The following is a 136999-nucleotide window of genomic DNA, read 5'->3' as shown; positions in this document are numbered from 1 at the left end:
ATAGCGGCAACAGCTGTGAGTATTTATTTAGGCCCTGTGGGTGTAAGATTATGACAACCTAGTGCAAAACCGATTATTGGACTCAAAATTACGTTTAAATTTTAGTCAAATAATAGGTTTAGAACTCACAATCGGTTTCCAATTTCCATAATCTTAAACGAACAAGGACGAATACCAGCAATCACCCATGCAGGTTCGATTGGTTCCCATGTTTGATTGTGACTTGTGAGGAAATTAAATGAAAAAATATTCTCACATAAAATTGAGATAAGCTTTTGATACAACCTATGACCGGGGTCTGTTTATTCCTAAATCTGCTTCTCCTCGGTCATGACTAAAGTGTGTCACCCCCAAATCAGCCTTTAGTTTTTTAGTGAAAGGCTGAGATTAAAAGACAAGTTTTTGGAGTGAATCATCTCAGCCCTTCAAAAAAAAGTGAATGACTGATTTGGGGGAGACACACTTAGTCATGACGGAGGTTAAACGACCTCTGAAGTTTGGTTAAGGCTCGCTAAGTAGGTGTGAAAAAAGAAAATTCTTAATTATATTATTTTTAAATTTTACCGTTCATTCTAAATTCCAACACCTAATATGTCTAGGCCTCTAGGGTCCAAAAGCAAGGTAATTTAACCTCAATAAGTTCGACCTGTACATCATCTCCATAGGATGACCCTAAACCTCCGATTTGTAGAGGGACTGTAACTTATGGAAAATTTTATAAATCGGAGGGTTAGGATCATCCTACGGAGATGATTTACGGGTACAACCTATTTACATTGTGGCCAAATCCAACAAATAAATTGCTTGAATCATCTTATGAAGTGGGCCCCACTGTGCTTTTTGAAACATACTAGACTTTAAACTCACACACCATATAAAATCTCCCCTTGTTCGATCTATGAATCCTATTTCTATATTCCAAATTTTTTTTTTTATAAAAAAAAATTCTTAACATATAAGCCACAGTAAATTGTTACAGTACACAAACAAACAAGAGAAAAATGAGAGTGTTTTCATCACAAAATGGGGTCGAGAAATAAATGTGAATGGGATTTTTTTTTAAATTAAAGCAATTTGATTTGAAATTTATGTCACCTTTTGATATTTTTTTTACTTTATATTAATTTAGTAATTGTTATATAACCACCATCCTCTGCCCCCCCTAGAGCAAATTCCTGGCTCCGCCCCTGTTTTCCAGTGACGAATGTCATTACTAAAATAGGAGGCCAGTAGGGCTGTCATTCCCAATATATATATATATATATATATATATATATAGAGAGAGAGAGAGAGAGAGAGAGAGAGAGAGAGGACAATAGGGGTGTCATCATTTGTTACCAATATAGAGAGAAAGAGGAGGGGGAGAGAGAGAGAGAGTGTGTGCGCTGTATCCCAAAACTGTACTAGCAAAAAACGTTCTTTTTCCAAGTTATTGGTTGCTTGAAGTCGGCTGGGAGATTAGGAGAAAAAGACAAGCATGGAAGATGGGGAGAAGATTAAAGGAAGAGTGGTAAGTAGTGTTTGGTTGCGCGGCAATCTACGAGAAGATTAGCGGAAGATGTACAGGTGTCATTACCAAAATAGAGGGTGCAAGAGAGAGAAGAGAGAATAAGACAAGAATCTTCTCTTAATCTCTCACCCAAATTCCACCAAAATAGTGAAAGATGAATAGATGAATATAGAAGGGAGCATTGCCGCCACATGGGAAAAAAGATAATAATGATGTCTAGAAGTTGTCTAGTGGTCAAAGGGAGTTTTAATTCAAAATGGCAACCAAACATGCTTTGGGCAGATCTTCGGAAGATCATCTTCCAATGATCTCCCCAAAATGAGCAACCCACTTGAGCTTTTGGAGTAACTGGTGGATTCACATGGTATCAGGCCAAGGTCTTGAGTTCAAACCTCCTTATATTAAAAGTCTACATATGCCACGTGTGTAGACCAACCCTAAAAAGAGGGGCCACACGTGAGGGGGAGTGTTTGTATAAAAGATTAGATAACACCAACTCCAACAACTTAAGCTTTTGGAGTAACTGGTTGTTTCACATGAAACGAAACAACCAGGTACTCCAAAAGCTTAAGCTGTTGGAGAAGGCGTTATCTAATCTTTTATATTTCAATACTCCCCTCAAATGTGGCCCCTCTTTTTAGGGTTGTCCTACACATGGCACATGTGGCCCCACTTTTGGGTTAGCCATTGCATGTGGATGTTTTAATATCAAGGAGGTTTGAACTAAGGACCATTGCTCTGTTACCATATGAGACAACCCGTTACCCCAACAGCTTAAGCTTTTGGAGTAACTTGTAGTTTCACAAACTAGTCTCCTAGTAATTTGAATCAAAACATGTAATCAAACACCACCAATGGATCAATATAATTCAGCGGCACACAAATTACCTTCAGCTACACGGACTCTCCTCCGACACCTAATTGGCCAGACTCTGTTCAACTGGTCTCCTACTATGGGTGTGTTTGGCGTACCGTTTGAAATAGCGTTTAAAAGGCCGTTTTGCAAAACGGTGTTTTTGCCAAAATGCGTTTTCATGTTTGGTTGGCCAGATCAAAACGACATTTTAAACGGCAAACGAAGGTATTGTGTGTTTGGTTGCAAATGCCCCAAAACAGAGTTTTAGTTGTAAAATGACCAAAAAAGACATTGTTTGGTTGGCCTCAATGTAACTCAACTACTCTCTCATTAGGCCCAATATTAAAAGGTCATTAGGATCTCATTCAAACACTATTAAAATTAAACATCATTGCCAACAAAAAAAAGAAAAAAGGCTATACCTTTGGAGTTCTCCTCCTTCTTCTTAACGGCCGGATTTGACGGACGAGTGGAGGCGTGAGAGGGTGTGCAACTTTGCAAAGTAGATGAAGAAAGTAAGAAACTAGGGTTTCTTTTAATTCTTTTGTCTTTAAAAAATTAAAATTAAGAGATCATATAATGATATCAACAGCCCCTTGTTTTGAATTAAATATTAACAATTTAATAAATTTGTGTCCTCAAGAATGATATTAACACCCCCACTTTTTTGGTATTTGACGTAATGCATAAAACCGCACGCATATACGTAACAATGGGTTTTGGTCAGGGCAAACACGTAAAAACCAACGGCCCAAAAACTCTGTTCAAAACGGCGTTTTGCAAACGGACCTCCCCCCTCCGTTTGCAAAACGCCGTTTTGAGGGTTCAAAACGGTGTTTCAAACGTCGTTTCAAAAGGTGGTTGCGCACCCAAACACTCTCAAAAGGCCGTTTGGCCCTAAAACGGTGTTTTAAACGGTACGCCAAACACGCACTATGTCTTTATTGGGGACGGTAATGTTTGAAATCTAATAATTGAATAAGGGTTTTGTCATATTCGCCCTCATTGCTATAACTTGAATAGGAAAAAAAAAAGTTCTTTCTTAAAAATATAAAAGAGGTAATTCATATCTATGCCAGGGTTTTATGAAATACGGGGCGATGAGTTATCACTGATAGAACTTCCTTTGGTTTTTGTGTAATTGTGTTGTTGTTTGGTATCAAGAGTTTTTAGATCCCTTCCCGTTGCAACACAACCGTTAGATTCTACTGGATTGATTTGATTACTTGTATTTTATGACTATTGACTGATATTATTAAGTAGAAGCAAAATGATGTCATTTTTTCAAGTAAAAACAAAAGTTAAGTAGAAGCCTATTTACTTTTGTTTTCCTCTCGGTTTGGGAAAAGGCCGAAGGCTATTATTTAAAAGGGAAATGGTATCAGCAGTTCAGCACTACTGTATTTTGATGAGGGCACTCCCCACTTTATTAAAAGTATGGTATGGCCCGCGCCATAGGATGATCCAAACCGTCCATTAGATGGGTCACAACCTAAATAGGTTGTGCCCTAAAAATTATTTACATAGGTTGATCCTAACGCTCCAATCTATAGAGGGTTAGGATCAACCCTCTAGCATTCAGATCAGAGGGTTAGGATCAACCTATGGAAATGAATTTTGGGGCACAACCTATTTAGATTGTGGCCCATCTAATGGACGGTTTGGATCATCCTAGGTGAGGGTCATACCGTACTTTAATAAAGTGAGGAATGCCCTCATCAAAATACAGTAGTGCTGATAACATTTCCCTTTTAAAAAAGCAAAATGATAAATGCACCCCTTTTCATCACTTGGGGCACCCAGCTGCATTATACGTGGCAATCAGGTCACTTCATTCCTTCAAATGTGAAGTACATCAGCACCTTTGCAGTCATAGATACACTTCAGTCTTCAGCTGGGTGTCCCAAGTGATGAAAATGGGCGCATCTTTAAAAAATTCCTTGCAGACAAAGCAGGTAGAATGAACAGTGCATTGCAACCAAATGCCCCTAGGAAAGGGTCATTTTACTTTCTTTTCCCTCGGAAACTCTATTTTGGTGGCAACCAAATGGACCCAAGAGGAAAGGAATTGATAATGACATAAACATATTATAAACATAGGTCTCTGCACCATGTAAGCTTAAGTAAAGAAAGTGCAGATATAGCAGGCAAAGAAAAGTGTAAGGCAGAGAGGAGTGTACATATCAAACAAGGGAGTGAGGATATCAACTATATTAGAGTTCAGTTGCAGCAATATATCCAGGTTATCATCAGATAGCAATTACAATTTGATAATATCCTAAAAGTTTGTGAGTTTAAGTATTCATGAAATGCTGAATCTCAACTTACATGTACTCCAGAAAGATCCAAATCAATAATCTCTTATCTATCATAAGAAGATATACACGAAACAAGGGATTCACTAGCATCCATCGCATAAGGCATTTCACCGATGGCCTGTTGCATGTGAGAGGAGGCACCTCATGAGTGAAGACAAAATCCGCTGAAAAGTGAGCCTGTGTGGGATGAAAAGTGAGCCTGTGTGGCTGCTCTCACATGCAACAGGCCATCCGCGAAATGCCTTCTGTGATGGACGCTAGCAAATCCCCAAAAACAAATATGTAAATATTACAGGTTGGGACCCCATAATCACACAAGATTATACTCAATCAACTTTCAAATAATGTCCACCAATTACATTTCTACCCAATATGAACATCTAGAAACAGCAACAGCAACAGAAAGATTTTTCAGTTGATCTAATGCAGTAAGAAAGCATAAATTTACATAGCGAATGTACTTTTCCAAGACAAACATGTACAAATAAAATATATTCAAGGACTGAGAAGAAAAAGCTTTCTCAACTCAACCTCAGATTCTTACCGAAACTGCGTTGCAATGCCGACACCTTTCTCTGAATGCTCTTCTTCTGCTTGATGTGAATCAATTTGTCATAGACACACCACGGAAAACTAATATAGTGAGCCCTTTTCATACCCTCATTGTAGCAACCCCAGTAGTCGGGATGATATGTTACATGATACCATGCCGATGCCTTTGCATATACATCATCATCTACATCCGGGTCGGACTCGGTACCCTTCTCGTCGAACCATGACCTTGCTTCTTTCTTTAAAGATTTCACCGCCAAACTAATCGCCTCCGAATCTTTATATTTCGTAAACATTTTTGACATTTTCATTATACATCCACTGAAGATCTCTGCCTCGGTTTTAATCTCGTAATGCTCGAGAAGGTTACCCAACTTGAAATCGAATTGTTCTTTGAAATAATAAGCATCACCAAGGTAGCTCTCAAAACCTTCGACTTCCATGTCAGAGTCATATGACTTCCTTGCCACCTCCCGAGTGAAGGACTTTATATGGCTGGCATGTGGCGCAACATCTTTGATAGCTCTGAAGAGCTTTCCAATCACTCGCTCTGATTCGTAGTTGGGTTTGTCCAATTTTTCCATGAAGTCTGGACATTCCCTGACAATTAGATGAGGGGGGATTTCGGCCGGAATTCCAGTCTTGGGGAAGTCAACAGCAATGGAGAATAGCTTTGCAAGCTCAACACAGGCTTCACTCTCAGCCATGTTTGGCTTCTTATCGGCAAAGACAGTGTGGGCATTTGCGATGACACCTAAGCTGTCGTTTACCATATAGTTTGTGAAGTATTCCTCCACCTCCTGCAATCACGAAGACAAGCATAATGCCTACGGAAACACTCAAAAAGATAATCCAAACTACCCATTTCCATCAGTAAGACAGAAGATGAACCAATTGGTGGCTTTTAACATGTGGGTGAAATTCATAGAAAGATTTTAGGCCTTTTAGAACATTTTCATGGCAGAGAAGATGCAATCTAAGTGTACTGGTTGAATCTTCTATAAGGCCATCACTTCAAAAATGTGGAGTGCTCCTCTACAAGAGTACCTGATCTGTCTCAGACATTGATATTGAAATCCTAGGAATTTGTAAGGCCATTTACTATGGATGAGCATGTGCTAATGGCATGGGTTTGCATTGTGTAACAAATGCTGATATATCTTATGTGATGGCTATATTAATCATAGACCTGGTCAGGTTCTCTTTCACTATTTCTGCTTATAGGCAAGTGATGCAAGTCTATGACAAATTTGACTTGACAACCCCCAAGACCTCAAAAAAGATTATAGAAAACCAAATTGAAAGAATCTAAACCACTATTGCCATTTTTCGCAAAATCATGTAAATTACCACTTCTTTATGGTAATGTTCCTCCTAATTCTACAGTCTCTAGAACTAGAAATATTATCCTAGCTGTTGTCATATACATTAAAAATATGATCTCCATAGAATTTTGATACGATTAAATCCTCACTTGAATATTCATCACAACATGTAAATTTTGAATGACACTACCCTCTTCTTCTATGAGCTCATCAAGTAGAACACGATCATGAAAAGCATTATATTCCAGGTCTTCAAATCACAATTGTTCTCATCTTATTCCTAAAACCCATACTGATCAAGTCTTCGCATCAATTAGTGAATTTGACGACTCAGCTTTGATTTCCCCACCCTAGCATCAATTGGAGGGTTTACATGAACACTCCTATGTTGGCCTCTTCTAGCAGCCATGGAGTGATTGATCTCGCTACAAAACATCAAAAACCCTTGTCTCTAATACTAACTGATGCAAATGTATAACAGATCCGAACTAAATAGGCCAAGATCTCAAGGATAGGGGTATCAACAGAAGGCCGCCAGATCCACATGCTAATCGGATCCAAAATTTACCTTCTAATCATATTCGAATTCATGCTAGTCATGTTTCTGCCAAACCGTGATTGAGTCCAGCCCATTGATACCCCTATTTTAAAAAAATCAGGAAGACAAAATACCTCAAACCAATTGTATTCAATCTCCAAGCTAATGCAAAACCGACAACAGAATAGGAGGTTGTCTTGTTTCTCAGAAGAAAGAAAAATACATCATATATGTGTATTGATTTCTCATCAAAAGGAAGCACTATTCACGGTTTTCTATAAATTCCTTCAGCAACTTTTAATGGACCAAAATGCCCCTATAAATCCTTTAGAAATCATTAAATTTTTTTAAAACATTCATCAGACCTTTGAAGATATTTTTTCTGGTCAAGAAATCTAAACTGTTCCTATCACGACCCAACCCCACGGTGTAAATATTGTCAAGTTATGGGTCCCACACCCGCCCAGATTTTGTTCTCCGGCAGCACTACCGTGCCCGACCCACTCCGCAGGGACCCGCCCCTTGGAGATGCTGAAAACACGTCTACATAGTTAAGAGAGGAGTCCACATACATAGCCCAGTAACTTTCCCTCCCTTTTTTGATGTGGGATCTTACAATTCACCCCCTTGGGGCCAGCGTCCTCGCTAGCACACCGCACCGGGGAGGTCTGGCTCTGATACTACTCTGTCACAACCGGACTCCACTGTGTAAATATTGTCCGGTTTTGGGTCTCACACAGTCTTGTTCTCCAGCAGCACTACCGTGCCCGACCCACTGCAGGGACCCGCCCCTTGGAGATGCTGAAAACACGTCTATATAGTTAAGGGAAGAGTCTACATATAAAGCACAATAACTTTCCTTCCTTTTCCGATGTGGGATCTTACAATTCCGCCGATTTTGCATCCACCTTTTAATTTAGGCTTGGCACAGCCTAGATTTTGCATTGCATTAGCAGGTTGGATATTATGACATAAAAGAGTAAAAGACACCACTTCGAGCAAGGAGAATAATTAAATAATGGGATTTAACAATCATGAACAACTAGTTTGCAGAGGAACCTAGCAAAGATATACCAAATCCCGATTAACAAATTTCTTCAGAAGCTTCAAGTTATAGAAGAGAGGTGAAGAAGTGGTTAAAAATTTCATAATGACAGTCAATAATTTGTTGGGATTTAGTCTAATAGTGCCATGGTTGTGCTTGTCCTATACAATAATTGGCTAGATAGAATCAAAATAATGTATATGCTAGGAAAAGAGCCCTTGGAAACACACCGTAACCAATAGGCTCTACTATAGAAGTCTGACTGATCATAAGTGAATGGTAATGTCCAACTTGTGTAGTACTTATAAAAAAAATTTCAAGCTTTTTTGAGAAGCGGGTTTTCGTAGAGGAGAGAACACGCACAATTCCGTGGGGCTCCTATTGCAGTGCACATAGGGGTGCAACTCGGGTCGGGTCCAACCCAAACCCGTCAGGCTCAACCCGGAAAAAAAAGTCGAGTTGGGTTGAGTCCGGGTCGGGTCGGGTTTGGGTTGAGGGCTTGGGCAACCCGACCCGAGTGAAACCTGACATTTCTAATAATTTTTTTACTTTTCTAAGCTTAAAATCTCGGGTTGGGTCGGGTTTGAACTCAGGTCAGGTCGGATTCGGGTTGGAAAAAAGGGTTCCTCGAGTCGGGTCGGGTTGAACGTCGTCAGGTTGGAAATCAGGCCGGGTCGGGGTCGGGTTAAGTAAATGGTTGCTCGGGTCGGGCTCGGGTTGGCCTCAACCCGACCTGAGTTGCACCCCTAAGTGCACGACCCTAATCACACACAAACTATTGAATTGAACGGGATGGGAAGGATTGGTTGAGAAATGGCCGGATTAGTAGGAGGGAGGGCGGCCCTCTCACGTTTCTCCATCCTTTTTGCTAGCCTTATTATAAACAGCATCTATTGCAAGTTGCAGTGAAACATACGAAACCTATTACGGAGATCCATGGCATTTTTTATGAGTTGAGTCATCCTTTTCTTTGTTCTTTCTACTTCACTACCGAGAAAGTAATGAAGAACTCCCAAATCCTTCATGTTAAAATATTCCTTAAGCCTTTGAGCCTATCAATTTGGAAGATGATATTTTCACTCTCCCTGCATTACACATGCGCTCCCCTTATAATGTGATTTGACGTGAAAAGTGGGCAACTTTAACGCTTTTTGACGTCAAATCACATTACAAGGGGGGAGCATGCGTAATGCGAGGGGGGGGGGGTGGAATGGGGATGTGGGTCAAAACGCATCCAAAGAAAATCCTAGTTGACTCAGCATGACACGGATGAGTACTCGGTTGACATGGCCATAACTCGAGAGAGTCAAAGGAGTTCTGATTTTGACTTTGTAGGGCAAACCGCGGACTCAGACAAGAATGAGGCCAAGGTAAAATATAGTTGACTCGGGGGAGTTCACAATGACGTGGGGGAGTTTTGAAACTATGGTATCATCAGCACAACTGGTATGGGAATTGTACCTGACCTAGTGTGTTTCTAAAATAGTGAATTGTCGCATACACTTCTCTTGTATCTTCTGACCCGGAGAGTTTGATTTAACTTCCCAAACCATGATTTAGGTTCTTGCTTTAGCCCACCATGTAAGTCTATGGAAGTCCATGGAAATGTAACATGAAACTTCAGGAAATGCTAGAAAAAGTACAGATATACAAATTGATCCCATCATATAAGCGAGACAACCATCGGCAATAGTTTAACAAGATCAAAAACCCAGTGACATGTTGTTGTGCATGCCTAAAACAATAAGGTTCATTCTATATTTCACATATTTTGAAAGTTCAGGTGAGTTTAGAGTCATGGAAAATTGGCCATTGAAATTGTTTGGTAAGCAACCATCAACGTTTATAATGAAATGCCATTGATCCCAATTTACACCTAGTAACAAAGGGAGATCAAAACATATTAAGAACTGAAGCACGTCACAAAAAGCCAATCCATATTCCATACATAAACATGCTGCTGGCATTCTCATGTGTTTCAATTTGCAGGGGCGATTGGCGGCATTAGAGAAAAAAGCATGCAAGAGTCTCTAGTAGTTTATGTTATGTGTTGCAATGATGGGATGTGAAGGGTACATAAGTCAACCGAAATTTATGTCACGGCTTTTTGTGGACACCGATGAGAATCATTGTACTATATTCTAATACGTCAATTAATTATATAGAGTTTCTCACAAATAATATTAGCATATGCTTGGTGTTTATATGACCAAAAATGCTTGATCTGGTGAACATGACCAAAAATGTTTAATGTGGTATGAAGTAGACAGAAAATGAGAGGATGAACAAGGAAGTATCAAAGAAAAACAAATAAAATGCATATTTTTCAGTAAAGGGCACCATACATAAGACTAATACCTCAATTGAAACGTCATGATCTAATAGCTCAGACGGTGCGGCAGTATATTCCATAGGTGGGATTTGACGGGGTGGAATAAGTTCAGGGTCCCAGCTCACAAAGTATATATCTCCATCCAAGTCGCTTCCCGAACACTCATTTGGATGGGGTCTAGAATCACAATGCAGTAAATACTTTAGAGCAGTTAAGATGAAGAAAAAGTACAAGAGATAACATATGTTAGTTTTTTACCACTGAATACCACTGAATACCACTGAATGTAACATGCAGAATCAGGAGAATGAAAAAGAAAAAATATTCTCTTTACTAGTGTGCTTAATCACAGCTTAAAAATCAAAATGAGAAAAGAGAGTTTCTTGTTAGTGTAGACTTGAGAGTTAAAATCTCCCAAAAATTATAGTCACTTAGGCATCATTATCGAAAGTGTAAAATGTCATATCTTTTAAATCCACATCTGAAAATTTCTTGTTAGTGCAGACTGTAGGCTTAAGAATTAAAACCTCCCAAAAATTATAGACACTTAGGCATCATTATCGAAAGTGTAAAATGCCATATCTTTTAAATCCACATCTGAAAAGTCCCTTTCTTTCAAGACAGTGCATGAATATCTTTCTTGTGATGTTTGATTTTGTCCCTGGCTCCCTGCCAATCCATGTAAATAAGTTAAAGTGTTGAGATACAAGCTATTGTAGTGTGCCTTACATGAACAAAAAGAAAAGTAGCAAGTGCTTCTTTTAATTACATTATATGGTAGAGCAATTAAGCTTTCTTTTATTTTCCCTAAGCATTGACTCCTGTAGGAGAACCAGTCATCTATTCTCATTAAAAATGAAATCTACTTATAGGGACAGATGGCTTCTCACCCAGAAACTCTTCTGCTTTTGAAATTTACATGATGATCAATACAGTAACTAATTGCAGATCACATACAATTCAGCATAAACGTGTGATGCATTGTATAGTTCAATCAGTGAATGATAATATACTGAATGATAAACAGATGAGAAATCATAACCAAGGGCTACAGAATTAATTATTTGAGGTTTCAAACATTTAACTATGAATACAAGTGATGAAGAGGTCTGACCTTTTTCCTTTCTGTGGAAAGACAACACAGTCAACCATATGGTGCAGAGCAGGGACATTCACAGCCATCAAGACCCTGACGTCCCCAGGGTGGAGGCAGGGATTTTTAGCAACAACTACTTTACCCTCTACCACAAAAGAACGCTGATCTGTTTCAATTCCACCGACCATAAAGAGGCCACTATGACGAAACTGTTCATGTCCAACACATGAAACATTCACAAATACCTGCCCATATTCCAGACTTCTAAATTCATCCAGACATCCCATCATTGACCTCCCACGTGGAACAAATATTCGTGTTTTAGTCCTAAGTTCTAACAGCTTTGATGCCCTAAATGTTTGTAGCATCATTGAAAGGAATGGTTCGGCATCAGGCTTATAACCACACATTAGCATCTCTTTAAGAATCCTGGTGTGTTCTCCAGGAGACATGATCTCGAGTGCCTCCTGTGCCTTTACGGGATCTGTTAAAATCATATCCAGTTGGTCTACGGCTTCTTTTTGCTTCATCTCAAAGATACGATCTTTGATTCCGAGTGTAGACAAAAGAGTAATCAACTGACGATTAAGGAAACACGGCTGATATTTGCTCCATGCCAAAACATCCAGTTTGGTGTTATCTGATTTATATTTACACATGCTTTTTCTTAAGGATAACTTAAATGTCGACCGCGGATCTATGGCCACAACACCTTTGTAACCGCCATACCTAATTTGGAAAGCAGATGGTGCTGAACTTTTATAGTCGCACTTTATTGCTATTCTTCTTGCAAAGTCAGCAGAAATTTTTCCAATTCCATCTGAGAAAACATAGTTTGTCCCATCTACCCTAATCTCTACATCAGGAATAATTTCAATTTCATGCCTATAAACATTCAATGTTTCTTTGGATGAGCTAAATGATTGACCCAGTCTGGCTGCATATTTTGCCACGTTTCTTATCTCACTAAAATCACCCATCCACTTTCTGATACCAGCGGCAGTAAGTCCATTCTTTGGAGCAAACAACCAAGCAGAATTATCACGTAATTGACTTGAAGAAAAGGCAAGAAAATCAAACTTTTTGTCACCAACAACTATGCCATTTCTCAAAGTAGAAAGAATTCTCTTGTAAATATCAGTATGCTTGTCATCATCTTCAGCAACTGTACGCCGTAGTAAATCCATTGATCGCATTTTATCCCACTCCTCATCGACAAAAGAAACACGGAGAAAATTATCAATGTCTTCAGGATAATTGCGTATCACACGATTGGAAACATTAACCTCTGGCCCACAAAAGTATACTTTGGCAGGGGTTACCTGAACCCTGCGAACATAAACCAAGCCTGCATCCAATGAAATCGCAGTGGATTTGGGAGGGCGCTTTGATTTTTGGTATGTTATGTACTTGTCACGAAGCCATTTTGCTGGCTCAAAGCAGGAATTCTTTAAATTGTTAAGACTCTCCAAGGCATATTCTATATAAGGAATGGGTATAGAATGAGGATCAACCAATCTGAAAAACTCATCATCAATTGTTGGGCCCATAAGGACCCCATTCTGAACCAAACTGTTTATCTTAAACAGAATTTTATATGGCAGTTGATTTCTCTGCTGAGGCTCAACAATGGGGACAAGATCTGAACTGCGAGAAAAAGAACGACCAATCTCCAAGGTGAACTGACCTTCATTTTCTTTATAATAAACAAAATTTTCACGGATATCTGGAAGGTCGCATCTGTGTGGAAGCTCCAAACACAAAGCAGAAGATTGACCTATAGAATAAGATGGAGTGAAATCTGTTGCTCTAACCCACTGATCATCTGCTGTGTCACGAAAGTAGTTCAAAATGGGATCTTCATACACTTGCCCCAAACTATTGCGTTGAGGCTTCTTATAAATCCGAGGAGCAGCTTGCACCTAGAAATTAAGAAATCCTATCAACCATGATCAGTAACATTTTTATGACAGGAAATAACAGAAACTAAAGAACGCAAGTCATTTTGTTAATAAATAAAATGCTTTAAAACTGTAAATCAAAGCACATCTTTCAGAGATCAAATTTGAAGGCAATAGAATAATAGGCTTCTCATTTGGTTTCACATGAAACCATCACCAGTTTTTGTTCCTGTTTTCCGTCTCATTCAGCAATAAACAATTCATTCATATATGTCACAATGGGGACACTGTTCAAAACATTAAATCCTCAATATCAGTAAACATTCAAAATAGAAAACAGGAAAATATCTTCTAAAACAAACACAAGGAGAACAAGGAATGGGACACCAGAAAGGAAAAGGGACAAAGTATGTAGACTATTCACATTCCAGGTACTAGGCAGCATAAGAGGGCAAGTGGAAAAAAACACACTCAAAGAAACACTTCTACAAACTAAAAGGTAATCCAGATAATTGTAGAGGTCCAACATATCATGTTTGACATGATACAATAACAATACTAGTAACAGATACTTCATGATGCTTTTGTTTGTCAAAATAACTTATGTTTGATATGTCACTCTCTTTGACTTAACCTTCATATTTTTTTTCTTGTTAGTGTTGCACATTTGCAATTATAAGCTTGAGTTTATGAGTTCTATAGATGCTATTTTAAAGTCATTGTTGATTCCATCTTCTAAGCCTTTTTTTTTTGAATGATTATCTTCTATGTTATATCGATTTAAGTTGATGCAAATTCGCGGTTTGCAGAGTCATATCCAAGGAGAGAGAGAGAGAGAGAGAGAGAGAGAGAGAGAGAGAGAGAGAGATAATATCTGGGGAGAGAAAATCATGGCGAGAAATGAGATAAAGAATAGAAGGAAAGAAAAGGAGGGAAAATATAGGGCTCACAATCGTAATCTAGAGATAAGAAAGGGGGTTGTTTCTATGAAGGCATAATCCCATAGGGTATATAGAGAAGATAAAGAGAAGGATGAGGGTGATTGATGTGAAGGCATACAGCCATAAGGTTTGAAAAGGAGATAAAGAGAAGGAGGAGGTTGGCGGCTCCTTAACTAGCCCTGAGGTGAGGTGAAGAAGAAGAAGAAGAAGAAGAAGAGAGAGAGAGAGAGAGAGTTGACAACCAAGCTTGGGAGTATAAACTCAATTTTATTCAATCATAAAATCGTAGCTAAGGCTGCACGTCTTTACAATTTATAGATACTTCAAACCCCACAAAACTCATGATTAGGAGAGGATTAGGACCATAGTTTCCAATGCGCGAAGCAAAGGCTCCCGGGAAGGTGGGAAGCGAAAAGCATGAAGGGTCGGGGAAGTATGAAGGATCTTCAATATTTTGCCAACCTAAATCATCTGCTGTAGAAATAACAAGGTCATCCTCTACAACCCAATCCATCGTAACATCAAGGTTGTAAAGATCCAACAATTAAATCACTATCAGCTGAAATGCATGTGTTGACCAGTGCCTGACTGGAAGAAAAATTTTAAAGACCGAATTATAAGATTTGTTTTACCAAAATTTTGGGATTTAATAATGTCTGGACATGATAAAATTTATGAATTTTTAAAATTAACAAAATTCCCCATCATTTGGAAGTTAAGATTTTGACCCGACCTGAAATGATAAAAAAAAAAAGTTGGATTTTGTACCAGAGTTAGAACTGGAAAGTTGACTTTCTATTCTTTTAGAATTGGGTCTTGGGGTATTCCCCTATGTACATGTAAATAAATAAATGTAAATGACTTTGCATGTAGATATACATGTAAATCCTCTCTTGTTAAGAAGGTAGGATTAATATGATGACTACAAAGACATCCTCTATCTCCTTTTGAATTAGGATTATGTGTTCCTTACACCTTTCCAATTACGGATTGAAGAGACATGAAGAATGTAGTAAACTAGAACAAAGAAGAAGACAGCTTTCCTAGGGCCTTTTTTTGTGTTATCCAAGCTTCAGAACCATGCTTCGTGATTTGGGTTAGATAAGCTTAGGGAGCATTCCACTCCAAATGACAGAAGCGTGAACTTTGGTCCTCTGATGGTGACAACCAAATGCCTCTCAATAGATACAATCCGAGCAAGCACGAAACTAAAATCATATCAATGGTAGATTGAGAGAATTCACGTAATTTGTTTGAGACCAGCGTCTTCCAGCCGAAAAATAAAGAAAAATTAAACCGACAGTGCTTGATGAGGTGATGTTTGTTATTTGTAAAATGCACAAAATTTAATGAAGATTGATAGCCAGAGACTCCAATCATCCAGGGGTCCGTTTGTGGTGCGCAACTCAATTGGACGGCACATCCAAATGAAAGATATTTCATCCAAAGATATTGAGTAATATTTGGATGGGAAATCAAGCTTTAATCCCTCATGCAAAATCAATGTACAATTTCACGTGGAAAGCAAAACCCTATTTCATGAGAAGCTTTTTTGAGTAATATTTAGAAGTGAAATCAAGCTTTAATCCCCATGTAGAAAATCAATAGGCAATTTCACCTGGAAGACAAAACCAAGATGATCACCTCATCAAGAGTACCGACATATTTGAAATTATCTACAATATAAAATCATTCACAAAAGAACAGCATTTGCTCTCTCAATCCATTAAAAGAGAAGATAAATAAGAACAGATTTTTTTTCATAAAACTAGTTTGGAGGACCAAACCTGTATCATAAGAAACTTTTTATCGCGTCCATGTGGGCGATGTAGCTGGATTTGCCAAATGCTCTCATAGAAAAGTTCAAGCTTATAATCAACACTACGATAAGACAAAAAGAAAAACAATTTTCGAAGACCAAAACCAAAGTCAACTTCAACATCGACGGCATTCCACAGAACGGAGAACTTGTCTTCTGAAACCTGACACCCGAAATGCAAAATTGTATTTTTCATAGTAAACATCGAGGTCCTGGGCTTTGGTACGATATCACGCTCCATTTCTCGAGCTTTTAGATAAGAAGAACCATACCATAGTTGGTGGCCCTGGGCCATAACGGAAATATGTTCAGCACTATTACTAGTCATAAATTGAACAACTGCAAATGCTCTTGACTTCGGGCCTATACTCTTGGGCATCCTAACTTTAATTGCATAAACACTTCCCTCCCCTGTATGCACTTCCAGAAGAGCCTTAATCCCTTCTGCGGTCACATTACTACAAGGGAAACCAGACAACTGAATTGTTCTGCTTCCCATATTCTCCAAATAAATTTAACTGCACAAGTTATATGATAAAATATCACTTTCAACTCGAAGGAGTAGAATAAAATAATAATCTTTGGTGTGTGAAACAACCAATTACTCCAAAAGCTTAGGCTGTTAGAGTTGGTGTTATTAAACCATTTATACTTCAACACTCCCCCTCAGGTGTGGCCCCGTACACGTGAATTTCTAATATCAAGGAGTAGTTGGGTTTTGAACCACTCAGGGCCCTTTTCATTTGAGATTGTAACAACTGATTGTGAGCCCCAAACTGATTAACGGACTCAAAATTAAATGTAATTCTGAGTCTATTAATCGCTTTGGCACTCACAATTGGTTGTTACAATCTCAAATGAACAGGACCTAAGCTGTTAGAGTTGGTGTTATTGAATCATTTATACTTCAACATGGAGGGAAAAACACAAAACTCAAATAGAGAAATTCTATGCAGAAATTACACTTGAATAAGACAGTCCTTCAGTTCTATGCAGAAATTCCAAGATTATAACAAACACAGTCTCCTGATAGTCCATATAAACCAAGACAGATATATCAAAGAATGAGAAGAGTAACAAAAAGATCATGATTATCGAAAAAATTAAGACCTAAAATGATGATTATCGAAAATTTGAGACCTGTAATTTTCTCTTGATCTTTTCACCGACTGTAAAAACCCTTGATTGATTCATCTAGTGAACATCCCTATATAATAATAGGATCTTCAAGAGAGAGAAAATTACACGGAAAGAATCGAAAATTACAGATAGTTGAGAAGAACATACAGTACAGATGAAGTAAGAAATAAATTCAAAACATCAAATAGAGAAATTTAACTTCAACTCTCTGAAACATCTCCATTCTAAGATCCAAAAAAACTACAAAAAGCATAGAAAAAAGAAAGATAGAGAGAAAGATCAATTAACGAACGAATACTGACCCTAAAAAAGGCAGATCGCACCTGTTCTTTCCTCACACCGATATCTGCAAAATGTGCAAGACCATCATCCTTAATAATACTGTATCAGAGAGAGAGAGACAGAGAGAGAGAGATTCAGAGGGGAAATGAAGACTGAAAATCAGAAAAGCAAGATACGCAGAGCAATAGAGGCTCAATAATCGATGCTTAAAACGGTGTAATCGGTTTAGAAAGAGCCTAGTAATGCAGAAAAATCTAGAGAGAGGGATTGTATGAAGAAGCTCATACCTTGAAAACAAGGAAGGCTCTGCCTTTAAAAGCTTTAAGTCTCTTTTTGACTGATGAGAATTCCTTGGAAGATGGTGTAGAAAAACGACCATTTTCTTTTGTCGTCGTATATGGGATTGGGAAGCTCAAAAGACTGGAATCAACAGTGCTATATTTTGATAATGGCACTACCGGCTTTGTTTTAAGCTTTTATTATTAGCAGCAAGGAAAAGGTTAAGGTAACTCATTTTCTCACGACCATCCATTGATAGTAGTTTGATACTGTCGCTACCGTGTTCAATTAGCTTCTCACGGACTGAGTTTGTTAATCGTAAAGCGGACGAAGTAGTGTCATTATCAAAATGTGGTCGTGTGGATGATGTCAGTCCTTTCCATAGGTAATCTTACCAATCAGTCCCTAACCTTAAAACCATTACGGACCACATCAGTGGATGGTCCAATCCATCCATAAGATGGGAAACAACATAAATAGGTTGTTCCTGAAAAATTGTTTTCATATGATAATCCTAGCCCTCCTATCTATATAGTTTTCCATAATATGTAATTCCTTTATACATAAGAGGGGTGAAATCATCCTATAGAAATGATTTCTTGTGCACAATCTATTTACGTTATGACCAATCACATAGACGGTTTGGATCATTCCGTAGTGCAGTCCGTATGGTACTTTTTAAAAAAATACGGGACTATAAAGGTTTACACCATTTTAAATCTCTGGGAATCAAACATTATCCAAATGAAAAATGATATGGAGACCGAAATGGGTAGCGAAAGGTACCAAAAGTCATTCTATGTGTTGCTTCACTTGGCTGAAATAAATCTATGTGTTATTTTCTATTTGCTCTTTCGTTGTTTAGTATGGGTATGACTCTTATAGATAAGGGTCATCTAGATTAAGATTTTTTTTCTATAAATAACATGTACGAGCCTTTCTTAAATTAAATAAAGAATATTATTTCAGAAAGTGTGTTTGGGTGCACAAAGGATAACTAATCTTTCCCTCGAAGTGGATCAAGAGGCTAATCTTCCCTCTAAGAAGATCAAACAGTTGCGAACCAATCTAGGTTAGTAACACTCTATCTCTCCAATCCTCAATCGATCGCAGTTGCATTCCAGGGAGTGAGTCTTGGGTTCCATTTGAGAGAGTGAATGGAGGAGACCGACAAATTAGAAGGGACGGACAATTTATCAGAGTAAAGGGGGTATTACGATTTAAAATATGGATAAACTTGTAATTTAAAGTAATAGACAGTACAAATTTTCCAAACTAGACTTATTAGTAAAATCCCCATTTTGATGTGAATGGAGAGCCATGTGGAATGGGCATCAAGAAAATATTTTTCAAAACTAGAGACTTGTTTGCAAAATCCCCCTTTTTTATGTGATTGGAGAGCCATGTTGAAGTAGCGTAAAATTACAGTAGTTCCACAAATTTGGGGATCTGAACCGTTAATTTGTATTTTTTTGGCTCTCTGTAGTCGATCAGAGACTTCGGAGTCGTCTCCTTTGTCATTTAGTAATGCTAGAAAGTAGGGGGTACTAAAGTAGCACCACGCCTAGTCCCCCACTTACTCGAAAAATGCACCTGACTGTTAATCAAATAACAAAAACAACCCAGCACCTAATTTACTATTAAGGTGGGCCCTCTTGGCGGTGGCCCCACTGTTGCAAAAACACACAACGATTCGAATATTATCTCAAAGTAAAAAAAAAGATTCGAATATTATCTCACTTCCAAATAGTTATGACGAGTCGCGAGGCCCACCCTTCACGACCACCTATCTCTGTGAAAAGGATGATAAGTGGGCCCGCGGTAGCTTGGTCGCAAAGCAATGTGAAGATATTGGATGAACCATACGGCTGGGACCCACTCCATAAAAAGAAAGGATGTGAGTACTAAGGAGCACAAGCAGTGACGTGTATTTACATCGTGCTATCCAATTTCCTTTTATTTGTACTCCCTCGATTTTGGTAGCGACACACTCCAGTTTGATGGGGGAATCTTGCTCGCGATTAAGCAATGGAAAGAGACTGGACAACGCTTTTTAGAAAGCAGACGGACGAGGAAAAATTGATACATTATCATCATCAACATGATACTGTGTAGAGTAGGTAGACTGTTGGTGACGTGTCATAGACCATGCTCCTTTTGTTTTGTTCACGCCCCCTAGTTTTGATAGATACACTCAATCCTTTTATACGTTTTCTTCCGATGATAAAAGCGCACTGTTTCTTTTGGGATTTTAAGAATCGAATTTGTCCAAAACAGAGTATCGGACTGCAAGCTAAAATTCGATTCTAAAAATCCATTACATTCAATGCCTATTAACTAGAGTGACCCAAACAACTTTGTTCTTGCTGCAAGTCTGGCGGGCCAGAGATTTTTTTTTTTGGTAGGTCTCCGAGTGGTGAAAGAGGGTTAGAGTGGGTGGAGTGGCTAAAAATCAGGAAACCAAAATCAAAAAACTAGTGAATCCGATAGGTAAGAAGTGGCTAAAAACCATGAAACAAAAAACTCTACTAAAAAGATTTGACATTTTCCTACCCACTTCTCACCCTCATGTCAAAGGTGCTCTCTCAAATCTCTATTCATCGCCCACTGCCCTACGCCCTCACCGGTCACCACTTGGAGACACCGATTTATCACGAGGAAAAAAAAATCCGCCTTATAATAATAACAAAAAAAACTCTGCCTTTTGTAGGAAAACATTTGAACCACATTTAAAATGTGTTTTAAACCCCCGCTATATTTATATTTTGTAAATGACAATTTTAAACACGCATTTTTTGTGTTTCCCTTTTTTAACTATGTTTTTTTAAACAATTCCTTATTAAACTCGAATTTTTCCCTTCCCATTTTTTTGCCAAATCACGTGCTACGGTTGTTATAGCAAGTTGGGCCCACCATCACCTCCTAAACAAAGATAGTGTTTTACTTTGAAAAACTCAATAATTCTCGAGATTTATATGCTTGTGCATGTAGTCTAGTATTATACTATTATTCGAAAAATACAATGGACCCACTTCTTAGAATGATCCAAACTGTTAATCTGTTGGGCTATGATGTAAGTAGATCATGTTGCACCGTGCAAGACATCTTCATTGGATGATCCTAACCCTTCAATTGATAGAAGTTTCTATAACGGGTATTCTCATTATAGATCGGAGGGTTAATGGAGATGATTTAAGGGTGCACGTTGTGGCCCAACAAATGAAGAGTTTGGATCATCCTATGAAGTGGGCCATCTCATAATTAATTATGCAGCTAATGTGTCATTCCTTACAGGGGGGACGAGAGAGAGAGAGAGAGATCGATCTGGCTACTTTCAAAGGGGGCAACCTTACGGAAATTAAAAAATAAGTTACCAATTCGGGGGGAAACTAAATTTGAGGGGGGGCAATTGCCCCCTCTCGCCCCCCCTCTGGTTCCGCCAAGTCCCTGCCCACACATGCCATTGGTGCCGTTACTACTGTCAGACGAGTGTCCATGTCTATTTAGAAGCAACGGATTCTACTGAAGAGACGGTAGAATGTTTCCTATGAACCTATATATAATATGTAGTATGTATTTTGAACAATATTAATGTTTACCTGTGTACTATGAACTACGTTTCCTAAGAAGGCATTCTCTTATTATATCACTGGATTTTTGTATGAAGTATTACAAATAAGAGAGTATAAATTACCGGCATAGAAACAGTGCTGATTCCTCGTTTGAGCAGTAAGACATACGAGATTAAAAATTTATGGTGCATTAATTATTAGAACCCTAACTGCAATAAGAAAAAGCTCTATCCACAACCTTCTTAGAACTAATATCTCCCTTTTCCCTTTTCACTTTGGTAGTTCATATATCTCACTACTTCCAATCTACAAGTTATGATTTGATGGTTAACATTACACATGTGATCGACCTTCTATTCTAGCTTCATATGCTCACACATATTTATGGACAAAGGGAAAAGTAAGCTAAAATAAATGCATCAATAGGGTTAAACTTTAAGGGCACATTTGGCTACCATGATTTTTTTTTCATGATAGACCGAGGGTCTCCAAGTGGAGATGAGGGTGAAGTGGCTAAAAATCAGGAAACGAGTGTCTCGGATGATGAGAAGCGGCCAAAAAAATAAGGAAAAAGTCAATTGGATTTTGAGTGTAGTTTTTTGTTTCCTGATGTTTTTACTATTTCTTGATTTTTCTGCTTCTCTTTAGGTTTGGCCTACTCATGGACTTTTAACAAGGAGTTGTGAGTTTTGAACCCAGAATCTATAGCTCTGATACCATGTGAAACATCCAGTTACTCCAAAAGCTTAAGCCGTTAGAACTTAAGGATGACATTATTCAATTTTTTTATACTTTAACACTGAGCAACAGTGTGCTTCTCAGTTTTATGGAATGAAGTCCAAAAATGTTATATTCTAAAGAACTGGCCAGTGATTGAGATGTACATCTTGGAGGGCTACAAGCTTTGCTCGCCCACTATACTCCTCTGGCAAACTATCCTCCCCAATTTCACTGATGAAACGCCTTTTCTCTTCTTCACTCTTTACAATCATAACCTGCATTGAACACCCATAAGTCAACAAGTAGAATTCTAGTGATCATGTAAGCACCTTATCACGGTGCATACAGAATGATAACTTATTGAATTTGACAAAAATTTCTGAATTAAACATAATGTTTTAAAGAAATTCGACGATAATATGTTTAAATGCCCTTGGAGGAAAATCCGAACTTGTCAAACTATCAGGGATACTCTCTAGCTTTTCAGGAATTGGAAGATTATACGGCAAGACGCTAATGTGGCCCTGATTACATGTCCATGTTGGATTGCCCAATTAAAGGGGGTGACATTCCACTCTCCTTTATCCCTCCCACCTTGATGTAATTGTTAAGGGATTTGCTAGGGTCCATCACAAAAGGCATTTCGCAGCTGGTCTGTCGCATCTCAGACCAGCCGCCTCGCGAATGAAGACAACAGCTTTTGTCTCCATTCACGAGGTGGCTGGTCTGACGTGCAACAGACCAGCAGCGAAATGCCTTTTGCAATGGACTCTAGCAATTCCCAATTGATAAAAATGATTGTAGTGGTTATTATTGCTACCCCCGGTTGTAATGTTCTTTTTTAATTGAATGCAGGTAGGGGTCTGCCCTGCCTAACCCCAAAACTTACCAATAAAAAAAATCGACAATAATATGCTAGAGAAAAAACTTATTTTTGCATCTGTTTTTATATAAATTTTTATTTTTATTTTGTTCTTTTCTAAAAATTTCTCTATTTTTTTTAACATTTTCCTTCTTTTCCTGAATCCTAACTTCAGTAACTATTTAAAAGCAGTAGAAATGGTGGAATAATTTGTTGCAGTGAACATATTTTTCCAAAGAATGATAATATGATGATGCAAAAATATAGGTGGTCCACATTCGTTTAAGAGTACGCCACCCGATTGTGTGTGCCAAACTCGGACCCAAAATTACGTTTAAATTTGGGTCCAATAATTGGTTTGGTACTCACAATCGGTTGGCATAATCTTAAATGAACATGGCCTTAGAAAGATCTTTCCCCCCAAAATCTCCCCCATCGGATGATCCTAATCGATTACCTGTTAAATCTAGACTCTGTTCTTTAAAATTTCTAACCGTCGATTTACAGATGAAAAATTGGAGATGGAGGGCTATAAGATCCAAGGGAAAAGATTACTGTGATACAACCCAGCAATTATGGGGCCCCATAGATGAATGGTTTAGAACTTAGTAAATGCACTGACCTTCTGTAGAGTTGCCTTCTCAAGGAAGCGGGAAACCATACTCCAAACGCTAACGAATATCCATGGCATGTTTAAAATGTAGAGCTTTGCTAGGCGCTCAGGATAATAAGCCTGCATTAAGAGATAAGAACATAGCTTAATTTCTCATAAAAGTCTATTAAAAGAGTTGAAAAGAAAAATGCTACAGTTCTAAGTTAGTTCAACATAGTGGGCCGCACCTTAGATCTGAAACGTTCATTTCACAGGACTTATTTTAGATCTCCTATGGTCCAAAACTCACTAATAATGTTATCCTGCCCTTCAATGGGCAGTGATAAATCGACCCCCTATGTCTCTTTCTCGCTCCCCTGGCTTAGAGAGAGAGAAAGACACAAAGGGGGTTGATTTAAGATATATGAGGGTCGATTTATCACTCCCCTAATATTTTTCATTTGTTGTTGAATAGAACATTTACCTACATATGAACCATTTATTGGTGTGATTTTTCAGAGATTAGGTAACCAAACAAGAGCTTTTGAATTGGACGGTTCAGATAAGCCTAAGGTGGGACCTAGTATGCAATATTGGGCCAGCATCATTATAGTTATACTACAGTGAGATTGAGCTTTATAGTAATAAAATTACCTGCAAAAATTGAAAGCCAGTAATTAAACCGCGGGCATCCAGGTTCTTATAGGTAAGATGCTGCAAATCAAGTATGGCAACCAACTTCTCGTTTCCCATTTCTTTCTCTTTGATACCACTGTACAAACACAGTTCTAACATTTTATTAGAAAGGAAAAGAAATGTAACTGATAGAGTATGGTGGCCCTGCCTTAGACAGTTCATGGCTCAAAAATCAATCTTGTGGATGAAGCCAACTTTTGATCAAGACCGCATGCTAGAAAAGGGGCCACCTCATGGACTGAAGAGTTTTGGAGATTTTCACTAATCTTGGATGATTTACAATAGAGCTCAAGATGTGCTTATATTGAGCACGTACATGATAAACATAGAAAGAGATCAAGTAGACTATGGAAAGAGATAATGATGGAATATTCTAATTTAATCCAGTTACTAATTAAATCTAGCTGCCTATTCTAGTGGGTTGCCTCATTAACCAACTTGCCTAATCTCCCACAAGAAGATCTAACGGTAAGATCTACAGCTAATCCAACGGTGGATCTCACATATTCTAACATGCCCCCTCAAACGTATATGGATTGAAAATCGATATACGTTTGATTATAATAAAAATCCCCAATATGAAAAATAAAAACCTCCACTTGAAATTCCCATAGGAAAATAGAATCATATGATTTGAGTACGCTGACAAATTTTGATGATGAATATCCCTTGATGTTATAATATCCTAATGTTATTGATGAAACGCCGCTTGTTGATATGCCGCCAAGAGGGCTTATAAAAGCCAATGGATCATAGATCCTAGAGAAGACTCGAGCCTCGATGGGCGAGTAATAATGAGTCAGTACGGACCAATGCTGGAATGGGCAAGACATGGTGGGTCACTATGGACCGATGCCGGAATGGGTAAGAAAATGGTGGGTCACTGTGGACCGATGCCGGAATGGGCAAGAAATGGTGGGTCACTATGGACCAATGCCGGAATTGGCAAGAAAATTGTCACTATGGACCAATGCCAGAACGGGCAAGAAATGGGTCACTATGGACTAATGCCGAAATGGGTCCTTATGGACCAATGTCGGAATGGGCAAGATATGGGTCATGATGGACCAATGTCGGGCCATGGACAAATGCCGGAATGGGCAACAAAGAAAAGAAAAAAAGAAGAAGAGATTGGTGGCAATTAATGGCTTGCGACAAATACGAAACTTTGCAAAAGAAAAATTAGGACATTGGAAGCAAAAAATTTTTTTTTTTTTTTTTTATCAAGAGGATTTGTGCATATCAAATATGGGGGTATGCATTTTTCGCATATAAAAAGGCAAGAAGGAAGTAGAAAAAGAAAAGGAATTGGAATAGGTGCCACCATCAAAATCATATGGATTGGAAAAAGGTAAATGATAAGGGAAGGGAGTGCCATCACCAAATCAAGGTTTATTGCATAAAAACTGTGAGGGAAAATACCAGCCGTCAAACCCACTCATTTATGTGAGAAGTTGCAGATTTTTTTTTTAGCATCTAAATGATTTCCATCCCCTTCTCTTTTCACATGCCTCATATCATCATTTCTCAAAAAAAATTTGAGGGTTTGGAATGATGGTGGCGGGGAAAGATGGACTTGAAGGAAGAGATCATGCCATGAGAGGCAGTCCTATCAATTGTTTTTTTTTTTTTTTTTTACAACACTTGGCCATCTAAGACAGAGAATAGGTGGGCATGCTCTTCTGGGTTTGGGATTCAAAGAAGAATTGTTGAGGTCAACAAGGGCTGAAGGTGTTCTGGGGTGTTTGATAAAATAAAGAAATAAAGCAATGGTTGAATTAAAGTTAAAGAAAAATCAATGAGATTGAACGGGCCGTCCGCCGGAGAACGAAATCAACACTGTTGTGGTCAAGCCCGGATTGGATCTTCTTGCTTTGATACCATGAAGAGTTTTGGAGATTTTCACTAATCTTGGATGATTTACAATAGAGCTCAAGGTGTGCTTATATTGAGCACATACATGATAAACATAGAAAGAGATCAAGTAGACTATGGAAAGAGATAATGATGGAATATTCTAATCTAATCTAGTTACTAATTAAATCTAGCTGCCTATTCTAGTGGGTTGCCTCATTAATCAACATGCCTAATCTCCCACAAGAAGATCTAACGGTGAGATCTACACCTAATCCAACGGTGGTAGGTGTAGATCTCACATATTCTAACATGGACGGTTCACATCAATCCAGGTAGGCCTCATGTGCACCATTGCAGCTAGGCTCCAGCAGAACAATTATCTATGTCTCAACAAATATCATTGTTTTTACCTGGCGATAGTCTTGTCCAGCATATGAACCACGAATTCTGCACCAGACATGAAAGAACTACATCAAAATCAATCCAATAACAACTTTACTAACAAATAAGTAAATCCAAGAGTCCAAACACTCGGAACCTTGGCTCAAGTCGATTGTGATCCAGTCGAGTCAACTCGAATGACCCACTTCAGAATGGATAAAAAACTCGAAATGCATTTGTCTATTGAAATATGTGAATTTCATGAAGGGAAATGATATATTCGACACCTTTTCTTCCCTGGGCCACCCCCTTTGTAGTGTAAAAATTTTAGTCATAGCTCATAAATATAAGTGTGGCCCAGGGAAGAGAAGGTACCCGATATATCAGTTCCCTAAGAAAGCGGAAGGATGAAGTGCGGCCAGCCTTCCAGCAAGGGATTGAAAATTCGGTTTCGGTTTCAGCCTCAGCCGAAAACCACCGAAATTCCGGTAGCGATTTCGGTTTCGGAAGAAATTTAGATGAAAATCTTATAATTTCGGTTTCGGTTTTAAATTACAGTCCCAGCCGACCGAGCTTCCAACGGAATATTCACCAGTGGGATTTGCTAGCATCCATAGCAAAAGGCATTTAGGGGATGGCCTGTTGCATCTGAGAGCAATAGAATATAAAGGTGCTTTATTTTTTCAAGTTCTAATTGTTTTTTTAGACAACGCAACAAGGTATTATCGAAAATGCCAAGGCAAATTTATACATGATTTAAAACAAGTAAGAAACTAAGAATTTGGTTCTCCGTCCCCTCCTTTTTTGCTACAATGCAGACACTGCGACAATGCTTAAGACAAGGTAGTTGATTTGTCCGTGATTGAAACATCCTAGCCTTACGATCAAAACAATAACAAGGGGCGATGATATTTTCACCCCTTTTAACGTGATTTGACGTCAAAAAGCGTTAATGTTGCCCACTGTTCAGTTATAAGGGGGCGAATGCGTACTATAGAGGGGTGAAAATATCATCTCCCTAAAAAAGGCTGTCCTTTTGAAATTTGGATGATGTCTCATCCGCTGGAGGTTGCCTCCGATCAACGGTCCTGATTCTTGCTAAGTTCAATGACAAATCAGTGAGGTATGGACCTAAAGTTATAAAAAGAAGATATATTTTGTTACGTAGAGGGATTTACACGTGGCACTTGCACAGTAATTGCCACACTCAGATAGTAGGGGGCCCAGCCCCACCATGGCTAATCTATGGTTCTAGAACATATTTTTTTTCAAAAAAAAAAGAGAGAATATGTAATTCAACTTGGGTCGGGCTCAACCCCCGACAGTGTTAACCCAATTTTGGCTTGGGTTGGGCTGGCATTTCATCCGAATGGGTTGGGTTAGAAAGGGCTTTGAAGAGCATCTTTTTGTTCGAATAAAGCTTTTGAAAAGACCCAAAGGAAACAAAATCCAGCTGTGCCTGCTACATATTAGAAAGGGATTTGCTAGCGTCCATAGACATCACAGAAGGCATTTCGCTGCTGGCCTGTTGCGATGGACGCCAGCAAATCCCCGCTTATTAGATAATGACACCTACAGATGTAAAAGTCAAAGAACATTAAATGCACTCTGATGCCGTGCAACCAATGGGGTTGCCAAGGTGCCCGTAAGTCCTAAACTCAAGGCGCCTTGCAAAAATGGGATGAAAGGATGCTCCCATTAGTCAACAGAGTTCATTAAATCAGATGAAAAGTCATAACATTTACTAAACTTTGGTGATGTGCATGCAACAACTGAGTCATGCACCCTTTCATACCATTTTTGTTAGGGAGCCCGTGAGTTTAACATTGCTCTATTGTTATTATTATTATTATTATGGAACTGCTAGTGTCGATTGCAAAAGTCATTTCGTGGCGGGTCAGCAATGAAATGCCCACAAAATGACTTTTGCGATGGACGCTAACAATCTAATGTCCATGGCAAAAGGCATTTTGAGGCTGGTCTGTCGCACGTCACACGAGGCATCTTGTGCATGGAGACAAAAACTGTTGTCTTCGTGGCCGGCCTGAAATGCGACAGACTAGCTTGGGACCCTAGCAAATCCCTATTAGTAGTGAATTATTATTATTATTAAGAAGAAGAAAAGGTGTATGGGTGAAGTGATTACTCTTGAATTGAAGATGATCTGTGGGGATGAAGTGCTTGTATGCTTGAACGATGACAATAGGATGGCCGTCTTTGGAAGGGCTCTGTAAAAAGATTTTGCGAGCTGCTAATTCGTGTGGGATCTCATTTTCAGGGATATATCCCAATGGAACAAATCCAGCCCTCCACTCTTTCCACTGCACAAACATCTTAGCAGCTTTCTCCGTGTCCATGGATCTTGCCACCAAGAACCTCAATACAGTGGCATCTCCATAGTTCTACATCAAAAAATACCAGCAAGACAAAAAAAGTTAGATCTCCTCACAGAAATACCAAATTGGGCCTTTTTCTGATTGCAGACTACACATTGCCTTATTGGGTAAAAGTCCCAAATTGCAGTTTGGGTGTACGTACAATCCAATTGCTAGCTATGCTTTTGGGTCCAATGTTTAACACACTAATTGTTCTCAAAATACAGTTGGGTTACTAGTCCCAAAAGGGCCCTTGGAATTTTTCTGATTGAAACTTCAACACAGAAAGAGCAATTGGATTACACAGCCAAATGGACCTGGGAATTACAAGAAGTTGCAATTTTGACCCAAATGGGACTCGGAATTATAAAAAGTAACAACTTGGGTTTATATCAAAACACAAATTAAACAAAATATTTGAGAGAGAGACCTTAGTTGAAGATCCGAGTTTCTCCACTGATGTTCTCATCTGGGTGATTCCATTTTCAGGATTTTTCTCCATTTGAAAGAGAGAGAGAGAGAGAGAGTACCAAAATCGAGGAAACTTGGAGTAAGATCACCCTTGTTGAAGAAAGCTGTTGACTCCACGAGAGAAAGGAAGAAGAAAAAACTTTATTCAATGGAAAAACTGAAACTGCAAACATGCTATTGATTAGTATTTATAAACTTATTTCCATATCCTGCCCAAACTAAAATTCTTATCCTACCCTTCTCATGACTTTCTCTCCTAATTTAATTAGGAATCTTATCTTAACAAAACTCAACTCACTAACTTAGTTCAGGACTTACCAAATTAACCAAAAGACCCAAAGGTGAGAGAGAGAGAGAGAGGTTGACCGTCATGGAAAAGAAAGGCTAAAACACTTGGTTTGTGTGCTTCGCAAAAGCACAGCCACAAGATACGAAGTTTTCGATTTCAAATTAAATTGGACAAAGACACCGTTTTGGAGACTACACCCAAATTGCATTCCTAACTCTATGCGGAGCAAAAAGTAAGTTAAAAAAAGTGCTGTGTTAGTATGTTACTAACTTGAGGAATGCTAAACTGAAGGGCGCACTTGCAAAAACCAGCCTCAACGGTGTCTCTATTGGATCTCCATAACAAAAGTGCATTACTAATTGCACTGAAAAATGAAAAGTAAAAGAACGATAAATGCACGTTGATGATGTGGATCCAATGCTGCTCTTGAGGAAGTTTTTGCAAGACCACCCTTCACTTTAGCAGTCCTCTACTAATTTATCATGGCATTTAGACCCATCGTGACATGCATGACTAGTTTAAAATGGGCAAAGCATGCATCTGATTCATCCACGACTTACACTCGAATATTAAAATTGTTTGTTAGGTGGTTCCCAACTTCCCATTATGGAGGAAACATGATGAGGACATTGTATCAACCTGATGCTCCTAAAGATACCATTTGAATTGATACAATGAGAGGACCAACATGTTCCTAGACCAGCTCTAAATTTATAATTTGGTAACTATAAGCGGGTTTAGTTGCAAAGGATTTTGAAGATCAAGTGGACTTGCAAATGTACCTACCCAAGACGTGATCATCAACAAATGTATCACTTTGAAGGCCAAAAGGTTGAAAATTTAATTTTTACTGCTATATCATAGATTTATGGGGCCCACTAATGGATCCACGTACTAGAGTAAATTGCGAGGGCTATTAATCGATCCAAATACTACTCACAGTTTGTGGGACCCATTATAAAATCGGACCATAGCATAGGATGATCCAAACTGTCCATGTGACGGAACACAACGGAAATAGGTTGTGCCCCAAAAATCATTTCCATAGGATGATCTTAGCCCTCTGATCTATTGAGGTTTCCATAATATGCAGTTCCTCATTAGATCGAAGGGCTAAGATCATCCTATGGAAATGGTTTTGGGGGCACAACCTATTTACGTTGTGTACCATCACATGGACGGTTTGGATCATCCCATGATGTGCTCCGTACGCTACAAGGGCTTACACCATATAAAATCTCCCCATTATTGGGTCCAAACAAATTAAGAATTGCTTGTGAGCCCAACTAGTTGCTAAAAAGACTCAGATTTTACTCCGGATATTTTTACTCCATTAAAACGTACGCATCAAAAATGTCACCGCTTAAAAATGTTCATAAATATTGCAAAGTATAGCATCATCTACAAGAACAAAATATATCGAGGGACATAGACAATTGTAGTTCAATTGCAACAATTAACGTGTACACGCAGAGATGTTTTAAATTTATGATATGTAAATTGTATAAGGAAAGTGGACTTTGAGGCATCCCCGAACACTTTCCTTAATGCTCTGTTTGGTCTCGAAATTCGCCGGACGAATTTCTCAAAATCGAAGGAAAAATGGGAGAATTTCTCAGGAAAATTATTTTTCACCGTAATTATCATAACTTTTTACTTTTGCTTGTAGTTTTTTCCGTAATTGTCATATGTTATTACATTTTGTTTGTATTTTTTCGTAATTTTCAAACTTTATAACAATTTCTCTGTAATGTTTCATTTAAAACTTTATAACTTCTGCTATTTTACTTTTTTTTTGTAATGATTACTATTTTTGCTTTTGCTAGCAACCTTTGCCCCATGTGCGCATCTTTGCACCAAGGATGGCCACATGCCAAGAAGTGGCATAGGAGAAGTTTGCTAGTAAATTCCTATAAAAAAAGAAGAAAATGAAATGTTATCAACACTACTGTTTTTTTATGACGGCACTCTCACTTTAATAAAAGTACGGTATGGCCCACACCATAGGATGATCCAAACCGTCCATTAGATGGGACATAGCCTAAATAGGTTATGCTCCAAAAATCATTTCCATAGGATGATCCTATCCCTCCAATCTAAATGTTAGAGGGTTGATCCTGACCCTCTATAGATCGGAGGGTTAGAATCAACCTATGGAAATAATTTTGGGGCATAACCTATTTAGGCTATGGCCCATCTAATGGACGGTTTGGATAATCCTATGGTGCGGGCCATACTGTACTTTTGATAAAGTGAGGAGTGCCCTCATCAAAAACAGTAATGCTGATAACATTCTCCAAAAAAATCTTAAAAAATACGGTAAAAAAGCTCTTGCACATCTCCTACCCCCAACCAAACAACGTCGGGGAGATTTGCTCACAATCTCCCCGTTGACTGATTTCCTTTTGATTTCCCTTTGACTTCTTCTTCTCTAAATCCCCCCAACATCTACCAGCATCCAAACAGAGCATAAGACTTTATTCGCTCTCACTTGTTTTCACAAATTTGCTACGAGATTATGCGAATATCCTCTAGGATACAACCCAAGTCTCGGTGGAATCTACAAGTAGCAAATCTTGGAGAATTCCCAAATTAATTTCTAAAAGGAATAATTCAAATATATGGCAAATGCTTTCATAAGAGAGAGAATGTTAAAGAGAGCAAGAAAGTCAAATTCTGAGTTCGTTAGTTTTTTTTAATTTTAGGAGAGTACACCCTCTATTTATGGGAGTGAAAACATCTATTTGGAAAGGATACATACTTAAAGAATGGTTACACCATTTCAAGAATTGACACACCCACCCTTTCAAGGATGGACACCATTTCAAACTGATGCCGTTCCAAATTAATGCCTCCTTTGAAAAAGATGCCTTTTCAAAAATTCCAACAAGAGATCCCCATCAAGATCCAATATAAACCCCCTATATTCTTCCAACAACTCTTCAATTTGTTGATCTAAGAAAACCTATAAGATGGAATTAATAATAAGGTATCAACAATTACATTTTACCCGTTAACAAAGAAATTTAGAGGAGACAAACTATGATTTGAACTTTCACTGTAGTGAACCAAGATTTGAATTTACCAAATATAGATTTAACTACATTCCTCACTAATGAATGACAACAATTGAACACTCATTGGTATAGGATGTTATAATCTTTCAATATGGGGCCATGAATTGATGATGCTTTTTAGATATCCAACATTCAACAACTAAGACATGTGTAGTTGTAACATTATGCATTTTCACATGAATAGAGGAATGAGAAATGAGTTTCGGGGAAGAAAAAGGATCGAATATCTCATTTCCCAAAAATATGTAAGAGAAACGGATATGATGTAGCCATCCATTCAGCTACCGTCCGTTACAGTTAATCACAAAATCTTTCCAACTCCCTTAAACGCATGATAATTAAACCTCTATTATCATCACGTTCTATTATCAGTTAATCACAAAATCTTTCCAACTCCCTTAAACGCATGATAATTAAACCTCTATTATAATCACATTCTCATCTCTCCCTATATATTACCCTCCCTCCATACATCCCTTCTTCTCTCTCTCTCTCTCTCTCTCTCTCTCTCTCTCTCTCTCTCAAAATGGGTTTCCTAAAGCTATCTCTCATAGTGGTTCTTGCATGCATTCTGGCTCCAGCTATGGCGCGAAATCTGCCCTTAGAGTCGAGCCATGACCTTGAGGCTCGGCTCCAAGGCGAAGGAGGCTTCACACAGTGTTGGAACGCGCTCTTTGAGCTGAGATCTTGCTCCAATGAGATTGTTCTCTTCTTCTTAAATGGAGAGTCCTATCTTGGACTTGATTGCTGCCGGGCCATTCGCGTAATAACGCGCCAATGCTGGCCATCCATGTTGGCTTCGATCGGCTTCACGGCTCAAGAAGGAGACATACTCAGAGGCTATTGCGATGCAACGACGGCCCCACCTGATTGGACCGGGACCCCTCCACCGTCCTCGGCGCCTTTGGGTTCGGTTGGGGCTGGTGTGGTTGTTTCGGAGGAGCTAGTGGTTTAGACTTGAAATATCTGGATTTTGGGTGTTGGGATGGTTTTTATGTGGTGAGTGTGGTGCTAGATTTGTTATGACTCTTGTTTTTTTTTTTTTTTTGGTGTTTTCTTTGTCATTTTGGGTCTGGTCTTAGGCATAGTATCATTGTCTTTGGGTCTTTTTCTCTTTTCGTTTCTCTTCCTTATACTGTTTATGGAAAGAGATATCTATGAATTTGGATGATGAAGTAACAGTTCATATACAATCTCTCTCTCTCTCTCTCTCTCTCTCTCTCTCTCTCTCTCTCTCTGGGATGCTTACTAAATTTTCGAAAGCAAGCTGGTAATCACGCCCCCTAGTTTCATATTGTCACCTATCCTACCACTGGGCTGTTGATTACTGTTCGTTTTGATTTTGAGTTGAAAACTGAGTATTGGATTGAAAATTGAATTTAATTTTGAGTCTAATAATCAGTTTTTGGACCGCAAATCAATTCTCAAACACCAAAACCAACAGGGTCTAATGGGCGTGGAATCAGGTTGAGCATTGAGGACTACGAATATTGGCAGAGTAAAAAGAAGGAATTTTTTTGGAAGGGAAATGATCTCTATTCACCCACTTTTGTTTCCTAGGCCACCCCTTTGTAGGGTAAAGAACTAAAGATAGTAGTAATAAACCAATAACTAATAAATAGGCTGGCCATTGGAAGAAAAGAGGGTCAATATATCATTTCCCTTTCTGGAATTTAAGTACAAAAAAGGATAATTTGAAGAGAAAACGGTTTCTACACACTATTGTAGATAACTTATCTACACACTAGCTTAAAATACAGTGTAGGGCATATTGTTTGGGTGATCCAAACCATTCATTTGATTGGCCCTCACATAGATAGGGTGTCCACAAAAAATCAGCTCCATAAGATCATCCCAACCCTATGATTTGTGAAGGTAAAATGGACGTGTATAAACCTTCACAAATCAGTCCATTTTTTTGCCTCCACGGTTTGAAGGGTTAGGATGATCCTATGGAGCTGAATTTTTGTGGACACCCTATCTATGTGAGGGCCAATCAAATGAGTGGTTTGGATCACCCAAACAATGTGGGCCTCCACTGTATTTTATGGTAGTGTGTAGATAACTTATCTACACTTGTGTGTAGAAACCGTTTTCTCAATTTGAAATATGTTGGATGAAGAAAGGAGAGAGGTGAGGGAAATTCCCAATGCGGTCTAAATATCTCAAATCCTCACCTTTGCCTCTGGGAGGTTCTCAAATGATATCCAAATAATTCACTCTCCCTCTACAAGTGATGTGGCTCACCTGTCATTTCTCGAATCTCCCATCCTAATCCTCACCTACCCATTGTTGGGTCCAAGGTTTAAAATTTCAGTTTCGGTACCGGTTTCAAACTTTGAAATTTTGAAATTTCAAAATTTCAACCGAAATTTCGGTCGAAATCTGGTACAAAACCCGGAACTAATATTTTATTCAGTATTAAAATTCGGTCAAAATTTCAGTGAAATATTAAATTAATATTAAAAAAAACAGATTTTGGCAAATTTCGGCAGAAATAAAATGACAGTTTCGGTTTTTATGGATTTCGGTGTCGGTCTCCACCGAAATCCGAAATTTCGGATCTCGGTCGAAATTTAATACCATGGTTGGGTCAATGTCATCTTTCCCCTCTCAATATCATCCATATATTTTATTTGTTTCTATAGTTCAGGGAATAGACAATAAAAAAAAATGGTGTTTGTTGTTGAGGAAGTCTAAACTGAAGAGAGCCCTTGCAAAAAAAAGGTGAAAGGGCTCCCCCTTTGGCTGCACATCACCATCATGTTTGACTTTTCAGCCGCCTCTTTTTTGCAAGGGTTCCCTTCAGTCTAGAATTCCTCTTGTTAAAAACAGGATTTTCAAAAACAATTTGCTGGTCTCTGCCTTCATTGATCAAAGAAGTGATTCCGAGAATTCAACTAAGGTTTCATTGATAAAAGCCATTCATTACTCACTGCTTATGAACTAAAGGATAGTGAAACCACCCGCTGATTTGATAATGTCAGTCTTCACTTGATTAGCTGTAATTAGCTTTTTTGGGGGGTAATAGCCACTAAAATCAAAATAGATAAATCCAAAACCTAGTTGTTATTATCGAAACAACAGAGCGGTGATCATTTCACTGCAAATCAAAGGGTTCGGATTGTTGTATAGATGGATTCTTTATATATGGCCATTCCATTGTAGGGGACTAATAGACAAACGAACCCCTTAGAATCACCAGACTAGCACATTTTGATAACGACAGTACTCTATTTGTTTTACATTTTTCTGAAGGGATATTGATAGTATCTTGAGTATTGAAACAGCTTTGAAAAGCTAATTAAACTAGACACTGAAGATGTATTGGTCGGACAATGAGACTCTAGCCAGCTGCCCTTTGAAAAATTAATGCTGAAATAGGGATATTTTGGTCCACTCATAATTATCTTTAATACTTGGATCTGAAAAACAAAGAACTAAAGCTAAGAGTAACAACTCCTCCAGTTCGTCATGCTATTGTTCTTCAAAGATTAAAGAAAAGAACTGCTCCCAAAAACCCAATCGAAGAAGATATAAACATGTGGGATTTGCTATGCAAATTTGAGGAAAGCAAATGATTGTTAAAAACTTGTCACGACCGCGTGTAAACACGTTCCAGCATTATATATATAGAGCATGCATTTGCTGCGCTCGAGTGCAGCTAAGCTTAGCTGAGCTCGAGCACAGAAACAGGGTGGGATCACATTTTGGGCGGGATCCAAAGCATTCATTTGATGGGCCCTTTCATGGGTAGGGTGTCCACCAAAAATCAGCTCCATTAGATCACCTTAGGGTGTCCATTTGTGGGGCAAAAAACGGATAGATTTGTGGACAAACAGTATCTGTCCATTTTTTGCCCCACAAATGGACACCCGTGAGTTGCAAGGCCTACAGGTAAGGATTTCATGTTAGATCCTCAGCTAAAAGTCTCGAAACAAACACAACCTCACATATAAACAAAAGATGGACAAGCATTTATTTTCAAATCTCATGTACTTTCATATTTAAAAATTTCTAGGACAGTTGTATCAATAATGTACAATATTACAGATCAATGCTGACTATATCCAATCAAATGTGGTGGAGAACGTGGAATTTGTAGATCCCAAGTGACTGCAGCAAGGATACACATGTCTACGGGTGGATGCGTGTATGCTATCCATGGTTTTAAATTTCGGCCAAATTTCGGATTTTTCGAAATCCAAAATTTCTAGAAATTGATTTTTTTTTAAATAATGAATTATTTCAAAATTTCATAAATAATAAAATAATAATATCCTTTGTTTTACCAGATTTCAGCCAAAATTTCGGTTTCTGCCCTGAAATTTAAATCCATGATACTATCATAGCCTAACAGTAAGCTTGTTGTGTGGAAATATAACATTAGATTTACTTGAGTAATTAAAATTTACAACATATTACCTAATTATAAACATGCTATTATTGCTAGGGTCCATCGCAGAAGGCATTTCGCAAGCCACTAGTGAACGGAGACAACAGCTTTTATCTCCATTCACGAGGTGGTTGGTCTGACATGCGACAGACCAGCCGCCGCGAAATGCCTTCTGCGATGGACCCTAGCAAATCCCTATGTATAAATATGACAAAATATAACTCCACCTTTTTTCCAAGGTTTGCCATATTTGACACTCGGTAACTGTGTTGGATTCACTTGTACCCATACCCATGTAACATAGATAATATTCATATTAATCACTAAAAAAATGTGGATAGTTGTGTATACCTACATATAAACATGTATGTATGTGTGGTTATACAAATCCACATTGGATCCTACATTCTTGTGTCAAACTTCAAGTCAATGGGGATAAGCATATTGCATACACACATTACATACATAAGCTGCATGCTGAAAGTTGTCGTGATGGTGCCATGAATTTGAGGCAGGGACAACCAAATTCCATACACTCCAATCGAATATTGACTCTGTGACATGATCACAACTCAGCATTCCAAGGAATATGTAGCCCTGCCAAATTAAAATATTAAATATATAACATCATATTCATACATGCGACTTATATAGAAGCATCCCATAGGGAAACTTATCATACCCTCAAAAGGTACATAAGGAATGTCCAACAGTACAACCAACCCAGTGCACATTCACCTCGTAGCATTTTCAAAAGAAAACCTTCACTCAATCGTGTTAATCAACCACAACCTAAGAAGCAGACTTATTTATTAAACAACAAAATTCCACCACATATTTCATTGCTTGCAGGGGGGAAAACAGCACCTCTAAAGAATTCAAGTACGAACATACTACCAATTTGGAAACGAAAATAGTAACATTACCCATCCTGCTTTAAATAAGAGAAAGCTCAGAGGACATCATTACCTATTTGGAAAGAACACTCATGACATCACTAGGAGAAAAGTACTGTAGCACAGGCATTCCGACTTTAGCACCCTCCATAAAATCCAAATTGATCTCCTGCTTCACCCTGTCTCTGTCGGCATCCACGCATATCTTCCCATGACTCAGGTGACCCATGGGTGATTCCACATCATCAACTGCAAAACGGCTGGGAATGCAGGTTCCCTTGCCAACAAATCCAAGATTCCTCCCCTGTCCTTGATCACGCAACACAACATTCTTCGGGATATAAGAACTTGGAGTCTCACGCATGTTAGGCATGAATCCTTGCAATTGGCTACAAGGACTAATATTCATTGTTGAATTCTGCACCCGCCAACCTGAGTTGTTCTCCCCACGAAGCAAGTGGGATGACACTGATGTTGACATTTGGACCCCTGGGGTTGAATACCCATTAAGCACACCAACCTTCTTGAATTCCCCATCTGAATTTTGCCCTACTACCAAGGATACATTATTTGATTGTGGTGAAAGAAGGCTGTAATCTATAATGGGACTGCCATTAAAAGTGGTGTTTTGACTGATAGGAATGGCGTTGCTTTCTGACTGGAAACCATTTGATGGGTGAGAGGGGACTATTTGGCAAGAAGGCTGCACATTCAGCATGCTGTTGTTCTGAGAGCTTAGCCCTTCTATGTTGCCGACGGGGCCCACCGTACCAAGATGATTAGGTGGCCATGATGAGAAACCTGAAGAAATATCCTCAACAGATATGTTGGGCTGAGGATATTGTTCGGAAATGTTGGATTGGCACTTCATTAGAGGCTGACCAAATGCCACCCCACGTTCAACTGGAATGCACTTCGGTCCTTGTAGTGATGCTTGTAGAAGGACCTGTTGGTCCATTGCTGGCAACACTAGGCTGCTCATAGGTCGACCTAAGAACTCAGCGTGCAAGGCAGCCAATGTTTGTGGGGGGATTTGGCCGGAGGCAGACAGAGCTTGGATATCAAGTCTTCCTAGTGAACCCAGTTTCGCATTTGGTTCTACAGGACCACAGAAGGAATTAGGAATCCCACCCTGGTGTTGAGCTACTCCGCTTAATCTCTTCAAATACAGTCTAAACTTCTGCAATAGAAATCAGAATTAAAATGTGAGCACACACTGTTAATGCACACAAGATTTCTTGAGAAGACTAATAGAACATAGAACTTCACGAAGGGGGGATTTTAGAAACTTTAAGCAAGAAATTTGAACAAGTTCCCTGGTCCCCACTAAACCAAATGCATCTAATGTCCTTAATCTCCGACACCCATATAAGTTGAGAAAAAATAATAACATAAGGGTCGTCCACAAATGATTATTTTAAAAAATTATATAACTCCCTTAAGATCTTTAACTCCCCATAGCAACCGGACAGAATTAATAAATGTGAAGCCATCTTAATGCAAGTAAATTAATAGGAATTCACTAAAAGTAAAAACATTGCTACAGAATTGAAGAGTCAGAGAAAAAATACAAAAGAGCTTCAAAAATAATATCAGAGAGATAAAATGACAAAAGATTAGATAAAAGTTGAAAAAAGAAGGGAAAAATCTAAAAGGCCAAACTCGTAACTACTCATTTAACTTATGAAAAGTGCATCGAAACTGTAAAAATGCATAGGGGAATGATAGCATTTTTGAAAAAAGAGAAAGGAAAAGAAAGAATGTGATTTCAATTAGAAGAACTTAAATAGAAAGGTTCTTGCTTTTATTGGAGAGGAGAAGGATTGGATCTAAATGAGAAGAAGAGAGAAGTGGAAGCCTTTTAACAAATGAGTGATACGTACAGATCTCACTCACACACACATATATCAATGGCATGTAGAATTACATATAATCCTTTATTGATAACCAATGACATCTCTAACACTAATAATAGAGCAAGACAAAGAACACCACATAACAGACTTTAGTCTCACCAGCAATAACTTCAAATAAGAAGAGAATCACAAGCTACTAACTTCTACTTCCTAACAGGCAGGAATTCCCCCAATAGCTAACGTAACAATAACTGGCGTAATGAACTGAAGTAATTAACTGCCACCAAATTACTAGTAAAAGGAACACCTATAGAGGATGGAATCAAACCTGCAAATGGCTCGCGACATTTTCTCTACTTAGACCTGGAACATTCATCAATTCAAGAATTCTCTTGGGAACGGCTTCTGCATGCATGCCCAAAAATATATCAGTAATGAGCAAAAAAAAGTAGCATCCCCACTTACTTTAACATGTAATGAGAAACATAATAGCAATCCATAGTCAGTATTCTCCTAATCAGCCCAATAACAAATGCATAAGAAAACAAAGTAAGACTAAGGGATGCAAGATTCATACTGTCAATCCCAAGTTGGTTTACAGCACTAACAAACTGTTGATGGAGCTCTACTGACCACACTACACGTGGTTTCTTTGATGCCGAAGGGTCATCATTATCCAGTTCACCATCATCCTCATCTTCTGTCGCATCCCTCCTCTTTCTTTGAGATTTCCAACTGCCATCTGTCCCTTCATTAACAGAGGATGCATATTCAGCATCATCACCCACTCGTCTATGCCGCTCAGAATCTTCTACACTACCCGAATTTTCAGAGTCTTTATTTTCATTCTGTTTTTTCCTAATAACATGCTGCCATATATTTTTCAATTCTTCTATCCGTACAGGCTTAATTAAATAATCGCAAGCACCATGTTTGATTCCTCTCATAACAGCACTGGTTCTTCGATCTGCAGACATCACTGCACAACAAAATTTCGAGTCGGTTTATAAAACACAAGGTTTAATAAAAAAAATAAAAAAAATTTGGTTGGAGAACTAATAAAACTTAAGTAAAAAGAATATGACTCACTAATAACTGGTAGATCCATTTCTAGCCCAACAAGTTCAAGGAGTTTAAATCCATCCATGTCAGGCATATGAACATCACTTATCACCACATCAAAAGCACCTTTCCTCTCTCGAAGAAGAGACAAAGCCATTGTAGCTTGGCAGCAGGTTGTAACTGCAACCAATTAATAACTGTCATCAGTATACACATTTAGTAGGTGTTACATATCAAGAAAGCAATTGGATACAGAAATTCCTCAGGCAGATGATTTAAATGCCTAGTTAATCATATTTAAAATATTTGTTTAGTAAAACTAGAACAGCTATAAAAACTATCCCAGTCATAAACTGTTGATTTCCAAATTCTAATGTTCTCAAGTCCTTCATTAGAAAAATGGTTCTCTAACAGTTCAAATAAAGTCGCAATGAAGTAGAAGATCCCCCACTAAACATAATAAGCACTGAGTCAGAATAGAAATAATGAGCATGCCATCAAAATTAGAATCTCCAAATTCCCCCACACCAAGGTATGAGACTTCTCTAATAACAGAATAAGTAACTCCGCGAGGGAGAACCAATGCATATCCTTTAAACCAATTTAACCGAACATAAGCTCTACACAAGGAAATCTTGAATTACAAAAACCACAATGCGAATCTTCCAATTAGCATTAGAAATCTGTGAATAAAATCCCATGTCACTCACAAAGAAAAAGGGCACCATATCACTGAATCATACAGCATGAAAACTTATCAATATCCCTAAATTTCGATTACTCCACAAAAATCCTTCCAACTTATTAAAAAAGAAACACAAAACTGCAAAAATGAACTCACCATGATACAGGCAGTTACGAAGCATCTGCTCCAAAATCTTCAAACAGGTAGTATCATCGTCCACCACAAGAACTCTCATCCCTACAGGGAACTGATCTGGCACGCCGCCATCCCCCTTGCACGATCCATAACTGTTCGCCGTGCTCATGGGTGATATAATAGTAGCCATCACAAAAACCCTAAAAAAAACGAACAGTTCTTCAAAACCCTAAAAAACGAACCGGTTCTTCTTTAAAACCCTAAAATCTTCTTTCTCCTCATTCTAACTAAACGGAAACCATGAGAACTGAGAACACTCGCCATAGCAGGTCTTTCCTTCGGATTCCATAACTAGATCGCACGATTCGCATTAAAACTCTCACAATAGGTTCTAAGCAGATCTGAAATGTTAATCTACGAAAAAAAATCTCAACTTGTTACTTCAGAACTTTAAACCCTAAAATGTGCTACAGATTCGGATCAGGTGCTTTTTCTCCGTCAGATCTGCGGTGATTCTGAAGAATTTCTGTTAGATGTTCTCTGTTGATTTCAGCACCGATTAGAGGAAACTAGGGCTGACGCTAACGAAAAAGAAACGAAATGAAAGGGAAATGCGGGGAAATTGTTTGAGTTTCATATCCGCGGCATTTTTTATGCGCAGAGAGAGAGAGAGTCAAAAGGCTCGGCTAATTGTTTTATTCTATTTTATCGACGGGCTCGGCATGGCCACGAACATTGGTGATTGGGCTCGGCTTTATCTATGTTTTCAGTGGAAAATAAAGAGAGAAATTATATGGTGCCCGACCGTGAATTAGCGTCGAGGGGGGTAATTCAAAAGTAAAAGTACCACCCTTGATATTTGATCCAACAGCAGCCTCTTAAAAAGTGGGCTGTTGTTGGATCAAATATCAAGGGCAGTAGCTTTTTGACGCTACTTGACGGCCGGGCATCATATAAAAACTCAAATAAAGATACACCCTCTCAACTTTCTAACATTTTTAAATATAATCCTGACTTTTAAAAGTCACTAACTACATCCCATGAGATTTCAATTTGTGTGAGGTAGACCCCGTCAGTTGATGGTTCATCCACAGATCGAAGGATTAGGATGATCCAATTGAGCTGATTTTTTTGGCACACCCTATCTATGTTAAGACCCATCAAATGAGTGCTCTGGATCAACCAAACAATGTGAACTCACTACATTTTTTGTAGTGTTTGGATTCGGGTATGGGGTCTTCATTAGCATTGATAGTGTTTCAAAAGATGGATTCTACCTTATACAAATTGAAACGTTGGGGGTGTAGTTGGTTACTTTTAAAAGTCAGGGTTAGAGTTGAAAATGTCATAAAATTAGAGCTCTAGTTGTATTTTTCCCTTGTTTTTAAAATGATGCAATTTAGTAGCTCGCCGAACCATCTTAACACAGTCTGCCCTACAACAATGATCAGATGAGCGGTTTGGATGGAATCAAAGGTGGGACCCAATAATATATAGCAGATGCGCCACATAGCATATAACAATGAAGTTGTGCCCGATTGAGGCGTTCATTATGCAATTCCAACCATTTCTTAGAATAAAATGACCAATGGTTCCTCTTATAATATTTTGTTTGTACACGAGCGTGTGTGGTTCAACATGCAACCAATCATTTTGGCTTTTCCTCCTACGGTTTTGTGTGCGTGTGTATATACTGTCTAATGGTTGAACAAGCTACCAATCTGTTTGGCTTTTGTGTGTGTGTGTGTGTGTTTTAGGAAGCGACAATATCATTTGCGCCATGCCTCCAAAAAGATTTGTGATTCATCCAACGTGCATGTGACATGTAAGTGTGCTGATAGAGATTGTAGGTCTAATCCATGCAAGAGAGGTCACGATCTACAAAAATTAACGGTTAGATATTTCCAAATTCACCAAAAGGCTATTCGGATGAAAGGAAAAAAATTGCAAAATAAAAAATTCCACAATAAAATCCTAGTCTAGTTGGCCAGTTTGGAATTTTGGATGTAGGGGGAAAAAAAAATCCCAGCATAAGTTTTCCATGAAAAATTAGAATTCCAGCTTTTGACTAACTCATTTTTTATGGAATTTATTTCCATTAACCAAAACTTCTCCTATTTTAAAGAAGAGTTTTTATATGATGGCCGGCTGGGTAATTTACAAGGGCTCTGTGGCAAACTGCCTAACCCTTGTTTTGGTGTTTTGACCAGATCAAAAATCAAGGGTTACACCTGGACCTTGCTATTTTAAAATCAAGGGCATCAGATAAATTATCTTTTAAGAAAATTCATTCATGCTAGATCAAATGCATTTGTCATGGTCTTTTACAAAATATGCTCCGTATGGTCTTCTACAAATTTCAAAATCTGAGATGGTCTTTTTACAAATGCCTGTGGTGTTTTTTTTTAGCAAAAACCTCTTGAAAAAGAAAGGGGAGTGTGGTTATCAAAGCAAGCAGAGTACGATCACGGGACCCACCATGAGCGTTGTCGCACATGGGAGGGACAGAGGGAAAAGGGGAGCCAAACGCTCTCCGTACATAGGCCCTCACCTTTTTCACCGTTTTGGTGCCACATTGTTCCCTCAATTTCTCCTTTTCTGCACGAGATAAGCTCGTCTTTAGTGCCATCGTCATCGAGAATTTGTTGCTCCAGCCTCCAGGCATTATTGTAATTGTAACACCACCACCTTTCCTTCGACACGTGTAATTTGCTGTCACGGTTAGACTTCCAAGTGTCGCGTCTAGCTGTTTAGCATTTAAGAGGGTAGGCTCCGGGACTCAGCCGCCAAGCCGCTGGCTAAACCTTCTTTGGCTGCCTTTATCTGAGATTTTATAGGCTGTGTGCGCGTCGTAGACTCGTATTCCTGCATTTTCAGAAAGTACTGTAGGGCCCATTGCATAGGATGATCCAAACCGTTCATTTGGGAGGCCGCTAAATAGGCTGTACCTAGGTTAATTTTTTTCATATGCGCGTGAAGGGCAGTATTTTTTCGAGATGTAATGTAGGCCCACTTTATAAGATAATCCGGCGTACAAGCACGTAAAGGTTGTACAATGAAAGTACCACCCTTGATATTTGATCCAACAGCTGCAGCAGCTTCTCAAAAAGTGAGAAGCTGTTGGATCAAATATAAAGGGCGGGGTACCTCATATAAAATAATAAAAATCTCTCCAAACTATTCATTTGTTTTAGTCTGATGTGGTAACCCAAAAATCATTTCCACAGGATGATCCTCACTCTGATCATTGCTACACTGAGTTCTATTGATATTTTTCCTTCTTTGAATGTAGGGCCTTTTGGAAAAACATGTCATTTGACATGGGTTTTCTGCACCTACAAATCAAGTGTTAATTTGGACTTTCCCTCATCGATTGTTTCGATCTTTGGATTGAAGAACAACTTTCCTGCAACTGTTGTTTAGAACACTCAATACCCATCCCGCTTCTCGCTGCATTTGATATTGAATGCTATATTTTCCCACTCAGGAATTTCCACTCTGTTCAAAGGATTTTTGAAATGGATGCATTTATAGGCTAGCTACCATAAATTGTTAAAACGGAGGGATAACACACACACACATGCATGGAACAAAACTTGGCGTCAGAACAGTACCCATCAAATCCTTTTGGGAAATATCAAATCCATGGCTACCTTTTATTTTCAAAAGGATTTGATATTTCCACACCCCATGCTATTACACTATCAGCAAGGGGTCTGGAGGAACTTCCTCTAAACGGATTTGAAGAGAGAGCGAGATAGAGAGATTCCTCTTGGGGTTTCTTTCGTCGTTTTTTTTCCAAATGGGTTGTTTTTGTGTATGGTCTTAAAGAAAAGGGGCTTGTGGGTTTAATCCCGTTTTAATCTTTGTATTTTGTTTCATGTTCTTGCACGTGGACATAGGCATCTCGGCATGTGTTCATCTTCTATTTCTTTGTGCCATGCATATATTCAAAATTAACCATACGTTCCCTTTTCCCTTCCCAATCCTAACAACATAACATAAGAACTCTAGATAAGTTTTAACTTCCTACAAATTATCTAGTAGTTAATATTCTATTCTATCTCAAGCAAAAGATGAAACAAAATATCTAAACACTCTACCCAACAGAGAGAGAACCGACTCAAACATTACATCACTCTCAAAGTTTCTAAAGATAGACTCTGGTGGCTTGTGTAGGACCCACAACTTTAGTCACCGATTGAATTAATTCCAACAACTTTGGACGGGGTGGCCCGGGAAGAAAAGGAGGCGGATATATTACTTACCCAGATAACTTCCCGAACTCCAAACAAAACAAACAAGTGGGCCGCCACCTATAATATCAAGTCAGCCAAAAACACAACCACCTGGCTCACATTTAATTGCAATGGCCAAAATGACAGTGCTCTATATATGGAAACGGTCTAAACACAATCTCCACATCAATAAAATCACACCAGTCAAAGACTCGGATAAAAACACAATGAAAGCACTGATCTCTGATTACAAGAATATTCACAACATTTAAGCAACCATCATCACACTGCTGCGTATTACAAATTAACAACAAAAAAGAAGAAAAAAAAAAGAACCCAACTACACCCTATACAATCAAGCAAGCCACTGTTTCTCAAACAAAAACCTGCCAAAAAAGGTTAGCCAACTTTCCATATTCTTTCTGCTACTTTAATACAACAACAGTCAAAGTCAGAAGCAGACCAACTTCTTCCTCCGAAAACTCAACGATGATCGCAGGTCTGTCAGCCTGCCGGGTTAAAATAAATGAAGAGAAAAGAAACAAAGAAATGAAAGCCTATGAAAATATTCCTTACTGGCTTTCGACCCGATCATCCTGTCATTGGAGGTTGCGTATCAGCCCGCTTCGTGGTGCATTCCTGCAAATATGAGAATCCCTGCTAAAGTTTATTTCCACCAGCAAGAAATCCAATATTATCTAAATTAGAGAAGAGATTTGATCCACTATTTACGGTCAGATCACTCAATCATGATAGCACAATTTATTCTAATTACAACTGATGGATTAGCCAAATTCAACATGTTACATTGGCTGTACTTCTCTACAGCACCCACATGACCGCACGTATAACGCTTGGGACTTGGTGCAAACCCGGGGTTAGCAAATTGTTCTAGAGAAGCTTACACGCTTGCTCCAAGTTAAAGTAGCACAAACAAGTCCTAATTTCAGATTAGGCAAGAAGATCGACAAAATTGTATTAGGGTGTTTGCCTTAAGTTAGTCTTTGAAATAAATCATCAATATATATAACTAATTTCAAGCATCATTGGTAATAATAATCCACACCAAAATGGGAACTGTATAAATATGAGCAGCAATGAGCGGCAACAAATAATGGGTCAGGTTACAATCTGAAATTAGAGAAAATGAGAACTCTAGGGCCCAAAATAACCACCGGTCTAACGTCATAGCAGGGGCCAGGGGCATGCATAGGGTCCGTGGATGTTATTAAACACCATCCTGGAGATCCGGGACTACTGTAGGAGCCTTCAGCCCAAGTTCTATCACAGGTTGCAATCAGCAAATGAGGCAGATAAGCTCGCCAAAGAAGGAGTGGGGAAACTGAGCATGGACGTGCAGGTCACTAACCTAGGGGATTAATTTTCTTCGTATATGGGGATCTGCAAGTATTTAAAGGGTAGTAAAAGGTGTTGGGAGATACCTTGTCTCCCATGCCATCTCTTCATGCAACTATGTAACGGGTTAATGAAATGATACTGAAAAAAAGAAAACGCACCGGTCTAGTGATAGCAGTCTTAAGGTTAAACTATGTGCAAAGGTGATAAGGCCAAAAGGGTATCGGGAAACCAAATCAGGGTAAATAGGCCTGGAAATCGAAAGAATCAGATCTCACACGGAAAGTAAGCACATCACCCCGAATCTTGTATACCGAAGGTCCCAGAAGGGTGGTGGAGAAGCCGGGAAGCTCGAACATTCCAAGAGGCTACAACCGCCACCAATCGTACAGCCCAAAGGGGGGAACTTATGACAGAGATAGACTCATGCAAACACCTGGATGGCAAGGCAAAACGTGAAATAGGTGCAGAAAACACAAGGGAAAAGAGATAAAAGAGGAGGTTGGGAATGTAACCAGAAAGGTTATGGTCACTAGAAGGAAAATATATTGAGGACAAGTCACGAGGTGACAAGGAAAAGACAGAAGGATGGGACTGTTATGACGAACAGTCCTATGGACCGTGGGATCAATATAGGAAAAAGAGGTCAGCACAAGGGGGTAAGAAGTAGAGGAGGAAATATCATTCAAAAAAAAAGAAAAAAGAAAGAGGAAATAGGAGAAATGGTAGGGGGAATGATAACTTACACCAAGGAGGAGAAATTTCTCTCCTTTTTGCATCAAAGGGGGTGGAGAAACTCCACTTGTGGATGCTCCTTGAGAGCTGCACGAAAATGCTTCAAAAATTAGGGTTTCTCTCCTCCTTAGGTCTCCTTCTATAATGTTTTAAGTTATGGGCTGGTGGACCCTTCCTACTAGCCAATAGGATACAACATAAGAGAGTGGGTCTACTCTACTGATACAACATAAGATAAGTTATCGGTGAATGACTTAAATACTCCTAATTAATGGACTAAAGAATAAACACACTTAACGGTAATAAGGTCAAGGTATGAGATGATTTGGTGTGGGCCCTAGGTGTCCTAGGTGTTGTGGACAACCCCTACATCTAGGCTCCAAAAAATAGCGACAACTAAAATAGAAATTATGAAAAACAAAATCTATTCTAGATAACCACGATGAAAACTAATCAAAATAGAAAGTCACTAAAAGTAGCCGGTGGCCAAAGATGAATCACATCAGGATTGTTCACATGTTGAGCCATCAAGTGATGAGCCATATCCTAAGCATTACATCAATAAGATAATTTTATCCATCTAATCAGTGGCATGAGATCCAACCAGTGGCCCCCAAATTACAAGATTAAGAGAAACCATCCACATTCAACATGCAAAGATTGCAGTGGCCTACAAACCATCCACATTCAACATGCAAAGATTGCAGTGGCCTACAAACCATCCACATTCAACTTGCAAAGATTTTAGCACTCAGATGGTGGCTCATCAGATTGACAGGTGTGATCAGTGATCACCATACACATTTGCAACAAGCCACAGTGCTTTGTGAGTTTCACAAGTCATGGTGCCATTTCCCAGTTCTTAAGATCAAGTAGTCACAGTAGTTATCTAATCATTATGAAAAAACAAAAAAATTGGACTAAACATAAAGGCGCCCTCCTCCACGAGGATAGTGTCAGTGGGATTAGCAACCCTAAAGATTGACCAACCAAACTCTAAGCCTATCCGAGGACAAAATAAACCCTGTAGTTCTATCCTCATGGAGAAAGCCTCAAAAAGAGAGCCGCTCCCTCTGTCAGAACTAAGAATAAAAACTATAGGCTCGGAAGCAAGTAGAGAATATCTACACCAGAGAAAATAGGATAAAAGCAGTGAATTTACAATTAAGAGCTCCTATTAGTTACTTCGCCAGCAAGTGATCCGACCAGCAGGACCTAACATGTCTTGGCAATCTGCATGGGACCCACCATGTGCAGCTAAGATTCAGTTTCTTCATATGGTTGTTAACTCAAAATCGAGTCACACGAGACCCCAAAAAAAAATCATTTCAGTCTCTGTCTCTAGCCCTTTCTGCCGAGTGCAGAATGAATCAGTAAGTCAAATCTTTGCTGCAATGTCCATTTCCCAACGAAGCAAGGCAAACTGCTCTATCAAAATGACCACTACCAAGTGCAGGACCAGAAGAAATAACCTCACGTTACTTTATCGGAGACCCATGAAAAGGGACAACATCGAGGATTATGGCTCATAACCTTCACCTACACTATATGGCGTTGAAGTGTTAATTCTATTTGTTCATGTTTCTAAAACCTATGAATATCAGCTTCAACCTTTTAAGTGTTAATATTAGATGGAGCAACAAAACTAGATGGCCAAAAGTTAGCTACTTTTTTGGAGAACCTAAGGGTATAGCATTTCCTCAAGTCATTTTTCCTTTGAGAAGAGCCAGGTTTTCCAAAGATGCGTTAGGGTTTGTGTTAATAGGTACCGATTTTTGTTGGATGATATGCACTTTGACTTATCACTTACTCTAAAACTAGATGGCCAAAAGTCAGCTACTTTTTTGGAGAACCTAAGGGTATAGCATTTCCTTGAGTCATTTTTCCTTTGAGAAGAGCCAGGTTTTCAATAGATGGCTTAGGGTTTGTGTTAATAGGTACAGATTTTTGTTGATGGTATGCACTTTGATTTATCACTTACTCTAAGCTATAGTATGCCAATAAAATTTTCAAGACAATCATATAGTAGTTGTAAGAATATAATTGAAGAAATCAGTAGGAATGCAACTGATTGACTATAGTCCATTGGATTTTGGCATCAACAATCACATCTAACTTGTATCTTCAATAGAAACTTACATTATAATACCAACTTCTTCGATTAAGAACCATACAACTACGGCTAAAGCAACATATTTGAAGCCAAAATTAACATTGTTAATAGACCTTGAGATTAAAGGAGCACCCTTTACTAGCGCATATGACTTGGCTGCACTTCATTCAACAAAGCCTCAAAGGTATGGCATTGGACTTAAGGCCGATAATAAGGCGAGTGATCTAACCATTTTGAGTATTAAGGCGTGATAGAGGCCCGTAATTATAGTATTGAATAAACTAGAAGATTAAAACAGCCATGCAAATGACATAGAATAAATTTTAAATTCTAGGACAAAATACAGAATGAACTCAACTCAACTCAACTAAGCCTTTGTCCCAACTCCCAAACTAGTTGGGGTTGGCTAATGAACCATTAGAAAATTTTCATGAAGAAGGTAGAATGAAATCAATAATAAATTATTATAACCTACAAACTATGAAACAGAAGTAATAGTCATAGAAATCTTAATATAGTAAATCAAAAAAAGGAATCCACTCGGCTTTAATGTAATTCTCTACGAACACCAAAAAAGATTTTGGACATACCTTCCAGGAAGCAGTTGAGAACTATTTACAGAACCCTTGGAACTACCAATCCTTTTAGCCCTACTTTCATGCTCTTTCCCCACACGCATGGCGGCTACCTCCTTCTCCATGGCGGCTACTTCCCTTCTCATTTTCTTGGCCTCGACCTCCATTGCTTTGGTCAGTGTGTCTACCTTCTTAGCTAACATCTGACCACAATAAGTTGCAACCAGAAATTAGTTCATAACTTGAAAGAAATAGCACTATGTGAGAGAAAAAACAAAAGAAAAAAACATGTAAACCTCAATTGCATCATCCTTGTCTTTAAGACTTTGATCTTTTTCATGACCAGCTTTCCTCAAAGCTATGACCTCTTTCTGCAGCATGTCATACAACAATCCCGAGACACAATCATCTAAATCAACATTAGAGAATTCATTGGGTTTTTCATCTGGGTTTTCCTTCCAAGTACTATGCGCCTCGCTGTCTCTAGCACCATCAGAAGATTTGTTAAGCAAAAGGTTTGGTCCCATCCCATTTGAGAGGGCCTTACCCCGATCTAATGACCTAGTGCCACCGTCAAATGACCTTGATGTCCCTTTTGCATGCTTCAGTACCATGCTGGTGCTACTAGTAAGTGAAGATCTATTCTGTGATGGTGGTGTTCTCTTAGGTAAAAAGCCATTGGAAGTCAGCTTGGAGATATTATCAGCTCCTCCCAGGGACTGTCGACGTGAAGGACCATTGCTTACACTTCTCCCCTCTGAGTTAGTGCGACTATTACCATTGGCGGATGCTCTCAGTCCCTCTTCTAGTACTTTGAGCCGCAGTTGATATTTTTCCTAAGAAAACAAAAGGAAAATATAGTTTATATTTAAAATAAAAAACATGAGAACAACAAATAAACAATTGCAAGCACCTCTAGATATCTAAGGCTACAAAATAAAATTATCACCTTCAATTGTGCTTCAGATTTTGCAGTGCGCTCTGCTATAGCAAGTTTTTCTCGTAATTGCTGCATTTCGCCCTGTACCAACAGTTTAGAGTAATAAGTACCATCGATATAAAATGAAAAAAAGATGGACATCATGAGAGAAGTTGGAAGTTTAAAAGGGATACCTGCAAGAACCGACGATCTTCAAGCCATTGTCTTACAGGCATAACTTTCTCATTAGCATCTTTCCATTCATTTGCTACAACAACAGCAACTCTATTTGCTGTGACCTTCGCCCGGGCCAGTTCCCTGTCAAGTGTTTTCCTCTCCTCCTAAGGAATACAAAAAAATCATTTCTGTTTATGAGTGCATTGTGAATAATCCAAAATGAGAAAAGATGTAAGAAGTTTACACAAATTCCACAGCTAGAACATTCATAAAGGGAATACGAATATTACATTCATCTCCTGAAATTTCCGTTGGTAATCCCTCACAGCATTTGCTGCTGCACCACCAGCAAGAACAGCTTCTTCTAGCTCTCTTACAGTTTGGCTGAGTTTTTCAACCTCTGCAACCTTTTGGCGATGCATTTTGTCCAAGATCTTGTTTTCTTCCTAATGTATTCAGGCAAAGGCATACAAAAACCATGCTGATCATAACTTCAATAATAGAACGGCCCAGTTACACATTTCCAAGATATGAAAGAAGAATGAAATCATATGATCCTGCAGTACCTGGCAGATTTCGATCTGCTTCATTAATTCTTGGTTCTTATTTTGTAATTCATCCACCAATGAGGCCTTCGCCAATGCAATCTGAACAGTCCTTTCCGCTTCAAGTAAAGCTGCTTCCTTTGATTTGGTAACACGATCCAATGCCTTGTTGTCATCCTGCAGCTTTACAATCTGCATAGACCAGGGGCAGTTATCAAATGTGTTACAGAGTAGAACATTTTTTCTCTTTTTTTTAAAAAAAAGGTAGAACATCTTTTCTGTCTTTTTGTATGATGATTATCATTTATTCATGATGGGATCACAGCATTTGTTAGAGCAAAGAACGCAATACCTCATGGCGAGCGAGCTTGAGCTCTGCCTCCAGCGGTGCAAGAATGGCTTCAATGGGGGGCATGTCATCGTCCTTTTGAGCCGCATGAACCCTTCGGAGGGTTGCTTCTGCTGCGAACTGAGCAGCCATGGATGCTTTCTTCTCATCATTTATTTTCTTAATCTCAAGATTCTGCACAAGTTCTCTTCGAATCAACCAAAGGCCACAAGCCACCATGTAAGTGTCAATAAAAGAAGTTTTTGTGTGGTACCTTGTTTTCCAGATTAGATTCAGTTAATTTGAGCTTCTCCTCTACCTTTGTCAATATTTCAGTAAGCTGAAAAAAAAAAAAAAAAAAACACCAAATAGAAGGGGAAAATCACTATGCACTCTAACATGCCAAAATAGCCCCACAAATAAAAAGACAAAAAAGAAACTGCTGCAAGCAGTGATAAGTGATAACCATATTCAAATTTTGAAAGTACCCAACTAACAGAAAATGAGAAAGGTTCATACTTTAACTGCCTGGATGGAGACCATGAAAACATCTATAAGTACAGTCCAAAATCACCGAAGGAAAAAATGAAAATAAAAAGCTGATGAAAGCAGAGATATCCTTAAATCATCAGCATGGAGGTGAATCGAGAATCGTTAAATGCTTCAACAATCATAAGTATCATTAAATCATCCAGAAGTGTAGCACATAAGCAAATGATCCTGAAAAACCTTCTGAAATATAACTAAAAAATAGCATACAAGAAAATGCCTAAACATAGAAATTCAATTCAAATGGATAAATTCCAGTCTCTTTAGTGGTCTGATGGAAAGCATGAATCCCAGAAATATGATCAACATAAGACAGCCTTTACATGTATTGGACAATATAAGATGGCCTTTTTGGTTGAAACTAAAAAAATAACATGCAAAAAATGCATAAAAAAGAAATTCAAATGGGTAAAATCCAGACTCTGAAGTCCCATTGGACAATCTAACATAGACTTTGCCGTTAAAAATGAAAAATCGGTACAAAATTAGAAAACTAAGATGTATTAAGAAACAATGTATTAATTTATATAAACGTATAAAAAAAACAGAAATGCAGCAAAAATTAAAAGAAAAACCTCTTCCACAGCCTTTTCTCTCAGGCGTTCTGATAATCTCAACGCCTTAATCTCTGCCTGTGCATCTCCTAATTCCCGATCTTTATCTGCAAAACAGAGAGAGAAAAAAAAAAAAAAACAAGCATTTCAATTGAAACACAAATCTAAGGACCAAATCACCACAAAAAACTCAAAATCATCGAAAAAACAACCAGATCAAATCACATTCCTACCTCTGACTTCATTCTCCAACCGATTGAGCTCTACTTTGACCGGATCCGATCCGTGCAACAGATTAATAAACTCATCCGCCTCCAAACTAGGCCGTATCGAAGTCCTTCGCCTCAAAACCTTCCCTTCCTTGAACGATCCAGAGACCGTCAATGGAGGCGTCGGAGCAAGATCTCCGGTCGCCGGACGGCCATTGCTTCCGGAGCCACTGCAACTCACCTCCGTGTACCCCTCGCCGTCGCCGGAAAGATCGGCCATGACGGATCTGACTCTCTCACATCCGAAACGGATGAGAACCTTCTAGAAATTAGGGTTTGTAGGAGGACAGAACTTTTTTCTAGGGTTTCAGATTCTTAGATACAAAAGAGCGCTTTTTCTTTTCTTTCTTATCGCGAAGTTTTTTCTCTCTCTCTCTCTCTCTCTCTCTCTCTCTCTTCTACCAGAGCGTCTGAGAGAAAGAAAAATGCCTATTTGTTGTCTCTCTCTCTCTCTCTCTAGAGAGAGGATAAAAATAAAAGAATAAAAATACCTGGAAGCACAGAAGCTTTACCTGAGAGCTGATTAGGGAGTATGGGTTTCTGTAACTCTGTAAGTAGCCTTTACTTTTGTTAGAGCTGCTAACCTGCGCGCGGTGCGTAGTTTACAGCCCCAACGATTTTAAACATCGGGCGGCGTCTGTCATACGCATGGGCGCGCATTATAAGGGGCTTCGGGTAAACTTTCCTTCTCCCGCTGTTTGGACCGGGACATGACCCGAATACTCGGAGGCTGTTCGAACCGGGACGGATGCATGTAAAATTACGGAGATGCCCATATTTTACTAGTGCTGTTCGTATGGCTTTTGGGGGTGGGGCCCCACTCTTGCTCCACGGTCATGATTGCCACGTGTACGTTGGCTTGTGAAAAAATACATGTGCACATGAAAAGTATAGCGTGGGCCCATGAAAAAAGGATAAATTGAACCCACCCCATTCAATTTTTATTTAGAGTGATAATTCAATCTATGATGTTATCACTCTAAATTAACCATAATTAAGAAGAAGAAAATTTCATTCGTAATTGTTTTTATTGCCATCCAAACAGGGACAAAAAGAAATTTAGTGTAGCGTTAATCAATTTATGCATGCTGTGTCTGTTGTTCTGAACGTGTCATGTCAACATTGTGTTACGTGATTTACAGCTTAAATTCGAACCCGATTCGTTAAGTGGTAAGATTCATTTGCTAGCTAATGCGTTTTTCCTCGGATTCGTAAGTTCTGTACTTCTATTCCTCACAACCTGTTATTCTTTGGAAAAATTATCTTGTAAAAAAGTTTCCATGGAAAATGAGTTTTTTAACATTTTGGGGCTGCATATTATAGAGACCTCAACAGATGGGAGGGTTAGGATCATCCCATCGAGATTCCATTTCTGTTGTGTGGCCCATCAAATGAATGGTTTGGATTGTCATAAGAAGTGGGCCCCACTGTTCTTTTTGAAAAATACTTGAGTTCAATGCACACATCATATGAAATCTGACAAAAAATATTCTCTCTAAACTTATTTTGTACAAACTGTGAACAGGGAGGCAAAACAATTTATGAATCATATTGGAATAATTTGGCCGTTGATTTTGTAGGAAATATAAGGAGATTTTTGGTCTATAGTAAATCCGTTAAAGGGCCCAGAAAATGAACGGTTTAGATCACTACAGTGGCGGCCCCCCCACGTATGCAGATCTTGGTTTATACGATATATCAAGAGAATTTTCCAAGGCAAGAGATGAGAGGAAAAACAGGAAAGATGTGGGTGGGAGAGTGTTAGGGGAACGTTGCTCTCCCTTGAAGAATCTGCCTGCTTGGCAGCAAACATAGCACATGCATTCACGCGTGCTTTTGATTTTTGGCAGACTTTCTTTCCAATCTAAGCGTCTCCATGGTAGACCCTTTTTTTATACGAAAAGGAAGGTGATAAATTCGCCCCCCTCTCTTCCCCGGGCTACCCCTCTAGTGTATTTATTACTTTTCATTTTACACTGCAATGGTGTGGCCTGGGGAAGAAAAGCGGGCAAATATTTCATTTCCCATATGGAAAATACTAAAACACTTATTAGGGCCCTCTTCTGCCTCGTTAAAGTGATCATATCCACAATTGACAACTTTTTTCTATCAGATATTCCTACACTAAAGTTTTGTTTTGGGTTCTTCCAAGAAAAACCAAACCATTGATCACCTAATATTCTACAAGATCAACGGTCTTGAATGCCGTTGAAACACCGTGACTGGATGATCTTAGGCCCTTGATCTATCAGCCTTTGTTTAATGTTCTGCCAACTGATTTGTGTAGCCTTGATAATATAAATATATGGGTTGCCTCATGATGTTCTACAAGATCAACGCTCTTGGTTTCATATGAGCACACGCCTAATGCCTCCATGTAGAATTCAATATTGCCTTTTACCATACTAGATTTAGCCAATTCGGGTCCGGATGGGGATTCTCCAATTGATTCTACAGCTTCAGATCTGGATTTAGTTGCCTTCTCCGACAAGGAAGAACGCTCAGTTCAAGCTCCTATAAATTAGTCTTCTAGGAATTGGCAACACTAACACAGAGGGGAAGAAGAAGTAGATAGTTCTTTTGGTAAAAAGGAAAAGGATTATCTATGAGTAATTCAAAGAGGGCCTGTAAAATGTTCAAAAAAGTAAAAAAATGTGAGGTGTAATTCAGACGTAATTTTCAAAAAATTCTCTCCTCTTTTCATCCCAGCTTATTGTGGTAGATAGGAGTGTTTTCGGCAATTTTCCAAAAAAGCCATTTTGCGGGTCCTTTTCAGTAGAAAAGAGCCACCTCACAGCAGACTTTGTCTTATTCATTTAATTCATATGAGGTGGCACTTCTCTGCCGACTCTCTAAACCGTGTAAATAAAGGCTACTGATATTTGCACTACCATGTTTTGATAATGACACAAACTGACCCTAACTTTTTATTTTTAACTGGCTGCTGAGTGCTTTTTTTGGGAATAAAAAGACAAGGTGAGTTTGTGTCACTATCAAACTATGGTAGTGCAAATATCAGTAGTCCAAATAAATTATAAGGTTTTGAATAATCATTGGGTCAACCTAAGCTTCCCCATTTATTCTATATAGTAAGAAAAGGCTAGTGATATTTGGACTACACTTTTTTAACCTCATCTTAGTTGGCTTCTGAGAGCTTTTTGGGAACCTTAATAACCTTTGACCGCTATTTAAATAATAAAGGACAAGATGAGTTGTTAGTGATTTTGGATTTTCAAAATCATGTATTTTGCATGTTTTAGTGTTTTGGAAAATGTTTTATCAAAAGCGTTTGGGAAAAAAAAAATTTTCTTAGAAAGACTTGCTTCTACAAAAAGATGTAGAAGTGTAGTTGAAAAGATAGTCCCGTACCGGATGAGAAAAAAAAAAGAGAAGGGCTTATAAAGCACTACACTTTTCTATTACTTGTTTGATTGCACATTGGGTTGAACCTATAGTTGGACCCGCGGGATGGTGCAACGCACCGTTCGCACACGCGCGCGGCGTGGGCAATGGGCGCATAGTGGCGCTTTTTGATTTGCACCGTTGGATCAAGATGAAGGTGGACCAATCGGATGGATGGGTCAAATGGTTCGTAGGCCCATCAAGCCAAATGGTTCAGTTGGGTTGGGCTTCGGTTCGGGCCTATTGGTCGACCCAACGGGCCCATAACTCCAACGGTCAAAGAGTGTGATCAAATGGGTTGTGTCCCTTCCCCCAACGGTCAAGTGCCAAGGGGGTGCCATCCACACCATAGATGGTTGATCTAACGATGACTGGGTCAGAGAGAGGTTTTACTCAAACCAACAGTCACCTCTAGGATCGATCAGGACCGTTCAATATTAATGGGTGCAATCTAACGGTCAGATTTCAAACATTCTGGAAATGTGCCCTGTAGAGGTGTTTTTCACACCGAAAAGACACCAGGTGGTCTACAAAATGTGCAGAATTCGGTCATTTCAGAAATGAAAACAAATTGGCAATTCTGACAGACTTTACACTCTCTTCTATACTCCTACAAAATCCCCAAGTATTTCTACATACTGTTTTTCTTTTGTTTACTGTTCTAGATACTGTTTTTCTGCAGAAACATTATCTAGAAATTTCTCTAAGGCTTGAAATTTCGGAAGGGCATTTCGGGTTTGATTCCGCTAGTGCTACGCGTCATCAAACATTAGTAAGGCTTCCCTACTGGGCTTCATTGTATCTTGGAGGCAATTCGCGGATCCTCTTTGCACACTATTAGTGGGGGCAAATCTTGTCTTAAGGAAAGTGATATCACGCCTTGAAGCAACAAGTTTCTGTTTTCTATCAACAACAGTATCCTCAATTTTTCCAACATGAGTTAGTGCAATGATCAAAACATGGTAGTTCAACATCAGTAGAATAAAAAATAGCTGGTAGGATTGGTAAAAGGGGGATTTATACGGTGTTCAACCATACAGAACGGTTTTCTATTCTAGTTAGTTGGCAATTATAGGAGATATTTAAATGGTGGTCCCCACGATTTAGGTTTGCCTGCCCCAACAAGTTCGGCTTACTAAAATACATCACCTCTTATAGCTTTGCCTTGTCCTCCTACCAATCTACAAACTCCCAATCTTCTCTCTTGTTTCTTACTTCCAAATCCAATACAAGCTCAGACGCTAACGGCATCATATGGTCACATCACACATAAGACCAAGAAAGTTGGAAGATGTGGGCCCTCTCTCTCTCTCTCTCTGCCTCTGTCTCATTTGAATTCCAAGGCTATTCATTATTTACAATTTTCCTTCTGTACGCATAAGGAGATTTTATATGCTGTGTGCCTGAATACTTTGGGGCCCACTTCATAGGATGATCCAAACCGTTCAAAACATGACCCACAACACAAATATGATGTACCATGTAAATCACCTCTACAGGATGATCCTAACCTTCCTATCTATAGAGGTTTCTATACTGTGCAGCCCCTCGACAGATCGGAGGGTTAGGATCGTCCTATGTAGATGTTTTATGGGCCCCACAGTCTTCTGAAAAGATACTGGACTTCGTGCCCGGGCACACAGAATATAAAATCTCCCGCATAAGAATTGCATTTATACAAGTAGATAGATGAGAATATGGTAGAGTGAACTGGAGAGGCATGACCATATCCATATCAGGAGGCACATATCTTGGAATGGGCCTAACAGGATTCTGCATCTACTTTTTGCTTCTACCCAAAATTAAAACTGACACTTGTCCTAAATAACTAGAATCAACGATCCAAACCGTCCATTTGCTAGGTCCCCGCCATGGATGGGCGACAACCTAAAAATCCTTCCCATTTGACTATTCTAGCCCTATGATTTGTTGCGACGTTCCCCATGAATGTCGATCATAGCCGCTCTTTTTTAGTTTTTATAATCAGCCGTTTAAAGGGCAAAAATCAGAAGTTTAAGATAATTCGTATGTAGTCCATCCATGGTGGGGTCAAGCAGGTGAATGGTTCGCCCCTTGTATTCTTACAAATTATCAAAGCAAATATAGACAAAGGCCATGTTTGGCAACGATGAATTATTTTTTCGTGGAATCTGAGCTTACCAAGTGTTGAGCGAGGAGTAGGGAGAGTGGGAGAGGGAAAGAATTGAGAGGGCATTGGTGAGGGGATGTTGCGAAGTAGCAGAAAAATAAGGAAAATTAAAACTTTATTTTGAATAGAGTTTTTCTTTTCCCTATTTTTAAGCCACTTCTTAGCCTGTCCTCATTTATGCTCTCTCAGTTCTCTCTGTCCTCCACCCTCCTTGCCCCTCTCCCACGGCTTGATAAGCCAGTATTCCATGGAAAAACTTTCATAGCGGCCAAACATGTCCAAAAGCTCAACAATGCAGTGCAAGATTTCCTTCACTTGTCATTTATAATGACACACAATAGTATAAAATTGAAAGAATAACACATGCACTTGGGTGAGATGGTCCAATGGGGGCAGACTTGCAGCAGGTTTTTTTTTTTTGCAAGGGCGCCCTTCAGTTTAGCATTCCTCTGCAAAAAGATAATGTATAAAAATCAAATAGATAATGTAAAACAATGAAGATAGAAAGGCAGCAGCAGTGGAAGATTCCGACTACCATTCAAGAGCAGTGAGTAAAAAATCAGACGAAAAGCGTGAAATATTCACATTCAAACAATATTTCACAAGATCGATCCTTCACAAGCACTACCAGTTTTTTGCAAGGGTGCCCTTCAGTTTAGCATTCCTCAGCAAATAGAAAATGTATAACAATGAAGATAGACATGTAACAGCAGTTTAAGATTCCACGGCACAACCACTACCATTCAATAGCAATGAGTAAAAATCGGATGAAAAACAGTGAAATATTCACATTCAAACAATATTTCACAAGATCCTTCATGAGCCATGCTTTTATATAGCCAAGGGGCAAGCAAGCTATAAAGTACAGAAATGAGCTCCCTAGAAGAAGAAATCTAGCACCTGATGTTCGTATTAAAATGGAGCCATAGTGCGATATGTTTTCAGATGGAATGCCAAGCTCTTCTAAAGCCCGATAATCAAGAAGTTTCTAAAAGACGGTACACGGTGATTTCTTGTTGCTTGAAGTACCGCCGATCCTCTTCATCCACAAGAACAAGATTCAGATAATATTTCACATTAAACTTGTTGTTAATGTTGCGATATGTCGGCGTCAGTTCATATGGGCTCAAAAACAATCTAACTGGAATTGACTCCCCTGTAAAACATACACAAAAAAGACACACATGAGAGCAGTTGCTTATGGTAGGCAATTGAGATATAAATGAAGCATAAAAACTATATCTGGAATCAAATGATGGTGCATTAGAAACAGTAGGAAGTATGAAGTAAGGAGTAAAGGACAATAATTCATTAGATAGTAAATAGAACTTCAGAATTAATATTATTAGCATATTTATATTTTTTAAAGGGATTAGCTAGCCAATTTTGTGGAAAGCCATTTCGCGGCTCACTTTTGCAGGAGAGAACAGCCACCTCTGATGAATTAAATGAATAAGACAAAATCTGATCTGCTAAATAGTGAGCCTGTGTGAGTCTGTTCTCTCCTGAAAAAGTGAGCCGCGAAATGGCTTTATGCGTAATTGCCTAGCAAATCCTTTTTTTTGTTTTTTGAATTATCTCATAACTATTATTTGTCAATGCTACCAATCTGAAATTAATTTGACCCATAATTCATTAACTATTATGGTAACAGATATGGCACCGGCATGGCAGAAATACAATAAGTTCAGTTTATATGTTTGTAAGTTGAAGCTCAGGCATATGTATTTCAACAGTTTAAAAGTAATCCAGTAGCATGCGCTGTGTTTTTTATGCATTTTTTAAAGAGGCGGTGATTTATTGATAATCAAAGAAATTACAACAGGGGTAGCCATCAGTATAACATCTCAAGAAGCTACCTCTTAAGCAAGAGAGTCGGCCAATTCATTAGCATCACACAATACATGAAATAAAAGAAAGCATGATGGCGGTGCTGATTTAAAAAATCTCACCCGGAATGTGTGCTAGTCTAAGGAAAAGGTGAATCAAAAGGCATGATAAACATTTCGTATACTTCAAGTTATAATCATATTGTAGACATTTATGTAAGGATTGGGAAAAGCTAATATTATTGAGTTGGGAGTCAAAGTAGCCATGACTGATCTTCATACTCCAGTTTAAGGGGAATGTTGAGAAATGTCTCTACAAGCTAAAGGCATTTTGAGAATGTCCAATAGGACAGTGATAAATCGATCCCCTATGTCTCTTTCTCTCTCCTCTGGGTTAGAGTGAGAGAGAGAGAGGAGAGAGAAAGAGACATAGGGGGTCAATTTAAGATATATGGGGGTCGATTTATCACTCCCCTGTCCAATATGTACTTGATTTTTTAATCCTTTTCATTCTCATGAATACATGTAATTGGTTTATAACTCCGCATTTTTGTTACACTCATTATTTCTGTATATAACTTAGCATCGGTGAATGGATTTTTACTTTTGCATTTTGAACTTTTTATTTGGCTGTTTCATCAATCAACTCCTACACCACAAATTTAAACATTTACATATATAAATATATATGTATATATTCAGAATGACATGACTCTAGGCTCAGAAAACCGCTGTGAAGTATCCTACAATGGTAATAAAATATTACATATCACACTAGAAATGTTAACATACATGTCGGCTAAACAGTTACACCAGACAAAGCCAAGGTGGAAAACCACTAAATGCAGTGAAAAGGCATACAAGGGCAGGAACATTGAGATAATTATAACGTAGAACTATATATGAGATACTGAATCGAGTACTGGAAATACCTCTGACTGGAGCACCATCCATCAACTCGAATTTCGCAAGGGTCTCAGTCTCAACATATGTATTAGGCCCTGACCCTGTTGATTCTCGGCGTCTGATCTCAAGTTCCATATTTTTTATCTTGATTCTCACAAGAAGAAAATATATTTTGCCTACTATAACATCCTTCAGATGATATCTGGACATAGAAGATAACTCTTCACTCACAACTAAAGTTGAAAATAATTTACTCCCGTTATGTGTGCAGTTACTCAAGAATAGATGTCATGAAACTTACTTGCTTTTGCCGTACTCAAACTCAATGTGTAGGCAATCTTCAATCCCAACTTCCATCTGCATAAGTAGGCAATGTATCATGGTAGAAAAGATCTAAAGAAAAGTCATGTTATACATTCGTTTATATTTATAGGGAAATGATTTCAGCGTTACCATGTTTTGATAAGATGCACGAAGCATCTTGTCGTTTAGTCTTTAAAGGGCTGTCAGAAGAATATTACGGTTCTCAAAAAGCTCTTACAGGCCTTTAAATACTAACGAAAAGATGCGTAGCACATCTTTATCAAAACATGGTAGCGCTGAAATCATTTCCCTATTTATATTATATAATGGGAAACTTGGGTTGCCATGCCCACTCTGTCAGGATATTTAAAACCTTATAACTGTAGATTTCCTTATATTATTAGGCTACTGATGTCGGCACTACCATGTTTTGATATTTGCACTAACTCATCTCGTCTTTTATCATTTAAACAACTGTCAAAGTTTATTACTGTTCCCAAGAAGCTATCAGTAACGAATTAAAAAAGAAAAGACAAGTTGAGTTTCTGCAATTATCAAAACATGGTAGTGCTAATATCAGTAGCCTATTATTAAATACTTAATAAATGTAAATTTATTTATAGATATTAAATGTCATGCATAGAGCAATATAAAAGGAATTTATATATAAAAAAACTATCCTACTCTCTCCCACAGAAAAAAAAAACGAAAAGAAAGGAAAAAGGAAACAAAGAAAGGTGGCTCCAGGCCTCATGCATGTAACGTATCTATAATCAAATATGTTGAAATGGTGGACAACCACAAAGCTATCCCTCTAGTGTTGTTCCCACCATAATAGAATGATCTTATAACCTTGATCAATAAGGCATCCTTATGAGCAAGTCAAAAGAAGCTAACACTCGATTTGTGTCAATGTTGACCTTACGGATGGACACTGGGATCATTTAGGCCACCTCATGGGATTCCAACAAATCAACAGTCTCAATCACACATGGGTACCATGTGAGACCAAGGTTGCAAGGTCATACCATAACAATGATCGTTTAAGTAGTGAACTCATACATTTAAGCTCTCAATTGCTTTTTTTTTTTGGATGGTGTTAAGCTCTCAGTTTTTACCATTCACTATTTTTAACCCATAAAATATTAGTCACAAAATCACATATTTTGCACGAATCATGTTCACGCATTGCTGTGCAAAGGAAAAAACAAAAACAAAAGTTAGATGTTTCACTCTGTCGAAACTCAAAAGAAGCATTCTCTCTCACCAGGTTTTGTATTTTTACGGAGTTCAGTCCTTTATGGGTGGAAGGGGATTAGTCTAATGTGATTGCTTGAGCCTCGAAGCTTGATGATCGGCACGCGCACACACAGACACACACAGACACACAACTATTTAATACCTTGTTTTTAAGTTCTCGTTCTATTTTTGTCTGATTCTTCACAGTGGCACGCATTTTTTTTTCCACGAATAATGCATGAACTCGAGTAGTATTTTGAAGTAGTGGATGTGGATCTAAGCAGAGAGATCACTCCCTCACTTGTACATATTCCCAAAAGAGCTAACAGTGTTAACAGGATTGAACTTCATGCGGGACAAGAACTTCACCTCTTCTAGCTTTTTCCTTGCAATCTTTTGTTTCATTGTTCTTTGTTTGTATAGTAATGGAGTCATCTTATACGTACTATTGGCTTTCTCTTAATGAAGTTTTCATCGTTATTCATTGCATAAAAGAACAGATATATGAGAAAGGAAATCCATACCAACCACCAGACTTATTAAGAACATCCAACCACAATAATTTCGACCTGTTACATGCTGTAATTATGTGAATCGTCAATATTTTAAAAAATTTCACTAACCTTAATACTGTTGTTGATTGATGGAAGTGGTGTATAGTTGCGCACCTGATGCAAGAAAAACTTGTGATATCATTATATGCATGATACCAAATTAACTTCCTATTCATATGTGCAAGACTCAAGATGAATAGGTATGTATTTGGTTCCTCTGATTTGCAACATTAATGTTTCAGTAGATAATTGCATTAATAAAAATCCAGTTCCATTTCCATTTCTCTCATCAAAACACTCAAATCAGTAGATGAAACCAATGTCACAAATATCTCTGATATTTTCAAAATATCATGTTTTTATAGCAACATTTTGATAAAACGGCAAAATCTCGAAATAATCCTGAGATTTTAAAAATATAGCTATATTTTCATTTTTATCATAAAAAATCGTGATAATATCACAATATTATCCCGATATTTTTATGCTATTTTTATTTTCTAGTTTTTCTTAAATTTTATATTTTTATATATTTTTAAATAATTTTATATTTATAGTTTTTTCCCGATATAAACCGAAAAAAAAATAAAAATCAATTTATCCCAAGATTTTCCCTTGCCGAGAAATTCCCGAGAACGATATTTGTGACACATGATGAAACCATCAGGAGACAGGAATTCTGTTTGCCTTTTTTGCAGCATATACTCCATCGCAAGTAAAACCCACAAAGATAGAAGGCAAAGAAACAAATTACCCAGAAATCTTGGTACTCCACAATGTTGCTCACATAGTTACGACTGATTGTCACTTTTAGAATATACCTGCAAGTTTGAAAGAAAAATCTACCAGTTATCACAGATATCATATTTGATGTCTTGGTCTAAAGAGCCTCGTACTGTAAAAGCGTGGTTTTAAACATAACAAAACTATATTCAGCTAATGATTTCCAAGTTTTATCCGCCTAGTGACCGAAATGTTTCTGTTTCCATCCCCACCAAAACGAAATCTCAATGAAGTCCTTCCACATTTCGACCGGAATTATCGATATTTGACCGAAATTCGATAGAAATTCTTGAAATTTGACAAAAATTCCTGAAATTCGACCGAAATGGTCGGAACAAAAAAAAAATGTAAAGACGTCATGATTTGCATTTTCATTTCATTTAATTAATGTCGAGAATGATACTTGGTAGGCAACATCATTGAACCGCACAACAAAGTAACCGTATCTTATGCATGTGATGTCAAATCGGCATGTGACCAATGCATGTCACTAGGTGTTGATGTGATTAAGCCATTATGGATGGCTTTCTTGCTTATGTGAGGGTTTCTAAGTACGTAATTCTACTTATTCTAGCATTCCCCAAAGTTTCATCTTCAAATTTCATCATTTGCATATGTTTCCAACTTTCCATGATTTTACAAGATTTCCCCCCGAAACCGAAATGTTTCGGTTTCTGTGCTGAGCACAACCGAAATTTAAAACCTTGGTTCAAACACCTACAAAAGATAAATCAAGAAGTAGCAAGAAGGAAGAAAATGAAGCTTGAAAAGAGGCCTTTTCTGGGCCAAATAGATGAGCTGTCATGAAGAATGAAGTCAAGCTCACATCAGCAGGTAGCCAACAGGGAGCAAATCAGGCCAGATTTCTTCTAGGCTGGTGTTTTTATTGTAAAAAAATTATTATTATTACTATTATTTTGAATTATAAGGGCTGTTTAGATGGGATCTTTGGTGGACCATCTCGGTCTTCCTTTTTATTGAATGAATTTTGACTAACATTAAAATAAAAGGCTGTTTAGATGGGTCTTTGAAAACACTAATCTTTGCAAAGTTTGGAAAGAAATTTCTAGGCAGGACCAATAACTAGAAGGTGGGGCAAAGCAGGAGTTCTGATTTGCAAGACATAAAGCTGATTTTAAAAGAATTCCCTAGAGAATTGGATATACTGTCCATGTTTTGGGGCTGCGCAAGCGGAATATGATATTTTCAGATGTTGAGAAAATATTAGTATCTAGACTTCAATAGTGTTTAACTATTTTTAGTAAGTAGAATGAGAGGAATTAGCTAGGCAAGAATTGTTTATACTTTGTGTGAGGACAGACATTTTTTATGGAATTTCAGTTTCTGGGTAGGACAAGTTCTTATTATTGAGTTGATTTGAGCTCTGCTTTATACTCAGACCAGTTTTGAAAATTTTAATAATTATTTGTGCCTTTCTGCTTATTCTTTTCAGTATTGTTTCATTGAACTTTGAAATTTTCTCTGCTATTGCCCATGGAAATGTGAAAGATAGGGCTTGTCCTAGTCACATGAAGAATTTGAGTTACAAATTTTATTGTGATGAAAGCAGATTTTGATTTATACAATGGGCAACTGCACTCACTCTGACTTGAAATTTTCACAATAAAATGAATGAAGATTTTCCAATTTGTATTATAGGGAATGTTATGTCCACTGTCCGGATAAAACTCAATACGAAACAAATTTAACTAGATGCAAGAAGCTTTCCAATTAATCAGCATTAACAATAATGTATTATAAAGCCTTAAAAATGTATAACCAATACTAAATGCACATTTAAAAAAGATTTAACTTTGCAAGCCTTAGAAACCAGCTGATAGCATACCTAAGCCTTACATTGACTCCATTGTATGACTCATACGGCATCTCTACAGTAGAGAATTCAAATGGGTATGTTTTCCTTTCATATATTTCACCAGGCACATCCAATTCACGCACTGCAAATGGGAGTGATAAAATTAATGCCTACTTAACAATGACAAGAACCATAATTGGCAATAGGACAAAAAGAGAAACAGCTTGAACGCAGCTGCAGAAATGACGTTTATACTAAGCATGATCTTCAACACATATTAAGTAAAATAGCGCATGAAAATAAGCTTTAATAAGGAGAGAGTAATGTTTCATAAGATGGTTTTCCATCAGAAGAGAATTTTTTTTTAATGCAAGATTTCATAGAACAGTTTAAAAAATATAGAAGAAGCAACAACAATGACAAGGGTCCATAGGCAACACTTAATAAAATAGTCATTATCATAAACAGATAACAAAATATTCCAATAACCACTAGAAATACCACAAAAGAAGCATGTTATAAATATGAGGAATACTGAAAATCAGATCACTAGGTTCCATTGGCTATAGGGAGTGGTGCATACTGTGGGTTGAAAAATTATTTAGCTGACCTGGAAATCACTCTGACACAAGTCAACCCACTCAATAATATATTTTTCCTAACTACGAAAACTCATTAATCTATTGTCAAAAAAATAGAAGATCAACCAGTCTGCGAATTCATCAGTATCTGAAAGAGGGAAGATTGACAATTCCAAAGTGATCATGTGGATCACATAATCCATTCATTGAACTCAAACTAACACATCACATAATCCACATCAAGTTGTTATACACTTGTAGCAATCCATCAGCAGTTTTTGTTTTAATGGCAATGATATATTTTTTTAAAATAAAGGGCCTAAGCCCGGAGACTGAGGTGGTAAAAAACAAGGCAAAACTAAAAGGACGAAGAAAATACAGAAATCAAGGAGGAAGAAAATAAAAATACACAAATCCAGTTCTAGAAATTCCAGATCGAGCCAACCGATCAGCCTCGCTGTTGGCAGAATGCCACGTGTGTTGGAACATCAAGGAATGACCCTCTACTCGGTCAAGAATCTCCTCAATCATATCAGTGAACTTCCAAGGGAAATTGACGTCCTATTTCAACAACCGAGCCACATTTAGATAATCTCTCCTTCCACAATCAAGAGGTCTAAATATTCTTTCCCCACAAGGTGGGTCCCAGTCAACAAATTATTGACTTCCGTCTCATTCGAATCCGTTTCACCTAATGGGCCAGAAAAAGCCCGCTTGGTGTTACCATCCGCCACACGAATAAGACCTTTCAACCCTGATGGTCCTGGATTCCCAAGGTTTGAGCCATCAAAATTGAACTTCTCCCTTCCAGGCGGATGGGAGATCCATCTGGGAGTCGGCCTGCTGGATTTGAAATTGCTCACCCTAATCTCAGCCCAAGATCTGCACAAAGAGGATTCTGATTTGCCTTGAAAGTCAGAGGACCATGACCCATTGCACTATCGAAGAGAAGATCTATTGTTGGACATAATCTGACTTATCTTCGGCTAATAAATCACTTTTCTCGATTCAAAGTAAGAGTCCACCCCAAAGGAATAAACCAGATTCAACACTATATGCACATGATGGCTTGCTTGCCACAACATAGAGCAGCGGTCCTTGTGTGAACATGAAACACCTATGAGGATTCATTTCAACCGTGACTTTTTGAAGCAGCAAGAGCCCGATATTTTGTTCAACACTTGACAATTTTCCTTTGTCAAAGCTACAAATTTATCCATGACTCTGCTCATTCTAATCGCGTGCATACCCTTGTTATGAGTATTCTCTCATCATCCTGTTTTATGCTGATATGCCTATATTCCTGCCTTTCATCCATTCTAGTAATAGCCCTCTGCGGACAAAGACAAGTAGGAGAAGAAGCATATTCGAGCGAAAGATCTCGGAACAGGCAATTCTCAAATAAATCAGGAAGCAGAAGAGCCAAATAAGTGTCAAAACGATATTTATAAAAAAAATATTCATAAAAAAAACATAGCATAATATATAATAAAATATAAAATTCAACTTTTAGTAACCAAGGTTACAGAAATTCAGAAAATATGGATTCATAAAATAGAAGAAATTTAGTACAAAATTGATTAAGTGGTGTCTTGGTAGCAGTTGCAAATGGTCAAGAAGCAGCAGCAAGTTAGAGCACTATTAAAGCTGGAGCAGTGTCTTGGGTAGAAGTTCACTACTACAAAATGTAAATCCTAAGGCTCTCAATATGAAGATACTCTTCTAGTCCCCACTTCTCTGCACATGGAAACGCACATTGTGATATTGTTGTCAACTTTTCAGGACTTCAAATATTCTCATACAACGAAAAAATCTTCCACCAGTTTGCCCCGTTTAATCTGTCCTTTCTAGTATTTTCTATCTTCATAGGACGCTATTTTGTTCACCTCTCTCCTTAAGTGTGGTCAACATTTCTCCAATCAAAGTCCTCAATTTCCCTCTTGGCACTGTTACAACAATTTTCAGAAAGGACCATCCCATACTTCTTGTTTCTATCTTCACTTCTTTTATAGAACACCATATTCTTTACTTTCTCTCTCTCTTTATCGTCTTGTTCCCCTCCCTTGTTTCTCTCCCTTCGTTCATATATTCCCCCTGCAATGCCCCCATTTCTCCCACCTTAATCATACATCTCCCGCTTGCAGCTTCTCATGGCAACTCTAAAAATGGCTTACCCTACCTTTCCTCCCAACCCTATATTTTCTTGTCTATTTACTCCTCTTAACTGGCAGGCACCCATGTTAATATCCTTTAGGCTTTGTCCAGTTGAACCACTTGCCATGGAAAAGAGGTGGAAAACACACTTATTTTTTGTCAAAACGTGTTGACAAAGCGTTCTGTTACCGGCAAAACGAGAAGAGGGAAATGAAGTGGAATCCTTCTCGGCCCACATGGATTCCATGTTGGCCCACTTTTCCATCATTACGTTTCCGTCTCACACGAGTGGAAAACGGGGCCTCTCTCTCTCTCTCTCTCTCTCTCTCTCTCTCTCTCTCTCTCTCTCTCTCTCTCTATTTTGCATAAGCTTCTGCTTGTGTTCCACACTGAGGCATATTTCTCTCCAACCTTTCCATAGCTCAAAAGCAAAAAGAAATTTGAAGCAAGGAATAGTCTTGACCCATGATATTTTTTAAAGCTACCACTTCAATGTAAAGGCAGGAAGAATACTTCGCAATATTTTTGAAGATTCTTGCATTTCTTTCTTTCCAAAGTAGAATTCTTTCCCGCCCTCATTCAAAATTGAATTTCATAATTCACTGTTTTTTCACCCTTTTTTTCTCTCATCTTCATCACGATATCCCATGTGGATATGATTTAAATAATTTTAAATAGGGAAAGGTTTGTATTTTTATTATTTACCTCTCCCCCCCTAATCTCTCTCTCTCTCTCTCTCTCTCTCTCTCTCTCTCTCTCTCTCTCTCTCTGCTGCCTGCTTCCATGTGACTGCAAGACAGAAAGTAGCCCAAAATGCAAGGAATGCTCTCTTGTGGTTTTTTAATGGAAAACAAAGGACAACGGTTTTTAATAAGAAACATGGTGGTAGAGAGAGCATTGCATGCAGCGTTGTAATCTAAATGAAACCATGGGTTCAAAGTGCGAGCAACAGAGTAAAGAAGATGGACATGGGTACACTCCGACTTCAGAGTTCTCTATACCCTCACATTTCCAGATCTGCAGCAATTCTCAACTGAAAAAAAAGGTATGGTCGGCCTCTCTGCTCAAGTCAGCGGGGTTCTTTTGATCTGTTATTTCCATCGATCCTCCGTATTCTTTGTTTTTCTCATGTGAAATCTGATGTTAATTTCATGAAATTCATGGTATTTTGTCTTTTTTTCTTTCCTGCTATGAAGATATAGATTTTATGAATGTTGCAGAAAAAACGAAATCGGCTCATATCTCTGGCGAGCCGTTTATGGAATCAAAGTTCTGCCATAGCTGAGAGCCGTTTCCGGAAGAAGTAACAGAAAATCAATGGAACTCCAGAAGAAGCCCTTACATCTTTTCTTTTTTTTTGAAGGGGAAGAACAGAAAAGGGCAGGTTTTCTGAAATTCTTTCTTCTCCACCAGAGATTGTCAACAGAACAATGGTCTTCTGAATTTCTTTCTTTTTTTTTGTCTTATAATTTTTTCCCTTCTCGCCGAGTCATTTCTGATGTTTTCCATCCCAACGAACACAACTGAACAGAGCTTTAGTTTTCTTTCTTTCGTTGTTTCCATCTCTCCTGTTATTTCCTCTTCTTCGTCATACTCCCTCACACTTCATTTTTCCCTGAAATAGCCAATATTCCCTCTACCACCTCCGCCATCAACTTCATTGTCTCTTCACTATCCTCAATGGACACAACTATTTTTGTTAGACGTGTCCTGTTTTACTATTCTTAGGTGTATGACCATAGGTTCAATGCCAATAAAACCACTGCCCCAATAAAACCAGGGCGGCCCAGTGCACGAGGCTCCCGCCATTGCGGGGTCTGGGGATTGCTAGTGACAATTAATATGCTCAAAAACTGTGGGTTTGCACAGAAAAGCAACTTATCAAGTTATAGTCTCCGCTGGCCTCTTGATATGGAACCAACCACACAAACGTGGAACTGCTTGAAAGGCACGTGCCCATGAGATACTCCAGCCAAAATTTTCTCTATAGAAACTCAGATCAGAATCCAAAACAAGTCATTTTAAAGAAGGTTGATAACTTTATTAAGCTTCAATGTCCTTGAGGATGACTAATAACTCTAACAAGCTTCAATAACCTTAGGAAGAGCTTTCCTTATATTAGCTCATGGAATTTTTAGCTACCTCGAATCTGCATGTACTGGAATCCATATCTTCAGTATTCAGTTGATGACCAGACCCAATCCAGAATTAGATGTGCTGCATAATTTTATTCTCAATGAGATGCTTTACCCACCCGGTGAAGCGCAACAAAAAGCCACACCAAATAATTCATAAGCAGATAAGCCTTGTTCATTTGCTATTTGCAAGTTGTGACATTCATCCTCTAGTCCTTTACAACAGTCCCATCACATTCGGCTTCCACATTTGATCCCCCTAAAGGGCATATTGTTGCACTCGCTTCAGTAAGAGTACTCAAATGGTCAACTTTTATCAAGTTCTCTATGAAAAGCCACCTCATCATTACAAAAATGTTTGGCCTTTATGGTGCAAATCAGTTATTGGGAAAACTCTAGAGGACTAACTTGCAATGATATTGAACAGTTCAGTGTAATCTCAAGCTATAACAACCAAACTTGAGAATACAACTTGTGGTACAAATTGTATCTCTACAAACTAATCACAAACAGAAACTAGAGAGATTTGAGAGTGAGAAGACAATGAACCACCCAGGATTTTCAGCTGCAAGTAAATTCCAGTGAAAATAAATAAATTAATAAATTCATGACCTGTTCTTGTTGATTCCAGCATACATGTACTTAAAAGTCCCATTTCAAACGTAGAATTTTCTAACAATCCCAGCCTTAACTAATTTAGATCTAAATCTCTTTAAACAGAAAGCTTCAAACTATTTCTAGCTTTAGAATTGCTCCAAGAGAACAGAAAAAACTCATTCTAGCTTAAATAATTTAGATCGTCACATAGTCCAAGATATTCTCAAAAGCAGTTCTTAATACACAAAAAATGCCTAAATTTAGCTCAACAGCAGTCCATATGCAAATGCATCATATCAACAGTTAGTTGATGCATTTCTATGCACTTCGATTGAAATTTCGACATGTCGAGGTTTGTGCTAGTAAGATTGTAGGCTTGTAGCCAGTTCTTCTTCCCCTGAGTGGTCCCCTTATCTCGAGGGTAGTGAAATTGAACTTTGATGGTTCCAAAATTGGGAAACCTGGCCCAGGTGGGGTGGGGATCTTCATAGAGATCAAAAAGGTGTTACTAAGTGGGCATTCTCTGGTCCTATTGGTGTTAAGGATGCTAATGAGGCGGAAGTACAAACAGTGCTAAATGGGGCTTGTTTGGTGGATCCTAAAAACCTTGATAACCTTATTGTTGAAGGTGACTTGCTTGATGTTATCACGTGGATGAAGATAGGGAGTATTTTCCCATGGAGATTCGCAAATATGATTGAAGAGATCCTGGACCGGATAAAGGGTGATAAAGGGTTATCGCATGACTTTTCAGCATATTACGCGCTCGGCAATAATGAGGCCGATTGGCTCGCCCGCTCTGGATTAGATAAGCTCAATTTGGAGATTTATTATTATTATTATTATTATTTTGAAAATGTTGGAGCTTTTTTATTTTCTTCCTCCCTGAGGCCTTTTTTTTTTTGCTTTTCTTTTGCTTTTGCTTGTATTTTGGCCACCTCGGTCCCACGGGCTTTGCCCTCTTTATTAATAACTTATTGCCATTCAAAAGAAATGACATCTTGATCGAAGTTTTGAAATTTGCATACAATAGTGTAGTGTATTGGTCGACATGACCAAAAAAGTTACCAAAATGTATACATGTCGACTGAAGGATTTCGTTTCGATGGGGATGGAAACGGAAACATGCTTGTTGTTTCATGTTGGTTTCGAACGACACTTAGAACCATAAAGCTATCTATGGCCTCAAGAAAGCACCAAGGGTTGCCAAGTTCTGCTTAGTACCAGATAAAATAGCTTTTGATAAGGTCTGCAATGATGAAGGCTCTATATTAAACACATGCCAAAAATCATACTATTACTTGTAAATGTGGATGTCATGGTTGTCTCTAGAGATGTATCATGACATTCAAGTTGCTTAGGCACTGAAGAAAGGGTTGAAGGCTGTTTCTGATATTAAAGACATTGAGGAATTAAAATACTTCTTAGGAATTGAGGTTTCTAATTCAGAGAAAGGAGTATGTTTATCTCATAGTTTTAAAAACCCCCGCATCATTGTGGACTCCCCCGAGTCAACTCCCTTTTACCTTGGCTGCGTTCCACGTTTTGCCCTACAGAGTCCATAAAAACTCCTTTGACTCTCCCAAATTATGACTGCGCCGACCGAGTACTCAGCCGCATAAACCGAGTACTCGAACGTGTCGTGCCAAGTCGACTAGGATTTTCTCCAGCCCTGTTCCGCGCCACATCTTCGTTTTTAGACACTTTCTCAATAAAGATGCTCCAAAGTAGCTTACTAGCAGTCAAATCCAATGGGCTCACTAAAAAACAATGCCTTGAAAAAAAAAAAGGGATGAGAAGGAGCCTCCTATTCCTAATGATCCATCATTGTATAGAAGGTTGTGGGTAGCATAACTGGCTGAAATTAGTCAAACAGGTATCTCATTTGCATATTTTCATGCATATACCCTGAAAACCTTCACTTGATGCTAGACCTAATACTGCAGTACATCAAAAGCTGACAGCAAAAAAGCACTTTGGAATAAGATTCTAGTATACTGGGTTCGATACCCTGATGATAAACAGTCCATCAAAGGATTTGTTGCATACATGGAGAAGAATTCGGTGCAATAGAAGAATAAAAAAGACGATTTTGCCAGGACTAATTCTAAGATTGTGTAGAGGGCTATATTCAATGTGAATATAGGTGAACTGGTGTCCAAACAGGTGGAACAAGACCATGTTCTGTATTACATAGAATGAAATAAATACCTCTTACTGTCTTGTTTTTCCATGGGCAAAAGAACCATACTGAAGCACATTGATGTAGATTTTCATTTCAACCATGACAGCTGAGAGCCCCATTGGTCCTCAGTTCCCCTTGATTTATCTTTTTGTAGTTAGTTTGTCTATCTTTATTATGTATCGTGTCCCTTTCAGTCTTTCTTGTGAAGACTGTTATAGATTAAAAAGAAACAGTGAGGCTTCTTGGACCTTCTTTCGAGACCAAAACTAACAATAACTTCCCATGAGATCAAAGAAATCAAGAGGATTTTAGATTCCAAGTTAAAATGAACTGGTTAATATGTCCAAAACAAATTCACCTTAATCACAATATTCATGACATTTATGGACTAATTCTTGCAATAAGCAAATGAGAGAGAATCCAATATAGCCCTTTTATTTATTTCCTAGAAAAGGTTAAGGAAAATCGTAGGTGTAATGGAGTACGTCTATATCACAAAAAAGGAAAATGGGGAACTTTGAAAGCAAATAGGTATCTCATTAAGAACTATAGAAGTGGTTTTGGAAATATTAGTAATGTAACAAAACAGATTGCATTTTATGCTTTCATTTAAGGATTTTGTTCTAAATAACTGGCTCACCGAGGGAGGTAAAATCATAAAAATTGCCTCTGTCAAAGTACAGCTCTGCAAGAAAAGAAAAATTGTTAACAAATTACTGACATAAAATCGATGGAACAAGCCTACTCCAAACTTTAGACATTCTCATCTTAACAACTGAATGGATCAAACTTGAACAAACAACAGAACATTTTAAAAAAGTCAATAAGAATCTAAATTAACCAAGAAGCCAAAGTAGAGATATTTTGAAGCAGCTAGACAGAAATACTGGCTTAGCACCTGAGTAAAATAAAAGGCATGAAAATAGTCTCCAACAAGCACAAAAAGTTGACAAGAACAGGTCATATAATCACAAAAAATGGTAAAACAATTAATTTCCATGCAAGCGTGTTTTTATAAGATGACAAAGAATCCTATGAAAGATCAAGTTACATCAATTTGCAGAAGCAAAATTGACAAAGATAGCAGCAATTTGCTCATCAATAAAGACTCACAAACTGCAAAGTGTGGGTAAATAATCTCCAAATTCCACACAGACTAAGCAAATGAAATATTCTTGAGACCAAAGTGAAAGTTGAATGAAACACATTGCATGCAATACAGAAGTCTGCAAATTCAAGATCAAATCCGAACATTACTAAATATACATCGAAATATCAGGCCAGTATGGATTAGAGAAGAAAAGGAGAACCCAAAAATCTGTGTCAAACGAAAAGTGAAAACCCTAAGCATGACTTGTTATTGCATAGAAGAGCATGAGATACAAATTTTGAGCTTCCAAAATATCTGGGATATGATCATCTCTAGAATACATAAACAAAATACTTCATTGTGTTACCATATGGACATTTTTAGGTCACTTTAACCTATGGACCCATGGACATTTTTCTTGTACCATCTCAACTCAAATGAAAGTGTAGATTTTTTATTCAACTTTGTAGGTTCTTGACGTAACTAGTGGAGGTCCACATAGGCACCAACTGATCTTCCTGTTGATACTTTTCTTTTTCAAGCAACAACAAAAAGGAACATTACAAAATCAGGAAAACATTACAATATAGGTGACGAGATGTGCTGTCCCAAGAGAAACAGGAGGACAGAACAACAGAATGTAACAATCAACCTCTATAATGGCACCAGCATTCCAATATACATTGTAAAAGCAATGGTTCTCTGAATCATGTAATTTCTGATTAACTACAAACAAAGGCATATTTGCATGTACATCCGAATTTAAGAGACCGTGAGAAAAATTGAATCCTTCGGATAACAAGTGCCAACATTTTTCATGAATGAACTGCTCCTACACTTCAACAACAGCAAAAACTAAGATCTAAACTAATTTTAAATACTTCAAGATTGTTTATTTAGCCAAACTACAGCTAGATCCTAGAGTACATTCACATTAAGATTTTTATGGCTCCCGGTGGTCAGCGGGATCTGTAATAAGATCCAGATGGCCATCTTCGGTGATCTTACCAAAGAGAGATGAAAGAGATTATCATATTCCCACAATTCAATTAGATGTAAAATATAGAAATCCCCTCTCATGGTTGAAGAAAAGATATTTTTGTTTATTTAGCCAAACTAAAGCTAGTTTCTAGAGTACAGTGTTCACATTAAGATTTTTATTCTATTACATGCAAGAACCTGGAGAAATTTTGATTAAAATAAAAAAACAAATGAAGCAGCACACCTATCTGTCCAAGAAGCTCAATTTTGACACCAATATGTTCAACCTTTTTCCCTTGAATAGGTTCTATAGAAACCTGCATATGATTCCAAAAAGGAAGTTATCACTAAACATTACACTTTCCTATCCAAAATATCCTATAGCAACACATTTGAAACTGTGATATTTTTAAATAAATCAAATCTCATATCTGTAAAATCAAGTGTCACACCTCGCCAACAATGTTCTCTTGACTTTGGAAAAGAGGGACCATTGCTGTTTGCCCATTTTCCTTCTTTATGGAAGCCTGTGAAAACACACAAGAAATATCGGAGACAAAAAATAATGATGATGATGATGATGATGATGATGATGAAGAATAAAAAAAAGTCACACTGCAGCTTCTAAATTCGCCATTTGCTATTTTTGTTTGCGATCGGGATATTAAGAAGAATGCTTCTATCCGGACAGCATTGTCAATTGCCACACTACTTGATAATGAAAAAGTATATTGGGTAAAGATTACAACGTTGACATGACTGGAGCTACAAAAAAAGATTGTTTTGTCTGCTCTGAGTTCTTTCTTCAGGTGTTCCTCCTGTAGAGCAAGCAACCACCATATAATTGCACAACAGAGTTTTCTCAAGCACCCCCTTAGTACAGCTTCGGCCACCAATGTCATAACAGAAAGTTATAACAAACTTGGCTTTTCTGTGTGTGTATAAAAATCACAAGTGTATCTATCCCTTAAAACAACAATATCATATAATAAAAAATAACCACCTCATACTGCCACTGTGTCGCTTGTTGACCGTCGTAAATAAACTTAGAAGCAAAACAATAGAAAGAAATGAGACTCAGGCGCTAAAAAAATTATTCACTTCTAGATGCGGCACTAGAAAGCCTCATACATGGAAAGGAAGCATAGGGCCCCTTCAGTTCGGAAGAGACACAGGCACAGATTTACTCAGCCTCCCCTCTTTCTCTAATGACAAAGGATGCAATTACAAGTTTCTTCCCACTGAAGGACTCACTGAGGGGCAAAAGAGAAAAAGGAGTCTGCAGGGCCAGTCGACGGCTCTATCAATCCGAGAGAGAGAGGAGGTGTGTGTGTGTGTGTGTGTGTGTGTGGGTGGGGGGGGGGGCTTCTAGCCTAGCACAGTTCACCACAGATAGAGAATCGTGGCAACCTTTGTAAACCCATGCTCCTGGAGGTACGCTTCATTCGCTCTATGTGCTTTACGTTGGTCTGTATCCTCGATCCAGTGTATTACAGGATGCAGGTGTAGGTGCTGAGATAATAAATGAAAGGACCATAACCCTGGGAGAAGCATTTCCAAATCCAAACCCTTTGATATGCAGTCCTAACCAATCAGAAAGGGTCCGCTCTGAATCAGAAAGTAGTGAGAGCGAAGGTGATGAAGATGGATTGAGTGGACTCGCCAAACAGTCAAATAAGAATGAAAGGAGAGAGAGAGAGAGAAAGGAAAGATCGAATTTGTATCTAAGAAATGCCACATCCTGACTCATGGATCTCTTAGACTGTTGGTCCTTTGCACCTTGGCGGAATAAAGGAAAGATCCTATGGAACGTGACCTTGTAAGCTACGATATGGGCATTATGGAAGGAAAGAAATGGCTGGGCATTTAGAAAGTTAGTCAAAAGCCCTGATTCATTTTCTTGAAGGTGCTCGGTTTATCTATATCCTAAGTAAAGATCCTCCCCAATTTCATATTTGTCTCCGCCTTTGAGCTTTGGCACAGGTGGAGGGGGGTCTGTGCTAGTAGCGAACAAGTGGCAACCTCCTTCCAGGACTGGGGGCCACTTGGCTCGGGTCAGTTAAAACTCAAATGAGGCAGAGATTAGAGCGGTTCTCCAGCAGATCAGGTTAATCGATAGCAGTCTCCTAGATCGTACGTAGCGGAGGGAGATTCCCTCAATGTCATCATATGGTTGAAGGGAAGTCACACTCCCCCATGGAGATTTGCTCATTGGATGCATGAGATTCAAGATGGAGTGGAGGGTTCATCTAATTCTTACCAACATGTTTGATGATCGGCTAGTACTGAGGGTTAGCTACGGAAGGTGTAGTCACGGAGAGCTTAGAGTTTTTCGACTTTCTCCCTCTTGAGGGTTATGGTTTCATGTTTCTTTTTTTCTTTTCGCTTGCTTATTTCTTGTATTGACCACCTCGGTTACAAGCTTTTCCCTTCTCTTTTATTAAAATCCTTTACCATTCAAATTAAAAGGAAATTAGCCTATATATATATATATATATATATATATATATATATATATATATATATATATATATATATATATATAGAGAGAGAGAGAGAGAGAGAGAGAGAGTATGGTCAGAGCCTTCTCACATGGTTTGATACTAGCACTCCCTCCACTCTTTATTTTAGACTCATTTGAGAAGTTGTAGCATAACATAAAGAGAGGAGTTCTAACATCAAAATATGGGTATCATCTCTCTTATATTTTAAATCTTGTGGCTGTGTAAATGTTAAAATGTCAGAAGTACCCTTAAGGAAAGGATATTTACTATTGTTTTAAAAGAAATTTGTTGGATAGAAAATTACACTTAGTTTTTATTATTATAATCAAAAATCAAAATGATTGGAAAATGCCCTACTTGTGGATAACCAAGAGAGAAACAACTGCAAACAATTAGGGCACTGTAAAAAGGGCTTGTATCTAAGAAATGCCACATCTAACTCATGGGTGTTTCTACGACCCAGAGATTGACGTCCCAAGTCATCACCTATCAGAATAGAAATACTGAGTAGCATGGTGCCAAGCATGTTCACCAACTATCTATTGCATTGTGAACATCACCCTTTTCTGTGAACATCACTACCCATACAACATCTCACAACATAAATAGTACCTACTAATTCCTCCCTGTAAAGCCGCCACTATCCATCTTCAATCTCACTTGATCACTACTAATGCTTCATGTGAGTCCCAAGACTCCCCAGAAAAAGACCCACCGCATCATTTGGCCTAACAGATTCCTTTGAAACCATCTATTTACCAATGATCACCTTCTCCATCCAGACACCCTATCAATTGTCTCTAGAAAATTGAAACACTACCCTTACTGCTGAAATCGCTACATCTACCAAGAAAAAGAAAGGAATAGTAATCCAACCTTCCCTAACTCTCTAACACGGAATCATAAGCCCCAAATACCAATCCTCGCAAAAATATTTCACATGCCACTAAGTAATCAAGGGATGCTGACACATGAAAAGTAACAACGTAATGAGAAGGTGCGGACAGGAGGCAACTTGGGCGGTTTGTGCACTGGATTGCTCACTTGGCAGATTGGCATTGGCTCAGAGACCCACTATTAAGCCCAACCGGATTGGTAAGGAAAAATAATAATTTACTAGGAATGTCTGGGAAGAACCTATTCAAACTCAATGGTTAGCCCTTATTAGATAAACCCAATATCATTGGACTCATGATAGTCTGTCTTTCTATATCAAGGAAGGGTCTGCCATGTCAAGGCCAAGGCTTTTATTCTGCCCATATTTGGCGAGCCCATACCCACTTTCCAAACTTCCAAAATGACATTGGAGGGCGAGGGGGAAGAGAAAAGAGGCATCTAAAATTGGTAGAGTGAAGTGACAGGCACGTGTACCTTGCCTGTATTAGCCCCATAATGTTATAAAATATTTTTAGTTTCTAATAATTACAACTTCCTTAGTTTTAAATTGAATAAAAACATGACTTGTTCAAGTTGCCAAAATCAACTTGCTAAAGTCATGACATTGAGGACAAATGGCAAGCTCCAGTCATAAGTTCGTACACCATGAAAAAACTAGTATCAAAATGCCCAAAAAAGAAGGCACCAAACTAATTCCTATGTTAAGAGAAACAAAATTGCAACAGTATGCATGAGGGTAAGAGATAATAAGATCCAACTCCTTTCCCAGCTAACCTTGCATGGATATACACATGCTAAGAGGAAAACTATCTAACACTGACTTGCATAGTTTCATTAATCGAAACTAGTAATTGTTTTTTGCTTATAAAACATGATTTCTAGAGTCGCACCATAAAGACTCATCGAGTTACCTGCTTGCGAGTTCTTCCATCAGAAAATTTGATTGAAATGTTACAAGGCGACTTAAATGCTCCAACAAGAAAATTCTGCAACAAGTTACATGTTAGATTAGAAGAAGAATAACAATAATGGCCATTCAAAAAATTAGAACAATAACAAGAAGAATGGTGAGGCGAAGGATTACCAAGCAATCAACTTAAAAAATGATGAAAAGAACTCATGATGTTATAAGACTAATGAAAATGGCACCAAAGCCCAAGCTTGCATCATAAAATATAAATCATGTAGAAATTACCACTTGATGAAAATTGTGGGCCCCATCTAGCTCAAGAATTAACTTTCAATAAAAACAAGAAGATAAAGAACTAAAAAGTCGTATCTTTCAACAACAAAAAAAAAAAAAAAACAAGAAGATAAAGAAAGGCTAAAAGGTTTTTTTCACCGTACTAGTGGCGTCCCCATGACATTATAGTGGCATCATGCTGATATCAGCAAGGGATCCACTTGCAATTATATTCAGCCACGTTCTGCACTCCTTCCTGTTTTGATTTTTTTTTTATCAACATTTATCCTGAATTTTATTTGATTTTCAAAATAGATCTAAGTGGGTTTCTAATAGGATCAGTTATGTGAGATTGTTTTCTTGTTTCAGGTAGGGCTCTCAATGGACCCAGACAGTCCGACGAATCTAAAGGATCTGAATCTAAATGGATGGGGCATGGACACAAGTTGTGGGTTTGTCAGAATGTCCCAAGTCCAATTGGATAGTAGCAAAATATGAAAATAACCTTCATGTTTTTGTATGTGCAGGGTAAGCATGGGAGGCATTTTCGATTTGTTATATAATAACATATCATAAGAGGATACTCTGACTACTATCTAAACTCTCATGGAAACACGACAGGTATTTTCGAAATGTCATATAAAATATCCTTCATGGTTCGTCACAAATCGGCAATTTACCCCCTCGCCGGTTGCCATCATATGTAATGACGTAGAGTTTGCCTAGGACTGTCACTAAAATTTTCAATTAGTGGCACTGCCATGGATTTCAGTTGGGACCGAAACCGAAATTTGGCGAAATCCTAAACTTCGGACTTATTCGAAATTACGGCTGAAATTTCAGAAATTTCGGGTGAAATTTTGCTAAATTCAAATTTTTTTTAATAATATTGTGTTTTTCCGAAATTTCGGAATATTGATTTTTTTGGTGTACCGGATTTCGACTGAGGTGATTTCGGTCGAAATTTCGTTTTCGGTGAAGTCCGAAATACATACCGAAACAGAAATTTAAAACCATGGGCACTGCAAGCATGTGGGGACGTTAGGCCATTTTTTCTGGAAGTCCTTGCTTTATTCCATATTCTGGGACATGTGGATAGAAATGAATAAAAGTGTTTGAGGGCATCCACTCAACCATGGGTAGATGGATCTAGAAAATCAAAATCAAATATACTAACATATGTTGGGCCCTTGGTAGAACTGAATTTTCTGAGTCACGCTCCAACACTTCATTGACTCATTCACAAATGAGAGTTTGATCATCATGGGAGGATCCCTAAAAAAAAGGTCAGTTGCTTGGAGGAAGCCATTAGGAATTTCCATTAAACTAAATTTTGATGGCTGTTTCCTTGGAAATCCAGGTCAAACGCGGGTAGGGGGAGTTTTCAGTGATAGTAATGGAGAGTTTCTACTCATATCCGGGCCCATTGGAAGATCTGACTCCAGTGAGGCGAAAATAAGAGCTCTCCTCGCCAATGTTGAGATTTTTAGAAGTTGATTTCAAGCTACCCCTGATTACAGAAGGGTATTCGTGAAATGATGTCTCATGGATGGAGGGAAGGAGTTCAAGGCCTTGGCGATTAGCATCATTTATCGATGAAATAGTAGACTTTTTTTCTTTTTTTTGAATGGCATGAAATGGTGGATAGTTGAAGATTTAGATGTCACTATTTCTTGCATTACTAGATCGGCTAATGAGTAAGCTGACTTGTTAGCTAAATCGGCGTTCTTCAAGAATTGTTGTATGAGGGGCAACCTATTCACCATTTATTAATCAATTAATCCAGTAATCTTTACAAGAGAGAGAGAGAGAGATACAATACGATAGAAGCCCAACAAATTGTGAGTGTTCTCCCCTCTCTCTCTCACAAACTTGCAAGATCTTTTACAATTCACTGTGATATGGGTCACTTGATCAGTTAGTCTAATATCTTGCAAGCCTGTTTATGTGTATTGATTGTAAATATGTCAGACCAACTATGGAGTGGCATAGGTATGAATAACAGTGTTTAAAAACTAGAACTCAAACAAAAACTTGGCCAAGGTAAACCAAAGTCAACTCAGACTAGTCAATGACTGACACGGTCAATTTTTCATAAACTCAGATGAGTCAAAGGAATTTTTTATTGACTCGATAGGGAAAACTCAAACTCGAATGAGAATTCGGCCAACCTAAATGGTCACTTCAACTCGAGCAAGTCGATTATGCCTCGTGGAGCTCTTAAAAAGTGATTAATACTAATGTTGAGGCAAATTGTGTGCGACTGTGTGGTGTTAATAAAAAATATGCTTTGTATAGAGGATGGATGTGCATAGGGTGTCCATAGCTCCACGCTATAAGCATATTTCAATTGTTCCTTTTTACTTCAAGTGGTAATGGATGGGCACCCATTTCTTATGCGATCTACATTCGGACAGTGAAATTCCAGGATTTAACATTTCTACTCTTCGATTTCTAAGGTAGTCATTATCGGTGGTTCATTTTGGCCTAACCTTTTACGCATCTTTCATATTGTTGACAAGTTCCTAAATTAAATTGAGTGTCCCGGTATATTTCTATTTTTGAATGGCGAGTGCCTCGGTATATGTTGTATCACATATTATTTTTTAAAATAATGATAAATTATGTGTAAACCATCATTCTCAGAGAAATGCTTTTGTAATTCCCAAATATGACCCGTACTTTTTTCTCCTAAACTAAAATGAGTGTCTCGGCATATGTTGCATCATAGATTATTTTTGTAAATATTGATAAATTATGTGTAAACAATAGTTCTCAACGAAATACATTTCTAATTCCCAAATATGACCCGTATTTTTTTTAATGGCTAGACATAATTGATATGGTATGAGCAACTTGTTAATTCTTTTGACGGTGATTTGAAGCTGTTTTTGGAGAACCTAAAGATGCAGAATCAATAAAATGAGAACGACAACATACTCCCACTTTCTCGATAGAAGCGACAAATATCAAATTTTGTTTTGCACATTGACCCAACTTTAACTAAAAATAAAATGAAACAGTCAAAATCCATAATGTTTTTTTTTTTTTTTGAATGGCAACAGATTTATTAAAGAAAGGGAGACTACTGAGAAAGTCCACTCAGAAGGTACAAAGAAAAACGCAAAAACAATCAGTACAAAACAGCCCACAAAATCCATAATGATTGTTAAAGAAATATAATTACTTAGTATACATGATCACAAGCAAACTTCAATCTAAATCAAATCGCAAAGAACCACCGCCATTTATGGAAACTAAAAAATGCACCAGCATCGTTTGCCAGAAAGAGTGTAGTGCTAAAATAAATCAAATAAAAAGCTTTGTCACTATAGGAACAAATAAAAAGGAAAATCAAACAAGAGCATGCATAGGATGAGAAAGTGGCAGCTCCTCGTTCTTTTACAAGGAAAAGGAGCGAACAGATCATGTAGTCGCAACTCACGACTATTTCTACTCAATTGGATCCAAGCATGGGAAAGTCATCAGAATGACCAAGAGGACTTTTAGTCTACAACAAAAAGAGAGAAATCGCATAGGACGTCTAGATATCACAAGAGACATGAATAAGAAATGGAAAACAAATATCAATTTCAATCATTCTTGAAAGACTACGGATCCAGAGGCCTAGGTTTACATTCCCAATCAAAGTATTTTACTAATGATCTCATGTAGAATGACAACTTACCATGCTTTAACAATCAATTCCTGATTTCGCACCTTCTTTCGAATAAAATACCTACAAACAGAAATGCATATGTCAGTTTCATTTTCACGGTAAAGACTTTAAATTCTTCACAATAACAACCACTTGCAATTTGAATGAGGGCATATAGGATACACATTATAAAAACCTTAACTTTTTTTTCATATGGGTAAAAGATTAGAAAGACTCTTCAACGTAATAAGCTCAGGTCAAGAAATAATTCGAAGAGAATATATTTCGTAAACTTCAGGAAAAGTAGGGAAACAATTGGAAAAATCGAAAAGGCTAATGAGCTTTTCAAATTAAAACAGACGCAATTTCAGGTCCAGCTGGTGTGGGAGGCCTCCTTCGAGATAATTCTGGAACCAAAAAATGGGCGTTCTCATGGCCAATTGGAGTTAAGGACTCAAATGAGGCGGAAGTGCAGGCCATCCTTCAAGGTATTCGGACGGTTGACCCCAATGACCTGGACAACCTTATTGTTGAAGGCCAGGTTTTACGGTGGAGAACGAAACCGAAACTGGGTAAAGCCGAAACCTTACCAAATTTCGACCGAGATTTCGAAATTTCATTTTCCCTGAAATTTCGGTCCGAAATTTTAGGAAAATCCCAAAAAATCAGTGATTTTAATTTTATTTAATATTCCCCTGAAATTTCGATAATTTCGCCCGAAATTTTAGGAAGAGATAAAATATAACTTACTTGGTTCGACCAATTTCGCCCGAAATTTCACGGTGAGGACCGAAACGCATTCCGAAACCGAAATTTAAAACCTTGGTTGAAGGTGATTCCTTAAATGTTATAAGATGGCTAAGTAACAACTTCCATCACCCTTGGAGATTTGCAGGCTCAACTGAAGAAATTCAGGATCGCATCGATGGGCACATGGTACAATTTCAGCATATTTGGCAGTCGGGTAATAGTGATGCTGACCGGCTAGCTTGTTCTAGAGTTGTCAAAGCACGATTGCAGTTATTTGATTTCCTTCCACCTTAAGAGTTTTGTCATGCTTTGTTTTATACTATGAATTTTGCTTTTGATGTTGCTTTGCTTCTCTTTGTACATTGACCATATCGGCCCTCGGGTTCCCTCCTTTTTTTTTGCTAATAAAGATTCTACTATCATTCAAAAAAAAAAAGTACAACACATGTAATTATATATATTCCGTTCGTTAACTCACGTGAATTTTGTAAGTTGTTGGTTAAGTATATCCTTTTTGTTACAAAGATCAAATAGACATGAATTCGCAATTTGAAAATTTGGGATTATTTGTGAATTTATCATGAAAATTGGAACAGATCAAATAGACATGAATTCACAATTTGAAAATTTGGGATTATTCGTGAATTTATCATGAAAAGCAGAACATGTGTATTTTTATTTTTATTTTGATAGGTAAGCTGGGATCGAACCTGATTCTATTACCATTCAAAAAAAAATAGAACACGTGTAATTATATATATTCCGTTTGTTAACTCAAGTGAATTTTGTAAGTTGTTGAATTATATATATTCCGGATGTTCTACATATGTATATGTAGAACATATGTAATTATATATATATATATATATATATATATATATATATATATATATATATATATATGTATATCTTTGTAACAAAAAAGGATTGACTTAGCTAACAACTTACAGAATTCACTTCAGCTAACAAACGGAATATATATAAATATAATTTGGGATTATTCATAATTTGAAATTTTGGGATTATTCGCGAATTTATCATGAAAATGTCCTGAAAATCACAAATAAGACAACAACAAAAATTCAAATATTTGCCAAATTTGGCGACTATATTCTTCGAGCCTTTATAATCATTACCTCAAGGAAGATTAAGAAACTAATTTAACACTTCTGAAAGAAATAACGAAACAGTATACAATATAAAGTTTCAAGGCTCCATAACCCGGACATCCTAGTTGAGGAAACTGAAACTCGTTTTCCCTTTCCTCTCAGAGGATTCGGGTGTGGAAAAGCAGTTAAAAAGAAAAGTTAGGAAACAGGAGCACCTATGAAGATGTATACATAAAACAATACCAAAATAGTCTGAGGTAAGTATCCAGGTCTTTTACCTCAGAAAAAAAAAGTTAAATTATCCAGATCTAATGGAGCATAAAGAAATAAAATTTTCATAGTTGTATGACTGTTTGGATATGAATAGTAACAAAGCCCCAAAATAGTACAGACTAAATCAAAGCTAAAGACACATTTTAGACTCATGCAAATAGTACAAAGCTGACCGTGTTAAAGGTCTCTTGTAGAATACTCAATCATAATACTGTAGCTGAAGTGGATCAATTCAAAAAAGTCATAGAAGAATGGATGGGAGGTTCCAAGGGAGAAGATTGAAAGGAGGAAAAGGACTAATCTTTATGAGGTTTAGTTGGTCACAATCACTTGCCAAATTTTAGCTTCCAGTATACATGTGCCCCCTTTCATATTATATTAGGGTAATATTTGCAAAGAAAGCATTATCACTTGCCCTTTACTATTAATGTTACTGTTAAAGTATAAAAGATAAATAACGCCTTTCTCCAACAGCTTAAGCTTTTGGAGAAGTTGGTAAGTTAACATGGTATCAAAGCCAAAGGTCTCGAGTTCAAACCTCCTGGATAGCAAAAAACCACATGCGATGGTCAGCCCAAAGTGGGCCGACATGTGCCACATGTTTGCCAAGTGGGCCACACGTGCAGGGGAGTGTTAAAGTATAAAAGATAAATAACGCCTTTCTCCAACAGCTTAAGCTTTTGGATAAGTTGGTAAGTTAACAGTTACATTACAGACCATGGCACTGTCACATTTAGATTTCAGTATTTTACCTGGAGAACCCTACGTCGTTGACTAGTTATGCCCAGACCCGAAAATTGAAGTGCATTCATGTCCTTAGATTGTCCACCATGTGTGAAGTGGCATGTTGCCTGCATTTTTAAAAATAAACAAAAAAAAAAAAAAAAAAGATGTAAAGTGATACAATCAGAAGAGCACAAGTGTAGCATGAACTGAAGTGAAAAACTTTCAAGACCTTTTTTTTTTTTTTTAATGAAAACTTTGAAAATCGATTAAGAACAAGTCAATAAAAGAGTTCCTATAAAATAAAATAAAAAATTGGAAAAACAAATCAACCAGCCTTCAGAAAAAATATGATTATCAAGTCATAAATTCCATTAAGTATACCAAAAAATGCGTACAAAAACCATAGACCCCAATGATTCTGATTTGTCCATATTAAAACGATTATTGCAACATCTTAATCATTTACAGCACTCAGCTATTTAAGATAGTAATAATAATATAAGTAGTAGAAATCCCAAAGAATATTAAAATAACAGAACTAAGACATGAAAATACTACAGCATCAGAAAACCCTAAAGAATAGTTTTAGTTGAGAAAACGAAAATGAAATTTTCAACAAAGAACAAAAAGAGGCACAAATTTCTTCAATTTTCATCCTCTTCCTCTGATTCTAAGTTCGAATTATCATCTCTTGTAAATTTATTACAAAGAAATATTCAAAAACGGAAAACTAAGAAATTAATTTCAAGAATTGCTAAGAAATCCACCCGATGCGATAGATATAGAAAATTAGAAATGGATACGTTGACATACAAGGATTAAAATTTAAACATTATGAGATCGAAAATTACCAGTAAGTGGAAGATCAGCAAGAGATTTCTCCCATATTTTGCTTTTTGAGAGAGAAACGTCGGAAAATATTTTGAAGAGTGGGAATGAGATTGAACAGTGATGGAAGATCCGTAAAATCCTAGAGAGAGAGAGAGAGAGAGAGAGAGATCGGGACTTTGACGGAAGGGGGTTAAGATTGTTTAGGGAGATGATATTTGCACCCCCTTCGTTTTGATATTGAGCCCCCCTACGCGTGTTGTGGGCCTGTGAGGTCAGTCGCATTGATAAGCAATCGTTATTGGCCCTATTTAGTTGGATTGTAGCCAAAAGCGAGGGGTTTCAAGGGATAACATAGGCTATATTGAGTCCGGTGCAGTTTATTAAGTATATCGAACAGTCTATATCTTTGTAACATTTCAATTGATTCGCACAAATTTACAAATGAGCCATAACGCGTAGGTATGGGGTCACCATCAAACTAAATAAAATGAGATAAGAGTTCCTACACCCTCATGTAGATAACTTATCTACACCCTAGCTTAAAATATAGTAGGGGCCACATTGTTTGGGTGATCCAAAGCATTCATTTGTTTAGCCCTCACATAGATAAGGTGTGCCTGAAAAATCAGCTCCATAGGATCAGCCAATTTTAAAGGTCGAACACATTTTGTTCACTCCACCTCTGATGCACGGCGTTCTTAATCTATGTTACTGATGCACGTCTTACTAGTAGATATAGATACTAACCATATGTTTCTTTCCATTGCCATTCGGTTTCTCACCGAGGAATCTTTTTATTGGAAAACCCTTTTTTATACCTCATATTTTGTTTTGATATGGTGGGGCCAAAGGTTTTATAACGGATCGAATTCGAAGTGGATATGGCTATATCCGAATTCGATTACAATATATACTGTCCGAATTCGGATTTGGATTCAAATTTGACGGATATTTAACATCTATTACCGTATTCGATTCCGGCGGATATTGTTCGAATTCGGATATTATCCGTATCCGTTTATCGGATAAATTTGAACATTTTATTGCAGTACTTTATCTTTCTTCTCCTTCTTACTCGAATGAATTTTCCAAACTCTAAAACTAGACTTCTACCTCCTCTTCTCAAAACTAACTCTCAAACCCTAAAATATATGAGATCCTCTTATTCCTTGTAAAATAAAAGCAGAGGGAGAAGGGCGGTGGGGATGGATGGAATGGGTTTGGGCTGTTTTTAACAGGGGAAGTGGGAGTGCTGATGGTGGAAGATGAAGAGAAATGGGGATGGAGATGAGGATTGAGTTAGAGATGGAGGTGACTGGCAGTGATGGAGGTAGCCGTGAGAAGGTGGAGAGGGGCGGCGGTGGATTTTGGTGCGGTTGGGGGCACCAAGGAATGCCGAAGATGGTGTCTCGACCTCCTCCTTTCACCTCTCTTGCTTCTCCTTGCAAACCTTAAAAGTCCCCTCTTTTAATTGCATTTTGGGTTTTATATAACCCTATGTTGGAAAATTGATTTTAGCCGTCCATTTACCATCAATGACCTAGATGGCCTTTTTGCTTTAGAATTCTCCAGAAGGTATGCCTCCTTCTTTCAATCACCATCATCCATTTGTCTCTTGCATCCTACAACCCATATTTGTTGCTTCATAAAGAAGCCATGTCAAACTCCAAGAATGCCCTTAAAATGAGAGAGTACTCCATTTCCCACCCAAAACACTTTTTGTTTTTGTTTTTTTTTTCTAAAAAGAAAATTCACTTTTCTTTTATAAACAAAAAATAGTGTGTCATTACTAAAAATAAATATTAATGATAATATTAATAATAAATAAAAAGGATGTACTTCTCGGATTAGGATATTAAACGGATCGGATATACCATTTACCAGATTCGTATCCGCTAAGAGCCGGATCTCCTAAACAGATTCAGATAATATCCGCTTGAAACGGATTCGGATGCGGACGGTAATCGAATTTTCGAATATCCATTTACACCCATATAACCAAGCATGGCATGGGTAGGGGCAGGACTGTCAATCGGGATGGGCAAGCTCGAAGCCCGCCCGTTCGGCCCGCTAAAAGCCCGCCCATAATTAAAATGAGAACAAGCCAAACCAAGCTTGGTCAAAAGTTGAAGCCCGAACTCTAATTTGGGCTGAGCTTGATCAAGGGTCGTCCAGCCCGTTATAAGCCCGGGCCTATAATATATTTACCATATAATTTTTCAGAATTTTTTATGCCCTTAAAAATAACAATAGATATTAATTAAATAGGTACTTAAACATTCTTTGTTACTCTTTCTGATATTAAATGGTTTTCTAATTCAACACTCAAACAGGAATACGTTCAACAGGTTTTTTTTTGGATTGAATGTTCAACAGGTTTTTGGTTGTTAACTTGTCTTTGAGCTGGTACCTGGTCTCCTTACTCTGTGCTTGCTTTATAGTATTTTCTCGTGCAGAAAATAAGAGGTGATGGGCAAGCCCGAACTCGGCTAGAAGCCAGTTGTGAAGTTTGGGCTGAGTTTGGGCAAGCAAAATTTCTAATTTAGTCAGGCCCGAACTCGGCTCTTAGCCCGTTGTATAGACATGGGGTGAGCTCGAGCACCTCAGGCCCGCCCAAGCTCAGCCCGATTGACAGTCCTAGGTAGGGGCCACCATTTTACACTTGATTTGGTGGGTCACCTGATCTACCCAAACCCATACATATATGGTGGGGCTCACTATTTTACACTTCATGCTATGATCCAGTGGCGCCCAATATTTTATGACCATGCCTAGCAATGATGGGTGGGCCCACTATTTTGGCGTGGGGACCAATTCTATCCAAATCCATGCATAAGAGTGGGCCCACCATTTGTACCAAATTTTAATAGCATGGGTCCCAAAAACTTCACCCGCATCCATGCATAGCGGCATAGGTTGGGCCCACCATTTTACATTATGTTTTAATAAGGTGGGTCCCACTAACTCCATCTAAACCCATGCATAGGGTTGGGGCATCATTTTACATCATGTTTTGATGGAGTGGGTAACAAGATCTCCACCCAAGCCTGTGCATAGGTTGGTGACCATCAGTTTACTCCTCATGTTTTGATAAGTTGCTCCATTATTTTACCATATGTAAAGCATGTGCCAAGAATGTTATTACTGCATAAAAAGTCAATAAATAAAACTGTATATTTTAGTTGAAAAAATCAAGTTGGAGAGATGGGCTACATATAACCAAATAAAAAAAAATACATTTAAACATCCTTGAAAGATATATTTTCCTTCTTAGTGACCAGACATATTTTCCTTCTTAGTGACCACTATTAGCCATATCTTCTAGACACTCATCCTGCCATCCCCTCTGCATGCCAAGTAATTGTTAATATCCTAACTTGCAACTAATTGCCAATATTCTAACTTTCCTGCATCTTGCTCGTAATATATAGTTTACAAAACTTTATAATTAAAATAAAATATGGATACATTTTACCTTATGTTTTGGTATTCTCCAATGTCCCAAGCAAGTTCCCATTACTTATATATACTTGCTATATTACTGAAATTCATAATGCAAAGCCCTGCAAATATTCATCGTCACTGTCTCATAAAAAGCGATGGCATATCAAAGTTGCAGCTTCACAATACCCTCTTCGTCAATGGCTAGCTATGTAGATTCATATCAATGAAGGCTTGACATTTAGACCAAGGTAGGGAAGGGCAGCCGTGAGCACAGGCAACGCAGTTGGTTAGGGCAGCCATTAAGTTGCTTCACCTCCCCCTCTAAAAGGGTACATACATGTCTAAGTCTGTACCTCTCTTTTGAAATAATAGGAGGCAATTAACTATTCAAAGTCATTTTGTTCATAGAATTACAAGCATAATGCTACTTGTTGGCCCTGTTTGGATTTCAAGGAAAACATTTCTGATGAATTTTTTTTCTTAGGAATATGTACAGGGAAATTATATTATTATAGTTAATTTCAAGGGGAATTATCATAATTTTTTATTAGAATAGTAAATTTTTATTAATTCCATCAAACGAGTCATAGTACAAAAAGGAAGCAAGAGACAGGTAGTCTCCCAACAGGTCTACAACCCTGGAACCCAATATTACAACAGTCCTGGTTCATGGAACTGCACTTCACATTGGCAATACCACTTCTACTTCCGATTTGTAAAAGCCGGCTTTAGATATTATCAATTTAAGAAAAATTGAAAGCCCCTCTAAGTAAAAATTGAATATGGTTGGTTCAAGTCATCCTTTTCTCATGTGTAAAAAAAATCTAGGAACTTTTAGAAATATTTTTCCTTGAACCTTTACAAAAAAATCCTGCAATCCAAACATGGCCAAGGGAAGAAAAGTAGATGAACAGAAACCAAGAAAAAAAATCAAAAGGACTCTACTTGATATTATTTCACTTAGTCTATAATTGATTAATGTGAATATCATTAAATTTAGTCCTGAAAAAAATGTTGTGTTAATTCTAGTACTCAAGCTGTAAGATTTTGGGAGTCTATAATTCACCTTAATCTCTTTACTAGAGGTTTCATGCTCACGTCAGCTTGCTAGAACTCTACTAACCTCCTCTATGATGACTTGTATTTATAAGAAATTGATGAAATGTAGATAACTATTTGATCATGCTATTCTTGCTCTTATATTTGCAGCTCTTGGCAAATCTAGAAGAGCGACAAGCCTTGGATCTAGGGGTGCAGCTCGGGTCGATGTTGAGCTTTTACCTTAAAATCGGGTCGGGTTCGGATTGATTCCAATTCATTTTTTAGCAAAAAGCTTAACCCGACCGGACCCAAGTTGCACCCCTACTTGGATCCATATGTATATAAGGATCAAAGACATGAGGCTGGATCAAGTTAACAATACCATTGGATCCGAGGAGCCGAGAGGAAGCTTTCAACTTGGGTGTAACATGAACTACTGGGAACCTCCTTGGCTCCCATCCAGCAACCTGGACTGGAAGTTTCCATCATTCAACAATCTGCCTCATCGCATCTCTTTTCTCTTTTAGTGTGGCACATACGACATGGACTCTCATACCCATGCATCGGGTGGTCAACAAGATCTCCACCTAAGCCCGGGTGCTGCCCACTATGTTATCCCTTATGCTTTGATAGTATGTGACCATTATTCTACGCTATACATACAGAATGCTAATACTACATAAAATCCAAGAAAAAAATGTCTATATTTTACTTCGAAAATTGGATGGGCTCACTTTTTTTTTTGAAGAAGCAATTACATTTATGTCATTTATGTTTACTTGTGTTCATTAGAGTACAACAAAGAATATCTTGTATGTCCACTCTGTAATTTTGACATCCTTTTCCTAGATATGCTTGCATGGAAGACAAAAACTTGTACAAAAATGCAATCCAAGACATCCTTTCGACATTGCTAAATGGCTAAAATACATGTGAGCTTGTATATGAAGTATTACTCTTTACTTATGAAACCAGTAGCAAGCAAATCCTTCAGTCATGCAAAACCCATTTTGTAATTCTCTTTTCCCTCCCTCGCCACAGCCAAGTACGACCAGAAACCAAAACTGAAGTAAACTGGAGGGCTGTAACCAATTGTTCACATGCTTAGAATACAGAAGCAGATGACGTCTATGAGTACTTGGGATGAAGCTTTCTGGTTGGGGATTTAGGTGGGGAAGTGGGTGATTGGGTAGAAGGGTTTTGGGGATTGAGAAACTTGGAATTCTCTAAAGGTAGCATGGTGTCTTTGTTGAATACATCATTATGACTAGTTCATCTCCAATATCATGTGACCCTGATAACCCTTATGGATGGTTTTCTTTTCTTTTGTGGATGTGATTGCTCATCCCGAGCTATGTATGTTGTAGATAGATCATCTTCTCGGGAATGCCGGTTCCCATTACATGTTTTCACTCAAAATTCTTTAAAATTAATAAAAAAAGGCATTAGTTATCGGCGAGTGGGGTGCCTAACGCCTTCCCTAACCAGGCATGGACCTATTTTCATTCTGGGACATGCTTTTATCCATATTCACAGAGTTCATTTATGGGTTCAAGGATGGCGACCTTAGTCATTAGTTTACCATCGGATCCTTGGATCTGCGTGGGGACATTTATTCAATACGACTTGGTTTCGGATCTTCACACCGAATCAAGTGGTATCACACATCATTGCTCATACTGAGGGCATCATCCGAAAGTCATAGGGAGCTCTTCAGACATAGAACTCCCGCCGTTACCTTCCCTAAGATGCATGTTCATAATTTACCAAACTTCATATCTAAATTAAAATACCAAAGTTTCATAATTTACCATACATTATATCTAAATTAAAATACCAAAGTTTACATCTAAAATAAAATAGGGAAGCATAACATTTTACCTTGTCTTTTGGTTTTCTCCGATGTGGTTTTCTCCAATGTCCCAAGTTCCCACCTATGGTACTGAAATTTATAATGCAAATATTCATCGTCATTGTGTCATAAAAACGATGGCACAGATCTTAATAATTCATAAAAACAATGCCTCAATTTTTTGCAGCTGTTAGAACTTGGAATAACAAAGGTTGCAACTGCACTAGACTGCTGGGCAATGGCTAGTTATGTCTATCGGGTCAAGAGACTTAAGACTAGCTTTGTCTTTCTGGATTCATATCAAATTATCAATCAAGGCTTGACATTCAGACCAAGGTCCTAGCCTGTTGGGCACAGCTGCTGAAAAGGGCAGCCATGAGTCTCTCTCCGGGTATATGCGTGTGTAGCTATCTTTTGAAATAAGGATTTGCTAGCATCCATCGCAAGGGCTCAGATTGTGTCTTATTCATCTGAGGTGGTTGCTCTATCATGCAACAGACCTCTGCAAAACGGCTTCTGGGATGGACGCTAGCAATTTACCTTTGAAATAGTAGTAAGCAATTCAACTATGCAAAGTCATTAATATAATGACATGCTTTTTTTTTAATGGCATTAATAGAATTACATATATAAAACTAAGAAAGGTAAATAAACAGAAACCAAGAAAAATTTAAGGATAGTGATATTGACACTACCATGTTTTAATAGTCGCAAAAACTCAGCTTGTATTTTCTTTTTTAATGGGCTTCTGAGAGCTTTTGGGAACTGTAATAACTAGGGGTGCAAGTTTGGCCCTGTCAGCCCTGACCCGCCTTGAGCCCGAACAGGGTCTGGGCTGGATTTCCCAACCCTGAGGACGGGTCAGGGTTCATTTTTTAGGCCCTAACTCAGGGTTGAGTCGGGTTCTGGGTTAATGCCGTGACCTGACCCAACCCGACCCTAAGTTTTCTATCATAGAATTGAACCATTTGTGCATGTTTCTTTTGCTAATGTTTTCTATTATCTTGGATTGATGTTTCTTTAGATTACTATTGTTAATTGTCTCTGCTGCCCTTCATGTTGTTGAATTCATATTGTCTTATTTTGTTCCCCTTCTCTGTTTATTGATCATTTTGTTCTATATGATATGTGGTTGCTTTATTTTGGCACTCTTAACAGGTATTTTCACTAGGGTCAATCAGGGCCAACCCGGCCCGGCCCTACCCAATAAGGGCGGGCCAGGGCAGCGCTGAGCCCTGTAGGGCGCGCAATGAGTTGAGGTTTTTCGGCCCTGACTTAGGGTCAGGGCTGAGATAATGGGATCCAGGGTTGGGCTAGGGTTTTGAAAAACCCGACCCAACCCAACCCTGTTGCAGCTCTAGTAATAACCTTTGACAATTGTTTAAATAAATAAAAAAACAAGTAGAGTTTGTGCAATTATCAAAACATAGTAGTGCCAATATCATTAACCAAATTTAATAGGGATTTTACTTAAACTATTTCACTTTAATCTATAACTGATTAATGTTAAAATGAGTGCTAGCATAACGGAAATTAGTTTTGCAAAAAAAGCAGAGAGCTCGAATACCAATAAATACCACCAAAAACACTTTGAAAATGGCCAAATCATGGTCATTTCCACTCCTATGTTCAGAATCCATTCTAGAAGTGTTTTCGTTAATGTGAATATCATTGAATTTTGTATGAAAAAAATGTTGTGATAATTCTAGTACTCAAGCTGGCTGAGGAAAAATAAGATAAAACACGGTTTAAATGATATAACTCGAATGTGAGGGAAATCACCTTGATCTCTTTACTAGGGGTTTCATGCTCAAGTCCGTTTGCTTACTAACCTCCTCAATTATGACTTGATTTTATAAGAAATTGATGAAATGTAAGTAGTGTTCCTCTAACTATTTGATCATGCTATTCTTGCTCTAATTCTGTTCTCATCTTTTGTTTCTCGTGAAAATGCCTCAATACAATGCATTTCTACCATTTGTAACGAAGTTCATGCATTAGGTGTCAGATTCAAGGGACTAGAACTCCATGAGTTAACTCAAAACTTGAAGAGTTGACTCAGCAGACAATTGAGTCAAGTTATTGACCGAGTGGATGGGTCATTTTCTAATGAAAATTTATTTGAAACACATAAAAAATTATATATTAAAACTTAGGTATTTCAATATAAAAATCCCCTTACTTTTTATCAAGTCTCGAATGAGAAGGTCTATTGACCTGGCTCTTACTTTTTATCAAGTCTCGAATGAGAAGGTCTATTTGACCTGGAGTCTAGTGTCACGTGGCCATTTCGTCCAGCACTGTTCGCATGGTCTATGGCCCGTGACTTGGTCTATCAATGTAATATGTAAGACTCATGGCTATGTACATGTTGTAATGATGACGTAGTTGGTATTAAAATCCAACGTCGCTCGTCTCGTTGCGTCTTGGAAAGTTGTTGTTTATAGCACCTTTGGTCGCCACTCGTCGCTAAGTGGGTTGGTTGCTAAAGCTCTTTACCCTGAGATCTTGGTTGGCCATCGAGTGGTGCATTGCCAGTGCATATCCTAGCAGGGATTCCATTCTAGTCAACGGGTGATCGGGGACCCTTAGGAGTTGTAGACCTTTTGGCATGATCATATTGTAACTTGTTCTAGAATCATCAATAAAGCTTAACATTTGCCTACTCGCGTGCCCTATTGCTTTGTGTGTGTTTGGAAACTTAGCACTCCATTTGTGTTTGTTTTGTAGGTTTGATTCTCATAACTTTGCTAGGCTTACTTGCTTGTTGTGAGGCAACGCAAGTGCCGCACGGACCTCAATCCCAAACCAAAGGTCCGTGACAGTTGGTCAGAGCCGAAGTTCCTACCTACATTCAGAAATGGCGAAGAAGAATGCTACCCAAACACTCCCTCCGGAGTCTAGTCAGGTCCGTGATGATCAAGAACCAATACCGGTGCGAAGTACAAGAGAACGGAATGCTGGTGTTGAGGAAAGGGTGACAGCGGTAGAGCAACAACAGTTTAATCTTGCCGAGTTGACAGAAGGCCTTGGTGTGGAGACCAAGGGCATGATAGAAGAGGTAGAAGAGCGAGTCCATGCTCTTGCTAAGTTATTGAATCAGGCCGCGATAGAGGATCTTCGAAAGCAAGTTGAGACCCTCACTAGCCAGGTGAATTTACTCATGAGGACAATTGGTAATGGCATAGGTGGTCACGGTGATGGACAGGGTAGCAGGGTACGAGTGCCTGAACCACGATGCTACGCCGGTGCCCGTGATGCTAAGGAGTTACAAAACTTCTTGTTCGATATAGAACAATTTTTCCGTGCAACACATCTTGATGAGGAGGCCAAAGTCACTACGGCCAGCATGTACCTCAGTGATGATGCCAAATTGTGGTGGCGAACCCGTTATGAAGAGATTGAAGCGGGACGATGTATTATTGACAGTTGGGAAGACATGAAGCGAGAACTTAAGGCACAATTCATGCCTGAGAATGTGGAGTTCATTGCCCGAAAGAACCTACGACGCCTTCAACAAACCGGGTCGATTCGAGAATATGTGAAGAAATTTTCGACTCTCATGCTTGATATAAAGAGCATGTCAGAGGAGGACAAGCTATTTCAATTTATGGAGGGACTAAAGCCTTAGTCCCAGACAGAGCTCCGAAGAAGAGGAGTTAAGAACCTTGCCACGGCAATGACCGAAGCAGAAAAGTTATTTGATCATGTGGGGGATGACGCAACAAACAGGAAGAAAGACTTCAACAACAAGCCATCTAGCAGCTTCAACAGGCCTCCAAGCAACATGAATACCTCTAGTCGGTCTTTTAGTAGCACAAAAGGAAGAATCCAGGGTTCAGGGGGCGATAGGAGAACCTATCCCAGAGAAGGGTCCAGACAATACAATGAGGCACCAACTTCTGTGTCACAGGGGCCGTGCTTCATATGCACCGGTCCACATTATACTCGGTTTTGCCCAAAAAAGGGGACTATGAATGCTTTGCTAGCTTCAACTTCCTCACGCCACGCTCAGAGTGAAGAGGAAGAAGATGAGGAGGAACCAAAGATGACAGCTCTAAGCCTGTGCAGTGCTATGAAGGGACAAGGTGCCAAGAAAATTATTTCTAAAGGAGTCACATCCAAAGGCTTGATGTACATTGAAGCATGCATCAATGGAAAGATGACTCGGGCTATGATCGATAAGGTGCTACACACAACTTTGTCTCGGAACAAGAGGCAAAATGTTTGGCGTTGAAGCTCGAAAAAGATGACTGGAAAATGAAGGCAGTAAACTCAGAGGCCCGCCCCGTCACGGGGAAAGCAAGGAGTGTACCAATCAAGATTGGGGCATGGTCTGGAACAACCAATCTCATGGCAGTACCCTTAGATGATTTTCATGTCATCTTGGGGATAAAATTCTTGAACCAGGCCAAAGCAGTTCCAATGCCCTACTTAAACTCCTTATGTATATTTGGAGAAAAAGCACCTTGTATGATTCCTGCCACTAGACAAGAGAGGAAAGACGTCGAACACTTAACGGCCCTTCAACTGAAGAAGGGTTTAAAGAAAGGGGAACCCACCTTCGTGGCAACCTTAAAGATGGGAGAGGCACTGGTGGGGGAGATCCTCATTCCCCCGAGCATCAAAGATGATATAGAAGAATTTAAAGATGTCATGCCTGAGAAGTTACCCAAGAAGCTGCCGCCAAGGAGGGCAGTGGATCATAAAATCGAGCTAGAACCTGGCAGCATACCCCCAGCCCGTGCCCCCTACAGAATGGCCCCTCCAGAGTTAGCAGAGCTTAGGAGGCAACTCAATGAGCTACTAGAAGCAGGATTTCTTAGGCCTTCAAAGACCCCCTTTGGTGCCCCAGTTCTATTCCAAAAGAAGCATGATGGGAGTCTACGATTGTGTATTGACTACAGGGCCCTCAACAAGCCGACTGTGAAGAATAAGTATCTTATCCCCCTAATTGCTGACTTGTTTGAGCAACTGGGAGGAGCCAGATACTTCTCCAAGCTGGATTTGCGATCCGGCTATTACCAAGTGCGAATTGCAGAAGGAGATGAGGCCAAGACAACCTGTGTAACAAGGTATGATGCCTTTGAATTCTTGGTGATGCCATTTGGCCTTACTAATGCCCCTGCAACCTTTTGTACTTTGATGAATGGGTTATTTCATGAGTTTCTAGATAAGTTTGTAGTGGTCTACCTCGATGACATTGTAGTGTATAGCAACACTCTCGAAGAACACGACGATTATTTAAAGAAGGTCCTTGGGGTACTCAGAAACAACCAACTCTATGTGAAGCTAGAAAATTGCTCATTTGCCCAGGAGCGTATTATGTTCTTGGGTCACGAAGTGGGCGGAGGAGAAATTCGCATGGACAATGAGAAGGTCCGTGCCATCCAAGAGTGGCAAATTCCAACCAAGGTGGGAGAACTCCGGTCATTCCTCGGGCTTGTTAACTGCTATCGGCGGTTCATATCAGGATACTCAAATCGAGCGGCTCCTTTGGCAGACTTGTTGAAGAAAGATCACCCGTGGTTATGGTCCGAAAAATGTAATACTGCCTTTCAGAATCTCAAGGATGTTGTTATGGTGGAGCCAGTGCTACAGCTGCCAAACCATTCGCTGCCATTTGAAGTTCAGACCGATGCTTCAGACTATGCTATTGGCGGTGTGCTTATGCAAGAAGGGCACCCGATTGCTTATGAGAGCCGCAAACTCAATGACACTGAACGAAAGTACACCGTGCAAGAAAATGAGATGATCACAATAGTACACTGCTTGCGAGTTTGGAGACATTACCTTCTTGGCTCCAAGTTTGTTGTCAAGACCGATAATGTAGCCACAAGCTATTTCCAAACCCAGAGGAAGTTGTCACCAAAACAAGCTCGATGGCAAGATTTCCTTGCAGAATTTGACATGGTTCTAGAATACAAGTCGGGCCGATCGAACCAAGTAGCCGATGCACTCAGTCGAAAGGCTGAGTTGGCCACCTTGAAATTGGATGAACATGCCTCCATGTGTCAAGTAAAGAGCAACCAACAAGACCGTATTCGTGAAGGGCTTGAGAAAGATCCATTTGCCCAAACTATCATGCAGCTCGTGAAGGCGGGGAAATCACGACGTTTTTGGACTCAAAACGGTCTCCTACTGACCAAGCGGAGTCGAATATACATTCCGCGATCAGGTGACCTAAGGAAGGAACTTTTGAAAGAGTGCCATGATACTCTGTGGGCAGGGCACCCTGGGATTCATCGCACTCTCGCCCTAGTTGAACGTAATTACTACCGGCCCCAAATGAGCGATGATGTGGAAGAGTATGTTCGGAAGTGCCTCACTTGCCAGCAAGATAAGGTGGAAAGGGACAAGCCCTTGGGACTCTTAGACCCGTTGCCAGTGCCGAAGGGACCTTGGGAGAGTATCTCCCTAGACTTTATTGTTAGCTTACCCAAAGTTGGGGAGTCTCTATCATAGTGGTCGTGGACAGGTTTTCAAAGTATGCAACCTTCATACCAGCGCCATTATATTGCAGTGCAGAGGAGGCAGCTAGACTATTCTTCCGCCATGTTGTGAAGTATTGGGGCGTTCCTCAGAATATTGTCAGTGACAGGGACCCAAGATTCACAGGCCGCATGTGGACCGAACTGTTTAAGTTGTTGGGCACAAAGTTAAACTTCTCCTCGAGCCTACACCCCCAAGCCGATGGACAGACAGAAAGGGTCAATGCCCTACTTGAAGAATACTTGAGGCACTTTGTTAGCGCCAACCAACGAAATTGGGTTCACCTGCTCGATGTAGCGCAGTTTTGCTACAACTTACAAAAGAGCTCTGCATCTAATCAAAGCCCCTTCGAGCTAGCGACTGGCCGGCAACCTTCCACTCCCCATTCCATCGCTGCTAGTTATATCAGCAATAGCCCCCTGCTTATCATATGACAAAAGAGTGGCACACAAATGTAGACATCGCCAGAGCGTATTTGAAGAAAGCTTCAAGGAGGATGAAGAAGTGGGCGGATCAGGATAGAAGACCAGATGACTTCAAAGTTGGTGACTTGGTGTTAGTCAAATTGAACTCTAGCCAGCTCAAGTTTACCCGCAAAGTGCATAAAGGCTTGGTTCGAAAGTATGAAGGACCCCTTCCCATCCTTGAGCGTGTTGGTAAAGTCTCCTTCAGGGTCTAACTCCCTTCATGGCTCAGAATCCATCCTGTCTTTCATGCCAGTTGTTTGAAGCCCTGTCGAGCCAATAAAGAAGACAACACCAGAAACACATCAGTTCGAGAGGAATCGCATGCAATTTCCTTCACACCTGAAGTTGAGGGTATCATGGCTGAACGCACCAAGCCGCGAGGAACTTCTCGAAGACCGACACTAGAATACCTCATCAAGTGGAAAGGCCTACCAGACTCAGAAGCTAGCTGGGAACCAAGGGAAAAGCTCCACCTCACTGAAGATGAAATACATACCTACACGGACGCAATGTCGACGAGGGCGTCGACATAATTGAGTGGGGGAGTGTCACGTGGTCATTTCGTCCAGCGCTGTTCGCATGGCTTATGGCCCGTGACTTGGTCTATCAATGTAATATGTAAGACTCATGGCTATGTACATGTTGTAATGATGACGTAGTTGGTATTAAAATCCAACGTCGCTCGTCTCATTGCGTCTTGGAAAGTTGTTGTTTATAGCACCTTTGGTCGCCACTCGCCGCTAAGTGGGTTGGTTGTTAAAGCTCTTTACCCTGAGATCTTGGTTGGCCATCGAGTGGTGCATTGCTAGTGCATATCCTAACAGGGATTCCATTCTCGTTAACAGGTGATCGGGGACCCTTAGGAGTTGTAGACCTTTTGGCATGATCCTATTGTAACTTGTTCTAAAATCATCAATAAAGCTTAACATTTGCCTACTCGCGTGCCCTATTGCTTTGTGTGTGTTTGGAAACTTAGCACTCCATTTGTGTTTGTTTTGTAGGTTTGATTCTCATAACTTTGCTAGGCTTACTTGCTTGTTGTGAGGCAACGCAAGTGCCACGGACCTCAATCCCAAACCAAAGGTCCGTGACACTAGTCTTGAAGTTTATCACAGAGATTTAGAATGTTAGACCCTAAAATAAATTTTAGGTTGTGTTCGAGTCTCAGGGTTGGTTTTTCACTATATTTTTCACACTTATCGAGTTATGGGCAAGTCAACTTGCTTTACCAGTGAGTCCATCAACTTGGATGATTTTCAAGGTGACTTAACCAACTTTAGTTGTATAGTCCCTATCATATTTTGGAGGAATGCTAGACTGAAGGGAGCCCTTGCAAAAATTGGGAAAAGGGCTCCCCCATTGGCTAGATGTCAACAAACTCTTTGACTTTGCAGTCATTCTAAATGCAGTTTGTTGATTTCCAGCCAACGGGAGAGCCCCCTTCCCTTGATTTTTGCAAGGGCTCCCTTGCCTCCTTCAGTCTAGCATTCCCCAATATTTTGTTGATCAAATCTAACATAGAGAAAGACTAATACATTTATATGTGAGGACTTGATATTTCCAGAAATTGCCTGAAGATGTTTGATGAATTTAGAGTACTGAAGCAAATTTGAGAATAGTAAAACATCATGCTAGACTTTGACTTGCAGCTAATAGACTTTGACAAGTACCACACAGACATTGAGAAGTACATGCTTCCATGGTAAATATGGGCAGTGTTACAAATAAAAAAAACATACCCAAAACAAAACAGAAGAACATTCGTTGTTTAAAAATATTGTATCTTTCAAACGCCCACTGACTTTTGCAAGTTTTCTATCATCCACCACCAGCGAAAAACAGAAATAATTCAAGGAACTCACTCGCAAAATAAAACTTGTTCTTACTCACTCATAAGCTTTCTCCCAGTCATCTACTTCCTCAAGCTGCTTTGCTTCACCAACATCTCCAGCTTGCCCTGGAAGAGTTGGTACTGACGAAGAAGATCCTTGAACCCCATGACCAAGATCCTGAACTTCAACTGAATTGGCAGTCTTTGGATTCGGAACCGAATCGGTATCAAGAACATTCCATCGGTTTCCTGAAGCAGAGATAGGAGGACCAGTTTCATTTCCTTTCCACAGAGGGATTTGCGCATCAGCGCCATTACCACCATTAGGCCAGTCTCCACCCCAAGAATCTTCAGTCCAACTCAAATCCTGCACAACAGCCTTCTTCCATGAATTACCCTTCACGGCAGCTCCTCCTTCCTTAGCTCCCCAGGCATTAATGGCTGATGACCCAGATGATGAAGACCCAGATACACCAACATTGCTCTGATAAACTGTAACAGCACCATGATATGCCGAGCCATGATCCAACCGTCTAAGAGCAGTTGCCGCTCGGGCAGGATCTCCAAAAATAGCCAATGCATTCTTGTCATTCAACCATACGAGCTCACACTCCCCTCCAAACCTTAAAACCAGCGCACTTATATCTGCATCCCTTGGTAAATCTAGAAGAGCAACCACAAGCCTTGGATCCATGTCTATGGAAGGATCAAAGACAGGAGGCTGGCTCAAGTTAACAATACCCTTGGATCCAAGGAGCCGAGCAGGTGCTTTGGATTTCGGTGTAACATGAACTACTAGGAACCTCCTTGGCTCCCATCCGGCAGCTTGAACCGAAAGCTTCCATCTTTCGGCAATCTGCCTTATTGCATCTCTTTTCTCCTTCAGCATGGCGGAGAAGACATGGACTTTCATACTATTCGCAGCACTTCCTTTACTCTTTCCCAATACTAGGAACTTGAATCTATCCTCTACACCGAGCACCCACTTTGGTTCTCGTCTAAACAGATCAACAAGCAATTCTGAAACAGTATAGTTATCGCCAAAATGCAATGCGTCCAGGTTTGGTGGAGTGATATCAAATGCCTCTGCAAGCACTCGTTTCCGCTCAATCTTTGTGCACTCCTCATCACAAAGAAGCTTTCTCTGTCCAAGAGGTATCCTTTTGCCACTTGGGTCCTCCACGGGCTGAAGTGGAGCTGGCAACTTCTGAATAACAGAGGCTTCAAAGAGTGGATCAACATGAAACCCAGTAGTGGTGCCTCCAGCATCGCAAGGGACACTTGCTGTTATCCGACCACAGGAACAAGTTATCGTCACAGGAAAATCACATCTCCGATCAGGGCAGGGTGCGGATGGGTGGCAAGAAGCAGTGCAAGTGTGTCGACAATCTCTCCTCGGGGCCCCACAAATCTGCCCACATGAAACCTTCAAACCAGAAGTAAAACCAGACCCAGAAGAAGAATCGCATGGTGGTGAATGACACGTTCTAGCACAGGCATGCATACCACATTGTCGAGTCTTCCCACAGAGCTGATTACATTTGATATCCTTTGACCCACAAGGTATGTTCCTCAAAATCACATGTCCACCAATGCATTCCTTTGCCATAGGAACTGAACATGGTGGACAGTCTCCAAAATGGCAGCTGTGTGTAGATGAATGGCCACAAGGTTGAGGAACTAAGCATGGCTGTTGACAGGAAGGAGGTGGTGTCCCACAAGGGAGTGGAGGAGGAATCACTGTCTTCCCACAAGCGCAGCTCAAATCAGAGAAAATGGTTTCAAGGCAAGGGGGGCAGTGGCCACTGTGACAAAGTGACTGGCAAGAATGTTGTCCACACCTCAATTTCTTCCCACAGACCACAGAGCACAAATGAGGATCCCAATTGTCCAAGAACTGATTGTTGGAATTGGAGAGAGGACAGCATCTCTCACTGCATCTATGCCTCCCACAGTTCTTCTTCCGACCACATGGCTTATCGCATACAAATTCATCTCCTTCCACGGTTCTGTGGCATTCAACAGTTCGAGAAGAAGAACCACAACGGCATTTTTGACTGACGAGAAACAAACAAGGGGCACAATCCCCTTCATGGCACGTCTCTTTACAGTGGTGACTCCCACAATGGAGGAGCTTACCACAGGCCTGAGAACAGGTTGGAATTGGATCCAAGCAACTCTTTCTTTCAATCTGCAATGGTGTCTTCCCACAATAACAAGTATGAATCCTCGCTGGCAAAAACTCGCATTCCCCACATGGGCCTGGATGGCAAGTCTCACTACAATTGTGATGTCCACAATCAAGTGTCTTCCCACAAACTGAATTGCATGAGAAAAGCCCATCAATCTCTTCCACTTTTCCCTTCACGGCCATTTCCCCACAGAGCACGACCTCCATCTTCTTCTTGCAGAAACAAGTGGCATCGACTCGAACCTGACAAGGGTCACAAGCCCCCAAATGGCAAATTCGCTCACACCGATGGCGCCCACACTCAAGAATCTTACCACAATATTGGCCACAAGTAACAACTGATTTTCGATCAGAGCATCTCCTCATAATCATTTTCTTCCCACATGGGCACGGGCGTGGAGGAGCAAAGGCCTTGCAAGGTGGGCAAGGACCTGGGTGACATTGCAAAACACAAATATGGGCACACCGATTCTCATGACCGTCACTGTTGTCTGGTGTCTCCCTCTCAAGAGGCCGCCCGCAAGGTTCTCCACACGAATGTGGGGTCAGATAGAAATCCGATGGTGGGTCCGGTCTCTTGCCACAGAAGCAAGTGTAACGAATATCCTTCGATGCCACAAGCTGCACGGATTGGCAACCAGGGCACCGCCAATTCAAGCCTCCGCTCTCCACCGACAAATCAATGGACGTAGGAGCCCGGGCCCATTTCTTGATACAATTCAGGTGGAAGATCGAATAACAACTTGAGCACGACCATATCGCAGCAGATCTTCGCACCATGTCATAACATATCATGCATTCAACCGTGCCCTTTGCGAGCTTCTCTTGGATCTCTTGCACGAGTTGTGGGACATTTGATCCCTTCGGTTCGAGATCCTCGTTCTCTCTCTTCTGGTAAGAAGGACGGGCGATATAGCTCTGCCTAACAAAATTAGATCTGTGTCTACCATTTGGCACTGGGCCAGCATTCAATCTCGGATTAGATTCTCCTCCGTTTGGGTCTGGAATCAAATTAGGGATAGACGATGTGGTGGCAACAACAGATCCTCTCGGCACCCACTCCTGCCGACCGTTGCGAGCAGAAAGCCGTGATCCGTCCTTCCGATCATGATGATGAAAGCTCTCGGAGGCCGGTCTCATTATCAAAGAAATGAAACCGTAATCTGACCCTGGTCCCCAACTCTTTTCGAATGATAATCGAATGGCCAAAAAACAAAACCCTAATACAGATCTTTTTCTCGGAAGAGAAGCTCAAAACTCAGAAACCCTAATCCCAGATTACCCTGTGGATATAAAATCGAATCTCAGAAATGAAACCTACGTCGGTTGATTTCAATGAAGAACAGTATAAACGAAACTCGAATTGCCAAGAACCAAAACCCTAATACAGATCTTCTTTGGAAGAGAATCCCAAAAATCAAAAACCCTAATCCCAGATTACCCTGCCGATTGAAAATCGAATCACAGAAATGAAAACCTGAGTCGGTTGATTTCAATGAACAACAGTATAAACGAAACCCGAATTGCCAAGAACCGAAACCCTAATACAGATCTTTTTCCGAAGAGAATCTCAAAAATCAGGAACCCAAATCCCCGATTACCCTATCGATTGAAAATCGAAACTCGGAAATAAAAACCTAGGTCGGCTGATTTCAAAGAAGAACAGTATAAATGAAACCGGAACCCTAACCCCAATTGATTACTGATTTGGGCAAAGACAATAGAAGAGAAAGAAAATAATAGGGTGTGGCAATATCAAAATTAAGGGTACCTTTGAGAAAGTTTTCTCAGTCTCTCTCCCTGGTACCACTGCTTCGAGGGAGAAATCCTTTTTTTGGGGCCGTGAAATGGGACGAGGCGAGAACAGAGGGCTTTCGAGAGTGTATTTATACGAGGGAAATGCCTTGGGGCAGAAGTAACGTTTAGAAACGAAGTCTTGTTTGTGGCTCGTTTGGAGCGAATGGTCAAATGCGGCCACTGCCATAATATCGGTTGATCGAATGATCACAACCGTCCAATTGTATCAAGCCTCATTAAAACCTTGAGACCCCATGCTATTCCTAGGCATTTGTCTGCTTATGGTATTCCAATTGTATCATGACACCGGTTGATCGAATGATCACAACCGTCCAATTGTATCTTATGGTATTCTAAGAGATCAACAGTTTTTGTTGCATCTTATGGTATTCTAAAAGATCAACAGATTTGGTTGCACGGGTAAGTCCTTGTCTCAGGCCCTAGAATCGATCGTTGTCATTGATCCAAATGGCATTTGTCTGCTTAATCTTTCTCATCCTAAAATAGTTCATGTCACATTATCTGTCTCAAGGGTTGTCATACGATGCATGTGATAATTTTAGAAATTTCACTAATTCTAGAATGCCATTACAGAGTATGAAACAGTTTTTATATAGAGAGCTTAGGTGATGAGCATAGAATCAAATCTTAATAACTATTATAATCTTATCTAGTTGCCTCATCTATATATATCTAGGTTGCCATATCTAACCAACTTGCTCATTATGCCTCCGAGATGATCCAATGGTGAGATCTTAACCCAATCCAGCTGTAGGATCTCACCTATTCTAACAGCATGTTCATGTTTTATTCCTCAAGAAATACAAGCAATTAAAAGTAGAAGTGAAACCCGCGTGCTTAGTGATCTATATGTTAGGCTTTGCTATGGATGAATCATACACTAAAATCACCCCAATATGGATGAGTCCACATACCCACGCACCCACGCTAAAATTACATGGCAGAATTACTTTAGAATGAAACCATACAAAATTATTTCGGTTGAAAACTGCAGAGGTGGCCAGTGGGAGTTGTGTGGTAGGTAGTGAATGTGCGGACGTGCTAGTTCCAGTGAACAGTTAGAAATTTAATTCAAGGGGTCGACGATTGAATTTTCCGTCCGCTGGAATTAGATTTCAAGCGATTGAGATGAAAAAGGGAACATCACCTCTTTCTTAGGCGTGATACCAAATTGGAATGTCAACACACGCAAAATGTTGATACATGCATTACCAGTTTACCACATGTGATGGGGTTCTGAGGAAGAGCTGTTAGATACTAATGATTTTATGGCATTTCAAATGCTTTAAGTCATGTACCGCGAGGTAATAAGTAATAACCCTAGAGGGTTAGTTAGGGTATTGAATAATACACACAATGCCAACCCTAATGCCCGGAAAAAGTAGATATGCTCGTTGAGTTTATACTAATGAATTTTGGTCAAATACAAATAATGGGATTTGCTAGGGACCACCACAGAGGGCATTTTGTAGACGGGCTGTTGCATGAGAGAGCAGCCATAGAGAATCGGATGAATTAAATGAATTAAAGTGGTGGTAGAAGGAGACTCTCTAAATGTGATATGTTGGATTAGAAGCTCCCATTCTTAGTCATGGATGCTTGCTTCATTTTTTGATGAGATTCAAGATAAGGTGGGCGAAACAAATATATCCTACCATCATATTAGGAGGTCAGCTAATGGAGAGGCCGATAGACAAGACATAGAAGGCATCTCTAGAGAGGCCTTGGAACTATATGACTTCATCCGGCCTTGATTATCTTATGTTTCTTTGCTCCCTCTTAATGGGGCCGCCATTATATTTCTTCTCTGCCATTTCTTTGTCTTTCTTGCTTGCTCGGACCTCCTCGGTGTTTGCTTGTTTTTAATGAAATCTCCCACCGTTCAAAAAAAAAAAAAAAAAAAAAACTGATTCATGGTAAAAGAGATTTTTTTGGCCTATATATGTTGGCATATAGATGAATGCTTGTGAAATCAAGACCGTTGATCTTACACGACCTAATGGGGCAAGCCACATGATCTTGGTGACTTGGTCTCATCCTGAATAGACATGGCATGTGTAAAATAAAGAAGTAATAAAATTACCAATTTATCCTTTTTCACAATGAACCCCTAAACGAGTCTTGAAGGATCTATGGCATAGGATCATATGATCATTCTTTAAAAATTATGTGTGGCCCTAGGCTTGATGGATCGACAAACTTAGGATCATTGATCATTTTTTTTTAAGAAATGCGTCTCTTGTTTTTGTCTAGTCTTTTTTTTTGCTTTGAATAAGCGTTTGTGGAGAGAGAATTGGTAACTGGTTAGCTTAAAGGGCGACTCTTCGGGGAAGGATAGTCAAGTGGGCGACTGATACTAGCATTCCTCTGGTTCCTCGATCTGTGTAGAAGCAAAATTAAGAAGAGACGTGAGTGATTTGTGTAGAAGCATAATTAAGAGGCCGCTGAGTTGCACCCGTTTTTGGAAAATAATCATCTTTGGGCTGCTGATCATGTGACGCACCACCCATACTCTTTTCCCAAAACGAATGTGATGGGCCCCACTCGTACTTTATAGACCCCAGCACAAGAACATTGCTCTACTCGATTAAATGGGCCCCACAATCCTTGTTTTAGCCCGCTAATCAATGCTTTATATATCAATCACCAACTAATATGATTATCATCTAAATAAAGGATCTAATGGTAACATATCATTCAATTTGGGAAAAGCTAACAAACTTCATTCTCAAGCCAAGGACTAGGATCATTCAATTTGTATATAAGCAATAGGGTAATTAATCCCTACCGTCCAATTTCTGCACATGCATTTGTGATCCCCACAGTGGATCAAGTGGGCCATAGCATTTTTGGGCTCCATTAGAAAAAACTGACGCACTAGAAAATCATCAATTGAGTGACCAATGCATGTTTTCTCCATTTTTAATGAACCTTTTCTGACCGTCCATTTTGCGGGCCATTAAATGGACTGCTATAATTATACGATCAACGTGATTTTAGAGCTATGACCGATCAACTTGTGGGCCAAAAAAATCTACAGTCTCGAGCACCATACACGTGGGCCACATACATTGGGAGATGACCATAACGAAGACCCATCGGTGCAGTGTCACTCGCGCGAGCGCCAGTAGCAGTCCACTTTCTTAGAGCTTCACGTAGGGGTCGTGATGATTATATGTATGGGATTCCTCGTAAAAAGAGCAGGGACCCTCTCGTCATTTAAATCTTACGTAGGAATTTTTCAGTAACTTAAAATGGGCAATGATAAATTCGCACCCCTTGTAGGATAATTCGCCCCTGGAACGTGAATTGACGTTAACCAGCGACATTCAGTGGAGCGAATTATCCTATAAGGGGTGCGAATCTATCATCGTCCTTTAAAATCCCCAGCGACCAGTCCGCCCGTGTTCAAAATTTCAACCTATGCAAAACCCGAAAAACAAACATTTGTGTATCCCAATCAAATTCAGGGAGGGGCATATTCGTCATTCTATAGAAATTTAGTGTCATTGCCGAAAATTAACCAATTTCGGCTCCTCCAACGATTAAACGCGGTAGCCGAGAAGACCAACGGTGCACGCAGAGGCGGTGTGAGAGCCCAAACAGGGAAGAAGAAGAGAAAAAACAAAAAAAAGAATAAAAAATCCCTCAAACTCTTTCAGGAAGAGAAGAGAAAAAAAAAAGGGAAAAAACAGAGCCTCTCTTTCTGTGTTCTATATTTATAAAAACCTAGAGTTAGAGTTTCTCTCTGAATCCCTCTCGATCTGGTCCTAATCTCCGATCTTGTTCTTTCTCTCTGAATCCCTCTCGATCTGGTCCTAATCTGCGATCTTGTTCTAGAGAATGCCGATTAGGTCACTCTGAATCTCCTCACGACGTTCGATCTGAGTGAGATTTCTGCAATGTTCCAATTCGAAGAAGAGAATGCTCTGAAACTTGCTCTGATTCTCATCGGTTGATTTTTCGCCGATTTCTGAATGCCATGGCTGACGCTCTGTCGATAATTCCGGCAGCCGTTCTTCGGAATCTCGCCGACAAGCTCTACGAGAAGCGGAAGAATGCCGCACTCGAGGTATGCGCCTATATTTTTTTCTAGGGTTTGAAGTGGCTTAGGGTTAGGGTTTTTGAATTGGTTCCTGGTCTATCGAATTTAATTTGTTTTTTTTTTTTTTAAATTTTTTCCAGGTTGAAGGGATTGTGAAACAGCTGGCCACGGCGGGAGATCATGATAAGATAACAGCGGTGATCAATCTGTTGACTACAGACTTCACATACTCCCCGCAAGTGAATCATCGGAAGGTTTGTTGATCAAGGAAACATTCAGGCATTCGCTTTCGTTTCCGGCCGTTTGGATACAAGGATTTTATAATTTAGGATTGTAAATTTCTGAATTTTACAAGCTAAAACCTGAATCTGACAAGCTAAAACCTGGATTTTGTAAGCTAAAACCTTGATTGTACATTTTCAGCATCGTAAAATCCAGGTTTTAGCTTACAAAATCCAGGTATTAGCTTATAAAGTCCAGATTTTAGCTTCTAAATTTCAGGATTTTACAATTATAAAATCCACGTATCCAAATGGCCCCTTTATGTCTCTAATTTTTGCAATTATTAATTTATGTTTTTTGTTTTGCTTGAGGCCGAGGAATTTATGTTTATTATTTTTGGTAGGGTGGATTGATAGGGCTTGCTGCAGCGACAGTTGGTTTGGCGTCGGGAGCTGCTCAGCATCTTGAGGTAAGGATTTTAAGAAGCAAATCCTTACCAACAAACAAATTCTGCCTTTTACTTTTCCTTTTTATCAATAAAGGGGAATCCCCATGGACCGAGGAGGTCAATATAAGTGAAAACCAATATAAAAAGCCTCCAAAAATACGGCTCGATCAACATCAAGGGGGAAGGAAATCATACAATTCCAAATGAGCACTCTCGTCCCCAAACTGAGCCAATCGATTTGCATCGCTATTAGCCAACCTCCTAATGTGCTGAAAAGATGTGCCATGAACCTCTAGACGATCGTGTATTTCGTTGATGGCATTCGCGAACCTTTAAAGGGTGAGAATTCCTATGATCCATCCTCCTAATCACGTTCAAGAAGTCTTCTTACACAATTAAGGCCGCAAGTCGCTGTTATCTGCGAGTCTAATGCCCTGTAAAACAGTCATCACCTCTGCACCAACTGGACTTGGGTTTCTTAAACTCGATTCGATGGCTTGGGTAATTTGTCTTAGGAGAAAGGTGGATCACTGCTTATGTGAGTTTTCTGCTTATGTAAACCATAGTATTAATCGACGAAACCAAAGCAGGAGTAAATGCTAAATTAGAGTTATGGAGAACTACTTTGGAATCTAAAGGTTTTAGACTGAGTAGGACTAAGACAAAACATATGCAATGCAACTTTAGTAATGTAAGGAGGCGGGACGGGATGTAGTAAATATGACTGGACAGGAGGTACCTAAGAGGGACATATTTCGCTATCTTGGTTCAACTCTACATAAGGAAGGAGAGATTGAAGAGGTTGTTAACCATAGAATAAGAGCAGGTTGGTTGAAGTGGAAGCTTGCCTCAGGAGTTCTGTGAGACCGTAAAATCCCTACCAAGTTGAAGGGAAAGTTTTATAAGACAGCTGTGAGGCCAGCTATGCTGTACGGCTCAGAATGTTGGGCCACCAAGAAGCAGCATGTGCATAAGATGAGTGTAGCGGAAATGCGAATGCTTAGATGGATGTGCGGCCACACAAGGCTAGATAGAATTAAAAATGAAGACATTCGTAAAAAGGTGGGGGTGGCTCCAATTGAGCAGAAGATGAGAGAGCACCGCTTAAGATGGTTTGGACATATCCAACGTAGGCCTTTGGATGCTCCTGTGAGAAGAGGCGACTTGTGCCAAATTGTTGGAGTAAAAAGAGGTAGGGGCAGATCGAAAACAACTTGGGTAGAAACATTGAGGAAAGACTTGATAGCTAGGAACATAACAGAGAACTTGACCTTGGATAGGATAGAATGAAAGAACATGATTCACGTGGAAGAACCCAACTAGAACCAGGATTAGAGCCGGGTAGATTCCTTTTACCTTCTTCATGAATTTTTTCTCTCTAAAGGATTCATTTAGCCGACCCCAACTAGTTTGGGACAAAGGCTTTGTTGAGTTGAGTTCAGTTGAGTAATTTATCTCGATAAAGGAATTTGGGATCCGTGTCCTCAAGATATCTTTATAGTGAAATATTTCTTTCGATGAATCACTATTTAAGGTAACTTGGGTGTCCCATTTAGCGGGAGTTTGGGATTTATTGGCTCCACCTAGGTTTGCCAATTTTTGTTGGATAGTCACAACGAGAATGGTAAACACATATGAGAGGCTAAAATAGAAAATTTTTCATCTATCATGTGTATGTGTTCTATTTATTTGAGAGGAGACTTTGAACCACCTTTTTGCTTCATATGTCTCTTTCCACATAAGGTGTGAGGGACTTCTTTTTTTTTTTTTTTCTTTTTTTGGGAGTGGCTTGGGTTTCCCTAGATCTGATTGTTTAAATTGGAACGTCGGTCCCTTTGGTGTGAATGGGAGAAGCCTTTGGAAGATGGTGCGTGTGTTAGTGTGGTATTTGTGGGGAGAGAAAGAATGAAATATTTGAAGAGAAAAGTGGATCTTAAAAGAGAAAAGTAATTCATATGGTAGACTAACAATGGAGATGAAGGTAGATAAAATAAAGCAAATGGATGCGAGGGGCTTATTGACAAATGAGTTTATAAGAAATTGGAGATCAATCGCTTTTAGTAAGAGCTCGTCATCAAGGCTAAGTCTTTGATGGGTTCTACACTTCGTGATGCTATCAAGTATCAAGGTAAAGTTTGACGGAGCTAACACAGTCTGTTGGGAGTGGGGGTTTCTTTAGGAACTCATCAGGTTGAATAGTTAAACCATATTTAGGGTCAGTCAGTAATACTGATTCCAACAAAGCAAAGGTAAGAACTCTACTCATTAGGCTTCATATGTTCAAGAGGTTGCTGTCCGGACATCTTGTGGTGGAGGGGGAATTCAGGAATATGATTTCACATGCATGGGCTTCAAATTTTTTGCTGGGACATTGGAGGCTAGCAAGCTACTCGTCCCTATTAGCCTTGATTTATGTCCATGATGGAGTTGTTCTTGGCTTTGCAGTGAAAGGGGAGAGACCCATAAATCTGTGATCTTGGAGGCTAGCCTTGATTTATATCCATAATGTATTATTTTTTGGCTTTGCAATGAAACCCTTCAATGTTACTGCTACTGAGTGGAAAGGAACCCATAAATCTGCGACATTGGAGGCTATCATGCTACTTGCCATTTAGGGAGGGGGAGAGTGGGAAGCCCCCTCTCTGTTTAAATATGCAATCTGTAATAATATTTTCCTCACATTGATGTCCAATTTATGAAATCAACCATATTCACGTGATGAATCCTTCATTTCTCACATGCACTGTGGGACTGCAAAACATATATCCTTTGGAAAGAAATTCCATTCATGCTATTCAAAAAAGAAAAAGAAAAAAGAAAAAGAAAAGAAAATCCATTCATGCGGACACTATGGTGGAACTGTAACAAATTATCCGAGTGGGACAGCTCACTTGTCGTCCATTTCTCATGTAAGACTACACAACATATACCCTTTGGAAAGAAAATCCATACATGCTGAAACTATAGTGGAACTGTAGATGGGGTGCTACTGTGTGCTCCACCTCGAGTCTAAAGGTACAGCTCACATATATGGGTAATTTTGAGTTGATTTAGTGAATCAGTATTTGAGCATTTTGGTTATATACTGTCCATACAGCCGAAAACAGTCTAAAACTGTTCATGCATAGATAAAACCACAGTACTATCCAAGCTTTTATGTTTATTAGATATTCTAATTTTGATTTCCTCAAGCTGTTTTTTTTATGCTAGATTATTTTCTTCCTTTCTTTTCCTAGACATTCTTTAAATATTTGGTTTCTTTTGTATGTAACCTCTCAGCAAATTGTACCGCCCGTGCTTTATTCATTTTCTGACCAAGATAGCAGGGTTCGCTATTATGCTTGTGAAGCACTATATAACATAGCAAAGGTAAGAGTGAATCAACTGGCTTTTTTTTTTTTTTTGAAATGGTCAACTAGCTTCTAATTTTATGCCATCAGTTTTCCTGGATATTACTAATGCTGTCTTGCTTGTGTGATCTGGGGCTAACACGTTCTCTAGCTGTTGTACAGATTGTGAGAGGAGATTTCATAGTATTTTTTAATCAGATATTTGATGCACTTTGTAAGCTTTCAGCAGACTCGGATTCCAATGTTCAGAGTGCTGCTCATCTTCTAGACCGGCTTGTAAAGGTTAGCTGTTGCCTCAACCAACGTTTTAAATTTCAGTTTCGATTTCGGCCGCAATACCGAAATTTCGGTAAAACAAAAGGCAAATTTCATTATGGGGCTGAAATTTCCGAAATCTCGGTAATTTCGGCCGAAATCTTTGAAAAAAATTAAAAAATTGCATTTTCTCGAAATTTCCGAAATTTGGGATACTAGCCGAAATTTCGGTTCGGTCTTGACCGAAATCCAAAATTTTGGACCAAAATCCGAAATTTCGGATTTCGGTTGAAATTTAAAACCATGGCCTCGACTTCTTGTTGACTTGTCTGTCAGGTGTGCCAGTCATCTTATGAAATGTACATTTAAATTTTAATTGTGGTCAAATTTCATGCCAGGATATTGTAACTGAAAGTGATCAATTCAGGTGTGCTAACTTGCCACATTCTATCTTGTTTTTAGTTTAGAAGTAAAAATTTTGTATGCAAATTCCAAAATTTGTAAATTGGATTGGTGTATGTTAATTTTTCAGCATCGAAGAATTTATACCTCTGCTAAGGGAGCGCATGAACGTTTTAAATCCTTATGTCCGGCAATTTTTGGTGGGATGGATCACTGTATTGGATAGTGTTCCTGATATTGATATGCTTGGTTTTCTCCCAGATTTTCTGGATGGTGAGATTACAAATTACACCTCCATTGAGCTACATGAGTTTTTGTTTTACTGGAAATATATTCTAGCTGACATGGCTTCACACTTTTAGGTTTATTCAACATGCTAAGTGACTCCAGCCATGAAATACGACAACAAGCTGATTCTGCACTTTCTGAATTTCTCCATGAGATAAAGAATTCCCCAGTAAGACTTTGTTCTATAGCTACGGAAATGTTTTGAACTCCTTTTACCATACTGGTGGCTGTTTTCTTTTCTTGGAAGAATAGTATCAGACATTCACATTTTTTTCCTTTTGGAATTTGCAGGATGTCTTTTTTTTAGTTTAGTCGTGAAATTGCTGATAATAATCAGTATTTGTTTTGACCAAGAATTTTTAAAAATAAAAAAATTAAAATTTCATAATGGTTCATTTGTCTTTTAATCTTCTGACCCAAACAGTGCTACTCTAAAGTCTGTAGATTATGGTCGCATGGCTGAAATATTGGTACAGAGGGCATCTTCTTCTGATGAATTTACCCGGCTGACAGCTATCACATGGGTAAGGGGATAAGCTCATTGCAACCTGGGACTGGGAGTCGATAAGCTATTTCTCTCATATTAATGCATCTTTCTTTAATCCATTTTTCAAACTTATTAGTCAAAGTTACTTTTTGTTGGAAAAGGATGGGTGTTTTCCTTGGATCTGCTGCTAGTTATTGTAGAAGAGAACGAATATCCATTGGATGCTATATTTCAGTCACTAACCAACCACAATACATTTACTCTATTGTGCAGATAAATGAATTTGTAAAACTTGGTGGAGACCAGCTTGTTCCTTATTATGCTGACATTTTGGGAGCCATTTTACCTTGTATATCTGATAAAGAGGAGAAAATAAAAGTTGTAAGTTCTTTTTTCCTGAGCCCCCACCCATCCCACCCACACACACCCAAAAAAAAGAAAAAGAAAAACTCCAACCACTGTTAGCAAAACTACGTTTTTTTTCCACTCATTTTGTCGGTTTGCAGTTTAACACTCTGTTTAAAACTTTTATAGTATGTTTTTTTTTGAGGAAAATGTTTAAAAACGCTTAAACGTGTTTTTTGGCTAACTCTACCCCCACTATATCTTGTAAATGACAAGATTTGAAATGCAATTTTTTTTTGTGTTTTCATTTTTTTACTACTATTTTTTTGAACCAATACAGTATTAACCTCGATATTTTCCCGTCCCGTTTTTTTTATTAAAGTCGAATTTTTCCTGTCCCGATTTTTTGCCGAATCACGCTTTGCTAACTATGTCTCCAACACATGCAAACAACCAATCAACGACCAAAAGAAAATTAAACAAGAGGGTGGTAAATTGATTCTTCATTTGTTAATCTCAAATGCAATCACAACTCCTGTAAATACATGCTTTGTGCGAGTATTGAGCGTCCCACGAACTGTATCCTTGTTCTTTGCTCAGGTTGCTCGTGAAACCAATGAAGAGCTTCGTGCAATTAGGGCTGATCCAGCTGAGGGATTCGATGTGGGAGCCATCCTCTCTATTGCAAGGAGGTGTAGTTTCTGTTACCTTGGAAAACAGCTAGGTTTAAAGGCTACTGATGTCCCCAGAATTTAGTATACCTCTCGTGTGCTTCTAAAAGAGCAACAGTTTCTTTGTTTCATGTTATTATTAGGTCCATGGGACAATGCTCTCATCCTGGATGAATTAGCAATTATAATATGATTAGATAGTGATTGTGTAGTAGTTCTTTTCTGTCAGACAATTATCTAGTGAGTGGGAAGCTACTCGAATTGAGGCTCTGCATTGGATTGCCACGCTTTTGGCGAGACATCGTACTGAGGTAATCATTTTTTATTTTGAATTTCCATATCTTGTTAATGCATGCATATCTAGTGGCATACATATTGATCTTGCTAATTAATTTGCAGTATTAGTCTTTTGTATTGTGTTCACTGCTGGCTGCTAATATATTGATCTTGCTTATTAATTTGCAGTATTAGTCTTTTGTATTGTGTTCACTGCTGGCTGCTAATATCATTTTTGAGATTTTAGAGTTTATAACGGAACAATGGTAAAAATGTTTTGTTAGCTAAGAAAAATGTTCTTGCTGATGAGGCTGCTATTTAGGGTGGATGGGTGTTTATGTGGTAGCTTTCCTTTCTCTTGGACAACCCTTTCTCTGGGATGTCTGTTGATCTGTTCGTCACTATGCTAATTTATGAATTTCTTTTTAATTAAAGAAAAAAATCTGTTCTGCTGTGAGTGTTGGAAAAAAAACTGTTATGTTTCATTTAGATAGTGTAGGTCATTGATATGAGATACCGTTTGTATGAGTATTTACCTATTTATTGAATTATCAACAGTTTTACTTAAACCCAAATCTGATTGTGTTCTAGGATATAGCTGCTCTCATTTTTTGAGCATGGGAACATTTGAATTCAACTGTTAATCTTGTTGGAGTCATTGTTGCAATGACTGAACTCCAAATGGGCAATGTTCGGTCAATGCATATCCCCTTCCAAATCCAGCTACAAACAACTTGAATTTGTTTACTTTGCAAAAACTTGCATTTTTATAAACACTCAGTGACTTGGTTTGGAGGTTAGTGTAATAAATAGTTCTAATTGATTTGTTAGTACTTAGTCTTAAATAGTTCTAATTGATTGATTTGTACTTAGTCTTATGGCAGAATGTATTCTTTGGAACCTTGATTGTTTCTAGGGTTCAATTCTTGTGGAGTCTCACCCCTCAAACCAAAGGGGGGTGATGATGGATGGGCTTTGATTTGGAAGTTTAGAGGCAGGTGCTTAATCCTAACCTTAGTTGCATGGGGAGCAGTTATGCTCTGGGAGTCTAGAAGCTACAATTCTCCAAAAAGCGAGGAAATTGAATGATCAATCGAGTTACGTATGTGTTGATGGAATCTTGGTAGTGGTAATTGCCTAGCTGGTTGGCAGAGGAAGTTAAGCTTCAGAAGTGGAAGCAGCAGCAAGATTCTGGAATAGGAGTGGCATTTTAGGTGGAAGATTCCTTTTAAGCTACGTCGGATGTTTGTTTATCGAAGTGCCTAAGCCCCCATTTTTAAAAAAGTGTATTAAGTTCCCTTTTCTTCCCTAATTCCATCTTCCTACGGTGAAGACACTCCTGCCAAACTTCTCCCATTTTCTGGACTGCCTTCTAAAAAGAAGTTAGCCATATTGAAGGCCATCTTTCATCTCTACTCACTGCCACTGTCATCCTAGATCCTTGGGTAGACATCTCTGTATACTAAACCAGCCAGCATTGTAACTCTTTCCTTCTTCCACAGCATTCATTTTCTCATGATCAATGACACCGCAATGGTTTTGCCAGACACGCTAAACAACAGTTGGACTACCCATTTGTACAAAATCTTGCTTTGTAATCATGGATTGTATTATATGACACAATCATATTTTGGGTTTGTAATTTAATGTTCTGGTGCCCATCTTATCTCTCTTTCCATTTTCATTCCCTGCAGTTAATGCACACTAAATACTCATTTGGAACCTTGAACATGGGATAAAACTATATTCTATAGGACGAGAAATGTCCCTACCCAGGAGATTGATTATCTATCCTATGGTTTGAATTCCTTAAGCGACATTACAGCACAATTTAATCTTTTGAAATTCGACCATATTGCGAAGGCCCAACTTGCAGCCTGCAGGTGAGGGATGAATACATATTATGAAAAAATCTTAGTTCTTAGGTGCCATCTCCCCTGAGTTCCTGATTCTTTTATATGCCCCGCCCCAATTCCATCTCTGAATGATTGCTCTATGAATATGTTGGGTGCATCTTATGATACCCTGACATAGATACAGACACGAACACTGGAACAGAGATAAGAATTCAAATTCTAGGTCACGGATTTGGTATTTGTGTCCCATACCATGATAAAAGACGCAAGACAGACATAAACTAAATATCACAAACCTTACCTAGATTTAACTTAGAAGATGGAACGAATAATAAATTCAAAAGAGCATCTATAAGATTCACATGTTCAAAGTTATAATTGCAGATATGTTACACTAACAAGCAAAAACATTATGGTTAATTCAAAGAGGGTGCCATATTTCAATTATTATTGTTATTTAGAACAACGGAAAAAATCCATGAAGTATCTGAGTATGAGTATTTGTATCGTGTCGTGTCAGATGCAGTACATTGGGCCTATTAAAGTGTCCGATTATATAGGGCACGTTAAAGTTTCAAAATATGTCTCTCGGTAATGCTTCATTTTCTCATTTTTTTTTTAATGGCAACTCTTCATTTTCTCCTCCTAGCTGCATTTCTTATGTGGCATTAAGAATTTAAGAGGTAAGGGTGAGTATGGAATTATTGATGTTATTTATTTCAGTTACCATACCAATATATGGATGTTTTACTGCATGCTTAATTGTTTGATGGAATTCCAAGGTCATATGCATGTCCTGATGTGTACACCATATATAGTATATTCCTAGCATGCGTGTTTAATCTTTATCTTGATAATTTTATGTCGTTGTAGGTGCAATTCCTTCTGTCTGTGCCCCTACTCATTTCAAAGAAGTCACAGATTGTTACACAATTGCCTATTTAAACTTGTAGATAGCAAATCCCATAAATCTATGTAAAGCCTAATATTGGGAATGAATTGTTTGTAAAATTTAATCCTGGTCTTTCTTCACGAGCCAGCTTCAGTGCAACATCATATTTCCCTTTGAACTTTATTCATTAGTTATTTCCTGGCTAATCATAATGTCTATGGGGGGATTTATACTAAAAGTTTATTGTGAAGATGGCAGCCTTATTATGCCACGTGATTCTTAAACCATTCTGGTGGGTGATCATATGGTTCTCTTCTTTGTAAGACCATGTAGATCACTTGACATCGGTGCATCTTCTGTTAGGATGTCCCTGGTCCAGGCGGCCCGATGGGTTATTGGGTCCTGGTCCAACTAGAGTAGTTTTTGGCCTTTTTTTTCAGGCCTGTTTGTAATTCATCTCAGTTTGGGTTGGTTCTCATCTTTGTAAGGCCATCTATAACACTAACAATGTTGCAGCTTCTGTTAGGGTGTCACTGACCCATGCAGCCTAATGGTTTATTGGGTCCTGACCCAACTAGAGAGGTTTTGGGCTTGGTTTTCAATTCCCGTTTATAGTTCAGTCCAGGTTGGGTTATGCCCATTTGAAAATTAGGTCTGTTACTGGTACATAGTACTAGAATAACATGTGACCAACCCAGCCAGAGTTGTTTTAGAAATCTAAAAAACAATTAATTATTAATCAAAATATACGTCTTATCTGTATATTACTTTTATACTTTTTTCAATTATTTAGCCAAGCTTTATTGAAGAAAACCGAGGAGAACAAACCTGTACCAAGCTGGCCAAAGAAAACATGAAAATAAGTGCTACAGAAAACTAAAAAGATTAGGCATGATCTCAAAACGAATATGGTCCCAATTCCCAAACAACTGGGGAGAGGCCGGGGGGGGGGGGGGGGGAGGGGGAGGGGTTGTCTTTCTGTGCATTACTGATTAATTTTTAAATAACATAATATAATATCAGCATAGAGTCCTAAACAGAGAAAGCTATGCAGTCTAGAAGACAAAAACTAAAACAAAAGTACAAATAATAAAAGTTGGAAACTCAATACAGTAAAACCAGTATAAGTTAATATTGTTGGGACTAGTGGGATGGTATTAATATAGAGAGGTTATGAACTTATTTAGGGAGGCATCATTCAAAAAAAAAAAAAAAAATCTAGGGAGGAAGTCCTAATGGCCATTGGCTATTAATGGATACTTAACAACTTTTTCAATGCTACCAAAGTGTTTCATGTTTGTGGAAAACCAAAAGAAAGCATACCAACGGTTTGTGTTTTGTCGAGGAGGCAAACTGACGGTTTGTATCTATTCAAAGTACCCTATCGATTCTTTAAGTTGTAAACTTGTAATCCTCCTATATGTTTAAAGTAAAATTTCTTTTTATTAATTTATAAAAATGTTTACATCTAGCCCTCCCCAGGCCTCGCAATGGCGGGAGCCTCGTGCACTGGGCCGCCCTTAATTTATAAAAATATTTGTTCTTTAAGTAGTAATCTTCCTATATGTTTTAAGGAAAATTTATTTTATTAATTTATAAAAACATTGAGAGATGGCAAATATTATTAAATAATAACTTATGGAGGTTATAAAGCTAGGATGAAGTCTGAAGTTGGGACTGGTGATTTTTCTATTAATGTAGAGAGGTTATTAACTTATCCAATATCAACTTACACAGGTTTTACACTTTTACTGTACATAAAAAGGAAGACCCTAAAAGCTTTGAACTAAAGATTTAAGTCTTTAGACTTTGAGTGTTTGCCTATTCGTTTCCTCTAGGCAAAGCCCCAAAGCCGCTCCCTATGTGTAGGGCGTTCAATCACCCAAAAGAGCGAAAAACCATATGGGGACCTATTTACCTCCCCAAAGACTTCCTATTGATAGAATTGTGTTGAATCAGAAAATTGGGTGCTGTCTATCAATTTGTGTTGAATCAAAAAATTGAGTGCTGTCTATCACTACCTCTATATCAATTAAGGTCATCAGCAGGAGATAAGCGGACTCGAACTGCTGACATCCGCCACAGGGTAAACCACCTCCTCTTAGGCGTCTGTGATGTCAAGCTATTCAGCTTGTTTCTAATCACCTCTCTGCAGCAAGCAAGACATTATCAATAAATTTTCTATAATTGGTTGGGCACTCAGGTTGGGTTTCGGGTCAGGTAAATGCCTCCAGGTAACGTATGGACACATGTTTTGAATATCAGCGTGGGTAAAGTCAAGACTATGACCTTGTCCAAGCTGGCCAACTGAAACCCCTAGCTTCCGTGCACACGATTGTGATAATGAATGAGTGATTACGCATATGTGACTGTTTTCCCAGTTATGTTGGCCAAAGAGCCTATAGATATATCACTTAAAATGTTCGCGGCCCCCTAGAGAAGGTGTTTGGGCATATGTTGCTTGGTTTGAGGTTTGCCTGTTGTAATTTGTATTTCATTAGTATCTTTCTCATGGACCAAATTATGTTGATGTATGCTATATTATTCCATTGGAAAGGTATTGCGTTTTTCACAAAATTGTTGCCTGAAAATTTCCTGAATGAAGTTTTGTTTTCAAAAAAAAAAAAAAAGTTTCCTAAATGCAGTCATTTGGTCAAAGCTTGACTTCAGATGCATACTGAGCCACTGGGTTTTGAAAGAGTGTTCTTCATTATAACCAGTAACTGTTCTTTATCTTATTGCTGCAATTATTCTTTTATATATTTGCAGGTATTGTTTTTTCATGTGGAAAGTTTTAAAGTTCCTGCTTGTGTTTGGAACAGGTCATATCTTTCTTGGATGACATCTTTGACACCCTCCTTAAAGCACTATCTGATCCTTCTGATGATGTAATTCCTTTTCCTAAGCATTCTTCTCTCTTGATAGTTGGTGTTGTGCCAAAAATGCCCGGCATACCTGCATCTACTGGATTTAACAGCACTTCTAGTTTTTTTGAAAACATAGATTATTCTGTACAGGAGGCTAAATTTTTGTGTTGAACACTGAACTGCTTTTGTAATATCAAAAGATGTTGTCACTTGTGATGTGTTCACAGGTGGTGCTGTTGGTGCTTGACGTGCATGCATGCATAGCAAGATATGAACCAAACTTTCGCCATCTTGTTGTTTTTCTAGTGCACAACTTCCGGACTGAGCCCTCGCTTCTTGAGAAGTGGGTTTTTTTTCCTGAAAAATTGAGCATCACTTCTCTTCAGTTTAGAAATTGAAAATGTGCAACTTGGAACTTCATTCAGTGATATATTTCTTTTTATTTTCAGGCGTGGTGCTCTGATTATTCGTCGACTTTGTGTTCTTTTAGATGCTGAAAGGGTTTACCGGGAGCTTTCTACAATCCTAGAGGGAGAAGCTGATCTTGATTTTGCATCCATCATGGTTCAGGTTTTTATCGTTTCTATGATTTATAAATTGTAATGTCTCCATTGAATTGGAAACATGGTTCTTATTGTTCTTATTCTATTTTGACCTAAAGGAGAAAAATTTATTTTTCTAGATTATCTATATTTTACCATTCAAAAAAAAAAGCAAATGGTTCTTATTGTTCTTTTGTATGTTCCAGGCTTTGAATTTGATTTTACTGACTTCTTCGGAATTAGCTGAAATGCGAGTTCTTCTAAAGCAATCATTATTGAATGCCTCGGGCAAAGACTTATTTGTTTCTCTGTATGCTTCTTGGTGTCATTCACCAATGGCTACAATAAGTCTTTGCTTACTTGCTCAGGTGGGTGAAATGTCATTGGCCATCTATCTCATCTTAAACTATTTATATATTAGTTCGCTTATATGATGGTCTGTGATATTTTCTGGCAGGCATACCAGCATGCAAGTTCTGTGATTCAGTCACTGGTCGAGGAAGACATAAATGTGAAATTCTTGGTCCAGCTGGACAAATTAATCCGCCTGCTGGAGACTCCCATCTTTGCGTACCTAAGATTGCAGGTGCATACTCTAAGCTGGTTTATCTGTATGTTGAGCAGCTGCTCTTTTATATTGATTACTTGTCTACTTTGTGGTTGTGGACATTGCAGCTTCTTGAACCAAGAAAATATATATGGTTGCTGAAGTCATTATATGGTCTTCTGATGTTGCTGCCCCAGGTATGTTTGGAGAATTGCTTAATATATATATATATATATATATATATATATATATATATATATATATATATATATATATATATATATAGAGAGAGAGAGAGAGAGAACGGTTCCTACACACATGTGTAGATAAGTTATCTACACACTAGCTTAAAATACAGTGGGGGCCACATTATTTGGGTGATCCAAACCATTCATTTTTAAGGCCCTCTCATAGATAGAGTGTTCACAAAAAATTAGATTCATAGGATCATCCTAACCATTCGAACTGTGGAGGCAAAAAATGAACTAATTTGTGAAGGTTTAAAGACATCCATTTTACCTCCACAAATCGTAGGGTTGGGATGATCCTATGGATCTGATTTTTTGTAGACACCCTATCTGTGTGGGGGCCTTTAAAATGGATGGCTTGGATCACCCAAACAATGTGGGCCCCCACTGTATTTTAAGCTAGTGTGTAGAGAACTCTCTACACATGTGTAGGAACCGTTTTCTCATATATATATATATATATATATATATATATATATAGAGAGAGAGAGAGAGAGAGAGAGAGAGAGAGAGAGAGAGAGGAAATAGTTCTACGCTCGAGCCATGGTGGGCCCACATTTTTTGGTGATCCTAAGCATTCATTTGAAAAGCACCATCATGTATGTGGTGTGTACCAAAAATCAGCTCCATTGGATCAACCTAACCCTTTCATTTGTGGGGTGAAAAAATGGCATGTTTGTGGACAAACGATATTTGTCCATTTTCTCACCCACGAATGGACACCCTAAGATGATCCAATGGAGCTGAGTTTTGGTACACACCCCATCCATGATGCAGAGGATCAACCTAACCCTTCCATTTGCGGGGTGAAAAAATGGCAGGTTTGTTGACAAACAATATCTGTCCATTTTCTCACCCACGAATGGACACCCTAAGATGATCCAATGGAGCTGAGTTTTGGTACACACCCCATCCATGATACGGAGGAGCACCCAAAAAATGTGGGCCCACCCTTGTTTCCTGCACTTGAGCGCAGATAAGCTATCTGCTAGCGCAAGAACTGTTTCCTTGTATATATATATATATATCAAGAACTGTTTCCTTGTATATATATATATATATATATATATATATATATATATATATATATATATATATATAGAGAGAGAGAGAGAGAGAGAGAGAGAGAGAGAGAGAGAGAGAAGGGTTCCTGTGCTCGAGCGCTGATAGCTTATATGCGCTCGGTGCAGGAAACACAGGTGGGGCCACATTGTTGGAGTGATCCTAAGCATTCTTTGAAAGTCCCCATCATGGATGGGGTGTGTACCAAAAATCAGCTTCATTGGATCATCCTAGAGTGTCCATTTGTGGGGGTGAAAATGGACATATACTGTTTGTCCACTAATCTACCCATTTTTTCAACCCACAAATGGACACCCTAAGATGATCCAATGGAGGTGATTTTTGGTGGACACCCTATCCATGAAAGGGCCGATCAAATGAATGCTTTGGATCCCCCCAACAGTGTGGGCCCACCCCTGTTTCTGCACTCGAGCGCAGGAACTCTTTACTCATATATATATATATGAGGAAAAGGAGTGTGCGGTCGACCACACCAAGCTTAGGTGCGGTCGAGGGCCCCAAACTCATGTGGGCCCACTTTGTTAGGATGATCCAAAGCATTCATTTGAAAGGCCCTTACATAGATGGGGTATGTACAAAAAATCAGCTCCATAGGATCATCCTAACCCATCTGCTTGTGGAGGTCAAAATGGATAGACACCGTTTGCCATAAATCTACCCATTTTGCCCTCCACTTTTGGAGGGGTTAGGATGATCTGACGGACCTGATTTTTTGTACACACCCTATCTATGATGGGGCCTTGCAAATGAATGGTTTTGATCAGCATAAAAAATGTGGGACCTATGTGTTTGGGCCCTCGACCGCACCTAAGCTTAGGTGCGGTCGACCGCACAATCTTATTCCATATATATATATATATATATATATATATATATATATATATATATATATAGATAGAGAGAGAGAGAGAGAGAGAGAGAGAGAGAGAGAGAGAGAGAGAGAGAGAGAGAGAGAGAGAGAGAGGAATGTGTTGGTGCGCTTGAGCGCTGGAATCAAATGGTACGCTTGAGTGCACCAATCACATGGGTCCCACAATTTCTGTGAGGATCCAAACCATTCATTTGCAAGGCCCTATCATAGATAGGGTGTGTACCAAAAATCAGCTCCATTGAATCATCCTAACCCCTCCAAAAGTGGAGGGCAAAAATGGGCAGATTTGTGTTCTGTCCATTTTGACCTCCACAAATGGATGGGCTAGGATGATCCTATGGAGCTGATTTTTTGTACACACCCTATCTATGTAAGGGCCTTTCAAATGAATGCTTTGGATCATCCTAACAATGTGGGCCACATGGGTTTGAGAGCTCAAGCGCACCATAAGGTTTGAGAGCTCAAGCTCACAATCCTTTTCCTCATATATATATATATATATGGAAAAGTGTTGCTACTCGGTCTTGTAGCTTAGCTTATCTACTCGGTCAGGTTAAATACAGTGGGGGCCCACATTGTGTGGGTGATCCAAACCATTCATTTGAAAGCCCCTTACCTAGATAGGGTGTCCACAAAAAATCAGATCCATAGGATCATCCTAACCCGTCCAACAGTGGAGGGAAAAATAATGGTTTGGATCACCCAAACAATGTGGGCCCCCGCTGTATTGAACCCGACCGAGTAGATAAGCTTAGCTACAAGACCGAGTAGCAACATTTTTCCCTCCACTGTCGGAAAAGTGTTGCTATTCGGTCTTGTAGCTAAGCTTATCTACTCGGTCGGGTTAAATACAGCGGGGACCCACATTGTTTGGGTGATCCAAACCATTCATTTGAAAGCCCCTTACCTCTGATAGGGTGTCCACAAAAAATCAGACCCATAGGATGATCCTAACCCATCTAACCGTGGAGGAAAAAATGGGCAGATTTGTGGACAAACTGTGTCTGTCCATTTTTTCCCATTTTCCCCTCCACTGTTGGATGGGTTAGGATGATCCTATGGATCTGATTTTTTGTGGACACCCTATCTAGGTAAGGGGCTTTCAAATGAATGGTTTGGATCACCCAAACAATGTGGGCCTCCACTGTATTTAACCCGACCGAGTAGCAACACTTTTCCTTATATATATATAATGTTTCTGCTCGGTCGAGCTGATAATGTTATCTGCTCAGTCGGCTAAAATACTGGGCCCACATTGTTTGGATGATCCAAAGCATTCATTTGATAGGCCTTGACATAGATAGGGTGTGCCCAAAAAATCATTTCCATAGGATCATCCTAACCTTTCGATCTGTGGAGGAAAATGGACATATTTGTGGGGGTTTATACCCGTTCATTTTAACCTCTACAAATCAAGGGTTAGGATGATCCTATGGAGCTGATTTTTTGGCACACCTTATCTATGTCAAGGCCCATCAAATGAATGGTTCGCATCACCCAAACAATGTGGGCCCCCACTGTATTTTTCCCTGACTGAGCTGATAGTGTATCTACCCGATTGAACAGAAACACTTTTTTCGTGTGTGTGTACATGTATATCAAAAAAATGATGTTACTGTAGTTGTCTCGTGAATGAGATCTATGGATCAATGTTCATGTATAAATCAAGATCAGAAGTTTGAACAAAAATCAATAAGATGTTGGAAGGGATGGAGAGATGGAGAGAAGAAGTAGAGGAAAGAGGAGACAAGAGAGAAGGAAGAGGGGAAATGTGTGTTTGTGGTTGGAAAACCCAACCCTAGAACTTTTATTATTTTTACAAGTGAGAAAACCCAACGAGGGCCCACAATTCACACTTGAGTGACTTCTAAACCAATTCTTCTTCATTAAATTTCGAGGTTGAACAATGCATGACTTTTTTCCTCTTTTCTTGTCATTGATCGAAGATTGAGTGATACACTTTTTCTTTGGTTTGGTATACCCAAGTCAAGGGGGTGGTATTAAATCGGTGTGTTTTCGGCATCATATGCATAGCACATTCATTGCCACCAGCTGGTCCCACCCCCAATCGGCCTGGATCATTCAATACGGTGATATGATCACCAGCAGGGCCCACTCTACATGTACAGTGTATAGTGGGGTGAACCACCTAAAATACTGGTCGTCATTATTGTTTACATTGTGCTCCATTATCCCCCTTATTTTACATATATATTCTCATTTACATATGTTCTACGCAGCAAAGTGCAGCCTTCAAGATATTACGAACGCGTTTGAAAGCCCTACCTTCATATACTTTCAACAGGGAGCAATTGAAACGAACAACTTCAGGTAGGGGTGTCAACGGATCCACTTCGGGTCGGATCCACCTATGTCAGTCACGATCCATTCAAATTCCACGTCATGATCACGATCCATTTTAATTCGGACCGTCCATCGGAGTGTCCTATTATGCCTCACTAAGCTAAGTAAACAATTAATTATTTTAAAAAGAGATAGAATGGCAGTCCACTATTAGTGTGTCTCTGTGCATTTTCTTCAACTAAATTAAAAATTTATCTATGTTTAATCTATGTGTATAATACTGCTTGTAAACAATAAAACTAATCAAAATTACATACACAAATATAATGTATAACTATTATTATCAAAGAATATGATGCATAAAGAACAAAACCCCTCTCCATTTTCCTTTGTGAAAGTATGAAATGAAACGACTGAAATGAGTGAAATCGCATTCCCATCCGATTCATTAAGTGATAAGAGAGGTTTTGACCAAAATACCCTTCATAGAACGGTTAGCATTAACAAAATTTGGAAGGTATTTTCGTAAACCATTTCGGATCGTGACTATCCAATGGGCATCTGTGGCGAGCCCACACACAATCCAAAAATTTTTGGATCTCAGATCTGATGATCCGAAATATGTCCATGGATCCTATTCATATGTTTAGATCCCGTTCATTAATGTTCGGATTCAGACGATCCATCGGACCGTCTGGATCCATTGACACCCCTAACTTCATAAAACCCATACTCACAGATGTTGCATCACTTGCCAGCTGGAACACACATCTCAGAGGACGGCGACAGGAATTCGGACACGGGGAGTGCCCAGAATGGCATCAACTTTGCATCTAAACTTCAACAGTTTGAGCACATGCAGTGGCAACACCGAACACATTCAAGATCACAATCACAGTCACAATCCCGTAACTCTACATCGTCCAACTTATCACAGGTTTGCTGAATTTCTCTGTGATTTCTCAGTCATCATAATTGTAGGCATTTCCTATGGATCTATATCATATATTCTGTCCATAGTTTTTGTTTCAATGTTCTGTGTTGCCAATATCTCCAATCCCTCCATATTTTTCGCAAGCACAAATTCCACTTCTTATCGATCCGGGGATATATTGTTTTTGCGGAACTATCCCGCATTCTTGATTGTTTTCTTTTACTACTTGTCTAAGCATCCAATCTTTCGGCTGAAATAATTTCTTTCTGTCCGTAACTGCTTGTTTGGGACCTCAAGGGGTTTGCATGTCAATGTGCAGGAGGCACAAAAACCAGAAGAACCCCGTCGGCCTTCAACAATGCCAGAAATAAACCGCCTCCCTTCAAGATCGTCATGGAGAGGCCCAGGACAATGACAACATTGACCTTGTTTGCTTATTCTTGGCTCTTATATGGGTCACGTGCCACTGATCTCAGCTTCTCCTAAAGGTATGTGAATATGATATTCTCATGCACAAAGGAAGAGATTCAGTGACTGTAAAATTGTATATCATAGTGGTTGGTTTGTTTTGAATTCTGGAGGTTTGGGATGTGGGAATTGGGGTTGAATGAGATAAGCTTGAGCAGTTGCTCAGCTATTCTTTTTCTTTCATAAACAGGGTCTGCTCATGTGGTTTTTGTATTTTTTTCTGTAAACCATATGGGCAAAAGGGCAATATGGATGACGGGATCCAGTTGGTTTTATTGTTCATCTGTTCCTACAATCTCAATAATGCAGTCTGGAATTTGTAAATTGTAATTTTTGGAAATGATTTTGCATATCTATTATTATTGGTGATGTTTCCTTGCTGTTTGTAGCCCATGGTTAAATGGTGGTGTTACACTTGCTTGTTAGCCATGGTTTGCATGAGAGACCCTTGCAACAAGCACCTGGCTGTGGATCTTTCCTCAGATGGGAGTCTGGGTTTGCTCTTTCCTGTGAAAAACTGTCGGATATAGTGGAGTTCACATAATACGGGGTGTTATGTACTGTTTTCAAATTTTTTTTATTAAGTTTTGAGTCAGATCCTTAACCATTTTTACATAATGCGCCGTGTTAAGAGCAGAATCAGGGGTGAAGAAATGACAGGCAGAGATAGAGGAGGGAAATGCCGGAATTTGTTTCCCATCCCAATAAGTTTTATTTTGATTCTGCTCTGGAATGAAATTATTATTATTATTTGATGTTTTTAAGTAGTTTTTTTATTTTATTTTTTTCCGATTCCCTCTACAGGGAATTGGAATGAATTGGAATAAGAATCGGATGATGATGTCGATTCCGTTTCCTTATTCTGGCAACCCAAACTCAACATTGTGGTTTCCTCATATGGGACCAAGAGACGAGGTGTGAATCGTGTGATAACACTTCGAAGAACCAACCATGTGGGATGCTTGGGGTCTTTGACTGTGAGTGAAATTGGTTTTGCTGGCCGATGGGTGATCTCGAGTTTGGATTTTGAGCATTAATCGTGTAAGGATTAGGTTAAGGGATTGACAATTATCTCCTCGGGTTCTCTTGTGCCGCTGCTCATAGTGTCTATAGATGTAGAAAATCTTGTTGACCTAGTGTCTTCATTGTGTGTGGCTTGTGTTTTGTTTACTAATTTTCACTGTGTATCGTGTTAGGCTGGTCGGAGTACAACATTATTAATAGAATAGAAGTGAACCAAAGAAGCCCACCCATGAACCAAACTGAACTCAAACAAACTAAAACTCAAACCAAGCGAACCAATGAACCAAGTAAAATAGATCGTAGCTATACAAAAAGTGCATACATATTTGTTACAATATATGCACCCTACAACGACATAAGAACTATGGTGGCCCTTCTCATCATGTGATCTAACTCACCCATCCCACCAAACAGCATGAAGCAAACAATTTTCATTCTACATGTAACTCAGGTATATATGCTAAATGAGGTTGCCATGATATTCTCTAACAAAAGATGCCTTGTCTTAAGGGGCAGGAGGGTTGAACCATACACAATCGAATAAAAGAAAAGTTGGTTTTTAAGGGATCAAAGAGGGATAAAATACTATCCGCATATGTTCTTTGCAATGGTGCATGTAACAGTTTTTGTGGTCCCTATGATGTGCCCTAGTTATCGCCAAAACCACGCATGAAAATGAATGGTGTGTGAAGGCCAACTAGGCTATATTATCTAGAAGTGATGACTAGGACTGCTTAGCTGGCCGAGGTTTTCGCTGGTCCACACAAACGAGAGCGAGCCAAGTGTCCGCCATCACTTGAGTCATGTTACCATAGGATCCCACAAAGATGATCGCGATGGCGTTTTGAAAATGACTACAGTTTTATTAATAATTATATGATTATAAATTGATGAGTAGTTTCATTAATTTCTTATGTATTAATTGTAAATCTCCTGAGAAAATTTAAATTTTTTACAACGAGATTGTGATTAATACTGAAACTTTACCTTAATTTAGAAAATACATGCACTGAACCATACTTCCATGCTTTTAGGGCATGTTTGGTTACCATGAATTCTTTTTCTTGGAATATTAGCTTACCTAATGATGAGAGATGGTAGGAGAGGGATTGGCAATCGAAGGACTGAGTGAGAGGAGAGTGTAAGAAAGGCCTGTAAAACAATGAAACAAAAGCTCCATCCAAAATATGAATGAATTTTTCCTTGTTTTTTTTGCCATGGCCACTTCTCTCACCATTTGAGAATCATGAAAAAATGAAAATCATGTTTGCCACACATGGCCCTAACGAGGAGTCCAATGTTATAGACTATAAATTCAAAAGTTGGGGACGCCTAAACGAAGGTTTATGCATCAACGGCCATGGATAATCCGATCAAGTTCTTCTGTACTTATGGTTACTGTTTGGATCAACGGATCTGATCATATATGTATACGCCTGCATGTATGTTGTGTTGTACATGTAATTGTTCCGACTTCAAAACACAAACATTTCTTTCTAACATTTTGGAACTTTTTTCCGAATTTCTCCGAAAAATGTCACTTCCTCAATCGGAATTTCTAACCATGGTTGCAAGTTGCAACCCTAGCGTTAGATTTTGCGTTGTGAGCCTGTCACAGGGTTTGTATGAAAGTTGAGAAATGCAGACGTAAAAGACTATAAAATTCAAAGAGCGACGATATCTCCTGCATTACGCATGCGCTCCCCTTATATCTAATAAAGATGTTGCATTCTACATGTAATTCAGGCATATGTGGTAGATGAAGTTGCAATGATATTCTCTTCTACAAAAGATGCCTTGTCTTATGGGACAGGAGGGTGAACCATACAGAATCGAATAAAAGAAAAGTTGGTTTTTAAGGGGTCAAAGAGGGTTTAATCCATAAAAGATAAAATTCTATCGGTATATGTTCTTTGGAACGATGCATGTAACAAGAGGTTAGTGGTCCCTATGACTTGCCCTACTTATCTCCAAAACCGCCAATGAAAATGAATGGTGTGGGAATGCCAACTAGGCCATATGACTACAAGCTGGCCTAGGTTAATTTTCAAGGATAACGAAAAACAAGAACTAGCCAAGTGTCCGCCAGAGTATGTTGCTAGTATAGGATCAAACAAGGATGACCACAACCATGACCTTTTGATCAAGATAAAATGTTTTAAGGCCTTGCACCACAAATTTTCAAGTATTGTTGTAAGCCCTTGCACCACATAATTTCTCTTATTAATAATATTAAACATTATGAATGGACATCGGTCTTACTCTCGGTCTCCCTAGCATTACTCTAATGGACGGTTCGGATCATCCTATGTTGCAGTCCATACCGTACTTTTAATAAAGTGAGGAGTGCCCTAATCAAAATACAGTAGTGCTAATAACATTTCCCTTAATTAAAGGATAAACCAAATATGTTAACCACCCTGTGTTGTCAGAATTTACTGTTTGGATTGCACCAAAAACATTTCTCAGAATTTTTTTTTCATAGAATATTTTTTCATCTCCAGGATTTAGAAGGAAGTGATATGGTTAAGAGCTTAGAGGGATATCATTAGAATTTTAGGCCACTCGATTTTCTCTGTGTTGTCTTCACATGGAAATGATCTTAACCAGAAAATTAAAAAAGATCTTCAATGTTGAACCTTTTGAGAAGTGATATATTCGTCTCCTTTTTCTTCCCCCGGGCCAACCTCCTTTAGAGTATTTATGACTACTCCTTTTACATTACAAGGGGGTGGTATAGAGAAGAAGGGGGTTAATATTTTTTGGTCTCAAAGATAAACAAGATTCGACAGACTAGAAGGGATTTTTTTTCACGGTTTAGATTCGTCCACGTAGGGCACTCTGGCCAAAGTTCTCTTGTGATTTTCAACATTTAGACCTTATCACATGGGCCCACAAGAAGATGATTGGAGACACCAATCTCCATGGGCCCCACGCCAATGGAAAACAAATTCGAGCATTGGACTCTTCGATAAAGATGCCACGTGGCGGTGATTCCGAGGCACGGACCGTTAGACCGTAGCTCTTTTCCGTACGATCCGCCGTCCTCAACCTACTGTAATCGGTTAAACCTAACTCTGTAGTTCGATTTAATCTTCTTTCTTTTCGTTTACTATATTACGAGATCATCTCTTCTAACATATCGCGAGATTGTTCGTTATGCAATTTATCGAGATAGTTATAAATTTTATTTGGCATCAATTAATTTAGCTACTGATATCCGCACTACCATGTTTTAATAAGGAAAATGATATTTCCACACCCCCCCTTAAACGTATAACATCCCCCTCTTTAACGTTTTAAGATTTTAAAGGAAAAGAAAAAATGTCAAAGGGGTGAATTTATCCTCAAGCAGTGAACCATGTTTGGCAAGGCTGTTATGCGAAATAGACTCTATTATAATTCGCACAAAGATCTCAGTGGTCAATTAGAGAAGTGTAAGACAAGATAAGTCGTCCCGTTATCAAAATACAGTCGTGCAGATATCAATCACTTTAATTTGTCCGGTTTAAATAGCTGTAAGGGGCTATTGTAGGATCCTATCCCTAAGAAAGTAGAAGAATTTCCACAAACAAATAACATCGAATATGGCCTAAATTTGTGGGGTGTCAATGCCAATTCCCTATACAAAATCCTGAGTATTTTGGGCAATGTTTTATTGATCCGGACTGTTCATATATAGAAGTCCACCATGAATGGGTAATGACCCAAGAATCTCATGGCTAGGACCTTTAAAAGTTCTAATTCTATTTGGTGTTTTAATATGCTGAGAATGAAATCTATTTGGTGTGGGTGTAGTCAAGTATTTTTCAAAAAGTAAAGTATTAGAGAATGAAATCAAATTAAGATAAAATATTCTGAGATTAGAATATTTGATTTGATTAGGCTATATGGGTTGGTTGGGTTAGATTAGGCAAGTGAATTAGATTAGGATAGTGTCTTTCCATAATTACCTTATTCTCTTGCTATGTTTATCAATGGAGTGATCTATAAAAACACTCCTTGTGCTTGATGTAAATCATTCAAAATTAATATAATTCTCTCAAATTTTATATATAGTTGGGTCTATTCTTAGGATGATCCCAACTATTAGTTTGTTCGGCCACACCCTAAATAGGTTTTACCCGTAAATGGTTTCCATAGGATAATCCTAAACCTCCAATATGTAGGGGTGAGATTAAAACGCGGCCTCTACATTATAGTGGGCCCCAAACTTAAAATTGATATGAACTAGACCTGGCAAAAAGTGACCTGGACCCGCGGGTCCACCCGGCCCGCCCGTAAATTTACGGGTCCGGGTCACCTATTGGTGACCCGTTAGAAATTGACCCGCGGGTCCACCCGGCCCGTCAAAAGTGGGCCGGGTCGGGTGGACCCGCGGGTGCCCCTAGAAAAGTGCAAAAGATGGTTTTTTTCTTATAATTGTCATATTGTTTTACTTTTTTCCGTAGTTTTCTCGGTAATTGTCATATTTTATATGTAATTTTTTTACTTTTAACCTTTTTGCGGAGAATCTTTCAAAAATCCGTAATGATTACTTCTCTTTATTCTCTTTATTGCTAGCCACCTTTCCCCAGACCGTACTTCACC

The 136999-nt window shown here is 38.8% G+C and overlaps 8 protein-coding genes across 12 annotated transcripts; 2 read left to right on the top strand and 6 right to left on the bottom strand.

Moving 5' to 3' along the window:
* Positions 1–4994: 4994 nt before the first annotated feature.
* On the bottom strand, positions 4995–18049 carry LOC143881760 (putative RNA-dependent RNA polymerase 1). Of its 3 annotated transcripts, XM_077385021.1 has the most exons (6): positions 17943–18040; positions 17676–17719; positions 16202–16751; positions 11591–13494; positions 10503–10653; positions 4995–6036 (listed from the first exon to the last, which is right to left on the bottom strand). In XM_077385021.1, the coding sequence occupies exons 3-6, from the start codon at positions 16730–16732 to the stop codon at positions 5206–5208; spliced, it is 3417 nt and encodes a 1138-aa protein (XP_077241136.1). In that variant the 5' UTR covers positions 16733–16751; positions 17676–17719; positions 17943–18040; the 3' UTR covers positions 4995–5205. The 3 variants fall into 3 exon arrangements, with proteins under 3 accessions (XP_077241136.1, XP_077241138.1, XP_077241135.1); XM_077385023.1 differs by lacking the exon at positions 16202–16751 and having other exon boundaries at positions 17676–17754; positions 17943–18049; XM_077385020.1 differs by lacking the exon at positions 17943–18040 and having other exon boundaries at positions 17676–17932.
* Positions 18050–22186: 4137 nt separating this feature from the next.
* LOC143881758 (sec14 cytosolic factor-like) lies at positions 22187–29909 on the bottom strand. 3 transcript variants are annotated; one of them, XM_077385018.1, is made up of 7 exons: positions 29779–29909; positions 29420–29623; positions 28761–29016; positions 26644–26680; positions 24335–24452; positions 23711–23821; positions 22187–22501 (listed from the first exon to the last, which is right to left on the bottom strand). In XM_077385018.1, exons 2-7 carry the CDS (start codon positions 29489–29491, stop codon positions 22361–22363), a joined length of 735 nt encoding a protein of 244 aa, XP_077241133.1. In that variant the 5' UTR covers positions 29492–29623; positions 29779–29909; the 3' UTR covers positions 22187–22360. The 3 variants fall into 3 exon arrangements, with proteins under 3 accessions (XP_077241133.1, XP_077241134.1, XP_077241132.1); XM_077385019.1 differs by having other exon boundaries at positions 29520–29623; XM_077385017.1 differs by lacking the exon at positions 29779–29909 and having other exon boundaries at positions 29520–29753.
* Positions 29910–33352: 3443 nt separating this feature from the next.
* Positions 33353–33848, top strand: LOC143880925 (egg cell-secreted protein 1.2-like). The gene has a single exon (XM_077383904.1). The coding sequence runs from the start codon at positions 33353–33355 to the stop codon at positions 33779–33781; it is 429 nt and encodes a 142-aa protein (XP_077240019.1). The 3' UTR covers positions 33782–33848.
* Positions 33849–37814: 3966 nt separating this feature from the next.
* LOC143881757 (two-component response regulator ORR21-like) lies at positions 37815–42544 on the bottom strand. The gene is made up of 5 exons (XM_077385016.1): positions 41878–42544; positions 41064–41216; positions 40552–40953; positions 40303–40379; positions 37815–39298 (listed from the first exon to the last, which is right to left on the bottom strand). The coding sequence occupies exons 1-5, from the start codon at positions 42044–42046 to the stop codon at positions 38192–38194; spliced, it is 1908 nt and encodes a 635-aa protein (XP_077241131.1). The 5' UTR covers positions 42047–42544; the 3' UTR covers positions 37815–38191.
* A 3769-nt stretch (positions 42545–46313) lies between these two features.
* Positions 46314–54845, bottom strand: LOC143881756 (microtubule-associated protein 70-2-like). Its single transcript, XM_077385015.1, has 11 exons — positions 54179–54845; positions 53967–54052; positions 53117–53182; positions 52867–53037; positions 52536–52706; positions 52260–52415; positions 51987–52133; positions 51823–51894; positions 51170–51709; positions 50889–51076; positions 46314–46733 (listed from the first exon to the last, which is right to left on the bottom strand). The coding sequence occupies exons 1-11, from the start codon at positions 54432–54434 to the stop codon at positions 46694–46696; spliced, it is 1893 nt and encodes a 630-aa protein (XP_077241130.1). The 5' UTR covers positions 54435–54845; the 3' UTR covers positions 46314–46693.
* Positions 54846–60324: 5479 nt separating this feature from the next.
* Positions 60325–89111, bottom strand: LOC143881755 (vacuolar protein sorting-associated protein 26A-like). Its single transcript, XM_077385014.1, has 13 exons — positions 88870–89111; positions 88045–88143; positions 85191–85241; positions 81231–81305; positions 77371–77445; positions 77163–77235; positions 75488–75532; positions 67226–67337; positions 65351–65417; positions 64666–64710; positions 62802–62857; positions 62527–62702; positions 60325–60921 (listed from the first exon to the last, which is right to left on the bottom strand). Exons 3-13 carry the CDS (start codon positions 85191–85193, stop codon positions 60743–60745), a joined length of 906 nt encoding a protein of 301 aa, XP_077241129.1. The 5' UTR covers positions 85194–85241; positions 88045–88143; positions 88870–89111; the 3' UTR covers positions 60325–60742.
* Positions 89112–103753: 14642 nt separating this feature from the next.
* On the bottom strand, positions 103754–108086 carry NFXL1 (NF-X-like 1). Its single transcript, XM_077385013.1, has one exon. It carries the CDS (start codon positions 107305–107307, stop codon positions 104032–104034), a length of 3276 nt encoding a protein of 1091 aa, XP_077241128.1. The 5' UTR covers positions 107308–108086; the 3' UTR covers positions 103754–104031.
* Positions 108087–111442: 3356 nt separating this feature from the next.
* LOC143881753 (protein VAC14 homolog) lies at positions 111443–131766 on the top strand. The gene is made up of 21 exons (XM_077385012.1): positions 111443–112057; positions 112171–112284; positions 112656–112721; positions 115980–116069; positions 116213–116332; positions 116704–116732; positions 116838–116980; positions 117070–117164; positions 117433–117519; positions 117756–117863; positions 118428–118519; positions 118728–118809; positions 124345–124410; positions 124617–124732; positions 124839–124959; positions 125138–125299; positions 125389–125517; positions 125607–125675; positions 129921–130011; positions 130743–130921; positions 131238–131766. The coding sequence occupies exons 1-21, from the start codon at positions 111968–111970 to the stop codon at positions 131331–131333; spliced, it is 2145 nt and encodes a 714-aa protein (XP_077241127.1). The 5' UTR covers positions 111443–111967; the 3' UTR covers positions 131334–131766.
* Positions 131767–136999: the final 5233 nt, after the last annotated feature.

Source organism: Tasmannia lanceolata, unplaced genomic scaffold, assembly GCF_043159265.1.
Source record: "Tasmannia lanceolata isolate RefF3 unplaced genomic scaffold, GAP_Taslan_0.1 ptg000007l, whole genome shotgun sequence".
Taxonomy (NCBI): domain Eukaryota; kingdom Viridiplantae; phylum Streptophyta; class Magnoliopsida; order Canellales; family Winteraceae; genus Tasmannia; species Tasmannia lanceolata.
This window is presented reverse-complemented; position numbering and strand designations above follow the sequence as displayed.

What these genes read in the sequence shown, in the direction of transcription:
- LOC143881757 (XM_077385016.1), bottom strand. Translation starts at nt 42,046, where the DNA reads ATGGCTACTATTATATCACCCATGAGCACGGCGAACAGTTATGGATCG. An exon ending in TCGTAACTGCCTGTATCATG is followed by an intron (nt 41,217 to 41,877) that starts GTGAGTTCATTT and finishes AATTGGTTGCAG; the next exon opens with TTACAACCTGCTGCCAAGCT. An exon ending in AATGGATCTACCAGTTATTA is followed by an intron (nt 40,954 to 41,063) that starts GTGAGTCATATT and finishes TTTGTTGTGCAG; the next exon opens with TGATGTCTGCAGATCGAAGA.
- LOC143881756 (XM_077385015.1), bottom strand. Translation starts at nt 54,434, where the DNA reads ATGGCCGATCTTTCCGGCGACGGCGAGGGGTACACGGAGGTGAGTTGC. An exon ending in AGCAGATCGAAATCTGCCAG is followed by an intron (nt 52,416 to 52,535) that starts GTACTGCAGGAT and finishes TGAATACATTAG; the next exon opens with GAAGAAAACAAGATCTTGGA. An exon ending in TCTCAACTGCTTCCTGGAAG is followed by an intron (nt 46,734 to 50,888) that starts GTATGTCCAAAA and finishes TCATATTTGCAG; the next exon opens with GAATGCACCACGAAGCGGGC.
- LOC143881755 (XM_077385014.1), bottom strand. An exon ending in AAGAGAACATTGTTGGCGAG is followed by an intron (nt 77,236 to 77,370) that starts GTGTGACACTTG and finishes AATCATATGCAG; the next exon opens with GTTTCTATAGAACCTATTCA. An exon ending in GGAGTCAATGTAAGGCTTAG is followed by an intron (nt 65,418 to 67,225) that starts GTATGCTATCAG and finishes TCAAACTTGCAG; the next exon opens with GTATATTCTAAAAGTGACAA.
- LOC143881760 (XM_077385021.1), bottom strand. Translation starts at nt 16,732, where the DNA reads ATGGGAAGCAGAACAATTCAGTTGTCTGGTTTCCCTTGTAGTAATGTG. An exon ending in TTTCCACAGAAAGGAAAAAG is followed by an intron (nt 10,654 to 11,590) that starts GTCAGACCTCTT and finishes TTGTGATTCTAG; the next exon opens with ACCCCATCCAAATGAGTGTT. An exon ending in ATCATGACGTTTCAATTGAG is followed by an intron (nt 6,037 to 10,502) that starts GTATTAGTCTTA and finishes TCGTGATTGCAG; the next exon opens with GAGGTGGAGGAATACTTCAC.
- LOC143881758 (XM_077385017.1), bottom strand. Translation starts at nt 29,633, where the DNA reads ATGTTTGCAGTTTCAGTTTTTCCATTGAATAAAGTTTTTTCTTCTTCC. An exon ending in CTGGACAAGACTATCGCCAG is followed by an intron (nt 24,453 to 26,643) that starts GTAAAAACAATG and finishes GTGTTTGTACAG; the next exon opens with TGGTATCAAAGAGAAAGAAA. An exon ending in CTGGCTTTCAATTTTTGCAG is followed by an intron (nt 23,822 to 24,334) that starts GTAATTTTATTA and finishes CTCTTAATGCAG; the next exon opens with GCTTATTATCCTGAGCGCCT.
- LOC143881753 (XM_077385012.1), top strand. Translation starts at nt 111,968, where the DNA reads ATGGCTGACGCTCTGTCGATAATTCCGGCAGCCGTTCTTCGGAATCTC. An exon ending in GAGCTGCTCAGCATCTTGAG is followed by an intron (nt 112,722 to 115,979) that starts GTAAGGATTTTA and finishes GTAACCTCTCAG; the next exon opens with CAAATTGTACCGCCCGTGCT. An exon ending in TTGCGTACCTAAGATTGCAG is followed by an intron (nt 125,518 to 125,606) that starts GTGCATACTCTA and finishes TGGACATTGCAG; the next exon opens with CTTCTTGAACCAAGAAAATA.
- NFXL1 (XM_077385013.1), bottom strand. Translation starts at nt 107,307, where the DNA reads ATGAGACCGGCCTCCGAGAGCTTTCATCATCATGATCGGAAGGACGGA.
- LOC143880925 (XM_077383904.1), top strand. Translation starts at nt 33,353, where the DNA reads ATGGGTTTCCTAAAGCTATCTCTCATAGTGGTTCTTGCATGCATTCTG.